Source organism: Molossus molossus, unplaced genomic scaffold (assembly GCF_014108415.1).
Source record: "Molossus molossus isolate mMolMol1 unplaced genomic scaffold, mMolMol1.p scaffold_m16_p_6, whole genome shotgun sequence".
In the NCBI taxonomy this organism is placed as follows: domain Eukaryota; kingdom Metazoa; phylum Chordata; class Mammalia; order Chiroptera; family Molossidae; genus Molossus; species Molossus molossus.
Genome location: NW_023425399.1, coordinates 8,514,470 through 8,657,429, shown reverse-complemented (window position 1 = coordinate 8,657,429; position 142,960 = coordinate 8,514,470).

Genomic DNA, 142,960 nt, shown 5'->3' with positions numbered 1-142,960 from the left:
GTCCTGCATCCTGCCTGAGCCTCAGTGCCCCCCTGCCAGGTGGAATGAATGACCCTCTTCCCCAGGACTGTCTGAGCTCCTACCACACGGGGGTTATCACTGACCCATGGCTTCCTTTGGCCTGTAAATGGATCGGTGATGGGAACTGTCACCCCAGTGGACGGTGGGGAGACTTGGCAGGGTCACAGCAGGAAGTCAAGAGGGCTGTGGGCTATGGAGGTGTGATTCTAAACCCTGTGTCCTGTCTGTGCCCCACAGGGCTGGGGGGGAGGCAGGGAGGCAGGGAGGCAGGGAGGCAGGGAGGCAGAGAGGCAGGGATTCTCGACTGGCCAGTAACGACAATTCTGGGAATAATAATAATAATGATGGCCGCCGTGTTCCGAGCGCTCCCCAAGCGCCAGGCAGCAGCCCAGGGGGAGGAGCTCCTTAATTTCACGTAGCTCATAATTCCCATTTCACAGATGGGAAGCCTCCTCTGAGAGCCACATGGACGCCCGAACAACAGAGTTGGGTTTGCAGTTAGGCCTGGGTCTGAGTCCCTGCTCCACGCCTGACAGGCTGGGTGACCTGGGCAGTCACTTCCTCTCTCTGAGCCTCAGTCTCCCCATTTGCACAATAGGAAAATAACAGCTTCAAGGTTGCCAGGATTAAATGAGATGATATACAGAAAGTGCTCAGCACAGGACCCGGTACACAGTAAGTGCTCAATAGACGTTACATGGTGTGTTTTGGGTAACAACTTTAAAGTAATTTAAAAATAATTCCTTTAATCGCTCCCCCTTCTTCCGAGGAAGAGCTGAGGTCCAGAGAGAGGAAGTGACTTGCCCAAGGTCACAGCTAAGTGCAGGAGCTGAGATTTTAACCCAGTGAGGTCTGGGGCCAGCGCGCGCTCCCGGCCTTCCACGCCACGCCAGCTCAGCCCTGGATGACCTGCTTGGGTCTCAGTCCTGTGGGTCAAGAAAATGACTGTGGCCTGCCCTGATATGCCTCTGGCTTGGCATCCACCACGCTCACCCGTTGGGGAGGTTGCAAAATCCCACTCCCTTCACCAGTCGATAAAGGGTGCCCATTGCAAAACTCAGCGGAGAAATTATTAAGTGTTGTGTCATTTTGTGGCCAGGCCCTGGGTGCCCCTTTCCTGCCTGGAGGCCAGGGTGGGGCCAACTCCTCACTCTCTCCCTCCATAGTCCTGACCTGACAGAAGCTGGGGTGGGGGTCCGCCAGGAGCTTTTGGAGAGTGGGCAGAGGACAGACCTGGAACTCAGTCCACCCGTAGCCCTCCACTCTCAGGAAACAACAGTTCCATTCTTCCAGGGGCTCAGGCCCCAACTCTGGGGTTATAGGAGTCTTCTCTTTCCCTATAGCCAATAATTGGTCAGGAAGTCCTATCAGATCTACCTTAAAATTCACCCCGAATCCAACCAGGTCCCCCTCTCCACTTCCACACCTGGATTGAAAGCACCACCCGCTGGTCTCCCTGTTCCCATCTTCACTGCTCACAGTCCATTCTCCACACATAGCCTAAGGGGTCCTTTTAGATCCAGGTGGATCTTACATCAGAACTTTTCCTTCTGCTCCGAAACCCTCCATGGCTCCTGCCTCAGAGCACAAGCCAAAGTCTTTATGAGGGCCACAGGTCCCTGCCTCATGTGGCCCCATTGCCTTTCTGACCTCCTCTCCCTTGCTCGCTTAGCTCCAGCCACATTGGCCTCCTGCTACTCCTCCAACACACCAGGCACGATCTGACCCCAGGGCCTTTGCACTTGCTGTTCCTGCTGCCTAGCACGCTCTTTCCCCAGCTCTTTCCCACAATTGGATCGTTTACTTTATTCAGGTCTCATCTCAAGGTCACTGCCTCAGAAAACCCTTCCCTGGTTACCCTGCTAAAGTGTCACCACCTGTCACCCCTGGCACTTTAATCTTTCTTCCCGAATTGCCATCATACTATATATTTATTTATTTGTTTGTTTAATGTCTGTCTTCTTTCTTAGGATGTCCCCTTCCTCAGGTCGAGCACTGTTGTCTGTTTTGTTCACGGCTGCCCTTGGTACTCAGCCCGGGCCTGGTACTCAGTAGGTGCGCCACAGAGACTTGCTGAATCAGTGAATGGGTGGGCAGGAGGGGTAGCATGGCTTGAACCGTGCCTCAGCCCATCTCACGAGCCCCTGTTTCTCCAGCTGACAGCTTGGATGGTGCCCACCTCACACTTGGCCCTCCTTCAGGCTGCAGTTGGAGGGACTTCCCTGGCCGCCCTGTTGAGTGGCCCCTGACTCCCCAGCTCCCGGACAGCGCTCACCGTAAGCCTGGCTGGTTTTGTTTGTTTCCATATGTATTATCAGCCGGCTTCTCCCCCTTCCCCTCCCTCTCCGACTCTCTGAGGACGGGACCTTGTCTGCCTCGGTGCTGAGGCTGTCCCCCAGTGCCCAACATGGGGCCTGGCACCCTGTGGGACATGTCAGTGACTGGCCGATCAGGTTTGTGTCACATGCCCCTTTGGCTGGGCCAATCATGGCCATGAGGGAGTTACGAGGAGATGCTATGCCTGGACCTGCAAAGTCAGGGAGAGAAGGGGGCCCACTTGGGTCTTAATTATAACATGTCCCATAATGACACAGTGTTATAATAGGCACACAAAGTGTATTAATCTGATATTATATCTGGGCTTTTTACAATTGATACAATCAACCCGGCTGCAGTTTGCTAACTCATTGTCAACCGATCTCCACACTCCACCTAGATTATTATCAGCTTCCTTAATTAAGTAGAAGGCAAAGCTCCGCAGGCCATGCCCACAGCCCCAGCACCGACGAGTCCGGCCTGGCCCTCCCAGAAGCTGGGATGATAGCTACTCCCACACGGGGTGAGGCTTGTGCCGCCTCTCCATCCCAACCCCCTGTCCCAGGCTCGGGCGTGACAGGCCTGTTGAAAGCCCAGTGAGCCACAAACGCTAACCACCAAGGACTTGCACTGGCGGCCTGAGTGCCGGGTCAGCCTTCAGGTGCTCTGTGTTTGGCACATGCGGTGCTTTTGCTTCAAGTCGAAATGAGTTGCCAACACGAAAAATGACAAGCATCCAGCTTGCTGGCTTCTCTTGAGAAATGGGAAGATCCAGGAACTCTGGGCTCGCAAGCGCTGTGTGCTGGAGCTGAGGAGCGGCTGTCCCCACAGACAGGGCATGGCCCCAGCTGCCCCCCATCTGTTTCCCTTTCATGTCCCTGCCTGGCTCCTGCAGGCCGCTGGATCTGCACCTCCTGCTCTAGGGTTAGAGGTCAGTTACCCGTTCACAAGACAGGACACTGAGGCTCAGAGAAGACATGGAGCTAAAAGGATGTTGCACAGTGAGCCTGGACTCGGGTCGCAATCATTCAACAGGTCGTTACTGAGCTTCCACTGGATGCCAAGCACTGGGGACACAGAGAGAACAGGGTAGATATAGTCCTGCTTTCTGGGGGTGACAGTCTTCTGTCCCACAGCCATATTGTCACCTTTATTGCGGGGCAGCGGGTCTATCGGAGACAGGTCCTGTCTTATCCCCTTGAGGGCTGGAGTGGATTCCCCATAGCTGCTGGGCCCATCCCAGGACAGGGTCTGAGAGTGGCGTCTTGGAAGGAAGCTCCTGGCAAGCATTCCCACAGAGCTGCCCCTACTGCCCACCGGGGCTCTCAGAGAGCAGGCGGGGCGAGCAGGGGTCTGACAGGGGTGGTGAGAGGGAGTTGGGAGGGCAGGAGTGGGGGTGGGGATGGGGAAGGAGCAGAGAAGGCACAGTAGCATCACAGAAGGCACAGAGCATGGGGACCTGTCCATCTCGAACCAAAGGTGAACAATTAGGCTTCTCTCACTCCGCTTCTAAAGGCAAGACTAGGAGGGACAAGTGACTGAAATACCCACATTCCCTGCTTTCTAGCCCAGGAGGAAGGCATTTGCTCAGCCAGTTTGGGAGAAATTACTACCCTCCTCCCCACCTGTCACAGCGCTTCCCCTGGTCAGGAGGAGAAACTGCAGCTTGGAACCTCTATCCCCAGTCGCTCAGTATGGGACCCAACTTGGGTCCCACTGACCCAAAAGCCACCAGAGCTGTTGCAGACCGGTCCCAGGAGCCATATCTGAAGAACACTAGGCAGCCCGCACGCCCCGTGTTAGCTCCTCACTGAGGCAGGGTCGGGGGAGAGGGGGTGAATAACAGTCTTAGCCATCATGTGCATTGGCTAAAAATAAACTTGACATACTTTTGCATTGGGAAACAATGTGGATTCCAAACATTCTCAAAGGGCAGAGAAGGGAAAAAAGGAAGAATGGAAATCAAGTTTTTGAGCTTAGTAATTAATTAGTCTGTAAACAAATGATTCACACTTTTTCCTGGCTATTTTTCATTCCCCTTTGCATGGATTTTCGAAGGGGCCAGGGAGGGAGGCCACATGAGCCAGTTGAGAGGCAAGACAGGGCCCAGCTGTGTCTCCCGGGGGCAGAGGATGGTGACTCCCTCGAGAAGGAGTTGGCCAGTTGCAGAGTGAGGGGAAGAGCTTCAGGTGGAGGGAACAGCATGTGCGGTGACTCCGAGAACGGAAGGGCTTGGCCTATTCAAGGACCAGTGAGGAGGCCTGTGTGGCTGGAGCAGAGGGAGCAAAGGGAGGGGGGGACAGAGTGGTGGGCAGGGGCTGGATGTCGCGGAGCCCTATGACTGTGTTACGGCATCTGGACTCGATCCTGAAGATAGTGGAAGCTGTGGAAGGGTTTTGAGCCAAGAAGGAACATTGACTGATTGATGTCCTTTAAGAAATGGATGATAAGAAAAATAAATTATAAATGTTCTCTGTTATTTGGATGCTTCTTATGTTTAGATTCCCCAAATAAGTGATTATCTAGCAGTTATATTTATGAAGGGTTTATATGCTTATATGTGTCTTCTCTCCACAGAACATCAGCCCCATGATATCAAAGAGTGTTGGTCTTGTTTACTTCTGTGCTCAGCACTGAGACCAATGTTTGGCACAGTGGGGGCCCAGCAAATGTATGTCAAGTGACTGCCCTCTCTGCGAGATCAGCGGCCTCACTCCGTTTTGTGGACGAGGAGTGGAAGGCAGGTGGGTCTCCATGACCCGCCTGGGATGGTGTTGGGAGAAGGTACATTTTATTTAGTTCAAAACAAGGAGAAGTTTTATGGCTGGAAAAATCTACTCTGTAAGGGACTGAGCTCCCCAGCAATGGGAGCATTCAAATAGGGTGCATACTACAGCCCCACAATACCCCTCCCTGATTTGAGACAAACTTTGTGCTGGCTCACAGATGCCACCTGATGAGGTTGCCATGTTGTTATGTCCATTGTGCAGATGGAGAAACTGAGGCCCAGAGAGGCGCTGTGACATGCCTAAGGCCACAAGGTTACGAGTGGGGGAGCTCAGATGGGAATCCAGGTCTGACGGTAAAGACTGTGCTTTTAACTTATTTTTTTTGAGCCAGAGATATTGGTTTGAATCCCAGCTCCACCACCTAGATGTGATGTGACTGGGGGCAAGTCACTTTGCTTTTCTGATCTTCGCTGTCCTGCTGCATTAAATGGGGATGTGACACCTCTTTTGGAGGACTGCTCGGTGGAGTCAGGGAGGTTTGCATGGATACTGGCTGGCCCACAGGTGCTCAATGCATGTGTACCCCTCCTCTCCTTGCGGAAGCCCTTTGGCCTTTGGCCCTCTTCCTGGGCTGCTGACTCCCGCCCAGGCCCGTGGCTCTGGAGTCCACTCTCTAGGTCCCCACCCACTCACTGGGTGTTGATTCACCCTTGCCATGAGCTTCTTGCCCTCCGTTTCCCTTTTCTTCCTCCTTTTCTCGGTAAACCCAATGCCTTCTCTGATTGCCAAAGCTCCTCTGAGGGGGGAGGCGGTCAGTGGGGAGGACCCCATCATCCCACGGAATGTCTCCACCCTTCTACCCTTGCCACGCCTGGCTGAGGTCACCAGGCTGAGGCCTGGGCCAGGACACAGGTCACAGTTGGGGGTTTCATGAATCACATGGGGCAGGTGGGGCTCTGTCTGGTCCAGTGTCCCCCGTGTGGGGAGCCAGGCTGGTGGGGAGCAGACGGAGGGGTGAATTTCAAAGTACAAATTCTAGAAAGGATGGTGCTCACAGCCCATTGCAAACACAGATTTGGAAAAGCCCCACTGAGTGCTAAGGGGGGTGCTCCAAAGGGATGGGGTGGCAGAGGTGGAAGGGGTCTTGGAGACTGGCTTTGTGAAGTAGGTGTGTTGGAGCCAGGTACGCAGAGGGGAGACGGAAGGCACGCCGCTGGGGCCGGCCCACCTGGCCTGGAATCTCAGCTTTGCCCCTTTGCCGTTGTGTGAATATAATCAAGTTCACATCTCCCTCTGAGCCTCAGTTTCCTCATTTGGAAAACGAGATAATGATAATAGCACCCCCCTCCCAGGTGTCGTGAGGACTAAGGGAGATGATGCAGATAAAGTGTCTAGAACGGCCAGGCACTTAGCTAACCCTCAATACATGGCAACTATTATTTTTTATTCTCACTGTCAGTATAGTGGAACGTACTAGAATTGCAGCTTCAGGCAGGCCTGGGTGCAAATCTCAGCTCTCTGCATCTCTGTGTCCCTGATGAGCCCTCCCTCCTCTCTGAGCCTCCGTGGAGGTGGAGATGGTTTGACTTCGAGGGGTTCACTGTGAGCACAAGGCTTGTGAATCCGTGTAAGTGCTGAGCATGGTGCCTGGAACACAGTAGGCACCCAGGGAGTGGTGGTTGGCATCCCCTGGTGCCTAGTGGTTAAGAGCATGGAGTGTCAGGTAGCCCTGAGTTCGAGCCCTGGCTCTGCTTCTGTGGCTTGCTGTGGGGATTAGACCATAGGTCTGAGGTGCCCAGTCCGGTGCTTGGCACATAGTAGGTGCACGGTCAGTGGGAAAAACATCGGGAGTTTTGTGTCTCTGATGCCGAGTGTGAAGCCACCCTGACATCCTTCCCTGTGAGGTGGGGATGTTTCTACCACATTCACCAAAGAAACCGAGGCTTAGAGAGGTACACTACTAGTCGGAGGTGCGGCCCTTGGTCTGCCTGGCTCTAGAGCTGTCTTTCTGTCAGGGCGGGGTGTGTCACGGGGTATGTGCATTGCTGAACGTGTGTCTTACTGTGCTCCTTAGGGCCACCACGGATGTTCATGGAACAGCCGTTCACGGTTAAAGAAGCAGTGAAAGTAATGACTCTTGATACAAGCTTCTGGGATCCAGCATCGTGTCCCCAGAGCCCCAGCCCAGGCGGAGGACCAGGGATGGCTTTGAGGTCCTGGGACAGGGGGAAGCTACTACCAGGCCCAACCTGGGCCTTTCCTTCTCTACCCCTCCAGCTCCGTAGCACTTTGCCTATTGCTTTTTGTTTGTTTTGTTTTGTTACATTATCAGGCACTTGATTGACTAATTTAATCCTCACAACAATCTCGTGAGGTAGGTATTACTGTTTACTCTACTCTACAGACGAGGAAACTGAGGCTCAGAGAGGCCAAGACATTTGCCCACGGCACACAGCTCCTAGGGGGCATTGACTCTCTAGAGCCCTCAGGAGCAGCTGGGTGTCTTACTCAAAATTCTCACGACAGGTGCTTCCTGCAGGTACCTGCCCCACACCGTAGGGACTCAGGAAATCCTTGCTCTGTGAGTTTATGGGATTTAAATCATCATTGCCATTTAAGTCGGGAGTGCCCTCCCCCTTGCAAAGGAAGAATGTGTAGCTGTCATTTCGCAAGAAAGGAAACTGAGACACAAGATCACACAGCCAGAATGTGTGTGTGTGTGTGTGTGTGTGTGTGTGTGTATTTGAACCTCAAGTAGGAGATTATTCTACACACAGGCAGGGTGATCATTAGGATCGTCAGCCATTTGGATTTGAATTTAACCTGCCTGTGTGCATTGAGCAGGCCCTGCACAGTGGGCTGGGGAGAGGTCCCTCCCTTGTCCCTCCCTGCTCAAAATTCCCAAGGAAGCGATCCAGGCTCATCCTGCACCAGGCCCTGCCCGATCTGTTCCCTCACTCCACCCGCCTCTGACCTCACTTCCCACAACTCTCCCTTCTTGCTCTCTGCTCCAGTCTCCTCCAACACAACAGTTTCTCACCCCAGGGCCTTTGTACATGCAGTCTCCTCTGCTTGGAGACTCTTTCCATGACGGCTCCATCTCACCCTTTGGCTCTCGGCTTGAATGTCACCTCCTCAGAGAAGCCCTCCATGGGCACCTGAGCTCCAGTCTCCCCCAATTGTTCCCTATCATGTCACCTTTAAACAATATATTCCTGCTCCCTCGATGGGATTTTCTGATTTGTTTGTCATCTCCCTCCTCTAGCGGACTCAGCTCTTGTGTGCAGGGACCAGGTCTGTTGCGTTGCCTGCTGTACTGCTGGCATATAGTAGGTGTTCAATAAACATTTATGGAAGGAAGGAAGGAAGGAATGGAAATAGTTTATGAATAGAGGTGCTGATGGGAGGAATAGAAAGCCGAGGGCCCAGGCTAGGGTCCAAGCCCTGCTTTCCCTAGTTCCCCCTGCCCTGGGGAGGCGCCCCTGCCAGGCAGGAGGGTGGGTGTGGGGGGCAGTGGCAGGGCTGGGCAAGGCCTCCTCCTTCCTTACTGTTTTCATCCTCTTGGTAATTATGGGCTCAGACACTCCTCGATGCCTTCCCAGAATAATAGCCGGGCCTATTATCAGCAGCATCTCTGGGACCTTTTCACAAACAGTCATTAATCAAGTCTCACCACCACCCTGCCCTCCCTCCTGGTGGAAACCAAGGCACAGAGAGGTCAGGCCACTTTCCCAGCACCACACAGACGATGGGCTCCTTAGCCCTCGACCCTCTGCTGTGGGATGGGGGTGCCTTCCTTGTTCCTCTCGGGGAGGAGCCTCTGAGCCTGCCATGGCTTGGGGGCCCTGCCCCCAGTTCCTGGCCCCTCAGCCTTCCTTGAAGCCCTGGGGGCCTTCCAAGGTGGCCTCTTAATCACTGCTGGTTAATTAAGGAGGTTAAACTACTCTGCGGGGCCCATGCGGGCCTGCCCGGGGAGAGGGTGGCAGGGCCGCCTCCCAGCGAGGGCCCTGCTCCCTGGCCGGGCAGACACCGAGCCGTCTTTGCCCTTGTCGGGGCCTGGGGGTCTCGGGGAGGGTGCCATAGCGCCCCATTGTTGGCGTGTGCCCCCTCCCCTTCTTTGGGTGGTGTGTGGGAGGCGCTGGCATCACTTAATGAGGCCTCCACAGCTGCCAAGGAGCACTGGAGGAGTTGAAACAGGTTCTGGGTGAGGTGAGTTTCGTGGGCTGGGCACAATCCATGGCGCTCTGCCATGTGGGTGCTCCCTGGGGCGGTGGGGGGCAGGTCTGGGACCCCTGCCTCCTTCCTCTGCCCCTGTGGGGCGGGAGCAGATGGAGCTTGGGAGAGGGCAGCCGTGATGAGAAGTGATGGTGGTCAGGATGGGAGGCTCCATCCCAGCCTCCATGCCTCCTTCACGAGCCTGCGGGAACCATTCCAAATAGAACCGCAGTAACAGGGTCTGGGGTTCCCAGGACGCTGGTGATCTGAGCTCTGACATAGACTTGGGCCTCGTCTTCTGACGTGAGAGCTGGGGGTGGTTGGGCGTGATGATCTCGGGCTCGGGGCTTTAGATGGGGAATGATCCACCTCAGCCAGAGCTCCTGGACTTGCTGTGTGACTTTGGCACGTTGCTTCCCTCCTCTGGGCCCCCGTGGCTCTGGCTGTATCTGGTGGTGGTGGTGGGGTGGATGATGCTGAGTGGTCATTCCTGCAGACCCCCCGTCTCTGCTGAGGCTGAGAACACCTCGTGAGGGGCGCCCAGACCTGCCTTCCCAGAGAACGCCAGGAAGTTATTTGCTGTCTCTCCTGGCCCTGGGGAGACTAAGGCCTTGAACTTAGGCCAAGGAGGGTCAGGAGGAAACTCCCGGTGGGTGCCTGGTGCCCTCTGAGGCACGGCTGTGGGCCCCAGGACCGAGGGGGCCACCACCTGTGCACGGCTGAGCCTGCTCAAGGCAGAGCCTCTGTGTCTCAGAGCCTGTGGGGTGCGCCTGCTGACGTCTCCCCAACCTCTTTTATAAAGTAACTGTTTTGAAAGTATAATTTACGTACAGTAGCCTTCACCTTTTTTTGGTGTACGGTTCTAGGAATTTTGACAAACTCATGTACAGTTGCATAACCACCGCTGCGATCAAGATAGAGAATATTTCCATCACTCTAGATAGTTCCCTGGTGCTCCGGTGCAGTCAGTTTCTTCCCCACCACCGGCTGCCCACAACCGCTGATCTTCCTGAACTCTTTTTCTTTTTTTAAAATTTCAAACTTATAGAAAACCTCCCACTGCACTGCTGTAGTTAGTGCCTTCACCCAGATTTCCCGGCTGTCAGCACTGTGCATTCTTGGTCTCTCTCTCTTCCTCTCTCTCCACGTGACTTTTACTGAACTGTTTGTGACTTGCAGACATCCTGACCCTCACCCTAAATACCCCAGCGAACATCTTCGAAGAACAATGTTCGGGTGTTCTCGGACACAACCGCAAGGCATTATCACACCGGAGGAATTAGCACTGATTCGATATGTCACCTAAGGACCAGTCCATATGCGGTTGAATGAGATTGCTCCAAAGTGTCCTGGAGAGCTGGTTTGTTTGTTTTTACTCCAGACTCGAATCAAGGACCAGGCCCTGCATTTGAGAAGTTTCTTTGATGTCCTGGCTTGATATATAATGCATTCTTTTTTTATTTATTAAAAAAATGTTTTTCTTTATTGATTTGAGAGAGAGAGGGAGAGGGAGAGATAAAAACATCGACGAGAGAAAACATTGATTGGCCGCCTCCTGCATGCCCTCCACTGGGGATCAGGCCCACAACCTGGGAATGTGCCCCGACTAGGAATCAAACCAGCGACCTCTTGGTGCATGGGTCGATGCTCAACCACTGAGCCACACTGGCCAGGCTAATGCATTCTTTTTAAAAACTGTCATTGTGGTTCTCCATACCTGGAGCTCAAGGGCAGGTCCCAGGTGTCGTGAGTGTCAGCGGAGAAGACAGCTGTCTTGAGGACATGGGTTGTCCTGCGGGTCTTTTCTTAAAAGTTTTGTTTAAAAAGAGAGAGAGGGAGGGAGAAAGAGAGAGAGAGAGAGAGAGAGACAGACAGACATGGGTTCATTGTTCAACTTCCAACAATGCTAAAAAATTCAAAGCAAAAAGTAAAAGTCATCCAATTCGACTTGAGTGGGCTCGGAAGCTCTAGGGCTGTGGCTCAAATCCCAGCTCCACCTTGCGCTGGCTGCGAGGCCCAGGGCAGGACCATCACCTGCTGGGCCTCGATTTCCCCGTCTTCAAAATGAGGATGATACCAGTCTGCCCGCCTCCCTGTGGCTGTGAAGATTAAATGAATTAGTGTATACAGATAGAGTATCAATAGCAGCACCTCCGGTTGTTAACAACTGGATGACAGTCTTTTCAGACATTTCTCTGTGTACCTGGGTACACGGGTATACAGGGGTTGGCAAAAGTAGGTATACAGTTGTTCGTATGGAAAGACACACTACACTAATTAATGAATGATATGAAAATAAACTGTGTTTCACAACTGTATATTTGCTTTTGCCTATCCCTCTCTGTGACTGTTATGTAAACTGGGTCACCTCCTCCCCGCCCCCCTCAGTAACTTATCATAAGCATCTTCCCACATCCCAAAATGTAGCACTCCCCTATCATTAAACATTTTTTGACCTTTATTAATTTTGCCAACAGTATACCCACGATGTAGTATACACATTGTATGTCCTAGTGTACAGACGATACGCACTGTCTCTGTGCCTTGCTATTTTCACTGAGCAGTAGATCTCGGGGATGCCCGCCTCTGCGCGCCAGGAGCGCCCCCTTGCTTTGGGAGGCTGCGTGGTATTCCTTGCGGAAGTGGACCCTGATTTAATGAACCAGTCCTTGCTGACGGGCACTGAGGTGCTTGCGGGCTTTCGCCACTACAAATGGCAACAGATGGCCTCGTGCGAACATCTTTGCGCCCACGCGCAAGTCCATGGGATGCATTTCTAGAAGTGGAATCGCCAGGTCAGGTATCATGTGTACTTGGTGCTTTTCTCTGCCATCATTGTTAATGGCTGTACAGACCCCGGTGTATTTAACAGTCCCCCGGTTGGGGGCATTTAGGTGCTTCCAGTTTGTCTTCTTATAAACAATGCCACAATGGACATCTTTGTGTAGCTGTTTCTGTGTGCAGGAGCAGCGAGCTTACGGGGAATTCCCAGGAATCTGAGGACAGATCAACAGGAAGTGTAGGGAAGGGAACATTGAACCGAAGGGGTCAGCGTGGCCTCAGGGTCTGTGGGTGTGGATGATGGTTGGAGTGGTTACTGATAGGACTCTCAGAGTAACAGAGTCCTCTAACCCTTGCTGCTAGAGAGTGGTCTGGGGCCCATAGCATGGGCCCTCCTGGGAGGCGGTTAGAAGCACAGAGTCTCGGCCCTGCTTCAGCCCTGTGGAATCAGGGCCTGCATGGGGCTGGCTCAGCTAATTTTGAGAGGAGCCGCCATAAAATAAACCCAGAGACCCCAAGATCTATTACTGGAGGAAATAGTTCAGCCTCGGGTCTGGTTTCACCATGCACTGGCTGTGTGACTGGGGGTGAGTTAGGTGACCCCTCTGTGCCTCAGTTTCCTCATCTTTATAATAGGAATGAGAGTAGCACTAACCTCATAGGGTTGTTGTGAGAATTGAGCATAACCACTCATATAAAAGTGTTTACCATGTGTTTGCACATAGTAAGTGCTCAATAAATATTGTTGTTATCGAGGTACATGCTATGTAAGGGGATGTGGAAGTCAGATCTCTTTGTCTTTTGGTCTCTGTCTCTGTCATCACAATTCACTCTGTTTCTCTCTGTCTGTCCCCATCTGTCTTGCTATGTCCAACTGTCCCCTCTCTGTTCTGTCTCAATATCTCTCCTTTTGTTTTGGTCTTTCTTCCTGTCTCCCCATGATGCATCTGTATAAGCATCTGTGAAAATGCTAGAAACCTGGAAAGATGCAAACTAAAAATGAACAATAATGTAAAGGGCAAAATCATACCATTACACAAACTCAGAAAAATCAACAGCAAAACATTTATGTTTTTTAGTGGAATGTGGGGCCCTTTCAACTGGCTTGGTGGACTGTGGTAGGGCCCATTTTCGCCCCTCTTCCTTTCTCTTTGGACCTAGTGCAGCCTGGGGCCTGGGTAGAGCTGAATGATGAAGGAGCAGAAATTCTGGTTCCAGATGATAGTCTCACTGCGTGATCCTGGGGAGGCACAATCAGTGAGTGGTGAGTGTTCTTCCAGCTCATTTATTGAGCACCTACTACGCCAGACCCTGGGACACAGCAGTGAACAAGATAGACAAAAGTCCTGCCTTGTGGTGCTTATATCCTAGAGGGTGTGCATGAGGCAGATAATGTAGGAGTCAATGAATGAACATGCAGCACAGTTTTAGATAGTGCTGTTATCTGATGAATAAAATATGGTTATGTGACGGACAGATCGGGGTGGGGCTACGTCCCATGGGAGTTAGGGGCCTGGGAAGGCTGCTTTGACCCGAATTCAGGGACCAGAATGATGAAAAGGAAGTTCTGGGAGAAGGGCTTTCCAGAAGAGGGAAGAGCAGGTCCAAAGGCCCTGAGGCAGGAACAAACTTGGGGGTATTTCATGCTTAGGAGCTTTCAGAGAGCAAGATGGTCTTTGCTGAGTGCTTTGAACAAGTCACTGGCCCTCTCTGAATTTAGTTTCCCCCGGTGTAAAGTGAGAACACTAAAAACCTAACCCTTAGCGATGAGTGAAGATTAAATCCATGGTGAGCCAGCATTTCTATACTGGAGGGGCTCAGGGAATGGTTGGGGTTTGGGAGGATTTGTCTCGAAACTGTGGACACAGCAACACCCCTCTGTACTTGGACGGTTTCAGGTGGCTTTTGGGGGTGACAATAGAGATTACTTGGGGCTGAAAGTGGTGCCCCGATCTCTCCAGGGCTCAGTGCCCGATTTCAGGAGTTAATAGCTTAAATCACTCAGCATAATGCCTGGCACCGAGCACGGAGGCAGGAATGAAGAGGACATTCCAGGTGGGAGGAGAGGCGTGTTAGGGGAAGAATGAGGAGACCAGCCTGGCTGGTGGGGAGAGGCGAGGAGGCTGGAAAGACAGGTTGAGGCCCAGGATGAGAGTTTGAATGGCATGCAGAAGGAGGGTGGGCCTTAGCTTGTAGGCCGTGGGGAGCCCTTGCGCGTTCCGGAGCAGGAGAAACTGTTGGGGTGGTTTTGGGTTCTGGTTTGGTTTTCAATGAACTATTTTTAGACATTCAAAAATGTTCCAAGGGTAGTGAAATAATCTTCCACACGGCCATCGCTCAGCTTAAGAAGAAAACACCCCAGTGCAGGCGACACACCTACATGCCCCTCCCTGGGTACATCGCTCTGAGAAGTTACTGCAACCTGGATTTGGTGTTCGCCTTTCCACGCACGTCTTTGTCCTTCTGTGGTGTGTCTGATGGAGGTAGAAAGCACACACAGGAAAATGCATGAATCTTAATTGTACAGTTTGAAAGCCCATGGGACCAACACCCAGATCAAGTCAGAGACCATTTCTAGCCTTGGGTTGTACTATTCTTGAACTCACAATAAGTGGAATCATTTCATGTGTGCACTGTTGTATCTGACACTTTCGCTCAGCATTGTGACCGTGAGATCTAGGTTTTGTGCCGGTGGTTCATTTCTTTTCACCGCTGTGTAGTACTCCACCGCTGAAATGGACCTGTGTGTCGAATTGCCCTACTGTCTATGGAGATGTTCGTTGTAGTCTAGTTTCCAGGATTTTCACTAGTGCTGCTGTAACATTCTCCTACATATCTTTCGGTGGACAGAAGAACACACTTCTTCAGGGTAAATTCAAGAGTGGAGTTGCTAGCTGATGGGATATGCACATGGTTAGTTTTTGTAGCTATGGCCAGTTTCCTGAAGTCGTTCTACCATCTTTATACTTTAACACACATGCACGCACGCACACACACACGCACACATGCATCCCTGAGGGATTTGGGTCACTGCTTTGGTTGTGGGTGTGATTGTGCAGATGGCATCTCTTGCACCTTTGCTTCTACTACTTGCCCTTGCCCCCCCCCCCCCCCCGCAAAGTTCTGTTCTGGAGCTGGTGCAGCAGCTTGGGTGTACCTCTTCATTCTGGATGTAGGCTTTGTGGTATGAGCAGACACCGTGCTCTCCTCCAGGCTCCTGTGTGCACAGGCTTAGCTTATTCCTTCTAGTTTCTCTTTCTGGATTTTCACGCTTGTCTGTTATGTGTTGGGTGAGGCTAGTGAGGATGAGGTCGGGGCAGTTGCATCCGTCCCGGTGGGAGATGAAGACGAGGCCCGCTGGTGCAGACAGATTTGAGGGACTTTGAGGGAGCTTGGTTGTGGCGGGGGAGGAAGGAAACGAGGCTGGGACTCTGGGGGCCGGAAGCCCAGGGTTGAGTCCCTCCTTCCACTTTCTGGCTGTGTGACCTTGGGCATGTGACTTTGCTGCTGTCTCCTCACCTATGATTTGGACCATTCACCCTGCCTTGCAAGGTGGTCGTGAGGGTTCAGTGGACTCGGCAGGGTTTAAATTCATAGATTAGCTGGTTGACTCTAGGGCAAGTTGCCTCCCCTGAGCCTCAGTTTCTTCATTTGTACAAATGGGGACAATAATACTACCTGCCTCCCAGTGACTTTGTGACAATGAAATGAGAGTCTGTACATAAAGCACCTATTCAATACTCAATAACTGATAGCTGTAATTCTTACTGTTGTTGTTGTTGTTGTTGACTTCTCTGTCTTTCCCACCAGAAGGTGGGTGCTGGGGTGGCAGGGCCTGCCCTTCCTCCTTGGGATCATTGAAAAATCTTTCGAGCCTAACTATTCACAACTGCTGTGTCCCGGGTGGGTGACCTTGGGCAAGCCCAGTCCTCGCTCAGAGCCTCAGTTTTTTCTTACAAAATGGGGTTCACGGCAGTGCCTACCTGACCAAGTGGTTTCCGGCTGCGCACGTGATCTTGAAAGAAGAAAGCTTTACAGAGGGTCAGGTGGGGCCCGGTGAGGGGTGACATTTTCCTGGCAATGTTAAGGCTAATGCACTCTGGGGGGCCTCCCAGAGGTGGTGGGGGTGGCACTTCTGGCTGAGCCCCTTTGCAAAGAGGACGTGGGGGCAATGAGAAGAGAGGGGGATGGATTTTAGCTCTGTTGACCGCCTGCGGGCAGGTTTCAGCAGCAGGGATGTCCCAGCCCCTTGCTGCAGGGTGGGGACCTGGGGCCCCCGTGAGAGGGAGGCTGGTGTCCCAGGTTCCTCACCTGCCTCTGGGTGCCTGGGGCACCTCCTCTGGGCCTTGGCTTCCTTTGCTCTGATAGTCCCAGGAAGGCCTTGGTCCTTGTCTGCTGGATTTCCTGGCCCCTGCAGACCCCCTGGCCTGGCCCCCTTGCCCTCGTGGAGGCTGAGGCCAGGGCTCGGGGCCAGGGCTGCGCACCTTGACAACCCGCCCACAACGGCACAAAGGCTCATTGTTTGGGCCCACGTTGGCGGGGAAGCGGGCGGGGAGCAGCCGCCTTTCACCTAACCCGCTTGTGGTCGATGGGGACTGAGGAGCGATTCACAGAGGCCCCCGCCCCCTGACCGGGCACCCAGCCAGGCCGCCTCCTGGGCAGGCACCTCACCAAGCTGGGCCAGCTCCTGCGAGAAGCTGGGCCTCAGTTTCCCTGTCCAGGGACAGGGAAGCAGAACAGCTCCCGTATGGAGGCAGAGCTTGACGATCGGCCCAGCTGCCCTGAGATCCAGGGAGTTGTGGCTCCCCTGGCACAGAGAAGCCACCCCCACTACATCTGAGGGGCATGGGCACCAGGGCTTGGGGCCTGACAGGCCTGGGTTCACATTTTGGGCGAGTCTGTTCACCTCCATGAGCCTTGGTTTCCCTGTCTGCTAAAGGAGACTTGGACTCCACTGTTCTCCTGGTAAAACAAGACAAGTGATGCCACAGAGTGGCCTTCATTCGTTCGTTCGTTCGTTCGTTCATTCATTCAAAAGCAATACTGGTGTCAACTATGAACAACACTGGTTATAGAATTTGGGGGGGCCCAGTGCAAAGTGAAATGCTGTCTGTCCCCTTGTTCAAAATGAAGAATTTTAAGATGGAGCCAGCATTGAACCAAGCATGGGAACTTCTTTTTTTTTTTATCCTCACCTGAGGACATTTTTCCTTTTTTTTTTGTTCAGATAGAGTAGGGGGGTGGGGGGAGAGAAACATTGACGTGAAAGGGACACATCGAGTGGCTGCCTCCAGCACAACCCCAACCGGGACCGGGGACAAACTGCAACCGAGGTGCGTGCCCTTAGCGGGAACTGAACCGGGTCTCTCCGGACCGCAGGCCGACGCTCTCACTGCTGAGCCAAACCGGCCAGGGCAGCATGGGAACTTCTGAGCGAGGCCTGTTGGTCGCCTGGGTCACACTCCTGTGAAGCCCACCCTGCCCAGGCCATGCACGGTGAGCTGAGGCGCCCGGGATTTCCGGTGAGGCTCTGGCGTCTGCGGTCCCCACAGTGGTGATGGGGACGCACAGTGGTGATGGCTGACGTGGCTGAGCACAGACTCTGCTTGGGCTGATCAGGCAGCCTTACGAGAAGCAGGGCAACGTGCTACCTGCTGCACCGCTGAAGAAACTGAGGCTCGAGTCAGTGAATGGCAGAGGCAGGATTTACACCCAGGCTGCTTGGCGCCATCCTGTCCTCTGCCAAGGGGCAGCGGCAAGCCAGGCGATATGTACCTGGGACAGAGGCCCTGCTGGGGTTCGAGGCTGGGAAGGGTATGGGTGTGCTGGTGGCCTGCCAGCTGCCACCTGGGTTGGCCCTGCTGTGTGGCCCTGAGTCACAGCCTTGTGTCCTGGGAAGCTGGCTGTGCCCCAGGCACCCATGGGACCTGTCACGGCAGAGCACACCCTGCCACCCTACCTACCTCCCACCTGGGCCTGGGAATAGGCAGGCCCTCCGAGCTGGTCCCTGCCTCCTTTTGGGGGTCAGAGGGAAGTACCTGTGTGCAGCCCCAGAGCACTTTTGTGCCTCCTCTCATTGAGCCCAAACCCACACTTCCAAGCTGCCCCAGAATGGATTAGCTGGCTGGTGAGTTACTGAGCTCCCTGTCACTGGGAGCATTCAAGGCAGAATAGCTTGTCAGGGGGGCTGAGGCCTGATGCTGAAGTCTGTGACTTCCAAAGCCCTACATTTTATTCATGTGCTCATTTTTAAACAGCTATTGTGAGCAAATAATACAAAATCTAAAAGAGGATATGGAATAAAGAGTAAGTCTCCACCTTCCCCAACCCCAGGCTCTGACTCCTCTTCCCCAGAAATAGCCACCAGTAGCAGATATCCCCCCAGAGCTCATTTATGTGCATACAAACTAATAGATGTATACATTGTCCTTTCCTCCCGGCCTCCTTCCCACACAAATGGGAGCCAATGCACTTCATACCCTATCCTGCCCCTCGCGCGTGTTTTGTTTTACTTGATCACTTATCTTGGAGACTGTTCCAGATCAGAACACACAGAGTGGCTTCATTCTTCTTACCTCGTCACGTGGCGTTCCTTTTATTTTCGAAAACAATCTAGAACACATTTGATTAAAGAGCTTTTCCATTCTGGATTTTCGTTTTGGGGATCTATAATGTCCTTTGCTCCGGTGGTAGCCTGAGAATGTTCAGAGTTTGACTGGAGTTATAAGCTCTTGCCATGTCCGTGGGGTTTGGGGAAGTCTGTTTTTGGTTGAAATTAGAAAAGAAATAGGAAGAGAGAGTGTGCATGGGAGAGAATGAGCACCTTCCACCCACCTCTCTCCGTGCCAGGCACGGTGATCTAATAGTGAATCCCACAGGCACCAGCCCATCTGTCTGTACTGTGGCCAGGCCCTGGGAGGAGGTGCCCATGTGCGATGCCAGGAAACCCGGAGGAGAGGACTTCCGTGTGTGTGTGTGAACATGTGTGTGTTTATGTGTGTGTATGCGTGCATGTGTGTGCATGTGTGTGCGCGTGCATGTGTGTTTGTGTGTGTGCAAAGGGTCATGGATGGCTCCTCAGAGGAACTATTGAAATGGTGCCTTACAGGGTGCATAGGAGCTCATATGAAAAGTATAGACATGAGCCTACCAGGCAGAAGGAACATCCTGACGAAGGTAACTGCTTGGTAGATGCAGAAACAGCTGGTAGCTTCCATTTATTGAGCACCTACTATGTGCCAGATACTGTGCTCAGTGTTTTACAAGTCATTGCTGCATTTAAACTCACCACAATTCTAGGTCTTGTCACAATGCTGGGTGCTGTAAGTGCTCCCTAACTGTCACGGAAGAGCCACAAACAGTAACGAGGGAGCAAGGGAGTCACTGGGGAGCACTCACCTGGCCTGTCCACACTGGTGGGTTCTGGATGAGGCTGGAGAAGGGACGGGACCTCGAGGTGTTGGTGCCTCCAGGCCTCAGTGCTCTGTCTCAGGGGCAGCTCTGGTGGGCACGTGGGCCCAGCCCCTCTGGAAGGAGTGTGAGCAGACCCTGAGCCCAGAGAACGATCCCTATGTGTCCTAGGGCACTGGGCCTTGGGCTTTTTTTAAATTTTTATCCTCACCTGAGGACATTTTTCCTTTTTTATTCAGATAGAGCGGGAGAGAGAGAGAGGAAGAGAGAGAGAGAGAGAAACATCGACGTGAAAGGTATACATTGAGTGGCTGCCACCCACACGACCCAACCACGGCCAGGGACAAACTGCACCCGAGGTACGTGCCCTTAGCAGGAACTGAACCTGGGTCTCTCTGGACCACAGGCTGACACTCTAACCCCTGAGCCAAACCAGCCAGGGCTGGGTCTTGGGCTTTTAAATCCCACTGACCGTGCAATGAAGGTTATCGTCATCTGATTTTGCAGACGAGAAAAAAAGAGGTTCAGAGAGGTGAAGTGACTTGTCTAAGGCCACACAGCAAGTAAAGGGCAGAGCTAGGACATAAATCCAGACCCTGAGTTTGACTCCTAGCCACCCCACACTCCTGGCCCTGTTCGAGAGGGTTTCCCCACCCTTGTTGGGGGCTGAATCTCTCTCTCACCTGCTCTTCAGAAAAGGGTAAATGAGCCATTACCCTGGGGAGCTTGAATGTGCATCCAGGGACTCGGGATCCAGGGGGGACCTGGAGATAGCCTGTGCTGTCCCCCACCCCTCAGCCCCAGCATTAAGGCACAGGGCCCATGTTCTTTCCTTGCTTCTCCCAGAAGTGAGAGAAACATAGTCGGTTCAAATGTCAGGCGTGCTCTGCTGCCTGTGGGGAGACTGGTTGAGCAGGTCTCGGGGAGAGACGGAGGCAGGAAATTATTAATAATTGAACAGCAGCCAGCCCTGTGCAGCCTTGAAATGTGTCTGTGTGTGTTTTCAGAGGTGTGGGGTTGGTGGTGCTAATCCTAGGGACCCTGCCCTGGAGTGGGGAGTAGCCTGGAGATCAGCTGGAGCTTCCCAGGGGCCTGTGTGGGTGGGGAGGTGACGGGGGACAGAGTCAGCGTCCCCGAGTTGAGACACATCTCGGCCTCCCTGCCTCTGATCGATCCAGGTAAGGAGGGATCGGCCAGTGGCGAGGAGGAAGGAAAAAGCTGACTCTATGCCTTTGGAAGGCATCTCGCTACTCGCCAGATTTAACTCTCACAACCACCAGGTGAGGGTGGCAGTGTCGTCTCCAGTTGACAGTTGGGGAAACTGAGGCACGGAGGGATTAAGTCAGGCTTGAACTCAGGGTGTCTGATTGTAGCTAGACTGCCTTTGTTGGCATCTGCACACCCTGCTGGGGTGGAGGGATCCCCATTCCCTAGAACAGGTCACAACCCACTCCCCCATCAGCACAATCCCCGAGGCCATACCCCAGAGGATGGGGGTGGGTTTGAAGCTTCTCTGAACCTCAGTCTCCTCCTCATCTGTAGAATGGGCACCACCAGAGTTTCTTCCTCCAGGGTCAGGGGCAGACAACAAGGGGTGAAGGTAAGGAGGAAAAGGTTTACCACCTGCCCCGAGGTCTCCTCCCTGTCAGAACCAGCCCCTTTCCTTCCTCCCATCTCCAGCACGCTCCTGCCTGACAGCCGACCACAGACAGCTGTCCCCTGGGTCTTCCCTGGCCCCTGGGGGACCTAATTCGGAAACTTTCCCTCTAACACGTTTGTGAGTGATCAGTGCACACTCTAGCAGGAAAATGGCTTGAATAGTAGAACTTAAGACAGAATTTGGTGAAGGGATAGTGGGAATTCGGGGAACTGAAAGCGAACCTCTCGGCTTGGGGTAGTTGCCACCTGTGGCAGAGGCATGCCCAGATGGCGTGCCACTAGGTCCCAGGGCCGGCCACAGTCTGTGGGGTACCTCAGGGCATCCCCCTCCTTGGCCTGCTCTGATGGACGGATAAGACCCAGCCTCCAAGGAGGCGGCGGCCATAATTACAGGCCTTGGTGGTGGCGGGCAGGCAAGTCATGGGGTGGGGGTGACTCAGAGGATTGCTCCATGAGCAGGGCGGGGGTGGGGGCCACCCATCTGCCCCTTACCCAGCTGGCTTGAGGAGGCCCTGTAGGGCCACTGGGTGCAGCAAGGCCAGGATCTCACCCCTGGGCCTGTGATCCAGGCCTCTGTGTCACTTGGCATCCTTGGAGATTGGCACTGCGTCAGGAGCTGGGACAGGCGGGGTTTTCCCCCTGGTCATTCCCAGGCATCAGTTTCTGGGAAGTAGGAATCAGGACTCAGGAGCACCAGCCTTGCAGATTTACTGAACCTTACAGGCAGGGCATCAAGAATCCCAAGAGAGAGAGAGAGAGAGAGAGAGAGAGAGAGAGAGAGAGAGAGAGAGAACCTCAGTCAAGTGCCCACTCCGAGAACCAGCAGATTATTTCTAGAGCCAAAATTTTCCAGGTGAAGGATGCAGGTCACTAGATCTGTAGAACTCCAGACTTACAAGACCAGGAACTCAGTTACAGTTGGTTCCAGAGATTCATACATTCATGGAACAAGAGAGTTTTCAAACAACCACAGCTGCTGAAGAGTTCGAAAAACTCTTGGTTTTTTTTTTTTGCAGTTAAAAAAAAAGACAAGAAAATAAAAGTATAAATATTAACCTTTTCCATTCTATCTGGCAAGAGGGAAAACACACACAGCAAAAAGTCAAGAACTGGTGAGTCGAGGTGTTCATTGTACTGTTTTGTTTTTTTTTACTTCCTATGGGTTTGAAATTTGTCACAATAAAAAGCTGGACAAGAGTAAAATAGAAAATGAAATAGGAGCATAAACCGTAGTATACTAGACTATATAACCTGGTGATTTGCAAAATTATGACTCTCTAATCTGTACATTCCAAATTCTCTTAGAGTGTCTAGCATAACTTTTATTTACAGAGCACATACTGTGGGCCAGGATCGGTGCTGAGGGCTCCACAGATATTAACTCTTTTAATTCTTCCAACAAAGCTACGAGGTAGGTGCCATTACAATACTAATTTCACAGATGAGGAAACTGAGGCACAGATAGGGGGCGTAAAAGGTTCAAATTGTGATCAGTGTGTATTGTGCTAGACTCTGGGACAGGGGTGAACAGGACAGACATTGTCCCTGCCTTGGGGGAACTTGGCAGGGGAGACAAATAATAAACAGACGAGTAAGATTGTCCCCAGTGCAAGGAGGAAAATAAGCGGCTTTGCTGGAGGGCAGGGGGTGGGGCTCCCTCAGAGGAGGTGCTGTTTGCCCCGAGACCTAAGGGGGAGAAGGAGGCTCACCGGGCAGAAGGCCTGCTGTTTGTCCAGGCTGTGCCTTCTGCCTGGAGCTGTTCCCTTTGCCTCTCTGTGCCGAACTCCCACTCGCTGTTCTCGGCCCTGCTGGGCAGGTAACTCCTCTGGGAGTGGGAGGCAGCTTGCGGGGCTTCTTGGACCCAAGGAGGAACTTGTCCTGCTCCCTAATGTCTCCTCTTTCTTCCCTATTCCCAGAGCAGACCTTGAATTTGGGGAGCCTTCATTAGAATCAGAGATGAGGTCCAGAGGGGTTAAGGGACTTGCCCGAGGACACACAGCTAGCAGGTGTTCGGGGAGGGATCTACACTAAGGACTTACAAACTGCCTTTTTGCTATTGTTTACCTGCCCACCTCCCTGCCCACCCTGGGGTTCTCTCAAGGGCACGTGCCAGGAGCCAAGCTTAGTGCTATGTCCGGCATCACCCAGCTCTGGGCCGGGGCTGCTTCGAGAAGACTGTGGGGTGATTTGACCTTTGCCTGGCTGAGAGCACGAAAGTGAGCAAGGGGCCAGGCCAGGGCCCCAGGGGTTAGCTGTACCCCCAGGGGAAGGCGAGGGGGACCTGTGCCCACTGCCACCCTTCATTGCCCCAGCAAACATCAGAAACCCACTTGGGACAGGTGGCTGACATCACTTACCCTTGGACTGGTCCAGACTCTTCACTCCCCAAGCCGGTTTCTGGCACCGATTGGCATGAGCCCAGGCTGCCCGCACACCTGGCTCCCATCTGGGCCCCAGGGGCTCCACCAGGCGGTTGGGACAGGGAGGTGCTGAGGAGGTTCTGACCTAGGCAAGGGGTGTGTGTGCCTGGGGGCAGGGTTCAGCTCCCCACCCCCACCCCCATGTCTGTCTTACAGGGGAACCTGCTGGGTTGGAAGGAGCCCAAACACTAGAGGCCCCCAGGGTTCAAGGCCAGCTCTATCCTCTGAGGCTCTGGAGTCTGGGAATCTCGGTCTTCCCATGTGCAAATGGAGGCCATAAAGCTACCTACGCAGGTGGGAAACAGTAGCACAGTGGCTGGCACAAAGCAGCTGCTCAACAAAGGCAAGATGTTCTAGCTGCAGACGAGGCCATTCCTGAGAGCTTCTGTGATTCCGCTTTCATTCACTCACTCAGTCCCTTCACCAGGATTTATGGAGACCCTACTCTGTGGCCAGCCCAGGGCAGAATGTTGGGGTCACATCACAGAACAAAACAGACACGGTTTCTGCCTTTGGACAGACAGACAGTGAACAAGTAGGCACACAGCCTCATTTCAGACCGTGGTAAAGGCTCAGAAGTAGGGAGTGTGATGGAGACCAGGGACTTCTTTACATAGGGTGTCTGGAGAGGGCCTTCCTGAGAAGCAGCTTTGACCCCAAGAGGGGCGTTGAAGGTGAAGGAACAGCAAAGGCAAAGGCCCTGAAGTAGGAGGGACTTAGGTGGGTTCAGGGAACACTAGGTCAGTCACTGTGGCTGGAACAGAATGGGCGAGAGGGAGAGGGTCAGACAGAGCGGGAGAGGGGAGGAATTTGAATTTCATTCCAATGGTGATTATTATAAACAAAGACCAAAGTTTATGAGTGACTACAGTATACGACGAAGTGCAAACTCATGGTGATCCACTTCCTGCCCGGAACGTGGGACTTGGGACCAGACATCTTGCAGGCTCCCCTGCAGCCTTTCTGTTATAGGAGACACCAAGGTAACAGGTTGTTGCATTCTGTTAGATGCACACGCAGCGTGTTAGCCGTAGATGCGAATTTGTTCATTGGGAACGTGGCCACACTCTCTGGACTTCAGTGCTTGCGGGGGGAGCGAGGTGGGCTGGGGAGGGGGCGCAGTACCACCAGCCCTGATTTCAACAGCACCATGCCAGTTGGGGAGGGTTGGGAGGTCAGCTGGTGCAACCCCCTGACTCTCAGATGAGGAACCTGAGGTCCAGACAAGGGGAAGTGAGTGGCCAAAGGTGACACTATGAGTCATAGACGGATTCAAGACTTGAACCCAAGCCCCCTGACTTCCAACCCAGACTTTCTGAGAAATGGGTGTCTTGTCATGTGCTTCCCCTTTGTTCTTTCCTTCCAGACAGAGTCAGCTGCCCTCGGGCCAGGGAGGAGCCGGGGCTGGGGTCAAGGTTAGGGACCCACCCCTACTGTACTGCAGAGTTGTCCATTGGAAGCGCTACTGCTGTTTGAACCGGATAATCCTCCACTGTGAGGGTCCTGGTGGAGCTTACAGACCACCTGCCTAGTCCAGACAGACGCCCTCTGGAGACAGGGATGCCTCTCCAGAATAGGGAAGGAAGAAAGACGTTGAACCCAGAGTCAGTAATGACTCCTGCGCTTTCAGCCCCACGATGCCGAGGCATCTAAAGGATGAATGAACCGAAGAGCTACCCCCGTGTCAGACGAAGAGGTCCTTCGGCTCAAGACAAAATTCTTTCACTGAAGGGGTTTCACAAGGGCCACTTCCCGTCAGCCTAGTGATGACCACGCTGTGATCTGGAAACCCGAGGTGTGAGACACAACGAGCAGCAGAGCAAGCAAGATTCCCATGTCTGAGGTTTGCAGCCAGGGTCGGAGAAAGTCATCCCGTGCGCTGTAAGAGTGTGGGGAAAAGCATATTGGAAAAAGAATCTTGTTTTTAAGAATAGACTTTATTTTTTGAACAGTTTTAGATTTACAGAAAAATGGAAAAGATAGTACCCTACCCCCAGTTTCTCCTGTGCTTACCGCCTCAACATTAGTATGGTGCTTCTGTTACCAGTAGGGGACTGCTGTTATTTGCTGTGAAGTCCATAGTTTATTCAGGTTGTTCTAATTTTTACCCAATGTCCTCTGGGGTTATGGGTTGGGGGCGGGAGCTCTCAGAAGTAAAATGTCATTTTTATCATATCATATCATATCATATCATATCATATCATATCATATCATATCATATCGGTATGTACCATCAACATGACTTAACACTTGATGTTGACCTTGATCACCTGGCTCAGGTAGTGTTTGTCAGGTTTCTCCACTGTCGAGTTACTCTCCTTTCCTCTGTCCACACTCTCCTGCCTGCAAGGAGGTCACTCTGTGTAGCCCCAACCTCAGGAGCAGGGTTCTGCTCCCCTACATACATGATCTGGAATTCCTCTGCACAGGAATTTTGTCTGTGCTCCCCTATTTATTTATTCAGTCTCTTATATATGTCAGTATGAACTCCTGGATATCTATTTTATTTATGCTTTGGGTTATAATTCAATAGTATTTAATTTTATTGCTCGAATTGTTCCAGCGTTGACCATTGAGAGTTCTTTTGGTTGGCTCCCTTGCCCCTTGGTGTACCACCATCAATGTAGATCTCCCCTTCCCCCTCCCTTCCCCCACCCTCCCCTCCCCCTCCCCTCCCCCACCCTCCCCTCCCCTCCCCCTCCCCTCCCCTCTCCCCACCTTCTACTCCTCCTCCTCCTCCTCCTTTTCCTAGCATTTTTTTACATCTGGCACCACAGGATGCTCCAGGCTCATCTTGTCTATATCCTGTCCCGGTCTCAGAATCAGTCATGTCTCCATGGAGCCCTGGTCCCTTTTATTGGAGAATGTTATTAGAGACCAAGATCCGGGTGTCAGGTATGCCCATTGCTAGTGGGGTGGCATTTCTTTTAGGCCTTCTCAGAAGAAATATATGTGTGTGTATACCAACCCACATATAGGCACATATCTATAAATATATCTACATCCGTATTTAACTACATGAGTTTATACTGATGTCTCCAGAATCCACTATATTTTACAATGTGACTTAAAGTAGTGTTGTGTCACTGTACTGATAACCATAATTATCACTACCATTTACTGTTTATTATGTGCTAAGTACTTTCTAAGCGCTTAACTATATTATCTCTTTAAGCTTCCTGACAGCCCTAGACCCTGGTTACTCCCCTCAAGCCTGTTTTACAGATGAGAAATGGAGACACAGAGAAGTTAAATATCTTGGCCAAAGTCTCCCCGCTAGTAAGTGATGATTGAGTTTCAAACCCAGGCTCAATTATGTCAAACAGTAAAATACATCTACATCTTGCATTAAAGAGAGTTTACATACACCTAAGAACAAAACAAACAAGGTGTGCCTTACAGTTGATTGGCTGACATAGTGTGTTTCAAAGACATTGAACTTCTAGGTCATGATTACCTTGAAAGCTGGTACATTTGTGCTTTGGATCTCAGACATTTTCTGCTGCAGCTCTGTCGTCTCTAATGGTGAATGGATAACAGAGCTCAGGCACATACCAGTACCAGTTCTTCCAGCCTCCTGCTGGGTCATTCTCATACCCAGCTCTAGTTGGCCCCTTGGGAAATTTACAGGGATACAGTCTTCTGGGAAACATGCCCCAGCCAGCCCAGATCTCAGAGGGCAAAGGGGATGGAAAGGGAGCACGTGTGGAGGGAGGAGACAGGCAGCTTTGGTGCTCTGACCCCCCACATGTTCCTGGTGTCAGTCTGGTCTGACCTGCTGGGCTTCTTCGGTGGGGAGTCTTGGACAGGAGCCTGCCTTGACCCCAGTATGGCCTGAGGCCAGTCTGAGGCCCCTCCTGCTTTTCCTTCTACAAGGCCTCCCACCCTCAGGCTGGCCCCACCTTCCTCAAGCCTGAGCCCAGCCTCATTTGACCTCCTCCAGGAAGTCTTCTCTGACTGCCCCACCCGCAGTGATGTACGCATTTCCCGAAATCCCAAACCTAGACCGAGGCTCTCAAACTAGAGGCCCTCAGACATACTTCAGCCTGCACAGTGTTTTTAACATTTTGATTTGGTAGCCAGCATCAGCGAGAGATTCCATGGACAGATGTGGGTAGTCTCTCTCCCGAACGTGGAAAGCCCACAGCGCTGGCTCGCGTTCCACCAGCTGGTTCAGCCTCTGCCAAGCACACAGTAGGTGTCTGGCCACAGCTGATAGCACGGACCGGCCAGGCTCGCTCAGCTTGGAGCCCCGGCCTTGGAGGTAGACAGGCCTGACCCACTTGCTGGCCTCAGAGATCTCTTCCTGGTACAGCTGAGAAGAGAGACATTTCATTCACTTATTTAGCCACAAATTCAACAAGGGTCTATTGAACACCTACTGTGTGCCAGGAGTTGTTTGGAGCACAGAGGATACAGCAATAAACAAAATAGACAAGTTTCTGCCATCATGAAGCTGATATTTTGATGGTGGCAGATAAATAAATATAGTGTCAGGTGACACTAAGTTCTGTGAAGAAGACTTACAGGCATAGTGGAGGGGCTGCTGCTTGGTTGGGAAGGCCTCTCTGTGAGCAGGAAGGGAGTAAGAACATTCAACACAGAGGGAACAGCAAGTGCAAAGGCCCTGAGGCACAGGCCTAGAGTGTTTCAGAGGCAGTGAAAAAGCCTAGAGGAGAATGAGTTAAGTTTTTCTGTAGTGGTAGGATTCCTCTCCTACTTCTCTCCTTCCTTCCCCTCCCCACCTTCTCTCGCATTATTATTTTTGTTACAATGAGTCTCTTAATTTTTAATCCAAATACACAATGACAATATATAAAAATAGAAATAATGTCAGGGAAGCTCTTGGAATGTTGTTGGTAGGCAGGAGAAGTAGCTGCTATTATTGTTTCTTTTTCTCACTTTTGGTAGGAATGAATCACTTATTTCTAATGTTTACTAAAGAGGCGATGGGCCCTGTGTCCTTGTCCCACTGTGGAGTGACTTTCTTCTTCTCTTTTCCAGCTATGTTGAGATACAATTGGCATATAACCCTGAACTTAAGGTGTACAACGTGTTCACTTGGTACACTTATATATAGTAAACTGATTACCACCATCGCATTAGCTAAGACCTCCAGCAGAGTACTTTCTTCTATCCCATCCTTCTGAGGGTTTCTGGAAGGTGACTATATGGGGGGGGGGGGTTGTATCTGTGACAAAGGAAAAGTGCCCTCCCTCCCCCCTCCTCTCCCCTCCCCTCCCCTCCCCTCCCCTCCCCTCCCCTCCCCTCCCCTCCCCTCCCCTCCCCTCCCCTCTTCTTTTCCATCTGTAAACTCTTTAGCAGAAGGAAGCACCCAAACTGGGGAAGTCCTGTTTCTGGGCCGTCGAGAATGTGTGGGTGATACAGAGAGGCCTGGGGGACACCTCACTGTGTCGGAAAGGGGGTGGTGGTTCATGGCGTGCATGGGCATGAGCCTTAAAATAGGGCCTGGTCTCACCTGCAGAGCTCGCTCTCAGTCCCCAGGGCAGACTTCCAGGCTGCTGTGTATCCCCCACTATCCCAGACACCGCCTGCGCCACCCTGTCCCCTGCCCTGACCATCCGGTCACCTCCTCCCTGGGCTCCCTGCTTCCGATCTGGGCCCCTGGGTCAGTTCTCCACACGCCACCAGAGGTGCCCCTTGGAATGAAGTCAGACCATGTCGCTCCTCTGCTCGGAGCCCTCCCGGGGTCCCAGCTGGCTCAGGGGTCCTATGAGGTCCTCCAGGGCTGGCATGATGGGACTCCACCACTGCCCCGAGCTCCTCCCTGCCCCCTTGACGCCTCCTTCAGCTCTCTGACCATGTACACAGCTGTTTCTCCCCCGCCTCTCACTGGGTCAGCCCGTTTTCCAACAGCCTTTTCTGTGTGCCCTTCGGGAATGGGGTCTCCTGTGACACTGGCCCGCGGCTCCATCTCCACCCTCCGAGCCCTTTTTCACTGTTTGGAGGGACGCATCCAAGGGTCTGCTCCCTGTGTCCTTTCAGGAGTCAGCCCCAGGAAGGCGGGCTGGGTCTAGGGGTCTGTGCCCTCGTGCAGGGAGCAGCATTGGCATGCAGTATGCAGTAGGTGCTCACGGAGTGCTTGGCACATGAGGGAGCCTGCGTGATTTACAATCAGACCTTAAATCTCTGCAAGGTTCTTACGACTCCAGCAAATGGAGAGCTCAAGACGCGGAGGCTCTGAGCTTCAGGGCTCTGGGGCCTCCCTGCCCACCCAGGCCAGGCCCCCCCCCCCCTGTCTCCTTGTCTCTGGCTCTCTTCCCTCTCACTCTCTCTCCCCTCCTCTTTGTCCTGTGTTTCTCTCTCTCTCTGTATCCGTCTCTCTCTCTCATCTGTCTCTTTTTCCTCTGCCCTCTCCTCCCTCCCCCCCCCCGCCTCTCCTCTTGTCTGTCCTCCTCTGTCCTGTCCCCTCTCTCTCTCTCTGTCTCTCTTCTGTTGTCTCCTCTCCTCATCCCCTCCCTCAGCCTCCACGGCTGCTGCGGGCTCCGGCTCTAGATCCCTCTCCTGTCTCTCCAGCTGCCATCTGCCCACCAAGGGGCTCCCTCCAAGGGTGGCAAGGTCAGCCCTGGAGGAGCGGGGAGGGAGCCAGGGAGGCTGGCGCTGGGCGTGGGAGCTCAGGACCCTTCTCAGGGTGCGATGACCTCCCTGCTCCCCAGGCCCCCTTTCCTTGCCTCTCCGAAGAGAAGAACCATTTCTGGGACTTCCTTTATTTCGAGTCCAAATATGCTTATTATTTTATTGGCTTGTGGGGAAGCTCAGAGAAGTCTTTGGGTGGGGGAACTTCACCAACGCAGCCTCCACGGCAGCAAAGCAGCGCTTGCCAGGAGCGAACCACGCGGGGCCAGGCCAGGCGTGTTCCCTGGCTCAGGCGCCGTCTGCCCTGGGCTCGGCACGCAGGGCCTTCCGGCCCGGCCAGGCCTCCTTTGAGAAACTTGAACTCACAGGCTGCTTGCAGTCTCAGGACCGCAGCATGTGCTGTTCCCTCTCTTTAGGGTGCGTCTCCGGCTGTACTTGGCCTACTTAAATGTCAACTCATTCTGATTCTGGCTCAAACACTTCCTCCAAGAAGCCCTCCCTGATGATACCCCCAGAAGTCGGGTCACACTGTTAAACACTGTCACCACAAATTACTTTATTTGCTCTCAGCCTCCTACACAGGACTCCCTACCCCATTATCTGAGCTTAGGTCTCCCCCAGAGGGAAGTTGGGAGGCCCAGGCCCATGAGTCACAAAAGTTTTTCTTCCCTTCTTGGGAACTTTTTCTGGGGAGATTGGGAGCGGGCTTCCTCCAAGGGGGACTAAATTCAAGGGTGCCTAGATGGAGGAGAGGTGTCCAGGGCCTCTTCCCATGCCCCAGGCCAGCCCTCCAGCACCAGACAGCTCTCTCCATCTCCATGACAACCCCTTCCTCCCTGAGCCACCACTGACATACTTGCATATCCGCCTCCCCAACCTGGAGAAGCCAGAGGAAGCTTCTGAAAACCAAATCTAACCTCCCATCTGCCTTGCTTCAAACCCTTCCATGGCTCCCTATTACTCAGAATAAAGCCCGCTCTCCTCCGTGGGGTTACAATCCCTCTGTAGCCTGACCTTGCGTCTTTCCCTTCATGCCCACAACCCCCGCAGCCTGCAGCGCGGCCTCCAGGCTTTATGCTTGCTGTTCGTTTTATCCCGAACACTGTTCCCCAGACAGAGGGCCGTAGAGCCCTCTTCCCCACCTCCTTCAGGCCTTCGCCCCAACGTTACCTCCGCAGGTACTTTCCTGCTGCCCTATTTAAACATTTAACCTCAGCCCTGGCCTGTTTGGCTCAGCAGTTAGCGGTCTGGAGAGACCTGGGTTCGGTTCCCGCTAAGGGCACGTACCTCGGTTGTGGTTTGTCCCCGGCCCTGGTTGGTCGTGTGGGTGGCAGCCACTCCATGTGTCCCTTTCACATCAATGTTTCTCTCTCTCTCTCTCTTCCTCGCTCTCCCTCCCACTTTATCTGAACAAAAAATGGAAAAAAATGTCCTCAGGTGAGGATAAAATAAAATAATAAATAAAAATAAACATTTAACCTCCTCACCATTCCTTCTCCCCTTCCCTCCTTTATTTCTGCCTATAACCTTGACTCCTGGCCACATAGCTTACTGATTCATCTTGTTTCTGGTCTGTCTCCCCTCACCCCCCGAATGCCAGCTCCCCCACGGCAGGCATTTTGGTCACTATTGTTCCCTGCTGTATCCCCAGCAAGGAGTGGGCCCAAGGCTGTGTGGCTTTGGTGTCAGATAGGCCTGGCTTGGAGTTCTGGTTCAGCCACTTTCTGGCCTTCTCCTCTCTGGACCTCAGTTTTCTCATCTGAAAAATGGAAGAAAACTAGGATTGAAGTAAGGGTGACATAACAGCCTGTGTGTAAAGTGCCTACATATGTCTAGAAACCAAAAGAAAAGAAAAGAAAAAAAAGAGAACCAAAATGAAAAATTCATCATTCATCATTTTGGGTAAATGGGTAACTCCATTCTGGTTTGTCTATACCGTGGACTATTATGCAGCTGTGAAAAAGAATGGTTCACAGTTTTCCCAGGTACCTTGCGTGGTTAACCTTTTTTGTTTTGTTTTGTGTTTTTGAAGAAAAGAACCTTTTAATAAAAACTGCTCATAAAAATCCTCATAAATTTCAAAGAGCAAGATATTTCTTAGTACAGTTATAAAAGAACATTTGGTCCTTTTACAAAAAGCTCCCTTTTAATTTAAATACATTTCTTATTTACAGATCTGACAGAAAATAGCATCTCTAGTTGCAAAGCGTATCATTACAGAGAAGCGTGTGTGATCTCCATAGGTGTTCCAGAGTTTTTTGTTTTATTTTTAAACTTTCATAATTACCCAGGTATTTTTTCCCATGGAATTTATTTTTCAATTGAAAAAATTCAAGGTAAAATACAGTGTATTAGTATTCTACCTTTGTTTCAAAAATGGAGTTTTAAAGATTGAAATGAAATTCCCAAACATAAAAGTAACCATTTTAACCCTGGCTGGTTTGGCTCAGCAGTTAGAGCATCGGCCTGCAGACCAAAGAGTTGTGGGTTCGATTCCAGCCAAGGGCATGTACCTTGGTGGTTGCGCTTCGTCCTCTGCCCTGGTTGGGGTCGTGCAGGAGGCAACCAATTGATGTGTCTCTCTCACATCAATGTTTCTCTCTCTCTCTCTCTCCCCTTCCCACTCTATCTGAAGATAAATGGAAAAATATCCTAGGGTGAGGATTAAAAAAAAAAAAGTAGCCATTTTAGCCCAGGCTGGGTGGCTCACTTGGTTGGAGTATTGTCCAGTGCGCCAAAAGGTTGCGGGTTCACAGGGCGCATACCTAGGTTGTAGGTTTGATTCTCAGTCGGGGTGAGTACGAGAGGCAACTGATTGACGTTTCTCTCTCTCTTTCCCTTCCTTTCTCTCTCTAAAAATCAATAAAAAAACATAACTTCGGGTGAAGTATGATTCAGTGACATTTATTAGTCACCATGTTGTGCAGCTATCACCTCTATGTAGTTCCACAGTGTTTCCATCACCCCCAGAAGAGACTGCACCCACTGAACACGTCACTCCTCAGCCGTGCCTCCCCTGGGCCTGGCCGCCACCGGTCTGCTGGTTTTCTCTACGGTTTTATCCGTTCTGGAGATTTCCTATAAACAGAAGCGTGTAACGCGTGACCTTTTGTGTGGCGTTTCTCTCAATTAGTGTAATATTTTTGAAGTGCTCCGGGGTGGTAGTTTGTGCCAGCACCTCCTTCCTTTTTATGGCCAAATAACACCCTATTGTGTGAACAGACCACATTATGTTTCTCCATTCATCTGTTGATGGAAACTGAGGTTGTTTTCACCTTCTGGTGACTGTGAAGAATGCCACCACGGACACTCGAGCGCGGTTCTTGTTTTGTGGGTTTATTCTTGAAGGAGAGAAGCGACGGGGTGTGCACTGGGGTCCTGATTTGGAAGAGAAACGACGGAGAATGAGACCCCTGTCCAGGCGTAGTTTGTATGGGACTTCCATGCTCACAGGAGAATTGGTGGGCGCCCGTTCTCAACCGTCTACACGGGGACCGAGAAGACCTTCACAGAAGAGGAAACGCGAGAAAAGAAGGCCAGACGCCAAGTCAAAACAGTGCACACAAAATGATTTCATTGAGGCCCGTGTGACCCGTTACACATTGAGTCATTGTGTATGTAGATGTAAGAAAAAAAAGCCAAACAAAACATCCCCCCCAAATTATTCTTTGCACAAAGGGTTGGCCAGGGGCCTGGTCAGATGGAGAAACTGAGGTTAGAAAAGACGATGGACTGCCCAGGAGTGAGCGTTCTGCAGAGCAGACCACCCCTGCCCCAGTGGCCAGGTCCCGCGGCAGTGACCCCCACGTGGTTCTCATTTCCTGCAGGGCGGGTGAGCCCAGGGGAAAGGTGAGAAGGGGCCCAGGAAGAAGGAGAAGTGGTCAAGTGGGCTGAAGGCGGCGGCGGGGGGCAGACCCTATGACTCGCACTGACCTCAGCACCCTCACCCAGGACTCCCCCGTGGGCTGGGCCTTCAGCTGCTGCGCTTGCTTGCTCTCTGCTGTCCCGTTCTTCCCTTTAGGAAACGTTTCAACGCCCCGCAACGTCGCAGGAGAGAGTCTAATGAGCCCCACGTCCCCATCACGCGGCTTTGTCCATTCTTAACAGTTTACCATGTTTATTTCAGGTCTCTAGCAGTCCGATGTGGCAGGAAGCAGACCTCTCTCAATGGGTTGCTGCGGGACCTCGAGGAGAGCCTAATAAAGGGCCAAGGGAACCAGTGACGACAGGGGCAGGGTGGGCTGGGATCAGTGGGGAGCTGATGTTTGCAGGGATGGGGTGCACGGAGAGACCCGAGCAGGAGCTGAGGCCTGCAGAGAGGACTGCTCCAGCCTGGGGGACACAGCCGGAGGGAGCTGTCCTGCCCTCCCGTCTCTGGCTGCTCTCCATTCTGGGAGCCTCGTAGGAAGCCGAGAGCAGGGTTGGTGGCCTCCACACAGGCCAGCTTCCCAGGCACAGAGGAGGAAGAGATGTTGAGAGAGGGCACGTCACCCACTTACACCAACCTGGAGTGGTGGGGGAGCATCTTCCGTAGCTCTCTGGGGTTTCTCTATTTTCATTTCTGGCCTCCGGGACATGGATGGCATGGCAGGGGTGTGTGTGTGTGTGTGTGTGTGTGTGTGTGTGTGTGCGCGCGCGCGCCTGCCTGTAAGCTTTGCCATTTTCAGGCTCTGGTTTTAAGCACCTGTTTATTGAGCACTTACTGCCTGCTCCATGTTTCACACAGCTGATGGCCTGTATCCTCTCTCCATCTAGTTTTATAGTGCAGGAAAGCAAGGCCCAGAGTGGAGCAGGGCTTCGTGCAAAACAGGAGCCAGAGCTGGACTTGAACCTGAAACAGTTGTGGGAGAGACCTGAGCGCTTAGCCTTCGATGCCCTCTGCCTCGTGGTTCAGGTGTCCTCCATCTCTACTCTGTGGAGTCCTCGGGAGGAGCCTCCTGCTGCTGAGACAGTTCCCTGCAGGTGTTCTTCTGATGCCTGGCTCCAGCTGGGAAAGGGTCCTGATTCAGCCTGACCTGGGCTCTGTCAACTCCACCTGTATCAACTTGGGTGATGATTTGACTCCCCAGGCCTCAGTCTCTCCATCTGGAAAATGGGCACAGCACAAGCCCCTCCATGCGGTGAAGTTGTAAGGGTTTGATGTGTTGACCTGCAAGAAGTGTAGAACCCAGTGCCCTGCTGGGTTTCTGATTTCCCCTGAGTCGCCTCCTGGGGGCCGGATCCCCAGTTGGAGGAAGGATGGGGCCAGCCCTGGGGGCCCTGGGGGGCCTGGTCCCAGGACAATGCAGAGCATTGAGTTCATGCCAGCCCTAGTTTGAGGTTGGAAAAATAGAAGAGTAATCTGGGCAGGACTCAGACAAAGACCTGGGGGCTGGGTTGGCAGAGGGGCGTCAGGTTACCCCCCACGGGCTGCAGCTACACTACTGGTGCTCCCGCAGTAGCTCAGCTCGAGGGGGTGTTTTTCTTTCCCCAAAGATTATAATTAAACAAGCCATCAGGGCCCCTTGCTGAGGCCTCAGCAGGCAGGTTTCATTACAGGAAGAACGACAGGTACAGGGGTTCACGGGTCTGAGGGCGTGTCGCTGTGACAGTGACAATGGCAGGGCTAGCCGTGACAGCCAGCTGCGGTGTTTCCGGCAGACCGGGCTTCAGGGAGCAGGTGTGTGTTTTCCTCACCCCCACAGCCCCGGGAGGCAGGGCCGTGTGGTTCCCGTTCACAGACGGGCAAACCGAGGCTCAGAGACACTTCGGGGGCCTGAGGCTGTTCCCTCCATTTGCTCAGCAGGGGTGAGGTGGTGCGGGGTCTGGAATCCTCCCTTCCTCTCCGAGGTTTTCTTCTCTGGGAAACGGGGATAACCCCGTGCTGACCTCACTGAGTTGTCATGGCATCAAGTAAGTGGGCGCACAGTGAAGACTCAGAAAACATCCGTGGCCTCCTTTCTTGTTGCCAGAATGAACGGGGGCCAGCCCTGCCTTTACGGGGCTTGCACCATCGATGTCCCATCCCCACCCCCTCCCATTCCTCCTTGTGTGGAGAAGCAGGTGGGGAGGCTTTAGAAGCCCTGGGGCCGTAAGGACACACCTGCTCCTACCTGGAGGGAAAGTGCTGCTATTGCACCCATTTTGCAGATGGGGAGACTGAAGCTCAGGGGAGAAACGGCTTACCCATGTCTGGACCGAGACCATGGCTGAGCAGGAGATGCTGAGGGAGGGTCCCGGCCTCTCAGGTGAGCACCCTGAGGGATGAGTAGGAGACCCCCCTCCCCCCCGCTGTCCCCTCCCTGTTAGTGTCCCTGGACAGTCCTCTGGCCTCTGTTTACCCAGCCCAGACACCCCAGACACTGCCTCTTCCTTGCCCGGGAGTCTCTGGCGCCTTCACAATAGGATTCTCTGTCTCTGCAGCTGGTTTTCATTCAAGCCCTTTGTGCTGAAAATAAAAAAATGAAAAGAAAACTTGGCTCCACCCCTCCCCTTTGCTTCCTGGGGAGGGAGGAGGATCCCAGCCTCTTCTTTCCCTCACTTGGGGCCCAGAGATGTTCACGGCCTGCCTGAGGTCACACAGGAGGGTGGGAGCCAGGGCCCTGGCCTCCTCCTCCAGGGCTCTGTGAACTCTCACTCCCGCCCCCTGACTTCAGGCCAGCGGCCCCCTCCGCACCTCTGCCTCTGTTCTTTCTGGCTCTGTCCTTTAGGCTTGGAGGGAGCAGAGGAAGTGGGACTAACGTTCCCTGCAGCTTACTGCATGCTGGGCACTCTGCCATCCCCACACACAGGATCCTCACGCAGCTCTGTGAGGGCCTGTCACCCATTTAACAAATGAGGAGACTGAGACTCAGAGAGAAGTGCCTCCGGTCCCACGGCTGGGCAGCGGCAGAGCTGGGCTTCGAACTCGCGCTCCCACCGTGGGCTGGTTGCCACATCTGGTGCCCCCTTTAGGGGCCTGTGGGGAGCCTGAGCCCTGGAGGGGGTGGGGATCTTGCAGGGAATTGGGAGCCTGGGCAGGGCCAGGACCCTGGAATGGAACCGGGCAGGAACAATGGGACCTCAGAGACCGTGGTGGCCCTGGGTGGAGCATGAGCTGGAGCCAGGGGCTGCAGTGCACCGAGGCAGGTGGACCTGGGAAATTCAGTGCTCCTTCCCCCTCCTCCAGTTCCTGGGTCAGGACCTGGGGACACTCCAGGCACCTCAGCTCCAAACCCGACAGACCCAGGCTCCAGCAGGAGGCAGGGCCGGCCCCGAGTAGCAACAATGGCTGATACCCACCTTTCATGTGGACCAGGCACGAACCAGTCAGGCTGTGCACCAGGGCATCCTGGGTGCTCCAACCAGCCGCGGTGGGGCTGTGACTAAGGCCCTTCTTAGAGATGTGCCAACTGAGGCCCAGAGAGGTCCTCAGCCCTTGCCTAGGGCAACACAGGGCCAGAGAACTTCGGAAAGTGTGGCCCTCAGAGAGTGAGCTGCCTGTTCCAGGAGGCATGCAAACAGAGGTGGAGGAAACTCAGTGGGGTCAGAGCAGGGACATGGTGGGGAGTTAGTGCTCACTGAGGATGATTCACTGAACACGGGGCCAGGAAAGGCAGGAGCTGGGGAGTGGACGGAGCCTCTTGGGCTGTGGCGGGGATTAAACAAGTTATGGATGCGCAGGATTGGAAATGTGCCTGGTCTAACATCTGTGGGCAATGAACAAGAGCACCTTTCATGGAGCACCTACTGTTTGCAGAAATAGTGACACACGGATGGAGACTGCCAGGCACCCACACCACAGGCCTGGATGGTTCTGCGTGTCCACAGCCTCTCGACCACTTTGCTGATGCCTGCTGTTCTTATTTCCACTGGCAGATGAGGTCGAGGCCAGGGGTACTGTGGGAGGCACTCAGCGAGGCCAGGGGTACTGTGGGAGGCACTCAGCGAGGCCAGGGGTACCGTGGGAGGCACTCAGCGAGCCCAGGGGTACCGTGGGAGGCACTCAGCGAGGCCAGGGGTACCGTGGGAGGCACCCAGTGGGCTGCGTGCACGGCCAGTCGCTCTCCGCGGTGTGGGCTCGGGCAGCTGCTCACGTTCCTGGGCTGCCCTCTCATCTGTAGCGTTAGGTGTGTTTATCCGTGGCCTCTTAGGCTTGTCGGTGAGGCTTTAAGTGTCTGCAAAGTGATACCTTTTTCTGCCAGCAGCTTGCTGCCCCCAGTGAAATTCTCTACGACCTCTTTCCGGCCTTCTGGTCCCTCCCCCTTCTCCTTTCTCCCCTGGCTCAGCGTTTATTCCTGTTTTCTTCTTGTCCCAGTGAGTCCATCCTCCACGGCTGAAACAGTAAAGACGTCTAATTACATCTCAGAACAAGAAGCCCAGATGTCGGGCTGTGCCAAGACTGGTTAGCTGGGTTCATGTTTCTTTTCCTCACGGGTCCCCGTGGCTGCCTTGGCACCAGACGTCGTGTCGCACATGACCGCAGCCTAACCAGGAAGGGAAGAGGGTGGGCAGAAAGGGGCCTTTCTGGCCCAGATCTCGCTCCCTTATCTCAGGAAAATATTTCCCGAACATCCCAGTAGACTTCCCCTGGGGTCCCGCGTGACAACGGAAGTTACATGTCCACCTTTAAACCAGAAAGGAAGTCTCATGGCTGCCTTAGACCAGTCAGGACTCAGCCCCCCAGCTGCCCCCAAGACACACAGCTCTGAAGATGCCGGGGACACAGCAGGGCCCCCCTGTTTCCAGTCTCGCTGACGTCCCACCTGCAGGTTGCGCGGATGGGCCTGAATTTGTGGGGCCCCCTGCGACTTGTCCTCTTGACCGTGTTCAGGGGCCCTGGCCATGGCCGTGAGCACACTTTCCCCAAACCTGCAGCTCTCTGGTTCTCCTTCCTCCCTGCCCAGGCCTCACAAGTGGCCCTTGGGGGGGTGGGGCCTCCTCCCGCCTTCCTGTGACCTCACCCTCAGTGAGCTGTGCGGCAGGGGGTCCCTAGCAAAGCCACGAGGGCTGGCCAGTCCCTGTCAGTGTCCCTTGGTGTCCCACAGGCCATGTGACTGCAAAAGCCCAGTGTCTTCTTCCTCCTAGGCCTCCTTCTTGCTCAGCTGCCCCAATCAGAGACATGGGTGTCACTTAACGCCACTACCCGCCCCCCGCCCATGGGGTGGCCCTGCTCAGAAACTGGCCCTGCTCCCCCCCGCCCACTCAGGGGATCGAGCCTCAGACCCCAGAGCTGTTCTGTCTCTGCTCCTTCTAACCCCACATCAATCCGTCAGCAAGCCCTGGGCTCGCGTGCCACCTTCCGACGGTCTTGGATCCAGCCTGTGGTGCCCCCATCACCTGGTCCCCACTCCTCATTCCCCTCCCGAGCCCACCCTCCCTGCCTGCTGGAGGGACCCTGTTGGAACCTCCGTCAGCTCCTGCCTCTGCCTTGCTCAGAGCCTTCCCCTCCCCCTCCTAGAAAAGCCCACCCCAGGCTCTGCAGGATGGACCCTGCACACCCGCCCTTCCCGCCTCCCTTCTCCCTTCTCTGGCCACTTTGACTTTCACTCCTCCTTAAGGAAAACACAAGCTCCCCCAGCCCCTTGCCCTGCTGTCCCTCTGCCTGGAGCACTGTCCTGCTGGGTCTTCCCATGGCGTGCTCCCTCTCCGCACGGAGGCCTGCGCTCCTCAGAGGGGCCTCCCAGACCGCCCGGGGCCCTCCGGTCTCCGTCCGGCCCTGATCTAGCCTGCTGAGCACTGCCCTCCTCTCTCTGCTTGCTTGTTCCGTGTCTCGTGCCCACCCTGCCCCACCTGGAGGGCGCTCCTGAAGCCGGCCGGCTCACTGGGCACGCAGGAGGCACACGAAACGCGGTGCTTGGCGACAGCCTCGAGCTCCCCGCTGTGACGCGGCCTGTGGGGACATAGCTCCCGATGGAGGGCTGATGGCCCTCCCCTTCCAGGGACACTGCCTGGACCACAGAGGAGAGGTCGGAGGAGGGTCCCCGAGCCTCCACCTGCCCGGAGCACAGGACACCCGTGCCTGGACCTTCGTCACTGGCGTCTGGGAGGTGACACTGGTCAGGAGTGGAAGCTAGGAACTTTCAGTTCACCCTCAGTGCTCCCTTTGGGAACATCGTGTCCCCTGGTTTTTATTTGTTTTCTCTTTCCCGAGCTGTGGCGTCCATTGTTCAGCAGACGGCCAGTGCGGTGGCCACAGCGCCCCAGGCGAGCGCGGAAGCTGGCCTGCAAGGTGGAAATCAACCAGCCCAGTTCCCCTTCGGGGTTTCCACAGGAAGGACACAGCCTTCCCCAGCCCGGTCGGATGTTCGGCGTCCATCCATGCAACCCCCGACCCCCCAGCGGCAGGTCCTGCCCAGGGGGCGGCCTGCTTGTGTTGGGAGGGGCACAATGTGGGGCCAGGGCTGCATCTGCGCGAACGCTGCCTTTGGGGGAACGGTGAGCCCACATCTCCCCCTCCTGGCACATCCACCGGGCAACAGGCTCCTCTCTCTCGGAGGCAGTTTTTATTTTGTGCTGAGCATGTGCAGTTAAATGCCTGTCAAAGCGACTCGGTTGTGACAGTCCTGAAAAAACACAGACAAGTGGGGAGGGCTGTACTGGTTGATGTGGGAATGGGGGCCTCCTGGCCTTGACCTCTTCTCCAGGGTGACCCCAAGGCCCGTCCTTGGAAAACTGGGCTCAGGGGAACCCGGTCTGAAAGCCCACGACGGAGGCCCATCCCTTGGTTCCCGATCAGGAAAGTAAGGCTCAGGTGAGGGTAGTGCTCTGGGGACCCGGACTGTGGTGGCTGCAGCGGCCGTCCTGGAGGAGGGGTCTGGCAGGGCAGGGGTGTGGCTGACCCAAGGCCGAGCAGGATGTGGGAGAGGGAGTTGGAGGGTGTGACTCGCCTGCTGTTCCATTCATTCTGCACTTATCATTCATTCACTCAGCAAATATTACTGAGGCACCTACTCTGTCCAGTCTCTGGGGAGACCATGACCCCTGCCCACAGGAGTTTTGTGTGGGAGACAGACATGAGCCTAATTACCCTCGGATGTCAGTCTGTGACGGAGACGTGCCGGTGGTTTCTGGAGTGGGCAGGAGGTTGGCACGGTGGGGAGGTTAGGAAGGCCCCCTGGGAGAAGCCGCGTTGAGAACGGAAGGAGCAAAAGCCACGTAGGTGAGAAAGGGAGGCATGAATATTCCAGCAGGTGCACAGCAGGTGCAAAGGCCGTGTGGTGGGACAGCAGAGCGAGCAGGTGACCCTAAAGGACCGTGTGGCTGTGAGGTGAGGGGTGAGTGGGGAGCAAGGACAGCTGAGGGCTGGGCTGGGCCGGTTTTCGGGAGGGGCGCGGTCGGGGTGCAGCCTGGTCTAATGCTGAGGCCAGTAAAGAGCTGAGAGGGTCTGAGTAGGGAGATGGGGCCACAAGACACCTCTGTCCACCTCTGCCCACCTCTGCCTTCCCACCTCACCACCTGTCACGCCCTGGCTCGGCCTGTTTCATGAAGGCGCCAGGGGTTGAGCCCAATTGTCAGATGAGGAAAGTGAGTCTCTGGATCTTCCCATGGCTCCGCCCACTTCCTCCTGCCTGGAGAAAAGGGGAACGAAGAACTGACACCCAGGGTCAGCTGGGAAGCGTCTGGGCTGGGAATGGGGAGGGTGGGGCCCTTGGGGGCCCGCACTCGGGATGGGCAGGGGCCCTGCTTCCGTTTAACCACAGCCCTGTGACATGCCCCAAAAGGGAAGCAGAGACCGCCTGTCCCCCTCCCCTGTACTCTAGGGAGGGGCCTGGGGATGTCTGGGGGAGGGCGGGAACCTGGGGAGGCCTCACAGGATGCCCGACTGGGTTCTTGGAGAACTTTGGGGCTAGCTGGGCCCAGCTGGGTGACCTTGACCAAGTCCTATCACCTTGGCTTTCTCCTCTGTAAACAGGATCAAACGCTCCCTCGGACTCTTCTCGGGATTAGCACACAGTGGGGCCTCCTGAATGGCTGGCTGATTACTGTCGGTTGAATGAGCTAAAGCTGTTTTTCTTCCTGATAGGAGTAGCCAGTTAGAGAAAGATCCCATGTGTCTGATATTAACAAATATTTCTTGAGCACCTACTGTATTCCAGGCATTTTTCTCTGTGTTGTGGAGACAGCAATGAGCAAACCAGACGCAAATGCGAGCAGATGTGCCCCCACTGTGCTTCTTGGTCTGTGGCAGACATCGCTGGTCAGTCACCTTGCCCGCCGTGCGCCAGCTGGGGGCTGGTGCATGAGGGAGACGAGCCTGTCATGCCCGGGGTAGGACAGTGAATGGGACCCAGGCGATCCCAGGGAGAACTTTCTAGATGATTTCAGCTGTTTCTTCTCAGACTCTTTCAACAAACATCTGTTGAGTACCTGGCTCTATGCCGAGTGCTAGGGACACAGCAGTGACCGGGGTGGACACAGTGCCTGTCCTCATGGAGCTGGGGTTCTGGTGTGGGAGACGGACAAACAAGTAAACAAACAAGTAGACACTTCTAGACATAGGTACGTGCTACAAAGACGTGACCAGAGGGGTGCGGTGGAGGGCCACAGGAGGCGTCTGGGGTGGCCTGGAAGACGGGGGGCTCAGGAGGAAGTGCATTATTAAGAGCTGACTAACCAGTTGCAGCCACCAAGGAAAAATACAGGGGAAGTGTTATATGTGGAGGGAACAACATGGGCAAAGGCCTGGAGGTGGGAACCAGGTTGATTTATTTAGAGAACAGAAAGAAGCTGGTGTTCTTGGGGAGCCCCGAGTGGTGGAGCAAGAGGAGGGAGGTGGTCCTGGAGGGGCCAGGACAAATGTCCAGGGCTGGAGGCAGGGTCGGGCATCTGAATTTCATCCTGGGCAGTCCCTGGGAGGTTGAAGCAGGGGAGAGACTGGGTTGGTTCCAGTTTTAATCTTTCCAGCTGCCACAAGGAAAGAGTGTGTCGAGGACAAGGGTGAGGCAGGGGACCAGGTTGGAGACACCTGTAGGTGTCCAGGACAGCAATGACGGTGGCTCAGGCCAGGGTGATGACCGAGAATACAGGAACAGATGGCGGGGGCTGGTGGGAGGCCCTGGGCTCTGCATTCGGTTTTGTTTTTCCTTTTACACAATCCACCAGGGACTCTGGGTCACTGGACTTTCCCTGGCACAGCTGGTGGAGCCCACAGCTTGCTGGTGATCTGGGCTTTCTTCCTTCTGGCTCCCTCCCTGCTCTGCCCTGGGCTCCAGCCCCTCCCCTCCAAGGGCAAGCCCAGCTCCAGTTACCCTGTTGCTGTCTCCCTGCTCGCTCAGGCTTTGCCTGTGGTCCCCCAGTATGCTGCTGTTCTGTGCCTCCATCCTCCAGCCCTTGGGGCTGTTTACTTGGCATCCCCACTGGGCAGATGCTAACTTACCTTCCTCGGCTCAGATTGGTCTCTAAGGGAGGCCCCGAGAGTCCAAGCTGGCAGGAGTAGAACTATTCCTGGGGCCCTGATTATGGAGAAGTACCCAACGGTAGCTTGTAAGAGGGCAGCCTCTGTCTTGGGGACGTTTTCCTCCGATCCAGCCTATTGCTGGGATGGAGCAGGCAGACATTCTGTCCTTGCGTACTCTGGCCTCAGGTGCTCGGATTGGCAGGGGCTGGAGAGCTTTGTTGAGCAGGGTTCTGAGGCTGCATCTGGGCTCCCAGATAGGAGAGTCACAATCGATTAGTAATGTCTGCTGTGAGCCCAGGATTGGGGATAAGGGTCATGTGGCCTCATCTTTGTGTCCCTCGCCTGCAGGAGATCCTCAGCCTTTCCCATGTGCCCCTAAATCTTCAAGTATCATAGAGGCTGGTTGAAAACACCCTATGGCCTTGGTTTCCTCGTCTGTGAAACGGGGGTGACGACGACAATGCCCCCAAAGGGCCGGGAAGCTTGGAGTAGCAACTGGAAACAGAGGCCCCGTGAGCTGCACTGTCCAGAGTCATGCAGCTGGGAGATAGCAGAGCTGGGATTTGAACTCAGGGCCGCTGAATCCGAAAGGGCAGGCAGAACGATTGGGCTGAGGAGGGGAAGGTGCCGCCCAGATCTTCCTGTGACCCCAGACCCCACTTCTCCTTTCTGCCCAGTCACTTCGCACACAGGAAGCCTGGCTGGGGCCTCCCTTGCCCATTCTGTCTGCAGCAGGGTGGACACGGGGCCCTGGCGTCACCCGCCGCCGCCCAGGGGCCTCCTCCTTCCTGTCTTGTGCAAGACAAGGCATCCCCTGCTCGGATGGGCAGGGTGCTCCAGCAGATGGGGTGCATGGGTACATGGGTGCATGGGGGCCTCTCTGGCGGGGTCACTGCCCGCGGTTACCGCCACAGGCCTGGCCTTGGCCCCCACCCCTTCCTCTCTTTCCCCAAAGTTCATGCAACCTTGAGCAAGAAGATGGCGGACCCAGGATGGGGAGGCACCTCACCAACATCTTGTCCCAAAAGAGCAGGCCTGGGCTCTGGCCACTGTGGAGAGGTTCCTAAACAGCCGAGACAACTATTCACAATAATGACTCCTTATTGGGCGGCTTCCATGAGCCAGGCACTTCTCATTCAAACACATTTATATAGGCATCTACTTCGGGCCACGTGCTATTCTAAACCCTGTATCGCTAGTGACCCATTGAACACCCACAAAAACCTTGTGGGGTACAGCAGTTCAAAATTTTTTTTTACATGTTTTTTTGCATGTATCAAGAGTGGGAGGAAGAGAGAGAGAGAGACATTGACGTGAAGGGAACACATCACCTGGTTGCCACCCACATGACCCCAGCCAGGGCTGGGGACAAACTGCAACCGAGGTACGTGCCTTTAGCAGGGACCGAACCCGGGACTCTCTGGTCCATGGGCCAACACTCTAACTGCTGAGCCAAACCAGCCAGGGCTAATTTTTTTAAAAAATCCACACCCAGGAATATGTTCATTGACCCTAGAGAGAGAGGGAGGGGTAGAGAGAGAAACATCAATTGGTTGCCTCCCATACGTGCCCTGACGAGGGATCGAACCCTCAACCTAGGTATATGCTGTGACTGGGAATCGATCCTGAAAACTTTTTGGCCTGTAGGATGACGCTCAACCAACTGATCCGCCCGGCTGGGACTAGTTTTTGATTTTTGTGTGGATCCCTCTTCTCCGGGAGAGGAACCGGAGGCTGAGCTGGCCCAGGGTCACACAGCTCTGCCGCCTCCCGCTGAAGGGCACTGCGTGCCCTGGGCCTGGCACTGCCTGGAAGTAGGCGCCCAGAAGGAAAGTGTGTTTTGCAGTGTCTGGCTGGGCAGCCCCTGGCATGTGGGTGGCCCCTCGGCCTCAGTGCTCCCAGCTGTACCAGCTCTGGTCTCTCAGGCTTACGGGTTTGGGTCGGCGGGTCCGGGGCAGGGGCAGGGTCGGCAGGCGGGGAAGAGGAACGGCAGGCACATCTGGGACGGCGGCGGCGCCAGGTACCGCCAGTGCTCACCTGGGCGTCACGTTCGAGGCCACTGCCCAAGGGCCTCCTTGGCGACAGGAGTGTGGGGCAGAAGTGAGAGACCCTTGCCAACAGAGGTGGGACCGGTGTGTAAGTGCCCTGGGGGGGACAATGCTGAGGCCTGTTCTGCTCCTTCTCCAAGAGGCCCTGGAGCCCACAGAGGCTCCCTGCTCGCCCCCCATTCCTTGTGTCATGTCCTGACTCCCAAGTGCTTCGAATCACCTCCCAAATAAACTGCTTGCTCCCCAATCCTTGGCTCAGGTTTGCTTCGCCCCTAAGCCAGCAGCTCGGCTACTCGGAGGCTAAGGGCTTTGGAATCAGAGACACCAGAGTCTGAACCCTGGTATTGCCACCGACTTTGCCTGTGACTTGGGAACCTGCCTCTTTTCTCAGAACCTCAGTTCCTCCATCTGTGAAATGGGAACTTAAAACCAGAGAACCAAGCTACAGACAGGGGAGTGTCAGGTGACAGGGACCAGGGCTGAGGTCTCAGCTGCGGGGCCCACGGGTGATGCTGGGTGCCATGTCTGAGTGCTTCTGGGGGGGATGAGTAGGAGCTGGGTGGTGGGGTAGGCAGGGAAGGAGGGCAGAAGGAGCAGCTTGGACAGAGTTGTGGAGAAGGAACTGACGGTGGTCCTCCTCAGCCCTGTCTGGCTGGTGGGGCAGGTAGACAGGTGGAAAAGACATACAACCTCGTCCCCACCCGGGCCGCAAGGACTCCGGGGCTCCCTGAAGGATGCTCAGGGCAGAGCAAGGGACAGTGACTCACCCACTCTGGAGCGAGTCGGGAAGGTCAAGCGTATCTGCAGGGCTCTCACCAGGCAAACAGCCCTCGTCCCGGGGGTTGAAGATTCCGGGGCCAGCTGGGATTCCTTCACTGATTCTGCGCTGGAGGCAGGGGTGTGGGGGCAAGGTGCCCCTCTACCCTGGGTGGGGCCTCAAGCCCGGAAGAGCCTTCGGCCCCCACCACACGTCTGGGGTCTTGCCCGCGGCAGTAACGGCAACCCCAGCTCCCCAGCTGCCCAGACGCCCGGTGCGCTTTTCCATGTCCTGCCCACGCGACCTGGTTGCCTATGCTGTTTCTTGTCTGTCTCCTTCCACGGGAATGTCACCGTCACCAGTGGGGAGTTTTGTTGGCTCACTGCTGGACCCTGGCACCCAGCACGGTGCCTGGCACACAGGGGGCGAATGGAGAATAAAGAAATGCTCTGTTGGCAGTCGCGGCGGCGACACCCAGAGAAGGTCCCAGGGGACTCACAGTCCAGTGCTCGTCCTCCTGGGTCACCCTGGTCTCTGGGGCAGTGTGGCCACAGAGAAGCTGTGCCACGTTTGGGGGCCTGGGTGTGAGTTTCAGCTCACGCGTGTCCGGGGTTGTGCTGCGGGACTGCAAGCAAGTCCGCTGCCTTGTCCACAAGCCGGGTCACGGGGAGGTCCCCGGGGCGCGGGGCGAGGTGCCAGTGGGACAGGGTGGTATGTGGTGAGGGCTGGGCACACAGTAGGTGCTGAGTACATGGGAGTGGGGGTGGCGGTGGGGGAGGCTCTGGCTTGTGGTCCCCTCCCCCTCTGTTTCAGGGCCTATAATTATCATTCACCCTGGTCAGTGGGCCCGAGAAATTCCATGTGTGGGCAGGGCTGCGGCCAGGGTGCTCACCCAGCCCCCAGAAGGTCCCACGGAGTGTCCGGTGGGCCTCATGGCTGACATTCCGGGCACGTCTCCCGGCCCTGCGGCCACAGGCCCGCATAGGTGGGGGTGGGGGTCACAGGCCTGAGGCTGGACAAACCAGTCAGCCTCCCAGGCTGGGCCGCCTGGCCACCGACTTCCTGCTGGGCTCCCAGAGGGCCTCCCGGTCCTCCCGCCTGCCTCCGCTGCCATCGTCACTGCCTGTCCACACGGGCACGGAAGCCTCCGTCCGGGCCCTGAGAATTCCCGCTGCGCACTCGGCCAGGGGTCCTTGAACACTGGATCAGCCCACGTCACTCCCTCGCTGCGCCGATCCCCAGAGTTCTCAGAACAGGCCTGCAGTTCTTCCCTTGGCTCACGGGCTCTGCATCATCTGACCTCCTTTCCCACCCCTCCTCCTCCCTCCCTCTTCCAGCCCTGCTGGCCGCCTCTGGGTCAGCCAGCCTGTGCTCAGGCCGCCCCGGGGTGTTCGCAATGGCTGTTCCTCCTGTCTGGTGCGCTGTTCCCTCAGGTGTCCACAGGGCCCCTCCCTCCCTTCCTGAGGTGTCACCTGCACATGAACCCTCCTCTGACCCCTCACCTCCACTCCCTGCTCAGTGGTCCATGCTCTGTGCCTGCTCTGTACTCATCCCCTTCTGACACTGGGGATTTTTCTTACCCACAAGGTAGGGATCTTTGTCTGTTTTGTCCTCTGTTGTACCCCTATGCCCAGCACAGTGCCCTGGACATAACAGGTGCTCAACAAACATTCGAATGAACAACTCTAGGAGTTGTTGGCAGATAAGGACACTGAGGTCCCTCGGGGTAGGTGACCAGCCCAAGGCCACACAGCTAGTCTGAGACCGATCCAGAAGGGTCTGGGTGCATCGGCTCCTGCTGCTGGCATTTCAGAAATTGCTTCTAGAGAATAACAGATGGGACCGAGGCCCTGTTGGTTCTGCTGCCCTGCCAGCCCCAGGGTAGGGCAGTACTTGGGCTGGTCCAGGAGTCCGGCCTGCCTGCCCAGGCATTCCAGGCTCCAACCCAGGTCTCGAGCTTTCTATTTTGAGCCTCCTAGTCCCGAGGACTGTGTGTTCCCCGCAGGCGGCGTGGGCCAGAGGCTGAGCCTGGGTGTGGTCGTCACCCTATCTGGGGCCCTGTGGTGGTGGGAGCCAGAGCTGGGGCTCCCGTGGCCCCAAGGACCCAGATTCCCCATCCTTTACCTGTTGGCTGCTGAGGCCTCTGGCCCAAGTCTTGTTCTCTGCCTGACTGTCCCCATTCAAACCCCTGCCTTGGTATCTTGCAGGGGTAGTCTTGACTCCCTTTGTCTTGGATTGTACCCTTCTGTTTGTTGCGAGGACTTCAGGCCCCATTTGAATCCTGACTCTGTCCCGTTACAGCTGGGTGGCCTTGGGCAAGTTACTTCACCTCTGAACCTGTTTCCTCACCTGGGAAGGGGGCCGAGGAGAGGACCTATCCCTGGGTTGCGGTGGAGATCAGGTGGGGTGACTCAGGCCAGCGCCCTGCCCTCAGTGCCCCTCACTCTCCCCTCACTCTCCCCTTCCTCTTCTCGCCTCTGCCACGTTTGTATACATTTGCCTGTGGTTGTTGTCTGTTTCCTCTCTAGGGACTTTCTTCTGCCTTGTCACAGCTGTGCCCCTTGTGCCCAGCACAGCGTCTGGCACACAGTAGGTCCTCAACAAATGTTTGTTGAGAGAATGAATCAGTGAATAAGGACCCCCTGGAGGAAGCAGTCCCCGAGCTCGGAAAGTGTGTGCTCACCCCTTCCTTGGCACAGAGGGGGCACTAAAAGTTCTCAGGTGCCTGTTGGTACCACAACCCTCTGCTCCCTCTCATCCAGCAGCCAAGGAGACTGTCTGAGTTGGCACCACCTCTTCCCACAGATGGAGAGAACGGGGCTCAGAGAGGGAGAGTCACTTGTTTCATACCACACAGCAGTCAGCACCTGAGCCAGGGTTCCAAGCCAGGACTGCATGGGAATAGCTCATGGTTTCCTTCGCGGGAGTCAGTGGTGAGGAAGAGCGTGGTGGTCCTGTGAGGAGGTCCCAGGGAGGGAGAAGGATGGGAGCTGAGTCACGCCTCTTGAGTTCCATCTCCCTCTGTGTCTCTGTTTCTCTCTCTTTGTCTTCCTGGATCCCTCTGTCCCCATCTTTTCCCTGTTTCTCTGTCTCAGTGTCTCTCCCTCTCCCCCGGGTAGGTGACCCGCGGTATGAGACAGGGTGCAGGCAGCAGACCCCCGGCTTGGGGGCTGGATCTGAGGCTAAGAGAAGGGAGGATTGACATCTGGGACTGAGTTCAGTCTGGAGCCAGGCCCTGCAGCCAGGCTCAGGGTGGTCCCCAGGGTCCTGGTCTCAGTCTCCACACTTCAGGGACAACCTTGGGACCGTGAGCAGTTCAGAGAGCTCCAGGCCTCGCTCCAGATGACTTCGGTTCTGATCTCCGCTTTGCCACACCCCAGCCAATGGCCTTGAGCGCGACCTAACCTCAGTTCCTGTAAAATGGGACCATCGACAGCCCTGTTTCATAGGGTTTTATAAGGAGGCATAATGTGAGGGCCAGGCCGGCTCCCTGAAGCCCCATGTAGCAAGGAGAGCATTAGATATAAGCTAATTATAATGGCTTGTTTTTAGCAGGTGGAAAAAGTGAGACTCAGAATCAGTTTATGAATTCATTATTATTGAGCACCTACTATGTTCCAGGTGCTTTATTTGATAGTCATTAACCCAGGAGTTAGCAAACTATGACCCTGTGGCCAAATCTGGCCCGTAGCCTATTTTTGTAAATAAAGTTTTATTGGCACGCACCATGTCCATTATTTACACATCATCTATAACGGCCTTCACCCTACAACTGCAGTGTGGAGTAGTTGTGAGCAAGACCATAAGCCCCCCCTCCCCAAAGGTGAAAATATTTACCATCTGGCTCTTCACAGAAAAAGTTTGCCAATTCCTGGATTAATCCATCACAACTGGGAGGAAGGACAAATCATCACCCTGATTTTACAAGTTAGAAACTGCAGTCTTCCCCCAATGTCTCTCACAAGGTTGGGTCTCGATACACACTATCTAGGCCTCATCCCTCCTCCCCTGCACCCCAGGGGTCGTCCCAACTCTTGCTCCCATTCTCCATGGATGCTGAGGGCGCAAGTCAAACTCCACAGTGGAAAGAGGGTCAGGTAGATCTGAGTTTGAATCTCAGCCCCTCCCTTGCTGGTGACCTTGGGTGAGAGATCGGCACATAGTAGGTGCTTCATCAACACCCCCCCCCCCACACACACACCATGCAGTCCCCTCCCTGTAAGTCTCAGCTTCCTTTTCAGTTACGACCGGGGAACATTTTACAAAATGCAGGCAGCTGTGGGCTGGGTGTGGTGCTGCGGTGAGTGGTGGAGCGTGCGGCATTGGTAGGAGAGTATTTGGGTGTCGGAGAGGCTCCATGTCAGAGGTGGGGGATCTCACTGACCCCCAAGTCTTTCTCTCCTGGCTTGAGGCCTCAGCCTGGTCCCTGACCGCAGCCCCAATCCCTGCCAAGCTCCTTCCCAGCCTTCCTCCTGCTGGCCAGGGGAGGCTCCCGATTTGCCCTCAGCCCTTTTCCAGTGGTCCCCGCATCACTAATGGGCACCCCTGCCCACTGCCTGGAGGAGGCAGCGTTGGTAACTCAGGGACCTCTGGCTTCTCCCAGCCCAGGGCCCCCTATTTTGATCTGGGGTGCTGAGAAGGGAGGTGACGCTTCTCCGGAGGACTCACCTGCTGCACCTCTATTAGAGCAGCCTTCCTGAGCGAATCAAGTCACTGATTACCTCCCCGGTGCTGGGTGACACCTTGGGCAAATTCCTCCACTCTGGCTCTGCAAAGGGAGCCCTGGTGGCACCTACCCCTCGGAAAGCAGACAGAAAGAAATGAGTCAATGAGAGGAAGTCTTGGCATGGCCCCGAGCGTGGTGGGCACTCGATACACATGCTCGTAGACTCGTCCGATGGCCCCCTGAACACTGTGGTGCCTCCCTGGGGCCAGCCTGGTGCTGGGGGAGGGGAAGAGGGGGACAAGGTGCCAGAGATGCAGTCCTCGTCTAAACACGGGTGACTTCTAAAGACATCTCTCCAACCTGGACACCTCCCTGACTCTAGACTCAAGTCTCCACCCACTCCTCCCCATTGCCACAAACCCAACCCCTGGTCTTCCCCCAAACCATCCCTGTCTTAGTTAATAACTCCTCCATCTGCTAGGTGCTCCCCCAAACTCTGGAGTTCTCAACCCCTCGTTCTCACTTGCCCCCTTATCTGAGTATTCACCACATCCTGTGGGCTCCACCTTTGAAATGTAACCAGAATTTGTCCGTGTCTCCCCTCTTCCACTGCCCCTGCCCTGGTCCATGCCACCAGCATCACCTACCTGGGGATCTCACCCCTTCTCCACACACAGCCAGAGGGATCCCCTTAGAACCCAAGTCAGATCCTGTTTCTCTCCTATTCACTGCCTTCCCAGGGCTCCCATCCTGATCAGAGTCAACGCCAAAGTCCTCCCAGTGACCCCAAGGCCCCGTGTGACCTCTCTTTCCCCTGGCAAACCCTCCACCTCTCTAATGACCTTGTCTCTGCTCACTTTCCCCCTTGCCTACTCCCTTCCATCCCCATGGCCTCATTGTTGTTCCTCTAATAAGCCATGGATCTTCCTACCTCAGGACCTTTGCACATGCTGGTTCCTCTGCCCAGAACCCTTATCCACCACATATTCACATGACTCTCCTACCTCGCCCCCTCAGGTCTCAGTTCAGATGTCACCCCTCAAAGCAGCCTTTTCTGAGCCCCCATCCCTGCTTCATTTTTCTTTATTGGTGGGGGAGATGGCACAGGGAAAGGGTACTCCCAAGAAAGGGACAGCATGTGCAAAGGCCTGGCAATATGAACAGTGGGAGGTGTGTAGGCTGGTGGATGGGTGGAACTGGTGAGGACAGCAGAGCAGAGTGAGAAGTCCGGGTGCTGAGCTCCAGAATAAAGCATCATTCAGGCAGAAGACAACCTCTAGCTCTGTCCTCCACCCTGGCTCTGTCACTCCCTGGCTGTGTGACCTCGGGGAGCCATGCCTCTCTCTGGACCCAAGAATCCTTGACTGCTGTTGGAGACTTCCTAAGTAGACTCCTTATTTAACAAATGGAGAAACTGAGGCTGCAAAACTTCTTCTATGATCAGATTAAAAGGTCGACCCAGGATTAGGGGTAAGCTGGGGACAGCTAGCAGTCACTCACACCTTGGCCCAAATGAGCTCCCTAGATTCTTGTTTACCCAGTGAGTCCTAGACCCTGGAGGGTCTGGGAGGCAGGGCGAGGGTGGGGCTGAGGGTCCCTGCAGGGCTCCAGGTTGCACAGTCACAACATCGATGGCTGTGACCAAGGGAGGTGACACATGCTCTCTGAGAGTCACCCCTGGGCCATACAGCCTGGTTGCACACACTCCCCACTTCCCGCAAGGACTGACTTGCACTCTGCTCCAGGCCGTGTGACTCTGGGCAAGTCACTCCCCCTCTCCAAGGCTCAATTTTCTCTTCTGTAAGGGGAGATCAAAGCAGTACCTACCCCGCTGACTTTTGGGAGGATTTACTCTGCCCTGCCACACTCCTCCTCTTGCTCTTCCTCAAACATGCCAGGCATGCTCCTACCTCAGGGCCTTTGCACTTGCTATTCCCTCTGCCTGGAATACCTTTCCCAAATACAGCTTGCTGTCACTCCTCCTTCAGGTCTCTGCTCAAGTGTCACAACTCAGTGAAGCTTTGATAATCCCTGACTCTCCCTTTCTTGCTTAATTTGTCTAACCAGTAGCTCTAACCAGTTCTCGATGCATCCTGGTTATTGCTTGTTTGTCTGTCCATCCCCCGTGGGACGGCTGCTCTATTTTTGTCTTTCTTGGTCATTATTATGTTCCCAAACCCCAACATGGTTCTGGCACAACAAAGTGCTCAATAAAGACTTGTAGGATGAATGAATGAATGAATGAATGAATGAATGAATGAATAGTGCTTAGCACCATGCCCTGCCCACAGTAAGTCCTCGCTACCCATGCAGTGAAGGGTGTTGCTTTGGCAGCTGCTTTCCAGCGCCCCTCACTCTGGCCCTCTTCAGTTCTTCCCTCGCGAGCCTGGCCTCCTGCTGTCTCTGCCAGGCCGAGATCCCAGGCCCAGCTCCCTGCTGCTCATGCAGTCTTGTCCCTGGGTCCTGGGTCAGGGTGACCTCTGGGGCGTCGCAGGCCTGTGGGGTGGGTGCCCTCAGACTCTGCCTCTGGTTCCTCTTACATCCCGGGCAGAGCTTCTGGGAAACGGGCAGAGCAACGCTTTGAACCTCCCTGGGTCAGACCCACTGAGCTCCCGGGCTTCCTTCAGCACTGCCTGGTGTGACCCCGTTACTGCACAGAAGGGGACGGAGCGGCTAGAAAGGGGCAGCTGTGTTGGGTGTCTGGCCTCAGGGCCTTCTGATGCGTCCAGGGCAGCTCCCAGGATGCTGGCTCTTTGTTGCTTCGGGAACAGGGCTGGGGCTCAGGCGCTTGTGTTCTGGGTGGTGAGACTGAACCTCACACAGGCTGAGGAACCCGCTTTGAATCTCATCCTCCCATTTCTGGGCCACGTGACGGGAGGCTTGTCACTCGGTCCCACCGAGCCTCGGTTTCCTGGCCCGTGGAAAGGCACGCCAATGCTCCCCTGCTCACGGGTGGGTAGGAGGACAGGACCAGCCGTTCCTCCGGCACCCAGGGTCTCCAGCCCCTCCCCTGTGCCCAGGGTCGCCCCAGACCTCCTGGGCCCTGGCCACTCTGGGCAGGCCATGGTTGCCTCGTTGTTGGGGTAACTGACAGTCCCAGGAGATTGTTGCTGCTGCTTTATTCCCCTTCGCTGACTTCTCCCCGCCTCACTCTGCCCTGCCTTCCCCAGAACCAGCTTGTTTTTGTTTTCTGTTTTTACGGCTCCATAAATGAGTCACGGGCCTGATTTGATTTAATTTCGTTGTAATTGTTATCTTTTCAAGCTTGTTTTTTTCCACTCGGTTACTCACGAGACCACAAAACCTAAACAGGACCGGGCCTTCCCCGGCCCGCTGCCTGACACTCACCGCCTGGCCTCCCGGTGATCTGGGGCTCGGGGCCAGGGTCAGCCACTCCTGGAGGGCTGAGGTGGGGTTTGTGGGGCTCCTGGGGGAGGGGCCTAGTGTCCTGGGCAGGCCTGGGTGCCCTGAGTCCCACAGCAGCCCTGTGGTGCGTGCTCTGTCACCCCGCGAGAGCTGTCAAGCTCGCTGGGCCCCGTCCCCCAGTCGGTGCCCTCCTTGGCAAGCTTTAGAACAAGGAGTCAAAAACTCAGACATCTTGGGGCCAGGAAGCGACATGATGAGTGAGGTGGGCTGGGTGGTGACCGTGGTGAACCGGAGAGCAGGCCCCTCTCAGGGGACAGCCGCCTCTTAGCCGGCACGCGGCCCAGATCTCTCCATTTATCAGAAGAAGCCAGAAATCCGAGGTCATATGTGAGAAGTCCTCATTTTTAAATGTCGTCCAATGAATCCGATGAAAAACAACCAACAAAACTCAACTCTGTGGACACCTCTGGTTTAGAAGGTCCTAGAAGAGCGGCCACAGTGCAGACAGACTGGTTTTGCAGAAATGACTTTCTCCATGATTTTGTTGGGTTGGCCACAGGCCCCTGAGAGGACGTCGCATGGTGCTGTCACGCAGTGTTGTTGACATCTGTTTGAATACATCAACGCGCGCCTCGTCCTAAGCATTTGTGTGATTATATGATCAATGGGTTAGGTCAAAGAGAAAATCAATTTGTTTACACACACACCCCCGCCTCTGCCTCAGTCAAGTTTCTCTGAGGTCAATCTTTATTCGGAAGTTTTGACCCTGGGTCTCAGAGAAGTCACTTTTTCCCTGTGGCTTTTTCCCTCGGTCAAGTTGTCCACCTTTCTTTTCCTTTTTTTTTTTTTTTGGTACGTGCCCCTAGCGGGAACCGAACCCGGGACTCTGGTCCGCAGGCTGACGCTCTAACCGCTGAGCCAAACCGGCCAGGGCTCCACCTTGATTTTCTGAGCTTCCTCCCTGAGGCCTTCAGAAGCTGCTTCCCGGCCAGCCCAGGTTCCGCTTGTTCTGTGAGGGATGCCGGGGTCCCCCTGCAGGGACCCATCACCCACCACCACCACCTGTGGCCTCCGCCCCCAACCTCTGGCCCAGCCCTAGCACCCCCTTCTCTGTTGTTCTCTGGTCTTTCTTTCTCCAAGCCAGGACCCAGGTGACCCTTTGGGGGCTCTCTGGCCCGGAAGGGAAGCTCGGTGGGTGCTGAAGACCACGGCGCCCTGGAACTGGACTCATTCTCTCCAGGACAAGGGAATCACGGGCTCTCTCTCGACCAGGCCTCTGCAGTTCTAAAATTCTAATGCAGGAGGCCCACTCAGTGCATCTTTATTGAGCATCCACTGTGTGCCAAGCACGGGGGAGACAGCAGTGAACAACAGGGCGAGCTCCCTGCCTTCACGCACGTATCAGAACTCCGATGAATAAAAGATGGAGTATGTCTGCTGGGAACCAACGGCGAAAGGGAGCGAGGAGTGTGGAGCTGCAGAGTAGCGTGGGCTGTCCCGGGGACAGGAGGCCAGGGAAAAGTGAGGGGCTGGCCCTGCAGATGTCTGAGGCAGGGTGCTCCAGATGGTGGGAACAGCAGATGCAAACGCCCTGAGGTGGGGAAAATCTTGCATTGTTGGGGAAAGATAAGGAGAGCAATCTGGCGGAGTCAGCAGGGGGAGGGTGGGGAGAGGCGGGTCAGAGAGGCCGGCGGGGCTCAGATCACCCAGGGCCCTGTGGGCCTCAGGAGGAGGAGCTTGGATTTTAGTGCAAGTGAAGTGGCAGCCCCTGCGTTCTGAACCCAGAGAGACCGGGTCTGATTTAAGTTCAGAGATAAGAGTTTCTCGACCTTGACCCCATGGACACGTGGGCCAGGTGATTCTCTGTCGTGGGGGGAGACTGAGCAGTGTCTCTGGTTTGTCCTCACTGAGGCCAATTGTAAGCACCGCGTGAGGAAGGGTATGGGAAGCGTCTACGTAGCGAGGGGCTGATGCCTCTTTTCAACAGCTGATGAGAACCTAGGCCGGCCCACGGCCACACGAGCAGGTTGGGAAGTGGGTCCTCTCCCGGCAGAGCTGCGGGGCCACTGCTGCCCCGTGGACACCTTCACTGTGAACTTGGGAGAAACCTTGAGCCAGAACCACCCAGCTGGACCGTTCCCAGACTCCTGACCCACAGCAACCATGAGACTATACATGTTTGCTGTTTTGAGCTGCTCAGTTTGGGGGTCGTTTGCAGCAATAGACACCACACACACACACACACACACCACACACTAGTTGTAACAAGTAAAGATATATCCAGGCAGTGCCAAATGTGCGCTGGGGTGCAAGTCCCCGCCAGCTGGGAGCTGCGTGTCTACCAGGATCCCACCGGCTGTGCGTGGGGAGACCTCAGGATTCCAGAGCCCGCGAGGGCGTGCAGGCGAGAGTAGTGGTGGGATTCTGGATCGCTTTGGAAGGTAAACTCAGCGAATTTGCTGGATTAAATCTGGAGAGAGGGCTAGGGAGAGGGAGAAAGAGAGAAAGACAACTTGAGGATGACTCCTGGGCTTTGGCCCGAGCTGGGGTGGGTGAAGGTGCTACGGTTGACTGAGATGGGGAGCTGGTTTGGGGCCACTCAGGGGGGTTCTCCTTCTGGATTATAATGTAGTCGGTCTGGGCGGAGCCCAGACCCTCGCGTGGTCACAGCCTGGCCCCAGGTGATGTTGAGTTTTTCAAATTGTGTTTCAAAGAATGTAAATGTCCACAGAGGACTCAGGGTGGTGGAGGGAGAGGGACAAGTGGGCAGGGAGCCCCTCACTTCAGCCAGGCAGGGGATTCCACCTCAGAGCTGTCCTGCGATGGAAGGACCTCGAGCCCTTTGCTGCGGGTAAGGACGGCACACTCAGGTGCATGGCTCAGGTGACTGCTGGTGAGAGGGGCAGGCCCTTCCAACGGGGGCATTGCTCCCGTGCCACCCAATTGCACCACGTGGCAGGCCAGGACTTCCAGGCTTTCATAAGAAGCTGTAAATCTGCATTAATTTTTAAATGTTGGGGCAAATGTATAAATGCACTGGCCAGTATTGGTTCCAGGGCCATGAGTCTGACCCCTCTGTTCTGCCCAGCCCGCCCATCCTGCTGCTGAGCAGGGTTCCGGAGAGTCAGAAGTATGGCTGCCCCAGAGAGGGCACATGCCCCTGGGCCCGGCGGGCGTGCGCCGTGAGGAAGGTGGAGCTGGGCTGACCTCTGAAGAAGGGTCAGATTCCATCAAAAGAGGAAAGGGCCATGCCAGGAGGTGGCGGAGCGTGAGCAAGTGTGAGGTGACGGAACGTGGAGGAGGTAAGGAGAAGTGGGACCAGGGAGTGGAGAAGGGTGCGTGATCACGGGGGGCTGGGGGTGCTGGGAAGTAAACAAGGAGGCCGGGTCGAAGGAAGGGCCGGGCAACATCCCCAAAGGACTTTAATGACATTAATCATTTCACTTCCTAAATTGTTTGGCCACATGCAGCTCATTCTATTTTGCCACTGACTTTGGGTTCTTGGCGATCCCCACGTACACCAGGGAGTGTTTCCCAACAGGGAAGATTCTCGTTTGCAGGTCGTTTTCGAGTGGCACGAAAGTTTTCGTAAACACTAAATTAGACATTTAACACCGAATCGTGACGTTCGAGCGGATTAATAAAAGACTCACTCATTTCAATTTAGCAGATTTCTTTAAGTCTTTCAGAGGCAGCGCGATGCACCCCTAAATCTCCCTTACAGATTCTCCACCTCACGGCGGCCAGAATTTGAGGTGACGCGTGCGAAGATAGCGGCTGCGTAGTGAGAGAGGAGGGTTCGTGAAGGTGACAGGGGCTCACTTTCAGGGCAGGGTCAGGGCAGGCACCCCGGAGGAGGTGGTTTGACTCCGAGGGGCAAAGGCTGGGTGACATGCAGACCAGGAAGATGGGTTAGGGTGAGGGCATGGCGGAGGGTCCACTGCGTGGAGGTGGGAATGACGAGGTCTCGGAGTTTGGACCACGGGGCTGGTAACAATGGGGGGCCCCGGAAGAACCAAAGAGCAAAGATGAGCCCTCTCAGAGGCATAGTCAGGACTGAGAGTGGGGAGTGTGAAGAAGAAGGGTCAGCTGACCTCTTTTCAAATTGCTAGTGGGTGTGGAAGGGCAGCAAGGGGCCTTCCCTCATCCCAGCGGACTCGCCGTCGGTGAAATCAAGGACAAGTCGCCGTGTTGAGTGCCTACAGAAAGCCCAGCCCTGCCCGGAGGGCTCTGGGGCATCGGCTCACTCACTCCTCTCATCAGTTGCCTCAGGGAAGTGTTGTTCTGATGCCCATTCTGCCGAGGACACGAAGGCCCAGAGAGGTGAAGCCACACGTCTGAGTTCACACAGCCAGGAAGCGGCAGAGTGGGCTTGGAACCCAGACCTGTCCGAGCCCAGTGTCCACGCTCCACCCACTGCTCTGCACTGACTCCTGTGCGCCCACCGGGTCTGGCTTCCTGCGGCCTGAGTACCTGAAGCACCCCCATTTGTCAGAGGGGTAAACGGAGGCTCTGAGGGGTAGAGTTACTTGAGTGAGGTCACACAGCTAGAAGTGACAAAGCCAAGGTCTGAGTCCCTGAGGCCACTTGGCTCTCCTTCCACCAGATAGCATAGCTGGTCACTTTCTCAGGCCTGTATTTCCTCACCTGGTAAATGGCACTGAGGACGATGCCCACCTGATGGTGTCCATGTGAGGATCAGAGGTGGTCCATATCAGTTGCCCTGCTCAGTGCCTGGCACTTAGTAGGTGCTTTAAAAATGATGGCTGTGATTATTTGTGTGAAGGTGGCGGCACAGTAAGTAAGTGAATTAACGCAAGGCACTTAGAACAGCATCTAAGTAGCACTTGTTTTGCCTAAGGGCACATAGTAGGTGCTCAAGAAATGCTAGAAGGTGCTATTATTATTATAGAACCAACCATGGGACCGCCCAACATCCTTCTAAACTTTCATCCTTATCAAACTGCCTTCCAGTTGTTTCTCCCTTAATCCACTAACCTGACCTCAGAGTGTAGGCTAGGATTCGGGGTGAGGAGATGGAGCCTCCTGCCCATCAGTCAGAGATGCTGGGAGTACCCGACGAGGAGTCCAGAATTCTGGGTTTGCACCCTGACCCATTGTATGACCCCTGACAAGTGGCTTGCCCTCTCTGCACCTCAGTTTCCCCTTTTATCTACAGAGCCTGAGTCAGGGTGCCAGCCCTTCCCAGGGATAGGGACAGCTCCCGTGTCCTCTTGGCCACTGGTTTCCACCTCCTGCCTCCGGAGCTGCAGGCCCGCCCGGCTCAGCTGTGACGACCAACCAGCCAATCTGTTTACTGAACTGGCTCACCCCTTCCGGGAACTCGGCCCAAGCTTCCCAGAACTCGGGTATTAATGACCCGAAGCCACATGACAGAGCATGACACAGCACTTTTGGGCACAAGGCTGGGCCCAGAGGGGCGCGTGGGGGGCCCTGACCCAGCCCCCCAGCCTGGCTGGCCGGTGAGTCACCCCTGCCTCCTGCAGCTTCCTGATCCTGGCCACTCTGCCACCCTCCCCCAGCCCCAGGACCTTCTCACTCTGCCAGGGCCACTCTAGGACCCCTGGACCTTTGCCCCAGTGACCTAGAAGAGGCCTTCTGGGGTTATAGATGGAAAAAGTAAGGCCCAGAGGGCTGGAGCAAATAACAGTGGGCACTTATTAGGCACTTACTGCATGTGAGGCCCTGGGCAAATATCCTAGCCTCACAACAACCCTAGGAGTAGCATACGCCAGATGGAGAAACTGAGGCTCAGAGGGGGGACGAGGGCATGCTGCAGGGCGGGGCAGCATGGACCATGGACTCCAAGCATCTCTATTTGACCTCAGGTGATCTTTCATTCTCTCAACAACCAGACAACGGAGGAGCCATGTGGTCTGTTTTATAGCTGGGTAAACTGAGGCACAGAGGGGCTGAGTACCCTGCCTAAGGTCTCAGTATTCGTTTGCTCCCAGGATCCGTGCTCTGGCACAGAGCTTGAGCTCATATAATATCTGTGAACTGACCAACACATGCAGCCTTTGAGGTCAGGCAGAGCTGGGTTCGAATCCTGACCGTGTCTTTTCCTGACTGCTTGGCCTGGCGTACGTGGCTGCACCCCACTGTGCCTCAGTTGTCTCCCTGGTAAAGGATGATCCTGACCTTCCAGAGCAGCTGTGGGCTTCGTGTGTGCTTTCTAGAAAAACAGCGCACAGTGAGCACTGACTTTCATAGTCTGCATCTTCTCCCAGCCCAGGTCTCCAAAGCCTGGTCAGCCTCTGGGCCCCATGCCTGACTCCTTCACCCTTTGCTGCCCAAGGGCAAAGTGAGGGTGGTAGTTTTTATGGGGCTGGGAACCAGACAGGCTCTGGAGCTCAGAGGGGGCCCCTGCCGGTGGCGGGAGTGGGGCCTCCTGGTTCTCAGCCCCTGAACTTCAGGCTGGGGGCTAGGTGTGGGCAGGGGTGGGGCATGACTTTGATGATCTTCCCTTCATTCAACCATGGCTTGAGCACCTACTGTATACCAGACTCCAGGGGACACAGCAGCAAACAAGGTCTCTGCCTGCTTTCTTGTGGAGGAGACAGGAGGTCCGTGAGGAAACACGAATAGATAAAACAGTCTCAGCCAGGGAGAAACACCACGACGGAAACAGACAGGATATTTGGGAGCTTCATGAGCCAGAGAGGGCTTCTCAGAGGAGGTGACATGGAGAGACATCTGAAGGAGGAGAAGGAACGGACCCTGGGGAAAGGGATGTCCAACACCAGGGGAACAGCAAGAGCAAAGGCCCTGGGGCGGATTTATGCTTGGAATGTTCCAGAAAATACAAAGAGGCCAGGTGGCTGGAGGGGAGTGAGGGAAGGGAAAGTGACAGGAGATGATGTTGGAGAGGTCAACAGGGGTCAGATCATGTAGGGATTGGCGGGTTGAGTGCCCCTGATTTGATTAGGAAGGAAACTGACGTGACCTAATTTGATGAACTGCAAGCCTTTATTTACTATAACATTCAATGGTCCGGGCCAAGTTCACCCAGAAGGTCAGTGGCAGGGTGGGGATAAACCATGGTGGTTGGACAGCCAGTTCAGGACAACTGTTCCTACTACGCAGAGGGAAGTAAGAACAAGGAGTCATGGCTCACGGATCAGCATCGTTTCCTGACAGAGGAAGCGCCCTCTCAGCTGAGGTTGGAATAGAGCTCTTGGTAGAGGGAACGGCATGTAGGGAGGCCCGGAGGTAAGTGAGAACAGGGCACATTTGGGAAATGTATCATCGCTCAGGAGTTAGGAGAGGGGAGGGGCGACTGGTGATGTTGTCAGGATCCTGATCCCAGGAAGCCTTGGGGCCAAAGGGAGGAGCGAGAACTTCATCCTGAAGACCTACTGTGTGCCAAGTCTGGGCTGGACCCTGGGGACACCAGGACAAGTGCACGTTCGCCTGGCTCAGAGGAAGTCTCTTTACCTTTCTGAGTCTTTGTTTTTCTCATCTGTAAATGCCATCTGGAAAGATATTGTGACAACTCAGTGAGATCATCCTTTCATTCAATCATTTATTCATTCATTATATTTTGAACACCTACTATGTGCTAGGCACTAGACTGGGAACTGAGGACCCAGCAGTGACAAAGAGTTCTGCTCTGATAGAGGAGATGATGTGGAGTAGTAGGCAGTTACTGGAGCCAGATAGTCTGGGTTAGCTCTTGGCCCACCACTTGGCTGTGTGACTTTTGGCAAGTCGCTTTACCTCTCTGAACCTTGCCTGTAAAATGCAATAATGATAGTACCCACCTCATAGGGTTGTTATACGGACATATAAGCTAATACATGTAATGTGTCTAGCACAGAGTCTGGTACACAGTAGGTGCTCAATAAATGTTCTCCATGCTGTGCTCAAATAGGGGAGATAGACAAAAGATTATTAGATGACAGGTGAGTATATGCAATGGCGTCTGAAGTGGGAAGTGACAGTACCAGCTCTTAGTACCAAGTGGGTATGCAGCAGGCACTCAAGTGTTTCTCCTTTGTCTCTTGAGCCCAGCTTGGACTGTGCTAGGGGTCTGAGGTTTGGGAGTCTGTGTGGATGGGAGGTCTTTGCTGATCCAGAAACCCAGGGCTGAGCTTTGAGGTGGGGAGGGCAGAGAGGTCTCCACCAGCCCCAGCCCCCATGCTCCCTGCACCCCATCCCCAGCATGGTTCACAGCCTGGGTGGCTGGCACAAGCCAGAGCCTGCCCTGTGGGTCCCCAGTAATGACACTCATTACACAGGTGTCTGGCAGTGCAGGGGGAGGTGAGGGCCCCAGAGGCCGCGTTCAGATGGCACCCTGCCAGCTCACCCCAGGCCCTTCCTCATCCTTTATGAGTCTGGTGCCCAGGGCAGGCAGGCAGGGGGAGAGGAGCTGGCAGCGGGCCAGCTGGCACCTGGTGAAAGGAGGGAAAGTTGAGAGTCTGGGTGCCAACGGCTGATGTGGAGGACTGGGTGCTGGGGTGGTGGTGATGGTGATGGTGGTGACGGTGGTGGTGGTGGTGGTGATGGTGGTGGTGGTAGTGATGGTGGTGATGGTGGTGGTGGTGGTGATGGTGGTGGTGGTGGTGATGGTGGTGGTGGTGGTGATGGTGGTGGTGATGGTGGTGGTGGTAGTGATGGTGGTGGTGGTGGTGGTGATGGTGGTGGTGGTGGTGGTGGTGGTGGTGATGGTGATGGTGGTGGTGATGGTGGTGGTGATGGTGGTGGTGGTGGTGTGTGTGCACACACATGTGTAGGTACATGCAGGGGTACAGTGAATATGTGTACTAGTCTAGGTATCCCTCCAGCCTGTCCGTGTGGAGGTGAGAGGGTTTATGTAGGTGAAGTATTGACAGTCACCGGAGTGGGCTCATAATCTTCAATATCCATTTCAATTTGTTCATTTAACCCACTAATATGTGGGTACCAGGCTGTGCCCAGCCTAGGCCTGGTGACATCAGACCCAGAGCCGAGCCAGTCCTAGGTTCTACCATCTAAATCTGCAAATGCAAGGAGAGACAGATGTCCAATAAGAGGGACATCTCAATGAAGCCTTCGGGGGAGGGAAATACAGTTGGATGAAAGAAAGAGCAATAGGATAGGGTCAGGGAGAACCTTTCTGAGAAGGTGACCTTGGAGCTGAGGACTGAAGGATGAGCCACTATGGCAAGGTCTGGAGGAGGGCATTCTGGTCAGGAGGAACAGCAAGTGCAAAGGCCCTGAGGCAGCAGGGCCTTTGTGGAACATCAGAGAGGCCCTGGGTAGAGAAGAGTGAATGAAGAGGGGGTAGGAGGCAGGTCACACATGGGCAGGGCCAGACCACATGGGCTCGGGTAAGGACTTATTCTGAGTACAATGAGAAACTTGGCACATGGTAGGCACACAGATGCACCCCCGCCCCCGCCAAGGGTGAATGGGTTTGAAGGGGGGGGCAGGCCCACTGGGTGTGGGAACGATTGGCTTTCAGAGCTACAGACAGGAACGTGGGCTGCTCAATTTGTGTTTGAACCTATTCTCTCGGGTTCAAACCCCCTGAAACCTGGAGCCTGTTATTAAGCTGGCTGCACCCCGGGGCGCCTGCCTTTATCCCCAGACAGGGCCTGGCCCGCCTGCCCTGAGGTCGACCCTGGCCCCCAGGTGAGAGTGGATGGGTGGGACGGGTAAACCCCGTGCCCGCCCCAGCCCCCACCAGGTGCCTTGGCAAGGCTGAAGCTGCTTCTACCTGCTGGAAGGAGACTGGAGCGGAGCCTCTCATTCATAGACCGTGGGACTGAAGCCCAGAGGAGAGGGGATGTACCAGGGCTGTGTGGCAGGGGCTGGTGGCAGCACCCGGGAAGCTGCCATAACTCATACCTCTTTCCACTTCCTGCCCTGCCCTGCCCCTGAGCCCTGCTCACGGCCACTCTAGCAGGCGAGCAGTGGTGTCTGGGCAGGGCCAGAGGGAAGAGAGAGGGCCGACTTTGGAGGCCTCTTTTAATTGGGCCCTACAGGAAGAACGGCCCGGCTGTTGAGATAGTAAGTTACCCTTTATTACAGCCACACAAACAGTCCCAGATAACAGCCCTTCACCTGCGTACAGATTGCAGAGGGTTTGGATGAATGAGAGACTATTTCCCTTAAGTTCTGTGATTCCACAGGACTTGGACTTAATCTTTCCCTGTTCAAGCCTCAGCTTCCCAATTGTAAATTAAAAAAAAAAAATCAAAGTGACCTCAATAAAAGACAGTCTTTTTTTTTCATCCTCACCCGAAGACATTTTTGCATTTATCTTCAGATAGAGCGGGAGGGAGAGAGGGAGGAAGAGAGAGAAAGAGAGAGAAACATTGACGTGAGAGAGCCACATCGAGTGGCCGCCACCCACACGACCCCAACCAGGGCCGGGGACAAACCGCAACGGAGGTACGTGCCCTTAGCGGGAACCGAACCTGGGACTCTCCGGACTGACATTCTAATTGCTGAGCCAAATTGGCCAAGGCTAAAAGGACATTCTTAATGACGAAACTTCCCTGCTTCTAGCCCTTTCTTGGCTCCCTAGTCCTTAGGAGACAGCTCTGATCCTTACTGTGGCCCAGACAGCGCTGTTGTAGATGCTGCGACCACTGGATGCCCAGTGCTCTCCATAATTTAAATCTCCGCCAGCCCTATGCGATAAATACTATTATGGGATCCACTTTATAGAGGAGGAAGCGGAATTCTCAGAGAGGTCAAGTCTCTTACCCCAAGCCACACAGCCCGTGAGCAGAGGAGACAGGATTTGAACTCAGCCATCTGCAACTTAATACCACACACTTTTCTTCTTTCCTTATGTGGCATATTTTCGTCTTTAAAACTTTGTCCGTCTCCTTCTCCAGGAAGCCTTCCGTGACTACCCGCCCAGTCCTTTGCTTGTGCCCTTCCTGAGTTTTCCCATTGCTGCAGCAATCACACTGTCTCGCAATGGTCTTTATTTCTTAAACAGCTTTATTGAGGTGTGACAGACATACGATCTTCGGCCCACATTTTAGTGTGCGCTTGGATGAGTTTGACATATGTCTGCACTCATGAAGCCACCAGCACAACCAAGATGGTACACACATCCATCACCTCCAAAGGTTCCCTTCCGTCCTTTGGTCCGTCACCCTTCCTGCCCGGCCTCCGTGCTCCCCTCGGCAGGTTACCGCCACCAGCGTCCTGTTGCTGTGGTGGAGTTGCGTTCTCTAGAATTTTCTGTAAGTGGAATCATATAGCATATTCTTCTTTGCCAGGCTTCTTTCTCTCCGCATAATAATTCTGAGATTCATCCAAGTTACCGTGACCGTTATTATTTTAGATACCTGCCCCCCTCCCCATCAGACAGGGAGCTCCATGGGGCCAGGACTCTGTCTTGTTGTTGTTGTGTTTTTTTTTATCCTCTCCCGAGGATACCCTTCCATATTTTGTTCAGATAGAGTGGGAGGGAGAGAGAGAGAGAGAGAGAAACATTGATGTGAAAGGGACACATCAAGTGGTTGCCACCCACACAACCCAACCAGGGCCAGGGACAAACTGCGACCGAGGTACGTGCCCTTAGCGGGAACTGAGCCCGGGACTCTCTGGATCACAGGCCGATGCTCTAACCGCTGAGCCAAACCGGCCAGGACGACTCTGTCTTGTTTATCTCTCTGTCCCCAGCACCCAGCACAGGGCTGGGCACCCAGGAAGTGCCTAATAAATGTTGACTGACTGACTGGGTGGAGGATGAGGCCGTGTCCACGTGGGGGAAGAGCAGGCACAGTTGCATGGCCGAGAGGAGCCCGAAGACTGATAAAAAAACAGCCCTTGGAATGATCTGGAGGCCTCGTGGCCCCATCAGATAAGCACATCCGTTCATCCCTGTGGCTGTCTCCGTGGAACAAAGATCTGCATTGCACAAGGGCTGGGCTTGGGCCGAGGAGGCACTTAGTGGCCCCTTTATCTGGCGTGGGCATCTGGCTTCGTGTTCTCAAACTGCGCAGCCCACACCTCCCAGCAGGCTGCACGGCCTGAGCACCGGCTGTGGCCGAGGGCGGCCAGGTGGGCGGTGGGAAAGGGAAGTGGCTGCCCGGCCCTCCCCAAACCAGTTGGACTCCTTTGCAGAAGTTTCTGGAGGCGCGGAGCTGAGTAAGGGAGAGCAGGAGGCCCTGAAAAGGAGGATGAGGAGGGAGGAATCATTTAATTATCAAACATTATAGGGAATTTCCAGTTCATGCCCCATCGGGCTGGGCAGGGATGCCGCGGGTATTACTCAGGCGGTTTCCAGGTACCAGCCTCAGCAGAGAAGGCTCAGCGAGGCCTGGAGGCCTCCAGGTCTCCGTCGATGGCTGAAAACTCAACTAGCCGGGGTGAGAAAGTGACAGAGCTACATCCTGACATAGAACCTGCACCAGAAGCCGAGCGTAGACATGTACTTCCTGCGTCGGTCCTGCTGAGATGATCTTACTGCCCATTTCCCAGACTGAACAACTGAGGCTGGGAGCTGGGGTCACAGCTGGGGTCACTGGGGAATGGGGAAAGCTTAAGAATCAGGAGTTGTTTTGGAGTGTCTCCTTCAACAATAACCACATTCTTTTAGTAAAATCTTATTGAACACCTACTGTGTGCCAGGCATTGTGCTCAGCTCTGTGGATTAAAAAACAAAAACAAAAACAAAACCATGGGCATATATTGTGTGTTGTATCTTACCTTCTGATGGAAATGTTTTTGAATACAGAGACTGTTTTGTGAAACTTTTATTTTCTTATTTGTGGAAGCAAAGAGTTTGGACCAGACTAGCATTATCCAAGTGGGGTTCCGAAGGATGCAATTTCTCTGGCATGTTAATAAGAGGAACGTGAGGAAAAGGGTTCTATGGTCCAATGAGTTTTGGTTCAATTACTGTGTTTAACAGTGTTCATGTTTGTTGCAGGACTTCTCGGTATCTTTAATGTCTTAACAAGCACAGTGAACATCTAGGTGGATGCATAGTCTGTGAGTCAGCCTCTGAGATACATAAGCAAACTTGTTCACTGTTTTCTTGTCTTTCCTGTCCACTGTTTTCCTGTCTTTTTGAATCCTGGTTTGGATACTACTATCTCTCAGGAGCCTTCTCTGAATCCCCAGATGGACACAAGTCCCCTCCTGTGAAGGCACCTACCTGAACCTACTTTGACATCTTTCTTAATATTTTCTACCTCGAGTTGTAACTATCTGTTTCTGTCGCTAGAATGTGAGCTTCTCAAGGGAGGGACCAGCCGTGATTCATCTCTTGGTTTTGGTACAGGGAATAGAATGAGTGGATGGAGACTTTAATGGGTGGAAGGGTGAGTGATGATTTGATGGATGGGTGGATTGTCACATGGATGATTTAATGGCTGGGTACAAGGGTGGATGGATGAAGGAACTGTTTATGGATAGATGAGATGAGTGAAGGATAGATAAATAAAAGAATAGGTGAATCAATTAATGAAATGATGAAAAATATGATGAATGGATGGATGAATGGATAAAAGAGTAAAACATTAGTGGATACATGAATAGATGAATTGGTGATTCCATGAACGAGTAGATGAACAGATTTATGGATGGTTGGATGGACGAATAAATGGAAAAGTAGATGGCTAATGGATAGATGAATGGAGAATGAATGGATAGATGGATAGAGGATGAATAGATGGGTGGGCGATGGGAGAATGGATGCAAGTATGGATGAATTAATGGATCGGTGGGTGGATGAGTGAGTGATGAATGGATTGATGGAAGAATGAATGGGTGGTTGGGAGAATGAATGGGTACACAAGTGAATGCACACAATGTCAGAAGATCTGAACTAAGGTCAGGATGGCAGAAATATCCCTGCATCCCTTCTTGATGCAGCAGTTTAGCAAGTTTTTGGAGTTTGAAAGCAAGGTACCATATCTCCAGAAAATTGCACAAAGACACCGATTTTAGGAGGGTGATGGTCATTGAGCCCTGGAGCCACCTACAGAGCCTAGGGGAGGAGGCCCAGTGCAGCTCAGTTAGTCTTTCTCTATTCCTCACGCCCTGACCTTGAAGAGGAACCCAGCCCAGAGGGATGAAGGCAGCTGAGAGGGGACATAAGGTGTCCTAATGGAGGGGACACTTGTGCATTCACTTTTCATTGCACAACATTCCTTTGGTTTTTCTGGGAGGTTGTGAGGATTCCCGTCAGAAGGCAAAACTGTCTCTCATAGTGGCGAGTATTTGGTGCTGTAGTCAGACAGATTTCTTTTAAAATCTTGTCTCTAATACTCACTGGCTTGTCTCTAATACTCACTTAGGTGACCTTGGGAAAATTAGTTTACCTTTTTGAGCCTCCTCTTCATGTGTAAAATAGGGACAGCAACAATGTGTACCCTTTTGGGTTGTAAATAGGAAAACAAGTGTGTAAAGCACATAGCCCAGTGCTCAGCACACAGTACGTGCTCAATAAATGCTGGTGAGCCAGTGGGTGTCTAAGGCACTGTCTTGTTCCTTAAAGGAATAGGTAGACAAGACAGACAAGTAAACAGAGAATACGGCCAACACAGGCTGGTTGGAGCTGTGCTGGGGAGTCCTGAGACATCACGTCAAGGGTCCCTTGGCACTCAGCATCCGTTTGCATGAATGTCTCCTAGCTGAAGTCTGCAGAGGCTGGAAAGCTACCAGTCACATTTCCCAGCCTCCTTGGCTGCCAGGGTTTTGTGTGCCCCTTAGGTCCTGCCCATCAGATGCCCTCCCAGGAGACTCGGAAAGTGGAGGCCATCTTGGTTTCGCCTTGGTTCTCTTTCTGCCGACGCACACGGTCATGGCCTGGTTAGCAGTTCGGGGGCGGGGTGCCTAGCGTGGTGGTGGTGGCCTCCTAATCTTCGGATTCCTGCTGCGGTGCTGTGTTCTCAAAGCCGACAGTTCTCCACCATCGTGGCTGGCTGAGGTGGCAGCATCCCCGGCCAGTCCTGCCATATTTTTCTGGAGTCCATTCGGTCCTTACAGTGACTTTGTGGGTGCCCAGCTCCCTGCATTCCAACCTTTCCGTGTAAATACCTCGAGGGGTTCCTGGTTCCTGCAGCTGTAGCCTGACTCTCGCACAGGGGGCTCTAAGACCCCCGACGCGCACCAACCAGACTTTGGCGCTCGGGGAAGGCTTAGGAAGCCCATGACACTGACGTCGAGTCCTGCAGGGCACCGCGCAGTTGTCAGACCAGAGCTGGGGGTGCGGGAGAGGAACACAGCAGGCTGAAGCAGCGCCGGTGCAGAGGCTGGGGGGCGAGAGAGGGCTGGTGTGCTGGGGAGGGAGTGTCCAGGCTGGTAGAATGTGCAGGGCACAGAGGAGTGTCATGGGACCACGTGGGTCCTGAGGGTTGGCCACGACGTGTGGACCTCCTCTGAAGGTGGTGGGAGCTCCATCTCAGAGCTGCAGGGGACAGTAAATGTCACCCAGTTGCTGTGGGAAGCTGTATTTGGGGACGAGGGATGGCGAATGCAGGGCGACCCGTGAGGAGGCAGGTGCAGTCACTGGGGAAGAGGTGAGAGCGACGGATCTGAAGGAGATTGCAGATGAAACTCCCCGGCCTTGAGGACCAGTCGGGTTGAGGGTGTGGAGAGGGGATGCCTCTCGGGTGATGCTCCGGCTCCTGGCCGTGGCCTTTGGGCAGATGGCGGGCCTCTACGAGAAGGGGAATGGAGGCAGAGGAGCACTTTGGGGGGAAGCTGCTGAGTTCGCTTCAGGTGCTTTGACTTGGAGGATGCTTGGGGCCATTCAGGAGGAGGCATCTGGGAAGCAGCAGAGGTGTGGTCAGAAAAATGAGAAGCCAGGACTGAGACAAACTGATCGGATGGGGATGGGGACCCATGACTTTTGGGAGCGAGATTCCCAGGGCGTGGGTGCAACACAAGGCGAATCCTATCTGTTTGTTTCTGAGCACCCAGCACCTGGCCTAGGGCCTGGCTGCTCGTTAAATGAACCGGGAGGAAGCCCCGAGGCCAAGCCTTGGAGGATGGGCTGGCTCCGAGCAGGAACAGGTGAGGCGAGGCCCCTGTGGTCTAGTGTGTGGGTCCAGCTCCTCTGTGTGCTCTGGGCCAGGCGTTTTGCCTCCCTGAGCATCAGTTTCCTCATCTGAAAACTGGTCATAAAGGGACATGGTAAGATTCAAAGTGATGCTTGTAGAAGCATGTAGTTGGAACACATGGCTGGGCAGGGATGTGAATAGGGCTTTGGGGGTGACCCGGGGCACAGAAAGAGTCACCTCCTTCCTGAGGTTACAGGGACGCGGCAGACAGGAGAGAGAAATTCGGATCCGCCTGGCAAGCACATCCACAGCTGTGTCCCATGTGGGAAAGGAGACCTCGGTCCCCGCCCCAGGCCCCCTCCACCCCACAGCCAGCTGGAGCAGTAGGAGGGGCGGGGGAGGCCCATGACGTGGGGTGGAGGAGGGGGACCAGATGACAGGAACCTCTCTACAGTCCCTTGGAGCTGCTGGTGCTGGGTTCTGGCCGCCGTCCTGAGCTTCAGATCCTGGCTCAGGATCAGACTGTGATCTTGTCCGGCCGTTCCCTTCGGCCGGGCAGCGGCTGCAAACCGGAGGCACAGTGGACAGAGCCCGGCCCTCTGGTGGGCTTTATTTGGCCCACGTGGAACTTTTTTAATGAATGGAGTCACCGTTTAAACATCTGTAGCTATCACATAAAACCTGTGTTTCTGGCTCGCCGTAGAAAATCAGGGGATCTGCAGATCTGACTGCATTGGGTACCCATTCCCAAGAGGCCGACTCGGCTTTGCATGCGGCACATGCGCAGTCCCCACCGCTCCCTCTCGTCTCTCTGAAACAGGCTGAAGAGTGGTAACTATTTATCATGTTACCCTGGTCCCTTCTCTCCTTTCAAGTTCCTGCCTGGTCCCTGGTGGCACTGAGTTTCCACCAAGGCTTCGGCCCTGGTTCCAGCCCCAAGCCCCCTACTCTCTGCCTCATGTGAACTCCTAGCCCCACAAGGCCCAACACCACGTCCTGGGGGTGGGGATGGGCTGCGACTTGGCCAGGGCCATTTGGACCCGTGGGAGGCAGACCCACATCTGCTCTGCGATGTGTCAGCTGGGCCTGGTCGCGCTCTTCATAACTCATCCCTGAGGCATGTGGGACCAGGCTGTGTGCTCTGGGCCAGCCAGGGTAGTGGGTGGGGCCAGGCCCAGAGACGTGCTGTATGTCAAGGCTGCACGCAGGCTGGGTATTCCAGCTGCAACCACATCGGCTGAAAGAGGAAGGAGGAGGGGAGAGACATTCTGCTCTAGCAGAAAATGCCCAAAACACAGAGGTGGAAAGACCTGAATTCATACCCTTAGTTGCTGTGTGACCTTGGACAAGTTACTTTACCTCTCTGATCCTCCAGTTTAAGGTGGAGCCAAGGAGAGGTCCCAGTACTGGTAATGTGACTGATGTGGGTCCCAAATCCCGACTTTGGGGGTAGATCATCCTGCCACTTGGGAACTGGGTGACCCTGGGCAGGTCACTTCTCTATCTGGACCCTGGAGTGAACGTCATAAACCCAGTTCCAGCTAAGTCCTCACCAAATTATTCTGAGGGAAAAAAGAATTATTCATTCAATAAATATTTATTGAGCACTTCCTGCATGTCAGGTGCTGGGGACACAATGGAACATGAGATAGTCAACAGTCTCTGCCCCCATGGGGTTCACACTTTTATGGGGTAAGAGATAATAAGACAAATAAGTTGTATATTTTGTTGGAAAGGACCAGTGCTACGGAGAGAAATAAAGCAGGAAAAGGAGATGGGGATTTAAGTAGGTGGGGCAGGGACAGCCTCATTAAGGAGGTGACATCTGAGTAACAATCTGTAGGAGATGAGGGAGGAAACTAGCTGTAGCAAGGATCTTCCAGGCAGTGGGAACAGTCAATGCAAAGGCCCTGAGGTGAGGTGCCGCAAGAAGGAGGCCCATGTGGCTGGAGCAAAGCGAGCAAGGAAGGGAGTGGGAAAAGGTGAGGGCAGGGAGGAGATGGAGGCAGAACATGAAGGGCCTTAAGAACTTTGGCTTTTTCTCTGTATGAGGTGGGAGCCATGGAGGGTTCTACACAGAGGAGGGTCATGGTCTGACATGGGTTTTCACAGGATCCCTCTGGCTGCAAGTGGAGAATGGGCTACAGAGGTCAGGATGGAAGCAAAGAAAACAGAGTGGAGGTGGTTACAATAGTAGGCAGTCCCAGCATCTCCAACGTGGTTGTCCTAAGTTACCTAAGTACCTACTGTGTGTCCAGCCCTGCCTCTATGCCTGGGAAGAGACAGAGGCCAATTGGCCTGGGTTCAAATCCTAACTCTGTCACTCAGTAGGTGTGCTATCCAGGCAAGTTACCTAACCCTCTGGGCCTCAGTTTCCTCATCTGTGAAATGGGGAGAATAAAAGTATTTATCTCCTAGGGTGATTAGTGAAGCCAGTGAGATAATGTGAATAGATTTTCAGCATATGGAATAAGCACTCTATTAATGCCAGCTATTATTATTACTGCTAATTACCAGTGGTGTGACTCAGGTGTCACTTACCGCCCTGTGCCTCAGTTTCCTCTTGTGTGAGATGGGGTAATAACCTTGCCGCCCTCATGTCATTTCCGTGAGGACTGAGACTAATATCTGTAAATGGAGCCTGGAGCAGGGTACGCACTCAGTGACTTTTCAAAAGATTTCGAATGTCGAACTTACTTAATTCAATAAGTTATCACCGATCTATAAACAGTCCCTGCAAAGTTCTTTTGTTGTCCCTGTAGTCAAACAAACGTGCATTTGATTTCACCAAACTTAGATGAGGAAGAAAATTCCCAGCCTTGGGATATGCGCTGGAACCCCACAGGGCAGCAGGAGGGACACACGCTTCCAAGGGACCGCTCCGGAAGATCACTGCGATCGTATCAACCTCCCAGGTGATCACGACTGCGCAGCTGTGTGACCTAGGGCAAGTCCCTTCCCTTCTCGGACCCTCAGTCTCTTCTTCTCTACAGGGGTTATGATCATTTCCTACTTTCCCGTCTAGCTAGCTCGTAGGATGATGGTTTGGCTCATACCCATCTCAGCTCTCTTTACTAGGCGCCTCCTCTATGCAAAACAATGTCTGTTATCTCCCTCTTCCCGCCTGCCCCTCCCTCCCGGGAGAGAAGGTTGGGTGCTGCCCGTTTCTCAGGAGAGGACAGTGAGGCTGAGGAGGTGGTTAGGGATGCAGGCCCAAGGGAGGGAAGGAAGTGGGGGGCTGGGGCAGGCCGGACTGACGCAGCTGTGATGTCAGAGACAGGCCACAGACGGTGGCCAGCCCAGTGCTAATGGTGTGCTCTCTGCTGGCCTGGCCCCAAGCCTCTGCCTGGGGGGGTGGAGGGGGTAGGAGGTTAGGGGGGTGGGCGCTGCCCCCCTTAACCCCTTCCCAGCCCTCCTTTCCCAGACAGCCATCCCCTGGGCCTGGCTTTGCCCACAAGATTCCCAGATTTCACAACTGGGGCTGGCGCTGAATCATGTACAGTAAGTCCGGGGAGAAACTCCTGGCTGCCCGGCGTCCCCGGGACAGGAGAGCTGCCAAGCCTGCCCTCCCTCCGACGGGCTGAGTGGCTGCCAGGGAGCCAGGGATCATCCCTCCAGGCTGCTGACCAGCTGGGGTTGTCCGGCAGGACGCACAACCTCTCTGGGCTGCACCAGGAATCAAGGGGTTGTGCTCATCTCCAGGGGACCTTGACGCTCTGGGGGCGGGGGCGGGGTGTGGCTGCAGCCCAGTTCTTTACCTCTAAGCTACAGTTTCCTTATCTGGAAAATGAAGATAATCACAGGACTGACCTCATGGGGTCACTGTGAGGATTAAGTGAGATGATCCATGCAGAGTGCCCGAGAAATACGGCTGCTGTTGTGATGCCCACAGTCCTGACGACACTCTCTAGGACCCTGGAGAAATTTTTCAGTCCTTTGGTGACATTTCCCCTGGAATATCTCCCCTCCCCTCATGATATAAATTATTCTTATCTTTTAAAAACTTCTTCATTACATCAACAAACACTTACCGAGCACCACGGTGTCCTGGGCATGCTCTCAGGTCCTGAAGATACAACTGTGAACAGAGAAAAAATGAAACCAAACCTGTGTTCTCACGGAGCTGATATTCTAGCAAAGGGAATCAGAAATTTGAGATCAGCTCAGTGAGTGATCAGGGCTCCGAAGGAGACAAAGTGGAGGGTGTGAGGGGGAGAGGCTGGGAGGGCCCCTCTAAGGAGGAACATGTCACCAGAGACCCAGGAACAAAGGGGAGTCAGGGTGCAAAGGCGTGGGGGTCAGTGCTCCAGGCAGGGGAACTGCAGGTGCAAAGCCTCGGTGGTGGGCATCGGGCGTGTCTGAGCATCTGCTGGGTCAGTGAGGCTGGAGCAGAGGGAGTGAGGGGCGAGGAAGGGGTACAGGCGAGCTTGGCAGGGTGGGCACAGGACTCCAGCCCTGGACCAGTTACACCCCAGGCTTTTCCAGACAGTGGTGCTGCCTGGTGACCAACCTGGCCTGTCCTCTTCCCACTGGGGGCCCCAACCCTGGGGACTGCCCCCCGCAGTGGAAGGCCTCACTGCCCGGATCTCTGGGGAGGGCCAGGCCCTGTGCTGGGGCAGCTGGGACTCCAGCTCCCTCCCCGAGGTGGGGATGAGGATCAGAGGGCTTTGGGCCACGGGTCAGACCTGAGTGTGGACCTTCCTGCCTCTTCCTAGCTCAGGGCTGTAGCATCTGCAGCTCAGAGCCTCGGTGTCTCCTCCTGAGAGATGAGCCCCGTGCTCCTCCGGGAGTATTCAAAGGAGGAAGAGGGGCTCTGGCTTCAGGTTCTGTCTCAGCTCTCCCCGCCCCAACCCAGGGCTGACCCCTGGGGGAAGCGAAACATCCAGGGGTCACCTGGACCAGGCTGTGTTTCACAGCTGGACCAAGAGCTAGGATGTGTGTGCGCATGTGCATGTGTGTAAGACAGACCCAGGAGCCACCAGAGAGGGCAGAGGGAAGCGGTCGGCTCCCGGGGTCGGAGACAGCTGGGGCCTGGTTTAGGGGCACGAGAGGAGGGGGCAACATGAGGTTCAATCAATATCCCCAGGGGTGTTTTAAAAATAATGTATTTATTTCCAGAAAAGTCCTTCACCATTTCCCATTAGGTCGTGGAGGCCGGGATGGCTGAATCATGGGCAGCTTTGCCTGACATGTCACTTTTGCACCGAAACAGGCGGCTGGGGAAATGAAATGCTGGGATTGCACAGGGTCTGTGCACATGACAGACACGACCACGGTCCTTGTGGGGTAGGCCAGCTTCTTAGCCCTACTGTACAGACGAAGAAACTGAGGCCGGAGAGGGAGGACTGTTGCTCAGGTCTCCCTGCTAGGGCAGAGATGGCATTTGAACCCCAGCCTGTTCGGCGTGCACCCAGCACAACCCCAGTCCCGTCTGGGGGTCTTGGGGACAGGCGGTTAAAGCCAGATGTTTATGGCATGGAGGGCACCTACACATCTGGAAACGAGCTGGCCTGGGGTTGAAGAGAACCAGGTGTGACCCCTCTCCATCTTCCCCCAGGCTGGGAGTAAATTACCTGCCCGGGTTAATAGTGCCCACTTCCTACCACCTTTCATCAGCACTCCTGGAATTGCCAAGCAGTAATTAACCCTCACAGCACCCTCTGAAGTTGGCATTGGAGACAGACATGTTATTAAAGCCATTCTTTTACAGGTGGGTAAACTGAGGCAGAGCCCGTTGTGGTCTGGGAGCCTGTTGTACTCTCATGACTCAGGAGCTAAATCAGTCTCACTTTCTTCCCACAGGAAGCAGTAGGCTTGTCCCCAGATACCCTTAACCCTGCGGGCCAAGCGGCAGGTGACAGGCCTGGCAGGTCCTGGCCATTCCTTGTTGCTGTCCTCTTCCTCAGAGCACGGACGTGAGGCCGATGGGAGGGGCTGGGGTCTGCCCCTGCTCTGAGACCCTGGACAGGTTACTGCTCTTCTGTGAGCCTCCGTTTCCTCCTTGGTGAAACAGGGATGCGCAGACCCACCTCGCGGCGTTGTCCAGAGCGAAAAGCAGAGCCGCCCTCGGATCCATCTCTTCTCCCTCTGTTTGCTCTAGCCACCAGAGCACGGATTTTTGTTTTGTCCCCCATGCATGTGTTCCCAGAGCTCAGCTCGGTGTCAGGTACACATGGGTGCTTGAGAATGGTTTCTTTCTCCATCTTTTTCCTTGCTGGCTCCAAGGTCAGCAATCAACGGGCTGCATGACCCTAGGAACTGCTTCCCCCCGCTGGGCACCATTCTCTGGAAGGACTCATGTAGCTTTGAAATTCCCGGGGCCTCATCTCCCAGGTAATGGGGGTTGAGCCCAAGAAAGGGGGGAAAGGCGACCAGACACTCTCTTTTCTGCTGTTCCGTCCCCTCCCCCGTCGCCTCTGGTGTATGGGCTCACTCTGGGCAGATTCCCCCAACCAGCCACCCCCTCTCTTGGCACGTCTGTCAGTGCCCTTGGGGGAAAGAATTTGCAAAGGGGAGGAAGAGAAAGAAAAGAAATCAGGGTGCAAGGGGACGGTTCCCACACCTGTGTAAATAATTTGTCATCTTGAAACTTGTCAAATATGCTCACCTTTAACGCCTGGTTCTTGGGCTTGTTTTCCTTGGCAAGGCCCCCACGGGAGTGGAATTTCGACCAAAGGGAGCCCAACTGTCATCTTCTAAGCAGGTTCCCAGGCCAGGGGCTGAGGAGGCTCTGGCCGATGCTCCGCGTCCATCTCCAGGAGTTCGAGCCCTCCTTGGAGTTTAGGGAGCAGCCTCCGGCTCTGGAAGCTGTCCCGGAATCCTGCAGTGTTGGGATTCGAAAGGCCCCCACTTTCCAGAGGAGGACCACGAGGCCCACAGAAGGGAAGGGGTTGGCCTGAGGTCGCACACATGCTGGGTTGAGCTAGGGTTTGCCCATGTGGAAGTTGAGCAGGTCAATGCCCATCTTCCATTTCCAGCTAATAGCACCCCAATTCCCTACTGGAGAACCTCCTCTTCCCCCATCTCAGTCCATGAGGTCTGGGTGAGGTGCCCAGGACCCTATCTCCAGGCGTGGGCACATGACCAAGTCTGGCTCTAGTGATTGGTCCAGGGATGGGCTCGTGCCTAAGCCTGCCCAATGAAACTCGGCCCTGGGACCTTGGTGGCTGGGAATTATTCGGGAAGGAGATGTGATGTTACCATCAGATGGAGAGTGAGCAAGCAAAAGCCTGGCATTTCAGGGGACATCACAGGGAAAAGCTGTCTGAGAGAAAGCAACACAGAGCAGGACAGGGGTTGAACCCCTGGATCCATCCATACCTGAAATTAGGCACCCTTGGGCTGCTATATTTCCCATTTGGGGCTGAAACAGTTTGGGCTGGTTTTCTATCACTTGCACGCAAAAGGTTCTGACTCACCCTGGGCCTGGAGGGGCAGGGAAGAGAGTCCAGGCAGAGGAAATAGTGACCCCAAAGCAGCAATGCCAAGAGACATTCGAGTAACAGGGAAAAGAAGGACTCCCCCACCAGGTGAACTTCGGAGTTGGTCAGGTGGTCGGTGGGAGAAGGGAAAGGGTCCCTCCAGCAGAAGGAACAGCCAATGCAAAAGCTGGGGTGGGGTGACTAGTTAGTAAAGGCTACCATGTGCCAGTCTTGTGTTGGGTGCCAAGGGACAGAAAGAAAAAGGCACAAGTGAATCCAGTTCCTTCTCACCTGCACCAGCTAAATGCTGCCCCTCTGCTTTGGAGCTGAGCCTTCACACCTCATGCCTGCTGTGCCCTGTTAGCATGCTGTCCAAGACACTTGAGTGTTCTCCTAAGTGGTGATGGGCATGACTGGGGCCACTCCACATCATTTTATAGGGTGTACAGAGCATCAAATCCCAGTGAGTCATATAGTGAGAGTTCTTCCCTTGCAAATCCTTTCTAGTCCTTCCTTTACCTAAAGAGAGTCTGCATCTGGTGCTAACCTGTCTCGAACACTGAATACTCACTAATCTCCCTGTGTGAGAAAGGGCAGGTCTCAAGCTCCATACCTTGGTCACGCAATTGTATCTAGCTAGACTTCCAAAAACTGTGTATTGAAATATGGCACACACACACACACACACACACACACACACACACAAGAAGTACTCAGCTTGATGACTTTTCACAGCCATTTAATCAACACCCAAACGAACAGACAGAATGGTCCAACAAAGAGCCCCTCTCTGTCCCCTCCAGCCACTTTACCTTCTAGGGGCTCTGCTCTCCTGACTTCTGTCACCATAGGTCAGTTTTACTGGTTTTTGAACTTTCTATCTGGTCTGTTTTCTGTTCCTATAAATTTGCCTTTTCCAGACTGTCATCTAAGTGGAATCCTACAGTATGCTGCCTTTTGAGTCTGTGTTATCAGTACACTGTTCTTTGTTATTGCTGAATAGTATTCCTCTGTATGGATGTACCACAGCTTATTTACCCATTTACTACTTGAGGGCTATTTGGGCTGTCTCCAGTTTTTAGTGATTATAAGCAAAGCCACAAAAAATGTTTGCAAATAGTTTTTTAAGTGTGTGAACATACATTTTTATTTCTCTTGGGGAAATTTCAAGGAATAGAATTGTTGAGTTATGTGGTAAATGCATATTTGACTTAACCAGAAAATGCTGAACTGTTTCCAAAGTGCCTGGACCATTTTGCATTCTCCCCAGCAATGTATGAGTTTCAGCTGTTTCCCGTCCTTGCCAACACTTGGGATGGTCAGGTGTTTTTGGTTGTTTGTTTTTAAATTTTAGCTATTCCAGTAGATGTATACTAGTATGTCATGGTGTTGTTAATTTGTATTTCCCTAATGAATAATGATGTTGAGCATCTTTTTATGCGTTTATTTGCCATCTATATATTTTCTTTGGTGTAGTGTTTGTTCAAACTTTTTGTCTGTTTAAAACATTAAATTGTTTTTTATTAATGGGTTTAGAGAGTTCTTTATACATTCTGGATACAAGTCAGTTCTTTGTCAGATAATGTGATTTGCAAATATTTCCCTGCATCTGTGGTTTGTCTTTTGTGTTGTCTTAACAGATAGACTTTAATAACATGGTTATGTTTTTATTGTGAACTTTGATTTGTGGCAAGTGTTCTTTGCTTTCTGTTTTCAAATCTAGGGATAATAGCAAATGTTTCCTTTTAAAATAAATGTATTTAAATAAAAAGGTAAGTCGACTTGAATAAAAATGTGAAGTAATAGTAGAACTAGAAAGCAGACTGCACAAAAATCTTGAAGATAGTTCCTTGAATAACCAGGGTGTGCAGCTTCGATCGAATACATATTTAATGCACACATGTTGATTGAACACCCACTATACGCCAGGCTCTGCCTCAGGTGCTGGGACACAGTGACAAACAAGAGGGACAGTTTCTGCCCTTTGGGTTGGTGCTGGTTTCTCCCTAGGAGCTCCTCTTCATTCTTCAAAAGCCACCTGAAAGGACCCTCCGTCCAGCCTTCCCGGGAACACTCCCCGTGCTGTATGTTTCGTTTCCACGCAGGTCCTCCTGGGATATGTCTGGCAGCCTCTGATCAGGTGGCATGGAGTCAGGTGCATAGCTTCTCAATAAATAGTACCTCCCAAAGGAGATGCTATGAGATGCCAAAGCAGAGTTTGCTGATTTCATTGGCTGAAATAGCCGGGTCCATCCTGATGAAGTGGCCCGAAGTCCCTCCCCACTCCAGTCTGCGCTGGCCCCATGCCTACCAAGGTCACCCTCCTTCCCACTAACAAAGACACCAGGAGAAAAAAACCTCCCAAACCCAGTGCCTTCAGCTTCCCCCTTTGCTCCCCATCCAGCGCCCCAGGATGCCTTCCTTGAGTGACTCATTGATCCCATAAATCCTTACCAGGCATCTCTTTGCTCTGACTTGGCCCTGTGTCTGCTGCGCCTGACCTCCTCGCATCCCGCCTCTTGCTCCGCTTCTGCACCCCAGCCTGGGTTTGCCTCCCACACACCAAGCCCACCCCACCCCTGGTCTTCGCAGTTGCTGTTCCCTCTGCTTGGAACCCTCTCTCTCCAGCTCTCTGTGTGACCACTTTCAGAGCTGAGCGGGAATGACCCCTCCTCAGAGCCCTCCCCGGCCACACTGCCCAAAGCCCCTTCTACTGTGCGTCCCATCGTCCTGTTCATTTTCTTTAGTACCAGTGACTTTCATTTCAGAGTTTATTTGCACACTCACTTGTTTCTTGTCTGCACAAAAATCAGTAGCATGAGGGATGCCAGGTCCACGAGGGGTTTTGGTCTGGTCTCTGTCCCCTCAGTGCCTGGCGCAGTGCCCAGCATAGAGTGGGTACCCAGTAAGCACGTGCGGAACGAGTGAGTGCGTGAACTCTCCCTTGTCAAGATGGGCTCACAGCAGCGTTGAGTCCAGCAGCCCATGGGGCAGACTGATGGCCTGTGAGCTCCTTCAGGGAGGGACCCCATGTCTTCCTTCTGGTGCCCATCCCGCTCCTGTGTCCAGCACCCGCGGAGTGCTGCCCCGGGTCCGCCAGGCTCGTGTCCCGCCAGCGCCCAGCCTGGGGGTGCTTCACCACCCTTGGAGCTGGCCTGTCAGAAGTGTTTCTCAGGACCATGGGCCAAGCCATGGGCCATGGTCAGGGCTGGAGGTAGCTGGGTGGGGTCCAGAGACCCTGCATCCATCCTGTCCCAGCTCCTGTCCACCCTGCTGGTTACGCCACAGGGAGGAGAGGCTGCACTTGGGGCTGGTGTGTCCCTACCCCCGTCCTACCGCCGTTCTCTCTAACACGGCGCAGACCCCAGCCACGCCGTCGGCAGCTTGCTTTCTGGCTTTGCTTCACCTCTCTGTATACTTGCCGAATAGCTTCCATTTCAGAAGAGCCTTAGGTTGGGTTCCCCTAGAAGTGGACCCCTAAGAGATCTGCCGATTGGAAAGCAAGTCAGGAGACGCCGGGAGGAGAGCAGGGGAATGAGGCTGGGAAGGAAGGGCAGCCAGTACCGAGAGTTATCAAGTGAGTAGCCAGGGCTCGCGGGGCTCGGCCTGCTTGGACCTCTGGCACAGGCCGAGCACCTCTGGGTGATGCATGCGGGGCCGGGGGAAGCCGAGGGTGGTGTGCACCCGCTCCTGTTGTCTTGGTGGATGGTGATCCCCGCAGTGTTAATTCCCAGCTCTCTGGCTCCGGCAGGTGGGCAGTCCCACAGGTGGACAGGTGCTGGCAGCTGGAATTTGGTCTGTGGGAGGGGAGATGGGCAGGGCACCACCAGCACATGCCTCGCCCTTAATACTGGTTTCTCATTTACAGCAGGGATTAAATGTTTCCTTTAAAACTAAGTCTAAATAAAAATTTAAAGAGCAAGTTGATTTAAAGGAAAAGTGCGCATATAGCGTACAAGGGGAATGTGGCAAACGCTGCTATTCTTTTTTTTTATCCTCACCTGAGGACATTTTTCCATTTTTTGTTCAGGTAGAGTGGGAGGGAGAGAGAGGAACAGAGAAAGAGAGAGAGAAACATCGACGTGAAAGGAACACATCGAGTGGCTGCCACCCGCACAACCAACCAGGGCCGGGGACAAACTGCAACCGAGGTACATGCCCTTAGCGGGAACCGAACCCGGGTCTCTCAGGACCGCAGGCCGACGCTCTAACCGCTGAGCCAAACCGGCCAGGGCAACACTGCTATTCTTAAGGGCATTCAAAGCTTTCGAAGGGCCGACACGTCTCCTTGGGGACCCCCCAGGCTGCTGGGTGTGTTGGGGGCCGTGGAAAGACCCCTGTCCTCCCAGCATGCCTGCCTCACACCCACGCCAGCACTGCCCTGGGTTCCTCAGAGTCTTGGAAATGGGCCACGGAGCTCAGAGCCCTTTGTGACCTCCCATCTGTCACTTGACATCTCTAGGCGTGTCTGTTGAAAGGGTGTGTTCTAAAGTCACAGGAAAGAGTCAATGTGCAAAAAACAGCCAAGACAATTCTGGAAAAGGGGAACTAAAATCCACAGGACAGAAAGCAGACCGGAGACTTGTTTGTCCAGACATTAGGATGTGAGAGAGGTACAGAAAATAGAGCAGTATGGACACAGAAAGGGGCAGATACATCGAGAGGACCCAGTCGAGGGTACAGACATCAAACTGGGTGTCACTGGTGCTGCTGAAGGGCTGCAAAAGGGCTTGGAAACGGGGAGACATCAGTTAGCATGTGATTCTCTGGGTTATGTCAGGGCTGGAGCAGTCGCTCCCCCCACCTCTGGCCTTTCCTTCTGACCCACCTACAAAGGCGCTGGAGAGACTCACCCTCACGGACCCCCCCCCCCCAAGTCTGTCTGGAAATCTCAGAAGCCTCAAACCAGGATGAGTTAGATAACAGATGGCACCGAGGAGGACGTTCCTCCCTCTGTGTTCTCTCCGGTTCTTCTGATTAGCCCACGGAGAAGCCTCGTTTGGGTGCTGGCAGGTCTTACCGCCTCCCCAATGCTCCTCTCCCTTTGGGGCGGGCAGGCGCAGGCCGCAGCCCTCAGCGGCCGCAGACCCCAGCCAGCATTTAATCCTATTGCGTTGTGATCGTTGTTTTTCACGTTACTTTCTATCTGTAGAGACGAACACTTATTTTCTCTTTCTGGCAATAATACAGATTTTCTTTTAACAATCATTTTGACATATGCTACAAACCAAAATGAACCTCCAAAACATGATGCTAAGTGAACAAATTTAGACACAGACGGGCACCTATTGTATGATTCCATTTCTATGAAATATCCAGAATAGAAAAATCTATAGAAACAGAAATCAGATTGGTGGTTGCCCGGAGCTGGGATGGGGGGGCGGGTAGGAGGAGAAATGGAGGAACAGGAAGCAACTGCTTAATGGGCACAGGGTCTCCTCTTGGGGTGATGAAACCGTTTTCCAACTAGTTTAGAGGTGCTGATTGCATAACGCTGTGAATATACCAAATGCCACTGAACCGTTCACTTTAAAATGCTTAATTTGATGTTATGCGAATTTCACCTCAGTACATTATTTTTTAAAAACCAACCAAGCATGCAACCACTATGGAAAACAGTATGGAGGTTCCTCAAAAAATTGAAAATAGAACTACCATATGATGCAGCAGTTGCACTCCTGGTATTTGTTCTAAACACTAGCTTGAAAAGACAGGCAGCCCTAAGTTCATCGCAGCGTGATTCACAATAGCCAAGATCGGGAGGCAGCCTGTGTGTCCACTGGGGGACACATGGATAAAGAAGGTGTTGGACGCATGTACAGTGCAATATCATTCAGCCACCAAAAGTGAAATCTTACTATTTGTGACAACATGGATGGACCTACAGGGTATGACGCTACGTGAGATAAGCCAGACAATGAAGGACAAATGCAGAATGATTTCACTTAGCTGCGGAATCAAAACAAATGCACAAACAAAACAAAACAGAAATAGATTCACAGATACAACGAATAAACTGATGGTTGCCAGAGAGGAGGAAGGTTGGGGATGGCGAGAAAGGTGGAGGGAAATAAGAGGCACAAACTACCAGTTATAAAATAAACCCATCACAGGGATATAATGTACAACATGGGGAATACTGTCCACAATAGCATGATAACTTTGGATGCTGAAAGATGGTTGTTAGACTTCTCGTAGTGATCGCTTCATGAGGTGTATGAATGTGAAGTCACTGTGTTGTACACCTGAAACTAATATGATATTAGTTTGATAATATGATAGTTTATTCATATGATAATAGATATCAGCTATGCTTTCATAACAACAAAACAAAAACCAAAAACTAACCAAGCAAACAAAAACATCAATGTACGTAATAAAAAGTGTGACTGGGTTTAAGGATGACTTTTAAGTGAGGTCTGGGAGACACTGGCTAAGAGGGTCAGTCTTGCTTCCAGGCCCTGGCTCATGCCTTGTCCAGGCCTAGAATGCCCTCTGTGCCCTTGGCCCGGGCCAGGCCAAGCCTCATTTCTGCAGGCCACCCTCTTGGCTTACACAGGCCCATCAGGTGGCCAGAGTGGGCAGGTGGGCCCAGTCCTGCAGCCCTGACTCGGGTGTGAACCCGCCTGCTGCTTGCTGGGCTCTCTAATGTGGAGCATGCTGCCTAACCTCCGCAGGAGGGCCTCGGTCTCCTCATGTGTAAAATGGGGGTTATGGTAGTTCTTTTTTTTTTATCCTCACCCGAGGACATTTTTGCATTTATCTTCAGATAGAGCAGGAGGGAGAGAGGGAGGAAGAGAGAGAGAAACATCGATGTGAGAGAGACACATCGAGTGGTTGCCACCCACATGACCCCAACAGGGGCCGGGGACAGACGGCAACCGAGGTACGTGCCCTTAGTGGGAACCGAACCCGGGACTCTGGTCCGCCGGCCGATGCTCTAACCACTGAGAAACCGGCCAGGGCCCGTGATAGTTCTTATCTCACAAGTTGAGGTACACGTAGGAAGTCTGAGGATAGGGCCTGTGTGGAGTAGGTACCCTTGATTCACGCTTTGCATTGAGAATCACACCAAAAATTGCACTCATTCGCCTCCTGTTTCCTGGCCTGTAAGCAAAGGCTCAGCCTTCATGATCTCTGTACCCGCATTCCCCGTGCAGGGCTCACACAGAGTGTGTCCCAAGAAGGGTTTGTTGACTGACACCCTTTTCTTTCCACCTCCGCTGCCCCCACGCTGGACCAGCCCCCTCATCACCCACCTGGGCTGTTGAACAGCTCCAGGTCTCCTGGCGTCTGTGGTGTACCCCGCCCAAATCCATTCTCCACAAGCAGCCAGAGGGATCGCGTTAGAATCTAAGTCACATCCTGTCCCTCTGCTGCTCAGAACCTCCCCGGGCTCCCGCCTCATTCAGAATAAGAGCTGGAGTCCTCCCACGGCCCAGAAGGCCAGCAGTGTGAACCCCCCGACCCGGCCCTCTATCAGCACTGCCCCCCCAGCTCTAGGCATGACAGTGCCCTGCGGTTGCTCCAAACTCCAGGTCTCCACCTCCGGGCCTTTGTACCTGCTGTTCCCTCTGCCAAGGACACTTCCCCAGATACCACCCACTGCTCACTTCCTCACCCCCTTCGCCCCCGTTCAAGGAGGCTTCCCTGGCTCCCCAGATCTCACGGGACCCCAAAGCTCCCTTCCGCTCCCAGGAAAGGCCGTCGGCTGGGGTCCTGGGCCCTGCCCCACATCCCAGGGCAGAGGAAGGGCAACCAGGCCTCACTCTGGACGGGGGCCTGGGTCAGCTGTGGAGGCGGCAGCGCCGTGGGAGGCCGCCCTGCCTGCCCGCGGCTTCCCCGGTGCAGGCGGGAAAACCCCACATCCTCCTCGCTTACCTGACGGGGCTGACTCAGACCCTCACCCCTGGCCAGAGGGAGCCGCAGCTGCCCCACCCGGCCGCCTGATGGGAAACAGCTTTTCAAGGGCCCGGCTGAGCCAAACACTGACTCACTTCACCCCGCCCAGCCGCTGCCGCTGGAAGTCACACTTCCCTCTGGTCAAGGACGCTGCAGCCCTTGCTCCCAGGGAGCTGTCCCACTCTGCCTTGGCCCCGCCGTGCCAGGCCAGGCCTCTGCCGGAGCCCTTCTGTTCCTTCAAGCCCAGCCTGAGGGCCATGGTCCTCCGGGAAACGTCAGAGTCCTCAGCACAGAAGGCCAAAGGGGTGGTGGGACATGTTATAATAACAACAACAATACTAATTACTATTATTATGATGATGCAATGATAATAGTAACTAGCCATGCGTACCATGTGCCAGGCACTGTACTAAACCTTTTATCCGATTAACTCATTCAACCCTCACAGTGCTCTTGAGAGGCAGGGACGTTTATTTGTCCAAGGCACAGCGTGGTTAGCGACCAGAGCGAGGCTACCAGCTGGTAAGTGGGAGAGCGGGGTTTGAATCAGGCAGTCTGGATGTCCAGCCTCCGTTCTCACCCCCAGATCTGGAGAACTGAGTGGAGGCCCTGAGGCTGGGATGCGGGGGGCTGGACAGGGAGGCGGACCAAGTCCTGGGTCCCGTGTCAGTGTGGCCTCCCCACAGTGGCAACCGGCCCTTCTCTTCAGGGGACAGCCTCCCGGTGGGAGGGCTTTGCCACCAGCACAGGCAGGGCCTCGGCCCTCTGTGAGGTGAGCCCTCAGAACGCGGGGTCTGGGCGGTCCATCCACAGCCTCTGCAAGGACTTCACACTGCGGAGCAGGGGACAAGGCCCGGCCACTTGACCTGTTCACCTCCCAGCAAGCCTGTGCAGTGCGGATCATGCTCACAGTTGTTTACAGAGGTGACTAAAGCCCAGAGAGGAGCAGGATTTGCTCGGGGTGGCAGAGCTAGGATGTGGCAGGGGCTGAATTCAAACCCAGGATTATTCTGCCCCACAGGCTGGAGTCACTTGTCCTGGGTGGTAACATCACATCTCAGTGAACAGGGCAGAGCTCAGATGCCAGAGAGAGCCTAGAACTTCGGTTCACATTGCCCCTCCCTGCCTTCCACGAACTCCACTCACCCATCCCTTCGTCTCTCCATCCACCCACCCAGCCGTCCTTCCATGTTTGTCCATCCACCCATCCATCCATCCGCCATCCAAATGTGTATCCACCCTTCCTTATGTTATCCTATCTCGCCCTTCTATTTACTCATCCATCCATCCATCCATCCATCCATCCATCCATCCATCCATCTACCATTCTATTCATCTGCCTATTCCATTTTCTATTCCTCCCACATTCTATTCTTCTATCTTTCCATCCTTTCATTTGTTCACCTATCCATCAATTTAAACATCAATCCATCCATCTACACATAAATTTTTCCATCAATGAATCCATCCATTTCTCCATCCATCCATCCATCCATCCATCCACACACCCACCCATTCATCCATACATCCATGTATCCCTCTACATGTCCATTCATCCATACATCCCACAAATATTTTGTTAACTGACAGCTGCTGTGCCCAAGCCTTTAGGTCGCTGCGCCTTGAGCCAGGAGAAACACGCCTAATTAGGTTTATGTTTATTTGTTGTTCCAGGAAGGCTAATTGTGGGGTTTGTAAACAGCCCTTTGATGGCAGGGAGTTACTTAAGGGGACAGTTAAATAAACAACCGCTGGATGGAAAGCGTCAGTGCTGGTACACAGCGGGTCCAGAGTCATGACCTGCCTTTCACAGCGGGAGGAGGGCTGAATTCCAGACAGCGAGGAGGCTTTGGGGTCAGAAAGGAAGTCAGAATAATGGAAACAGTGGCAGTAACAGCTAACATGTGTTAAGTGCCGACACTGTGCCAGATGCTATGCTAAGCACAGCCCTTACAGCAACTCCAGGTGATAGAAACCATTATGATGTCACGTATGGATGGGAAGACTGAGGCTCGGGGGAGGGGAAGTCATGTGCTCATGGTCACAAGGCTGGGAAGCAGTATAGTCACAACACTGATCTAGACCTGTCTACGTGCAGCAATGATGGTAATAATAAAAAATAATTATATAGCACTCACTGTGTGCCAGGCAGGCACTGTTTTTGTTTTTAATCCTCACTCAAAGATATGTTTTTTTATTGATTTTAGAAAGAGAGGAAGCGGGGGTAGGAAGAGAGAGAGAGAGACATGCCCCAACCACCCGAGCCACCTGGCCAGGGCGCAGGCACTGTTCCAAGGCCCTCTGTACTCGCCGAATATTCATACAAGCCTAGGAGGTCAGTACTGCCATTTTACAGATGAGAAAATGAAGGGTGAGAAGCATAAAGTAACTTGCTAAGGAGGCCTGAGCTAGGCAGTAGCAGAATTTTTTTTTTTAATTAAATGTCTGGACCCAAAGTCCTACTCTTAACCATGTTATGCACCTTGTATACATTTAGCTTAGAAAGAGTCAGCCGTACATGGTTGGCCAACTTTTGTTTTAAATCATTTTTTCCCCGTCTCTATTTTATGTATCTAGAAATACTGTAAAATTTTAACTTTATTATATCTTTGTTACTTAGTTCAGGGGTCAGTAAACTTTTCTTTAAAAGACCAGATAATACATATTTTAGGCTTTGTGGGCTGAATGGTCTCTGTTGCAAGAACTCAGCTCCTTCCTTCCAGCCATAGACAACGTGAACCCAATAGGTGTGGCTGTGTACGAATAAAACTTTATTTACAAAAATAGGTGGAGGGACAGATTTGGCCCAAAGGCTATAGTTTGGTGACCCCTGACTTTGTGCATTGCACATGTATTTATGTTCACCAAGCCATGTGCTCTTGCCCTCTTATGAGCGACATAAAGGATTTTCAAGGATACGTTCAACCAGCGCCAAATTTCGCCTCCAGGCTGTTTGCTCACTGCGTCCCCTTTATACCATTCACTCCATTTGCCCCCCCTTGGCAGCTTCTGAAAGAATCTGCAAATTCCTGGGATTAGCCTGATTTCTTTATTCACAAGGTCAATACATAAATGACACCCTGCTCAGCCTGGCTGACTCCCCATCAGGGACCCCGAGAGTCCTAAGTGCCCTGGAAATGACTCTTCTCCACACCAATTTCTGTAAACTTCTTACTGAAATACACACACACACACACACACACACACACACACACACACACATATGTATATATATGAAGTGAAAGTTAAAAAGTCCTATGGCTGGGGCTCTAATGCTATTTTCTATTGGTGACAAGAACAAGGAAATGAAAGGATGACCGGTAGTTATTACAAAATGTACTCAGGGGTAGTGGGAACAAAATGGGGTAAGGTCAGAAAGATCCCCTTTCCTCTTTATCCCCACCCCCTTCCCTTCAACCTCTATTTCCCAGTCTCAGAAGCGGCGTGAGCCTGGGGAACAGCTCGTGGTCACTCTAAAGTGAAAAGAACAATGACACAACATAAATGTAGGCAAATGGTTTATTTCCATAATATATAAAAATCCATGTAGAACAACAAGAAAAAAACACCCAACCTATTAGAATAACGGGGCAGTAGAGGGGAACGGGCAGTTTACGGAAAATGAAATACATGTGGCAAATAAACTTGCAGGTTGTCCAACCTTGCCAGTAACCAGGCAAAGGCAAATTTAAAAAATGATTAGATAACATTTGCCACTGCTCAGGTTGACAGAAATAAAAGACTGATAATGTAAAGTGTTCAGGAGACTGGGGGGAGGAGGAGAAATGGCCACACTCATATACTGCTGGTGGGAGTGTACATTGGAACAGCCTCTTAGGAAGATAATTTTACAGTATCCAGTAACACTGTAGATTTTTATTTTCTAGAACTCAACAATCCCATTGCTGGGTGTCTCCCTTAGAGAAACCACAGGCACAAGGAATATGTGTGAAGGTGGTGACTAGAAACAACCTAAATATACATCGACTGGGGAAGGGTTAAACTTTTCTTATGGTGGTCTGAGGTCTCCCCATCTTTTGAGGCAGGGCTGCCCACTTCCACCAGACATTGAACCTGCTAGATGCTCTCCCTTTCCAGCCTTTCTTGCAGCTTAGTGGTTGGTCACATGATCCAGGCTCTACTAATCAGACACACTACCCAGACTCGGAAGCAGTGCCCGTCCAGTATCAGCAGAGAGGTCTTACCTGACCCAGCCTGGGGTATGATTCAGGGCACTGTCCCTGCTGATCTTAAAACCTGGTTCTCCAACCTTCCCAAGCTTCTCAAGTCCCCTATTTTAATTTGAACCTTTCACTTAAGTGTAGCATACATACAGAAAAATGCACAGGTCGTAAGTGATAACTTGACGAATCTTCATAAGTGAGCACCGTATAACCAGCCCTACATCAAGAAACAGAACATTCCAGTCCCCTAGAAGCTCCCCTTGTGTCCTCTTCTATTCCTGACTTCCCCAAGGGTGACCAAGGGCAGTGTGCCTATTTCTAGTGCTTTACAGAAATGGAACCAGACAGTATGTGTTTGAGCCTGGCCCCTTTCTCTGAATGTCAATGTCTTCAAGAACTATCCATGAAGTTGCATGAAGTTACAAGTCATTCATCCTCATTGTTGTGTCATATTCCATTGTCTCAATCTGAGTTCATTCATTCTCTCTTCTACTGATAGGCATGTGGGTACTTTCTAGTTAGGGGCTATTTATAAAACAGAGCTGCTATGAACGTTCTTGCACATGTCTTTTGGTGATCATCTGCCTGCATTACGTTGAGTACAGACCTATTGCTGGATCATATAGTAGGTGCCTGTCTCACTTCATTAGCATTTGTCAGCTTTCCAAAGTGCCCGCATCATTTTTCATTCTTACCAGCCGTGTATGAGACTTTCTTCTGGATCACTTCCTAGTGGGTGCATAGTGGTATCCCGCTGTGGTTTTAATTTGCACTGATGATCAATCATAAGCACCTTTGCGTGTTTACTGGTCATTTGGTATGTCTTTTTGAGAAATGCCTCTCAAATGTTTGCCCTTTTTGTCTATTGGATCTATTGTCCTCCCCCCCCCAAAAAAAGTACTCTTAATAGATTGATTGTCTGTTTATTTTAATTTTTTTTCCTTTAAAAAAAATTTTTGTTACAGATGTTTCTACTTTTTTCCCCCATTGACACCCTCCTCCCAATCCCCGCCCCCTAGCATTGTTGTTTATGTCCATGGTTAAGCATACATGCACGTAAGTTCTGTGGTTTATCTCCCCCCGCCCATTCCTCCCTTTTGAGGTTTGTCAGTCTGTACCCTACTTCTATGTCTCTGGGTCTATTTGGTTCATCAGCTTGTTTTGTTCATTATATTCCACAAATAAATAAGATCATGTGATATTTGTCTTTCTCTGATTGGCTTGTTTCGCTTAGGATAATACTCTCCAGGTCCCTCGATGTCGTCTCAAAGGATACGAGATCTTTCTTACAGCTGCATAGTACTCCATTGTGTATATGCATCACTGCTTTTTTATCCATTCATCGACTGATGGACACTTGGGCTGTTTCCAGATGTTAGCTATTGTAAATAGTGCTGCTATGAACATGGGGGTACATATATTCTTTCTGATTGGTGTTTCAGGCTTCTTAGGGTATATTCCTAGAAGTGGGATCACTGGGTCAAAAGGCAGTTCAATTTTTAATCATAAGGTAACACCATATTGTTTTCCACAGTGGCTGCACCAGTCTGCATTCCCACCAGCAGTGTACTAGAGTCCCCTTTTCTCCACACCCTCGCCAACACTTGTTTGATGACTTGTTGATGGCAGCCATTCTGACAGGTGTGAGGTGATACCTCATAGTTGTTGCTTATGTGTTTAAATTGCTGTATCAGCCAAGGTTCTCCAGGGAAACAAACTCAATAAGATACATTTATTTATATTTATATGTTTTTAGGAATTGGTTTATGTAATTGCAGAGGCTGACAAGTCTGAAATCTGTAGGGCAGGCCAGCAGGCTGCAAACGTAGGCAGGATTTCTATGTCCAATCTTGAGGCAGAATTTCTTCTCCAAGAAACCTGTTTTTGCTCTCAAGACCTTCAACTGATTGGCTGAGGCCCACCCACATTATCAAGGATAATTTCCTGTATTTAAAGTCAACTGAGAGTAGATGTTAATCACAGCTCCAGAATACCTTCAAGGCAACATTTAGACTAGTGTTTGACCAAGCATCTGGGCACCAGTCCTGGCTAAGTTGACATGTACAATTTAACCATCCCAATTACTCGGAGTTGTTTAGGTCACTTGCAACTCTGAGCCCTATCTGATCCACGATTTATATAAACACAAACATGCACACACACACAATATCAACAACAGTGTTATGCATTCCTGTGTGTATAAGTGCATAGAACTGAGTCTGGAAGGATACAAGCCAAACCTGTCACGTGGCCACCTTGGGGAGTGTCCAGGATGGAGGGCAAAGAGAATTTTAACCGTAAGCTTTACAGTAAGGACAATTTTCAAGAGTATAATAGTGTATTAATTATGTGATTACAATTAATTTTTAAGAGGGGAAAACTATTAAAAGACAAATAAAAGAATCATTAAGTCCTCATTATTCATTTATCAAATATTTACTGAACATCTGCTATGTGCTGGTTGCTGGAGATATAAGATAAGATAGGCAGTCTCTATTCTTGTGGAGTTGACATCATTGTGGAGGGGTCAGGCAATAAAGAAGTAAACAAAGAAATGAGCAGATAATTTCAGAGAATGTTAAGAAGTGTTCTGAAGATAAGTAAACCAGGTGTAGAGACAAAGAATGAATGGGGACATGGAGTTTCATGGGACTGGGTCGTCAGGGATGGCCTTTCTGAGATGACATTTGAGTTGAGTCCTGAAGGAGGAGAAGGAGCTGGCCTTGGAAAGCGCATACCAGGTGGCCAACTCAGCAAGTGCAAAGGCCCTGAGGTAGGAATGGATCAGATGAGGTGGGATGAGAACCTGAGCAATGCTTCTGCCTTGGAAACTGAGGACCAGCGAGGGAAAAGGACGCCTGAGGCCGGAGCACTGGATGTGGTGTAACCAGACGGGAACCTCTGCTGCCTGTCCCCAGAGGAGTTTGTGCTGCTGAGCTGCCTGACCACGTGGAGGCCTCAGCTGCTCAAAGGGCTTTATCCATGCTCCTCTCCAGCAACCCCCCTCACGACTGGAACTGAACACTGGAGACCCAGCCCCAAGGCTTTTGCCAGCCTTGCCCCGCCAGCCAAGGCCAGCAGTATCTCAGAGGGCCATCTGAGGGCATCACACTCTTCACCTCAGAGCTGGAGGGTCAGCAGAACCCACAGTCACGTCTTAATTATAACATAACAGCGGCCAGGGAAGGTGCCAGGAATAGATGCTTTCCCTGCACCATCCCATCGACTCCTGGTAAGAGGGGGGTATTATTATTCCCATTTTATGGCTGAGAACACTGAGACTCAAAGAGATTAAATGGCTTGACTCCAGAGCCTGTATTCTTCATCCTTGCAGTCTAGACTCTGCCCTTCAAGACTCCAGGGCAAGAGCAAGGTCACCTTTTAAAAACGACAGAGCCCCAGATGGGGATGGACAGGCCCATCTAGGCCTTCATTACGCAGACGGGAGCTCTGAGGTCTGAAGAAGAAAAGGAGCCATCTCCTGACTGTACAGAACCAGAGCTGGACCTGGGACTCCTTGCTCCCAGGGCCCTTCAGCTTTGCCCTGATCCTCCCTCACCTCCTTTCTCTCCCCCATGACAGCTTGGCTGGTCTCTAGGCTGTTGCTCCAACCTGCCAATCTCAGTTCTGCCTCAGGGCCTTTGCATTTGCTCTTCCTCCACCAGATCTGGCCCATGCTTCTTTCTTGCCTCCCTTGACCACTCCAGTGACAGTAGCCCTGTGTTTACTCTTCCTATCTTGATTTGTTTTTCTGCCGAGCGCTTCTCAGCCTCTGTCATCGCATTAATATTTATCTAGTTGTTTATTGTCCGTCTCCCTGCCTAGAATCCCAGCTCCTTGAGGACAGGGACTTTATTCACGGCCATTCCCCATGTCCAGCCTTGGGCCTGGCCCTCCATAATGCTCAACATGTGCTTGTGGAATGAGTGGATTGAGGCTCGATGGATGGATGAATGGATGGATAGGTGATGGATGAATGGATGGGTACAGGGATGAACATTTCTCCCAGCATCACTTCCCACCTCTGGGCTCTGGGTCTCCCACGTGCTGTTCTGACTTGCCTCCTTTGGCTCCAGTCCTGAGCAGACAGCTCTGGGGGCTTCCACAGGATGAGGCAGGAGTCGCTGCTTCTCTCCCTCCTCCGAGGCTGGGCAAACAAAAGCCTTTGTTCTCCCTCCTTTGCTTGGCCCCACTGCCGCCCAGGGTGGGAGGCTGCTGGCAAGTCGGCGATTTCACTTAACTTGGAGGCTTCGCCTGTCGAGCGGAGCCTGTGGTCCACAGGGGGACGATGTGGGGCACGGTGGCCAAGGCACAGAAATGCCGACCTGGGTGGACGCCAGAGCCTTCTGGAGACACTGTCATTTATTTATTTTTGAGGCGATAGTTTCCAACTGCCCTAGGTGGCAGGTACTCTTCTAATCCCCATTTCATAGATGGGGAAACTGAGGCACAGAGCGGCAAAGTCAATGGCGAAGGACTCGCAGCTGTTCCGGGGCACTGCAGACTTGCACTGGGGTCCGTGAGTCTGAACTGGGGCTCTGGCTGCCCGCCCCTCCCTCCTCCAGAGTTGTTATTTCTGATGCCTTTTGACCCACTCAGTTCAGCAACCACAAGGAATTGACCCACTCAGTTCCACAAGGGATTATTGTTGTTGATGTTATTTTTTGCCATAAATCCCTCCTGGTCTTTTTTTTTTCTTCTTTTTTTTTTTTTCCCCCTTTAACCTCAGCACACAGACAAACTCCACATCATAAAGGCTGAGCGGCTTCTGGAGGTGAGCACTTCTTTCCATGGGCTACGGTTGCATGAACCATGTTTATTAGGCTTATTTTAAATTGCTCTCCTACCCCCCATGAAAGGCGGGAAGTCTTAAAATTACTTCTCTCCAAAAACAGTGCTCAGAGGCGCCACCCTGCCCGGAAGCTCTCTGACCTGCCTCATAAGGGATTATTAATTATGATTTGTCTTTATAATTGTCCATTTGGAGCCTTGGGTGACACACGCTCAGACTTGCCCATTCTTTAAGAGCAGAAATCAAAGGTTCATGGAATAAGTTATACTTAACTAGTGGAATTACTTGGGCTCAGCCCTGGGTTTAATGTGTGACCTTGGGCAAATCCCTTCCCTCTCTGGGCCTCTGTTTCTCTAGCTGTAGAAGGACGAGTGTGGATGAACATCTAACACGAGGTTCAGACTATAAATTTCCTAAAAGGTGACTATGCCGGGGGGTTTCAGTTGTACGTGGATGGGTAGTTCATACACCGTACTTTTTATTTTTGCTTTAAAAATGTAATAGTGTTATAACATTTTATTGATAAATGCAGACCTTTTTGGTCGTTGGGATGGCCACAGGGAGGAGGAGCTCTGCTTTATATAGTCACTCAGGTCTCCTGACTGGGAGGGGCTCTGCCATCTTCAGCTGGTGGCTTCCCAGGTCACCCCGGGTGTCAATATCTAGCCAAAGAGAGGAGAGATGGTGGAGAGGCACCCAGCTGCCCTGAGTGACACATATGCATACAGATCCCCCCACATTCCAGACCTTGTCACATGTGTCCACCCAGATGCAGAGGCAGTTGGGTAATTGCCTGACCAGACAGCTGCTTATTTTCAAGTTAGAGGAGGAGAGTGACTCTTCGGTGGACCCTTGGCCATCTCTGCCTCAGTTACTCTCTTCGTAAATGAATAAGTAGAGGAACAGAGCTTTGCCACACCACTTACCAATGAATTAAATATGATGTACAATTTTTCTACAAGGCAGAAGGACTCATTCTATTCAGTATTAAGATTTACTACACGGTAATCAAGACTGTGCAGTATTGGCTGAAGGACAGACATGAATCAATGCAATAGAATCGAAGATCCAGAAATAGACCCGCACAAATGTTCCCAGCCGGTTTTTGACAAGGTGAAAAACAATCCAATGGAAGAAGGATTTATTTCCAATAAATCGCGTTGCAGCAATTGGACATCCATAGGAAAAAAAGAGAACCGCCTCATATCTTATGTAAAAATTAACTCAAAATGAATCATAGACTTAAATGTAAAACCTAAAACTCATTTCAATCTCATGATCTAAGGCGAGGCCAAGAATGATTAGACTTGAACACCAAAGGTACAGTTCATAAAAGGAAAAGTTGATCAATTGTGCTCCATCAAAATGCAAACCTTCCGTGCTGTCAAAGGCCCTTTAACAGGATGAGAAGAGGAGCCACAGACTGGGAGAAAATATTTACCAACAATGTATCTGACAAAGGGCTAGTATCTAGAATGTATCAAGAACTCTCAAAACCCAGCTACTAAAAACATCCACTTAGAAAATGAGAGCAGACATTTCACTGAAGAGGACCCACAGATACAAATAAGCATGTGAAAAAGAGACTTAGTGTCATTAGCCATTACAAAAAGGCAAATTAAAACCACAGTGAGATATTACTGCACACCTATCAGCATGACTAAAACCGAAAAAATGATGGGAACCCAAAATGCTGATGAGGATGGAAGAAACTGGATTGCTCACACATTCCTGGTGGGAATGTGAAATGGTACGATGTCCTGGAAAATAGTTTCTTAAAAACTACCATATGACCTAGAAATTACACTCCTGGACATAGAATGGAAACTGATGTTCACACAAAAACCGGTACACAAGTGTCAGAGCAGTTTGATTCATAACAAGCAAAACCTGGAAATACCTCAGATACCCTTTCACAGTGAGGAAAGAAACTGAGACGGCCATACAATGGAATGCTACTCTGCAGGGAAAAGGAACCAAATACTGATGCACGCAGCAATCTGGGTGAATCTTTAGGGAATTATGCCGAGTGAAAAAAGTCAATTCCACATAATTCCATTTATATAACATTCTTAAACTCACACGATTATTAAATGGAGAACAGATTGGTGGCTGCCAGGGGTCAGGGACGGGGTTAGGGGTGGGAAAGAGGTTTGACACTGAAAAGGCGACGTGAGAAACCCTGGTGGTGATGGCAATGTTCTGTGTCTTGACCGTATCAATGTCAACATCCTGGTTGTGACACTGTACTACAGTTTTGCAAGATGTTATCATTGGGGGAAATGGGGGGGTGGAGCGGGGGCATAAGTAGGATCTCTCCGTTTATTTCTTCCAGCGTTCGTGAGTCTATAATAATCTCAAATGAAAAATTTATAAAGAACACAAATCCAGTTTTTTTTTGCACCCAGACACGGCTGAATATATTGTATCTTTGGTCACATGGAGGCACCATCAGAATCTCAATCATCGACACAGTGCAGTGGTTAAGTCTATGGCTTGACAATGGGGTGGCCTGGGTTAAAATCTCAGCCCAGCAGACCTCTCACCCCCCTGAGCCTCAGTTTCCACAAGTAGCTGAGCAATGACAGGACCTACCTGGAGAGGTTACTGTGGAGACTCAGTAAGATGATCCAGGAAACACGTAGAGCCCAGTGCTCACTCACGTACTTGTTACTCTTCAGGGCCGTGCCGGGTGGACAGAGGGACCTGGCAAGGTGTCCTCTGACAGCTGTAGCTTGGGATTGTGACCGGCCATCCTGTGGCTTGTTTGAGTCCTTTCTCACAGAGGAGCGGGTACTGAATGGCCTGATTGGTTCCCATCTGCCCTCTGGACGCTGGTACATACTTTCATGGACGTTTCTCAGAGAAAGAACACAGCCAAGTGCCTGTGAGCCGGCTGCTCAGGCGGACCAGTAGCCCAGAGGCCGGCCTCTCTAAGGCAAGAAAGAGAAGGACGCGAACTCATGCTTACTGCGCACCTACTATGTGCCTAATGACCGAGTGCTCCAACTCCCTGGATTCTCCCAACAACCTTGCACAATAGTATCATTATTATCTTGCTTTCTACAGGAGAAAACTGAGGCTCAGGGAGGTGGACAGACTTATCCAAGGCTATGCAACCAGGAGATGGTGGAGCTGAGATCTGAGCCCTGGCCTGTCTGAAATCCAGAGTCATGTTCACTATTAATAATAACTTTACCATTTATTAAGCATCTACTGTGGCCAATGACTATGCTTGCTCTTTACATTGGGGGATCACTTTGCCCCCTCTCGTTTTTGAGAAGAGGAAACAGGGATTAAGAGAGATGAGTCGCCAAGATATCTAATAGTTCTGGAAAAAAAACAGTCAACTGATAACTCTCCTTTGTGCCCTCAACCCCACCCTCAGCTCCAGCTCAGTCCCACCAAGACCACTCAGCTTGGAGACGTAAATGCTGAGTCGGCACACAGCTGGTCCCTGGAGATGGGATGCTTAGGCAGGCTACAGGTGTCTGAGCTTCAGCTTCAGAGGGTCAGGGTCAGCCGGGGCAGCCAGAGCTGGCCCCCGGGGGCTTGGTGGGATCACTGGGAGTCACAGAAAACCCCCCCTCCTGCCTCGGGCCTGAGAGACAGTGTGGCAGTTAGAAGAGGCTGGAGATGGCGCGGTGGTGACGGTTTCCTTTTGGGTAATCACATTTACTGAAAAGCAGTTCTGCTTTTAGCATCACAAGTTCACCACCCTCGCAAGCAGGCGCCTAAGAATACCTTATTTAACCACAGTTCAGAGATTGACACCGATTCCCTTCTTCATTACCTCCAGGAGAGTTTCACATTTGGTATCAAGGGAAACCAAAGACCGCAATTATTGGAGGAGGCGGGAGGGGCGCAGCGCGGAGGGTGATGCAAGGAGGGCCAGGTGGCATAACCACAGCCCCCAAAGCCTCCACAGGCAGCCTCCGAGCAGCGGCCCAGCCCCTCACCCTTCAGTTACTGGAAAGCCATTGACAAGCTCAGAGTGAAACTGAAGGGCTGACAATTTCTCTTCCTTTTACAAGAAAAAGAAAGTGATTATCCTTGAAGCAAGTATAGGACTGGCCCTGGCCACTCTGTAAGTTAGAGACAGAGCCACAACTGCCCCGGAGGCTCCAGGCCCTTCCTGTCACTCTCCGTTAGTGCTAGGGTCCTTTGAAGAGCCCCCTTTCATATGTCCCTGGAGATCCAGTCTGCACAGGGGAGGGGAGGGTCTTCAATGTTCGGAGCTCACTCGGGCCCCAGGCAGCTGCAGGATGGCTAAGGGCAGGTGGGGAAAAGGTGTGGGGTGTCAGACAGAGGCAGGAGGCTGCAATGAGCAGCTCCCCACCTGATCCGGCCTCCTGACTCATGCTAGAACCAGAGGCAGGCGAGGAATTGAAAAGAGTGTGGCGTTGGAGTCACATGGATATGGGTTCCAATTCCACCTCTGTCATTCAATGGTTGTGTGACCTTAGGCAAGTGACTTTACCTCTCTGATCCTCAGTTTCTTCATCTCTAAAATGGGGAGGGCTGCTCTGACCTCCTCTTTTAAATTGCTCATATTAATTACTCTTTGTCCCTTTACCCTGCATTCATTTTTCCCCTACTACTTGACATTATCATTTTGGGAGTTTATTACTCAGCGCCCCCTAGACTCTAAGCTCCAAAATGGCAGAGTTCAGTTCTATGTTATTCTCCGTGACATCTACAGAGCTGGCGCGTAGTAGGTGCTCACCAAATGTTTGTTGAGCAAACTAGTGCAGGGTTGTGTGGTGAGCATGGAGAGTGTCGATTGTGCCAGCACAGAGCACTCGCTCACTAAATGCAACTCTTGCTTCCCTTCCAGAACCAACCATGCGCTGCATGCTTCCTGACCTTCTGCGACGGAAGGATGCCTTTTGCAGATGCAGAATCAAGGTGGAGAGCCCAGGTGACCTGCCTCATCGCCCATAGCGACGGGAGGCTTTGGAGTCTGCTCTGCAGAACTGTGAGCCTCCTGGATGATGGTGGCAGCATCTGATGTGACCTGGGCCTGGCTGGCTTAGGGTCTGGCTGAGGGAAATGGCTGGGGGGGCCCTTCGGACCCTTGACAAGGCTATGGGCAGTGTGGGGAGCTGGCTCTGGTTTTGAGGGTCTCCAGCCAACATCTGGCCTTGAGACCAGGGTTCACGCCCTGTTCTGCACCCCGCAGTTCCCATCAAGAGGGCCCAGGGGGCCCAGAGAGGGGCTTTTTAAACTCTGTTTCTGGAAAGTTCTGTCCCAGGAAGGGCAGAGGCCTGAGGAGCTGCTGGATGTGGCCGGAGCCTCAAAGACTAGGAGACTGCGGGTGTCCTCTGGCCCTGGCACCCCACCAGTTCTGAGGAAGAGGGGCTTTCCAGAGAGGTCTGCCCCCCGCTCCTCTGAGCCTGCCCTTGAGACAGGGGCCCAGCCTTGCCTTGGTTTCCCTGTTTTCACTTCTCAGAGAGGCCAAGGAGTCTGGGGTGAATAGCCTCGGCATGTGGGCTGGTCTCCCCCGGGCCTGGCGTGGGAATTCTGGAGCCACAAACTGGCTTTTCACAGTCTGGGGCTGAGACACCGCATCGGCACCGCTGCCTCGACCCTGGGTTGAGCTGGGCCTCTGGTGGCCTAGGGTAGGCTGAGCAGTGGCATGTGGGTCTTGCTTAGAGCTGGGGGGTGTTGCCTCTGCCCATCAGGGCTGCCTCAGCTACACGCGGACCCCTCCCACCCTGCCACAGTGAAGGGGATGCAGTGAGACACCAGGGAGAACTGTCTCCTAACACTACCATACTCAGAGGCGACAGACCTTGTCAGCCAGCCACCCAAGGCCAAATCCAGGCCAGGGGTATGTTTAATTTGGCGCTTGAAGTATTTTTTAAAAATGTGAATCGGTTGCCAACATTCAAAATATCAGGAGATTTCACATACAATTTATTTCTCTGGCTCCTCTTGAAAAATGGGAAGATGTGGGTGCACCGGCCCACATTCCTGCAGGGCACAGGAGGCTGGAGTGGTCACGGTGCCCCTTTCAGAGTGACACAGAAGGTAGTTTTGTCTTTATCCCAGTCCCTGCTCAGCCCACTTTCCCCATACACGTTGCCTACCAAGGTCTTGAAGCATGAGTAGGAGTTTGCCAGACAAAAAGGCGGAAGAGTATTCCAGGAAAGGGCAAGAGCACGTGTCCATGGGGTTCATCTGTTCAAGATTCATTGGACAAATATGCATTGAATGTATATACTGGGGCACACGGCAGGGAAGCAGCAGATAGAAATCTCTGCCCTCCTTGAGTTCATTATCTCAGCCATCTCAGCTGAATACTATTTTGTCCCCCAGGGACACTTGGCAATGTTTGGTGTCACAACTGGGTGGGGGAGGGGATGCAAGTGACATCTGGTAGGTGGAGGCTGCTGCTGAATGAATCCTGCAGGGCACAGGCTGCCCTGCGCAACAGAGGGTGACCTGGCCCCAAGGGTCAGGAGTGGGAAACCCTGGTTTGGGAGCAGGTAATAAACCAGACGAGCTTCTCCGTGCAGCAGCTGCAGTCAGGTGGGGCTGAGAGTGTCCTGGTGAAATCGATCCGAGTGTGGCAGTGGGGGTGGGGCTAGGAGAGGGGTGCAGGTGCCTGGGGGAGGTTCTATTTCAGCAGAGACCTGAGGATGAGGAGGAGTGGGTGCTGAGAAGATGGGGATGCCTCTGGCAGGGTGGCCCTGCAGCGTCCTTGCTCGCCGAGCGGCACTCTCCGCCTTCCGCCCCTCTCTGTCCTCACCGCAGCCCTGCTGATGGAGCCGGGATCCACAGCCTGTTCAACTTTATAGACAGAAGGCCTGGCCTGAGGTCACAAACCCCTGAGGGGCCAACCCAGGCCACCTGACCCCTCTGAGCTGGTGTTCTTGGGGTGCCTGGAAGTGATGGTAATCACCAAATAGCCTTCTCTCACACAGCCCATCAACAAACGTCAATCAGGGGCCCATGGTGTCCTAGTGGGACGGAGCAACTTCAGGGTGAGACGCTGCACACAGTAGGTATGCAGAAAACACTGGTCAGATGAATGCGAAGAAGGGCTAAGTGAGTAACAAGCCCCAGTCCGTGCAAGATAATGAGCATGGCCAGCATTATCTGAGTGCCTACTGTGTGCCAGACCCCCGAGCTGTGTGTACGCGTTTCACAGAATAGAGACCCCTTGGAGGAAGGGACAATGCACGGTGAGAAGACTGAAGTGCAGAGAGGGGACATCAGTTGCCCAAGGCCTCACCGTAAGGATGCAGCGGGATTGGCAGCGGGGCCCAGGCCTTCAGGATCTCGGGGCTGCACCCACTGCCTTGGCATCTTGTGTGCTCTGACTCAGTTTGTCATCCCACCAACCCTGTGAGAAGCTGGTAACATGATCTCATTTTACAGACGAGGTAACTGAGGCTCAGAGAGGCAAAGTGACTTGCCCAAGGTCACACAGCATGTGTGTTGGGGTCTACATTCCACACTTTTGACCACTAAGTCCTGCCCCTTGTCATCTCTGGCTGCACCTTGAGAAGAGTTCACCCGCCCCAAGGGGTCGGGGAGGGAAGATGGGCCGGGTGTTAAGCCCCTCAGGGTCTGCAGGACCAGGCAAGAGGATCTGGAGGAGGTAGGGTCCCGGGGTGGGGGTGGGGGGGCAGGTGGGCCTGGGGAGCTGCCAGCCTTCCGCCCCCACACAGGCGCAGCCGCCAGGAGAGCCTGTTGAGAGGCTGCCCTGTGGCATGCGCCAGGCTGACAATGGCTCCTTGTGTCTGCACAGGTGGTGGGGAGGGGAGGCATTGTTCTCAGGACACCTTCCCGCCATGGCTGGCTGCAGGCGGTCTCTGTCCCAGGACACTTGGCACAGGACTGTTCCGGGCGCCTGAGGGAGGTGTGTGTGAGAGATGCTGAGGAGTCATGTGTGTGTCTGTGTGTGTGATGCTGGGGAATGTGTGTGTGTGTGATGCCGGAGTGTGTGGGCATGTGTGTATGAAGGGGATGCGTGTCTAACACTGTCTCTGAGTGTGCCCACGCATGTCTTGCGCACCGTAGTGGTGTGTCTGGGCAGACTTGCGGCTTTTGGCATCGGTTGTGCCTGAGCGTAGCTCCCTGGTGCATCTGCGTGTCTCCGACTCCGTGTACGTGGGGTTGCGTGCCCTGGTGTGTTGAGTGAGTCTGCCCTGGTCTGCATTGTCTCCACTCCATCGGGGTCTGTCGTGGAGCATCCTGACACCAAGGGGACAGCAAAGCAGCCTGGGTTCCACTTGTTGCCCACGTGTGGAACGGGTTCGGGCAGAGGGGTCGGCGAGTGCGAAGGCCGGAGCAGGACGGAGCCGGGCTGTGCAGGAGCAGCCAGGAGGCCAGGCGGCTGCAGCGGAGTGAGCGAGGGGAGAGGACATGGAGGGCCACCTGAGGGCCAGTGTGCAGAGGTGGAACTTCATTCCGAGCGAGATGGTCGCTGGAGGGTTTGTACTGGGGTGTGGCAAGGTCCGGCTGCGTTCGATGGAGCGGCCTCGGGCTGTGAGCGGAGTGGATTGCAGGGCGATTGTGACGGCTGTGGGGGTCGCCGTGGCCGTTTCAAGAGACAGTCCCACAGCCATGGCCTCAGGGCGCCCCCACTCCCGGCAGGAATTGCAGCTCCTCATTTTGCAGAGGTGGAAACTGGGGCCTGGGGAGGAGACATTTGGGAGCTGGTTCAATGCCAAAGCCAGGTCTCATCTCCTCACCTGGCTGCCAGCCCCCCCCCCCAGGCCCTTCCTGTCCTGAGGCTGTGGGGGTCGGGGGCTGTACTAAAGACAGAGGACCTGCTGTCCTCCTCCTCTCACGAATCAGCTCTCTGGAGCTGGGTTCAAATCCTGTCTCTGCTGCTCAACAGCTGGGTGACCTTGGGCAAGTCACATAACCTCTTGTGCCCCAGCCTCCTCACCTGCAAAATGGGGATAATGATAAAACCTCCTAATTATATTATGCCACTGATAATCCTTCCCGTAATGGATTCCCTCTCTGCTTCACCTTTCTCCCAAACACTTCGCACCTTCTAACACACCGTGTTCCATCTGCGTGCTGCAGTGCTGGGGTGTCCGGGACGGCGGACGGTTGGGCCGTTTTGCTCACTAATGTCTAGAATAGTGTGCTGCACTCTGATAGTGCTCAGCGAATTGTTGTCGAATGAATGACATCCGGTGATGCAGGGGAGACGCTGGAACACGGCCTGCCACGCAGTAAGTGGGACGCGAGTGTCAGCTACACTGTAACTGGGCCGGGCGTGGAGCAGGGCGATTGGAAGCAGCAAAGGCCGCCAGCCACGGGGGGCTCGGAGGCCCCAGCCCCTCCTGCACGTTGTTCTCCACTCCGGGTGGGCTTCGCCCTCACTGGGCCGACGTCTTCTGTCCTCAGTCTTCATGGCTGGAAGACAGGTTGGCTCTGTCGGGTGCTATGCACTGGTGGTTCCGTGCCCCTACGAGGGACCAGGGACTTGGTGTCCCCTGGCCAGGGCTTACCCAGAGGTTCTAATGGTCTCCACTGTCAGGACATCCCCAGTATTGCGGCCTGACTACCCCCACTGGCAACAGCAAACAGAACCCGCCGGTGGGGGTGCAGATCTAACCGACGGTTCTGATAGAAACGTCCCGTCAAGGGCCCGAGGAGCCCCTGAGCACATGCTGGTCAAGGCCCGCATGTGTGTCCAGAGGCAGCTTTGTGGTCTTTCGGTCTCGCTAAGAAAGAACAAAAGGAGAGGCTTGGGTCTCAGAGGCTAAGTGGGTCCTGATATCCAGTCCCCGGCCACCTGGTCATCAGCTCTGGCTCCCCTTTGCACCCGGTGTCCCTGATTCCCGAGGGGGCCGGGAACTGGAGAGGGCAGTGGGCCCGCGCGAAGGAAAAGCCTCCTCTGTCCTCTCGCTTCTTCCTCCTTCTCCTGACTCCCAGGCCTGGCTGGGGACACACAGCAGGTGCCAGGGCTGCTGAGCAGACGTGGGGGATGGGGCTGGGGTGTCCATGGGCCCCTGCTCAGGAACCAGCCAGGGGATGGGTAACCTTGGTATCTGCCCACGAGACCCCTATTCTCTCCCCACCCTGCTGCCAGGGTTCGGGCCTCTGTCTCCCAGGCTCTCATTCAGCCCACATTTATTGAGCCCCTACTGTGTGCCTTGGCCCCCGGGGCTGTGAAAAGGCCTTTTGTAGGGGACGGCTTGGCCCGTGAGCAGACAGCGAGGCGGCCAGTGTGGCCGGAGCTGAGTGAGCTGAGTGGGGGAGGCGAGGACACGGGTCCGAGGGTCCAGAGCCACAGGGCTCCCAGGCCAGGGGATTTGGACTTCCTTCTAAATGTGATGCGGACCCACCGAAGGGCCCTGAGGAGGACAGTGCAGGAACTGCTTTTAGTTATTTATGTATTTTAATCCTCACCCAAGGATATTTTTTCCTCATTTATTTTCAGATAGAATGGGAAGGAGAGGGGGGAGGGAAAGAGAGAAAAACATTGATGTGAGAGAGACACATCGACTGGTTGCTTTCCACATGACCCCAACCAGGGCCCGGGACCGAACCTCAATAGAGGTACGTGCCCTTGGCTGGAATCGAACTGGTGACTCCTTGGTCCATAGGCCAATGCTCTAACAGCTGAGCCAAACTGGCCAGGGCAGGAACTGCTTTTATTTTTTATTTTTATTTTATTTTTGTTACAGATGTTTCTCCTTTTTTACCCCATTAACACCCTCCTCCCCATTCCCTCCACCCCATCCCCGGCTTTGTTGTCCATGTCCATTGGTCATGCGTACATGCATATAAGTTCTGTGGTTTATCTCTTCCCTCCCCCCACTACCCCCTCTTTTGAGGGTTGTCAGTCTGTACCCTAATTCCATGTTTCTGGGTCTACCCTATTCCTCAGACTGTTATGTTCATTATATTCCACAAATAAGTGAGATCATGTGGTATTTGTCTTCTTCTGCTTGACTTGTTTCGCTTAGGATAATACTCTCCAGGTCCCTCCATGCCGTCTCAAAGGATAAGAGATCTTTCTTACAGCTGCATAGTACTCCATTGTGTATATGTACCACTGCTTTTTTATCCATTCGTCAACTGATGGACATTTGGGCTGTTTCCAGATCTTAGCTATTGTAAATAGTGCTGCTATAAACATGGGGGTACATATATTCTTTCTGATTGGTGCTTCAGGCTTCTTAGGGTATATTCCTAGAAGTGGGATCACTGCGTCAAATGGCAATTCAATTTTTACTTTTTTGAGGTAACACCATATTGTTTTCCATAGTGGCTGCACCAGTCTGCATTCCCACCAGCAGTGTACTAGAGTCCCCTTTTCTCCACACCCTCGCCAAGACTTGTTGTTTGATGATTTGTTGATGGCGGCCATTCTGACAGGTGTGAGGTGATACCTCATTGTTGTCTTAATTTGCATCTCTCTGATGATTAGTGATGTTGAGCATTTCTTCATATGTGTCTTGGCCATTTGTATGCCCTGTTTGGGGAGGTGTCTATTCAGCTCCTCTGCCCATTTTTTAATTAGGTTCTTTGTCTTCCTTTTGTTGAGTTGTATGACTACTCTATATATTTTGGAAATTAACCCCTTATCTGATGTATCTTTGGCAGTGATGTTCTCCCATAGAGTGGGTTGCCTTTCCATTTTGATGGTTGTTTCTTTTGCTGTGCCAAAGCTTTTTAGTTTGATATAGTCCCACATGTTCATTTTTTCCTTTGTTTCTGTTGCCTTAGGTGATGTATCAGTGAAAATTCTGCTGCGTATGATGTCTGAAATTTTGTTACCTACATTTTCTTCTAGAATTTTTATGGATTCACGGGTCACATTTAAGTCTTTTATCCATTTTGAGTTTATTTCTGTGTATGGTGTAAGTTGGTCTAGTTTCATTTTTTTGCATGTAGCTGTCCAATTTTCCCAACACCATTTATTAAAGAGGCTGTCTTTACTCCATTGTATGCTCTTGCCTCCTTTGTCAAATATTAATTGAGCATAATGTCTTGGGTCCATTTCTGGGTTCTCTGTTCTGTTCCACTGATCTATATGCCTGTTCTTGTGCCAGTACCAGGCTGTTTTGATTACAGTAGCTTTGTAGTATAACCTGATATCCAGTATTGTGATCCCACCTACTTTGTCCTTTTTTATCAAGATTGCTGTGGCTATTCGGGGTCTTTTTTGGTTTCATATGAACTTTTGAAGTATTTGTTCTAGTTCTGTGAAATATGTCATTGATATTTTGATGGGGATTGCATTGAATCTATAGATTGCTTTGGGTAATAAGGACATTTTAATGATGTTAATTCTTCCAATCCGTGAACAAGGTGTGTGCTTCCACTTTTTTATGTCTTCCTCTATTTCTTTTTTCAATGTCCTGTAGTTTTCTGCAAATAGATCCTTTACTTCTTTGGTTAAGTTTATTCCTAGGTATCTTAATTTTTATGCCATGATGGTAAATGGGATTGTTTTTTCAGTTTCTTTTTCTGTTAGTTCATCATTGGTGTATAAGAATGCCATCGATTTCTTGATGTTAATTTTGTATCCTGCTACTTTGCCAAATTCATTTATTAAGTCTAGTAGATTTTTGATGGAGTCTTAGGATTTTCTATGTATAATATCATGTCATCTGCAAATAATGACAGTTTCACTTCTTCCTTTCCAATTTGGATCCCTTTTATTTTTGATTCCTGTCTGATTGCTGTGGCTAAGACTTCCAGTACTATGTTAAATAAGAGTGGTGAAAGTGGGCATCTCTGTCTTGTTCCTGTTCTTAAGGGAAATGCTTTAATTTCTGCCCATTGAGTATGATGTTGGCTGTGGGTCTTTCATATATGGCCTTTATTATGTCGAGATATGATCCCTCTATTCCCACATTGCTGAGCATTTTTATCAGAAATGGATGCTGGATTTTGTTGAATGCTTTGTCAGCATCTATTGATATTATCATGTGGTTTTTATTCTCCATTTTATTTATGTGGTGTATCACATTTATTAATTTGTGAATATTGTACCATCCTTGCATCCCTGGGATAAATCCCACTTGGTCATGGTGAATAATTTTTTTGATGTATTGCTGGATCTGATTTGCTAGTATTTTGTTCAGGATTTTGGCATCTATGTTAATCAGGGATATTGGCCTGTAGTTTTCTTTCTTTGTAGTGTCTTTTTCTGGTTTTGGAATTAGAATTACGCTGGCCTCATAAAACAAGTTGGGAAGTCTTCCTTCTTCTTGAATTTTTTGAAATAGTTTGAGGAGAATGGGTGTTAGTTCTTTTTTGAATGTTCGGTAAAACTCCCCCACGAAGCCGTCCGGGCCTGGGCTTTTGTTTGCTGAGAGAGTCTTGATTACCTCTTCAATTTCCTTAGTTGTTATTGGTCTGTTCAAGTTTTCGATCTTTTCCCAGTCCAGTTTTGGGAGACTATGTGTTTCTAGAAATTTGTCCATTTTGCTTAGATTGTCGAATTTTTTGCCATATAATTGTTCATAGTAGCTGTTAACGATCTTTTGTATTTCTGTGGTATCAGTTGTTCCTTCTCCTCTTTCATTTCTGATTTTGTGTATTTGGGTTCTCTCTCTTTGTTTCTTGGTGCTCTGATCTTTACTATTTCCTTCCTTCTACTTGTTCTGGGGTTTTCTTTTTTTTTTATCCTCACCTGAGGACATTTTTCCATTTTTTGTATAGATAGAGTAGGAGGGAGAGAGAGGAAGAGAGAGAGAGAGAAACATCGGCGTGAAAGGGACACATCGAGTGGCTGCCACCCGCACGACCAACCAGGGCTGGGGACAAACTGCAACCGAAGTACATGCCCTTAGCAGGAACTGAACCTGGGTCTCTCTGGACTGCAGGCCGACGCTCCAAACGCTGAGCCATACCGGCCAGGGCAACTCTGGGGTTTTCTTTTTGTTTGCTTTCTGATTCTTTAGGTTGTGAGGTTAGATAGTCTATTAGAAATTTTTCTTGTTTCTTGAGGTAGGCCTGTAATGCTATGAAATTCCCTCTCAGAACTGCTTTCGCTGCATCCCATAGATTTTGTGTTGTTGTGTGTTCATTTTCATTGGTTTCCAGGAAGTTTTTAATTTCTTCCTTGATCTCCTCAATAACCCATTCATTGTTTAATAACATGCTATTTAGCCTCCATGTGTTCAAATGTCTTTGCATGTTTTTGTTGCAATTGACTTCTAGTTTCATGCCATTGTGATCTGAGAAGATGCTTGATATGATTTCAATCTTCTTGTACTTGTAGAGATTTAGTTTGTGTCCTAACATGTGGTCTATCTTTGAGAATGTCCCTTGTGCACTTGAGAAGAATGTGAATTCTGTAGTTTTGGGGTGTAATTCTCTGTAGATATCTATTAAATCCATTTGGTCTAGTGCTTCATTTAAAGTCTCTGTTTCCTTGCTAATTTTTTGTCTAGAGGATTTATCCAGTGATGTCAGTGGGGTGTTGAAGTCCCCTGCTATGATTGTATTGCTGTCGATTTCTCTTTTGAAGTCCTCCAGAAGATTTTAAATATATCTTGGTGCTCCTATATTGGGTGCATATATGTTTATCAAGGTTATATCTTCCTGTTGGATAGATCCTTTCAATATCATGTAGTGGCCTTCTTTGTCTCTAGTTATGGCCTTCATTTTGAAATCTATTTGATCAGATATGAGTATTGCTACCCCAGCTTTTTTTTCCTTTCCGTTTGCTTGGAAGATTTTTTTCCATCCCTTTACTTTCAACCTATGTGAGTCTTTTGTTGTGAGGTGGGTCTCTTGTGAACAACATATAGACGAGTCATGCTTTCTTATCCAATCAGCTACTCTGTGTCTTTTTATGGGAGCATTCAGTCCATTTACATTTAAGGTGGTTATTGATATGTACTTATTTATTGCCATTTTTGTTTAGTTTGGTTATATTTTTCTTCCTATTTCTTCTACTAATTACAGCAGTCCTTTTAACATTTCTTGCAGTGCTGGTTTGGTGCTAATATATTCCCTTAGCCTTTTTTTGTCTGGAAAGCTCTCTATTTGACCTTCTATTTTGAATGACAGCCTTGCTGGGTAGAGTAGTCTTGGATTCAGATCCTTGTTTTTCATGACCTTGAGTACTTCATGCCATTCTGGATTACTTCTGGCCTGTAGTGTTTCTGTTGAGAAGTCAGCTGATAGCTTTATAGGTAACCTGTTGCTTATCTCTTGCTGCTTTTGGGATTCTCTCTTTGTCTTAATTTTTGGCAATTTAATTACTATGTGGCTCAGTGTGGGCCTGTTTGGGTTCTTCTTACTTGGGGCTCTCTGTGCTTCTTGAACTTGAATGCCTTCTTCCTTCACCAAATTAGGGAAGTTTTCTGTCACCATTTCCTTGAATATATTCTCTATCCCTTGCTCATTTTCTTCTTCTTTGGGGACTCCTATGATGCGAATATTATTACGTTTCCAGTTGCCCCACAGTTCTCTTAAGCTGTCTTCCTGTTTTTCAATTTTTTTTCCTTTTGGTTTTCTGATTGGTTGATTTTTTCTACCCTGTCTTCTAATTCACTGGTCCGGTCCTCAGCTTCCTCTACTCTGCTGTTTATACCTTCCAATGTGTTCTTTGTTTCTGATATGTCATTCTTCATTTCTTCTTGGTGGTTTTTAATTTCCAGTTGGTTGATTTTCAACATTTCTATGTTCTTACTCATGCTGTTGAGCTTCCTCAAGATCATGGCTCTGAATTCTAGCTCTGTTAACTTGCGTAACTGCTCCACATTTATCTCATCTTCGGTAGAGGTCTCTTGTTCTTTCATTTGGCTTTTGTTTCTTTGTTTCACCATTTTGGCTATCACAGTGGGCTTTGGAGCCTGCCAAATATTCCCTGTGGGTGTTGGTGTTCTGCTGTTTGTGGCTCCCTCTCCTAGGTTTGGATGAGCGAGGGAGGACCCACGTTAAACACCACTGTCAAGTCTTAATTTCCTGGTTAGAGTTGCTAGCCCAGGAATGGTACAGTTATCCTCTAGCTTTTTGCCTGGAGGCTATCAGTAGTTGAAGACCCTTGGGTTCTCAGTTGAATGAAAAACTCCCTCAGGTACTCAGTATAAGGGGATTTCCCAAGGGTGGGGCAGATGCTGGTTGTTAATGAGCCTCAATTTGCATTTCATTGGCCCACCTGGGTGGGGATGAAATCTGAGGGAGGGGCTGCTGCCTCTCCCCAGAGCCCTGGGAAGGAGCAAGATGGCCACTGTCCTGCATGGCTACACTCAGCAAAAGCTCTGAGCGCCCCCCAAATCCTGAGAGTCCCCACACAGTTCCAGTGCAGTCTGCCCTCCCTCTGCCGGAGCCCAAGGTGAGTGGCTGTGGCTGTTTCAGCCTCTGTCCTGGCTCTGCGCTGTGGAGCCGCCTGGGAGTGTGACCCGAGGGGCTGCTCCCAGCTGAGGCCGCTGCTGTCTGTGGGCTCCCAGCCCCCCTCTTGTGCCTCCACAATCCTACCAGGATGGAGTCAGTGTCCCTGGCTATATGGTCCTCGCAAGCTGCTTTTCTGTTGCTTTTTCCCGTCGATTTGTCTGTGTTGTAGTTGTAATTCCAGTGTGGTCCTGGGAGATGGTCTGTGCAGCTGCCCTCACTCCGCCGCCGTTTTGGGATCTCAGGAACTGCTTTTAAATTCACAGTGTCGGAAAAGAGACATTGTCCTTTTAAAGGATCCCTCTGGCTGCTTTGGAGCTTGAGGGTGGGGATGGGGACCAGGTAGGAGTGACCTGGCCCAGAGTGGTGGGCACAGGGGTCGGGGGAAGTGGCGGTCAGGGTGTATTTTGAAAGTTGGAGCCACCAAGTCATCTGCTGAGTGCACTCTGGGGGTCACGACGAAGGAGAGGAGTCCAGGACGGTCCTGGGGTTTCTGACTGAGTAACTGAGAGGCTGGTGGGACCATCTTCTATACCAGGATGTGGGGTAAGAAGCAGATCTGGGGGAGCAGACGCTGTGCTTGGCTCAGAGTGCACTGAGTTAAGGTGTTTTAGAGGCAGGTGTACAAGGAAAGCTGCCACCTGCCACCTCCCACTGCCCTGTCCTGGTTCACACTCCCAAGACCTGCCCCGGGGCAGTGGCTACAGCTACCCCGTAGTCCTCCCAGCCTCTCCCTGTTCTAGCCTTTCCTCTTCCACACTTGTTGATTTCATCTTCAGAAAGCACAACTCTAGATCCTGCCTTTGCTTTGTTCTAGAGCCATAGATGGCTCCCCACTGCCACCTGGATGAAGTCCGAACACCTTGGCTGGGTCAGCCCAGTCCTGCACCATCTACCCGACCTCTGTCTGCAGCTTTTTCCCCATGTGGGCGACCAAGCAGATGGTCCCTTGGTTCCTCAAACACACCTTGTCTCTTCCCACCTCCTTGGCCTCCGAACCCTTCCTACAGCAGAGTGCCCTTTCTCACCCTACCTCGGGGCTGAGTTGAAAACCTTGCTGCTAACGTGTGTAGCCTTTTGTTTGTTTCTTTCTCCCAGGACATGTCATACAGCGCTTTGAATTACACTTATTTATATCTTCCCCTCCTCCCCACAGGCAGAAAGGTGCCAGATTCATTTCTGGGCTTGACGCCAGGCTCATAGCAGGTCCTCATTAGATTCAGTGGGTGAACCGTGGGAGGTGCTGCATTTGCAGTGCCTGGGCCCACCCAGTGCCCCTTTCCCCCTTCTTCTGGAGAAGTGCTCTGAGTTTCCCTGGGTGTCACCCCCTGCTTGGTCCATGGTGACCAGGTGAGCTGACCTCATCCCCAGGGGTAGACTTCTGGAACAGACCTGTCTGATTAGGACTTTCCAGGCCCCTGGCTACATTGATTGGGGATGAGTACATGATTCAACCACAGCCAACAGAAGTCAGTTCCGTGGAACAGAAGAACTGTTGCCTTGAGGTGGCTGAGCTAGTGGGATGGCAGCCAGGGGCAGCTGTGACTACTCTGCCCCCGTAAGAGCGAAGCCTGCCAACACAGGGCAAAGCAGAGCTGAGAGGGAGGTAGCCCAAGTCCTAACAATGTCATTGGTGCTCCTGGATCCAGCCGTGCCTGAAGCAGACAGCCCTGAAATTACATAAGCCAATACATTTTTCTCTCATCCTCCCTTTCAAAAACCACTTTGGGTTGGGTTTTCATTGCTTACAGCTACTAGGGATTCCTGACAGTTAATGAATTTGCTCCTGAATATACCCCCTGCCAGCCCTCCATGGCCCTCTGTGAAACCCCCCAAGAGAAACTACTTTGAATGTCTACCCATAGAGCTGATGTGCTTGTTTCTTTTCTTACTTGTGGACAATTCGAGTAGTGATCACTGGTTCTAGCCGCCTCAAACAACTTTTGGAACAAGACAGGAGGCAAATAGAATAACCCAAAGCAGTAAAATGGGCTCAGACCCCTGAGGGCTAAGGCTGGGCCTTCTGCCCGTGGCGGCTGAGCATGGGCCTTGGCACACAGAGGATGCTTCTTGGCCATTCTCTTCTCCATAAGTCTAAGGCAAGGCTTTTCGACCCGGGCACGAAGGGCATTCTGGACTGGAGCTTCCCTGTGAAGTACCCTAATCAGGAGTCCTCCCTCCTGTCTTGGGGGGTTGGGAGACAGTTTCTCAACCTCCATACTGCTGGCATTGGGGCCAGATGATTCTCTGTTGCTGTACTTTGCAGGATGGTTTAGCAGCATTTCTCTCTTCTTTATCCGCCAGACGCAAGCAGACTCTCTGCCCTGGGTTGTGACAACCACAGATATCATCAGACATTGCCAAATGGCCCCTGCAGGACAAATCACCCGGGCTGAGAGCCCCTGGTGTAAGTAAGTGCTTTGCACGGGGCCTAGCACAGAGCAAGTGCTCAGTAAATACCAGCAGTGATCGTGTGGCGATAACAGGGCTGGGGCGATCATTTAGGAAATGCGAGTGTCTCGGTGAGAGGTCTGGCTAACTCAAGCAGTAAGGGAATTTATTAGAGGGACATGGTGAGCTTACAGAATTTATAAGGAAGGGGGAGAATCAGGTAAAAAGCACGGAAACGAAGGCAGTCCAGAGGGTCCAGAGGTAGCCGTGCTAACAGCAGCAATGTGGTCACGAGCTGGTCCTCGTTTTGGCCATTCCTCCCACTTCCTATTTCTAACAGACCCCACGGTGCTCAGGCAGCACCCCCCCCCCCCCGCCGCCCCCGGCCCCGCCACACACCCACCATCCCTTAGACACCAGGAAGGGGCCAACCAAGCTCCAAGGGGGCAGGTCCCAGTTGTTTTAAGCCAATCCCAGTGGCCCCTTCTCCTCTGTCCATGAAATGCAGTTCTGGCCAATGGTATCTGCTGAGAACTCTGGGAACGGTTCCCTTGCTCCTCAACAGAGACAGGGGCTTCTTTCTTTCTGAGGTTGGATAATATTGCATTGTATGTAAATACCATCTTCTTTCTCCGCTCATCTGTCACGGACATTTAGGTTGCTTACTCATCCTGTCTATTGCGAACAATGCTGCTATGAATTTAGGAATGCAGATACCTCTTTGAGATTCTGATTTCAGTTCTTTTTAGATAAATACCCAGAAGTGCCATTGCTTGATCATTATGCTCCATGAAATAAGCCAGTCACTGAAGGACAAATACTGAATGGTTCCACTTATGTGAAGTGTCCAAGATAGTGAAACTCAGAGGAATAGAGAGTGGAAGGGGAAACAGTGAGAAACAGGGGTTCTATTGAACAAGTGTTCGGTTTTAGTTATGCAAGATGAATGAAGTTCTAGAGATCTGCTGTGCAACATGTCTATAGCTGACTATTGTCTTGTACACTTAATTTGTTAAAAGGATAAATCTCAAGTTCAGTGCTCTCACTAGAATAAAAAAGAACACTTATAAAACATTATGTGGAGTTCTCAATGATACCAATGCTTAAAAAGATTTATGTATGCAAGTTCTTAGATAAAGGGGAAAAAAGAAACAGGCTCTTCTCTCTCTAATGTTGTTGAGGAGAGGTCGTGATGGTTGGAGCGGTGGCAGCCATCCTGAACCAAGGAGGAAAGCAAAGCCCAAGTCCCAGCACCTGGGTCCTTGTTGATGTCACTAAGCTGTTCAATTAACCAGTCCTGATTCCGCATCACGTCCAATGGTGTATGGGATAATGTGTCCTTAATTCTTAAAGCCTCCGTAGGTTGGGTTTTTATTCCTTGCAGCTGAGAGCACTGGACCAATGTGCCAAAGCCCATGGATGAGTTGTTGTTCCAAATCGTCTTTGGTGTTTTCTACCTGGCTTCTGAGTAGTACAGAGGGACTTACTCTCACTGCTGGGGAAACCGGACACCAGGGTCCACCTCTGGCTGCCAGGCATGTTCTGTGGCCTGTGGATGTCCTCAGGGCTCAGGCAGAAGGATTCTCAGGAGACCACCTGCCGGCTGCTTTGTAATGTTCTGACTTTGCCTCTCTGGGCCTTGGTTTCTCCATCTGTGACCTAGGAGTGCTAAATGGGGTCACCTATTTCATAGGGTGTTTTGAGGATTCAGTTATTTCCTATAAAGTAACAGGCAGAACGCCAGGCACATGGTAAGTGCTCAGAAAACACGAGCTATTACTCTTCTTGCCATTTTTATTATTACCTGGGGAGGGGGATGATGGAACTCAGGCCAACCCAGTATGGTGCGTGGCAGGTGGAGACACGAGACCGGCTGCCCTAAAAGCTGAGACTGGGGGTGGAAATAAGGGATTCAGCCGAAGCAGACAAGGAGGCTGCAGAGGCGCGAGACCCTGAGAGGATGGCAGGGTCTTCATCTTTTGAGAAAGGTGCCTTTCTCCTTGAAAGTGAAAGAAAGCTCCCAGGAAGGCAGGAGGCCGAGGGACACCCTGCATTAAGCTGGAAACCGCCCAGGAAATGTTCACTCCTCCTTCCAAATACATGTCAGGGTCATTGGCTGCAGGCCGCCAGCTGGGGGTGGAGGGTACATGGGGACCCCTTCCAGTGCCTCCAGCATTCAGACCTGGGCCTGGGGCCTCCTACCTCAGCCACCCGGACTCCCAGCACCTCCACAGCGGGCTCTGAGCACCTTCCCAGCCCCCAGCATCTGTACCTGTCTCTCCCGGGAAATCAGAAGGCCTCGTTGTCACCGGATGGATTGAGCAACTCAGGCGAACGAGCATTTTCCAGCTCATGCTAACCACCATTCATTCACTTCCCTTCATGCTCACCAACTGCTTTTCTTCTTGTCACTGCTCAGGGTACACCGTGACCCTTTCTGTGAACCCTCTACAGTGCAGCCCAGAACCTGAGTCACCCTGAGATAGTATCTCCGTTAACCTTGGTCCTGGAAGCCCCTGGCCTGGGTCACAGATAGAAACAGAAATAATGGTGACAATGGCAATAGCTACCAGTTCTAACAGTGCCCCTCACACTTTCTTTTTATTTTTTATTTGTTTTTTTCTTTATTGATTTTAGAGAAAGAGGAAGTGAGAGAAAGAAACATCGATGAGAGAAAATGTTGACTGGCTGCTTCCTGCATGGCCCTCACTGGGGATCGGGCCCACAATCTGGGCATGTGCCCTGACCGGGAATCAAACCTGGTGCATGAATCGACGCTCAACCACCGAGCCACACCAGCCGGACTCGCACACTTTTATGTACTAACTTTGAGGCGGGTACCGTGCTTATCCCCATTTTCAGATGAGGGAAATGAGGCTCAAAGAGGTTGAGTAACTTGCTAGGAAGGGGAAGAGTCACGATTTGAACCCAAGCAGTCTGGTTTGGAAATTCAGTCCTATTTTAGGTAAACATTTAACAAACACTTTTTCAGGGAAAAATACCCAAAACAATGAGGAAGAAATAAATTGGAAATTCTATTTAAAACGTATCATCAGTTCATTCATTCATCATATTTCCGTAGTAGCTACTGCGTGTCAGCAGGTGCTTTGCACGGGGGACATGGAGGTGAACCAATAGGCGGGGTCCTGGCCCCTGGAGCCCGAGGTCCAGTGAAGAGTCCATCGGTTGAGGACCTGAACAGTGGTGTCAAGACCACCGCCTCTGTGCAGAGCAGAACGGTGTAAAATTCTCTCCAGGGCCTTTCCAAGCTTTTAAAAATTCAAACACAGTTTTTTTCAAGGAAAAGACCTTAACCCAGGCTTTCCTCCTGCAAAGTGAGGGTGTTAGGATATGAGGAGAAAGGCCCAAGGACCTTGAGGGGCTCGCGATATCACAGGAGACATGGAGCTCTGGGGCAGACCTCTGGCGGCAGACCTCAGCCCTGGCCAGCATGTGAGCCAGGGCAGGTCACGTTCCCTCTTCTCTCGAAGCCCCAGTGTCCTCATTCAGAAAAGGGGACAACATGTTGTTCTGAGGCCACTGTGAGGATAGTGTGTCAGTGTGGACACTGTGAGTTAAAATGCGTTTGCGTTCATCTCGTGGTCGGCTTGACGATCCCAGAAAGGCTAAATGATGACGGTTCACCGTCTTGGTAAACATCAGCTGGGCTCAAAAAAGCATCACAGGCCTAAGTGGCGGAGGAGCCCGGTCCTTCCAACAAGGGAGGCAGCTGGATGGGGCTGTGCTGACCTGCGGGGGTGGCCATGACTCAGTTTCCAGGGTAAATGCACCGCGGTCAAGCCAGCAGGCCACTGTCTTCAAGAGAAGCCAGAAATCCAAATCTTTATATCAATATTCCCAACTTGTAAATGTTTCTGAGTAATTAAGAAGCAGCACTGGCTTACCACCCCACACCTTCTAGGATGGCTATGATCAAAAAGATGGACAGGCCCTGGCTGGTTTGGCACAGCAGTTAGAGCACTGACCCTTCGACCACAGGGTCACAGGTTTGATTCCCGGACAAGGGCGTGTACCTGGGTTGCCGGTTCCATCCCCCATCCTGGTCGGGGTCGAGTGGAGGCAACCAATTGATATATTGATGTGTCTCTCTCACATTGATGTTTCTCTCTCTCTTCCTCCTTCCCTTCCACCCTATCTAAACACCAATGGAGAAACATCCTTGGGTGAGGCTTAACAAACACAAAAGATAGACGGTGGCAAGTGTCGGCGAGGATGTAGAGCAGCCGGACCCTACACTGCTGGTGGGATTGTAAAAGGTGCAGCCACTTGGAAAACAGTCTGGCGGTTCCCCCAAAAGGTTAAACATAGTTACCAAGGGACCCAGCAATTCCACTCCCACAGACACCAAAGAAAATGAAAAACGTCTTCACACAAAACCTGTACGTGAATGTTCCCAGCAGCCAAAATGTGGAAACCCCCCAAGTGTCCACCAAGCGATGACCGGGTAAACGACGCGGTCACCCCAGACAACGGACTGCTCTTTAACCATGAAAAGGAGCGAAGTACTGATACTCGCTGCGTGTGGATGAGCCCTGAGACATCGTTAGGTGCAAGAAGCCCGCCGAGAAAAGCCACAGAATGTGGGGTTCCATTCCTACTAACGTCCAGAACAGACAAGTCTGTAGTCGCCAGGGGTGAGGGGCAATGGGACGTGACTTCTAATGGGCGTGGGGGGTTTTGGGGTAAATGCACAGTGGTGATATCGGCACACTCTGAATGTGCACTTTATTTATTTATTTATTTTTTATTCTCACCCGAGGACATATTTCCACCTTTTGTTCAGATAGAGTAGGAAGGAGAGAAAGGAAGAGAGAGAGAAACATCGATGTGAAAGGGACACATCGAGGGGCTGCCACCCGCACAACCCAACTGGGGCCGGGGACAAACTGCAACCGAGGTACCTGCCCTTAGCAGGAACCGAACCCAGGTCTCTCTGGACCGCAGGCCGATGCTCTAACCGCTGAACCAAACCGGCCAGGGCTGAATGTGCACTTTAAATGGGTGAATTAGGGATCGGGAGGAGGGAATCAGTGGGGGAAAGAGGAGAATCATCTGTAACAAAAATAGATTAATTAATAAAAAAATTTAAAAATAAATGGGTGAACTGTATGGTATGTAAATCATATCTCAATAAAGCGGTTAAAACAGAAAAGTGTTGACCTAACAGGGCCTCGTTGGTCAGCGCCCACTGCAGGCCACGCTTTTCCATTCTCCGGTTCGGAGGTCACCCTCCGGTACCAGACACTCAGCTACCTGGAGCACCCTGTCCCCACAGAGCAGGAGGGACTGCCCCAGCGGGCAGAACTTTCTCCCGGGGCTCAGCTGCGGCAGAGAACCACCCTGGAGTGGGGGGTTGCTCCGGACACCTCCCTTTTTGCTGCTTTTAAAACGAAGCAATGAAACGCAAGCGGAGAAAGGTTCTGTTCGTTCGCTTCTCGCCCCACCGAGGAGGAAACAGAGCAGGGGAGTCTGGCTCAGGTCAGCCTCGGCGTCCCCAGCACACGCCCTGCAACGTCGGCTGTGTCCAGCTGCGAAGCTCCTGGGAGCTGGTGCCCGTGCGTAGCAGGCTGGGGCCGCTGTCCTGCGCCTTCCTTCTCGCCGCCTCACCACTGTGATGAAGAGGAGACAGAAACCTGTGAGCGGCAGGACAGCAGTGATCCCCGGGGAGCGGCGGGCTATGGGGGCTGTTGATGGCGTGCTCTGTCCCCGAGGACCTGCGGGGACGCAGCGCCTAGGCCGGCACGGAGGAGCTGGGACAGGGACGCAGCGCCTAGGCCGGCACGGAGGAGCTGGGACAGGGACGCAGCGCCTAGGCCGGCGCGGAGGACCTGCGGGGACGCAGCGCCTAGGCCGGCGCGGAGGAGCTGGGACAGGGACGCAGCGCCTAGGCCAGCGCGGAGGAGCTGGGACAGGGACGCAGCGCCTAGGCCGGCGCGGAGGAGCTGCGGGGACGCAGCGCCTAGGCCAGCGCGGAGGAGCTGGGACAGGGACGCAGCGCCTAGGCCAGCACGGAGGAGCTGGGACAGGGACGCAGCGCCTAGGCCAGCACGGAGGACCTGCAGGGACGCAGCGCCTAGGCCAGCGCGGAGGAGCTTGGACAGAGCGCGAGCCCCAGGGGAAGTGTGAGCCTCTCCTGGGGGCGGTCAGGGAGAGGGCTGTGGCGAGAAGACAGAGGTGGGAGAGACCCGGCGAGCAGTGTGGCCGGAGGAGGTGCCACCAGGCAGAGCTGACCTGAGCCCTGGCTGGGTGTGTGACAGCCCTTCACCCCACCAGGCTGAGCACCTGCCGTGCACCAGGCGCCGTGCTGGGCGAGGGGCCACGGCCTCTGCGCGCGGTGGGACTTCCCGTGGGAGGGACAGGTCACTGCACGGGGCCCCAGCACAGACCGCCACACGGGAGGGTGATGGGGGCAAGGCAGCGAGAGAAGCTGGGACCAAAAGGGGCAGTGTTTTCAGCAGGGTGGTCAGGGAAGGCCTTTCTGGGGAAGGGACATTTCAGCTGAAACTTGAGTGAAGCCATACCTGAGGCGGAGGAACTTCAGTGTAAAAACCCGGAGGCTGGGACATCCTGGCACGATAGAGGCCACTGTGGCCGGCGGAAGGAGATGGGCGAGGTCAGGGGATTGTGAGGGGCCAGATCGCAGGGACACGTGGCGGTTAAGAGGACCTGGGCTCTACTCTGAGCGGGGAGCCAGGGAGGGTCCTGAGCAGAGGAGAACCTGATCCGATCCAAGTTCCCACCGGATTGCCTGGCCCACGGCAGAGAGTGGGCTGTGGGTGGAAGCAGGGATCCAGGGAGCAATGGTCCATGGGGAGGTGACAGTGGCCGGCCCAGGGCAACAATAATCGGGGTGGAAAGAAGCGGTCACTGTTTTCTCTCATTGCACAACCTACTTTCTTCCCAGAGACACCGGACAGGTGAAATCAAGGAGATTCTGTACACGCAGGACACACACACACACACACACACACTCTACATACGTGGAGATTCTACACATTTTACACAGTATGTATATACTCTATGTACATACAAGCCCTACACGTATATACGCTACACGTGACCCTACACATATATTCTATACACATATACATATATTCTCCATACATATAGATTGTACATATACACACATATATTCTACCTTTACATAGTTCCACATATATACTATACACACACAGAGTCTGCACATATATTACACATACATTCTATACATGTGTAGATTCCACACCTGTAGAATGCCTACAGGTATGTGTTTTCCATCCATACAGATTCAACACATGTACTACAAACCGAGTTGACCTTGAGCGCTACCGCCTGGGGTCGGGGCCTTGTGTCGGGGCCTTGTGTCCCGAGGCGGGCACAGCTCTGGAGTCAGGGCGTGCAGACTGCTGCTCGCGAGCTCTGCGACTCGGGACTTGCTCCTCCAGTCCTCATTTCCTTCATCTTTAAAATGGGGGTGACAGCGCCTGCATCACGGGGTTGTCGGGAGGCCTGGGTGAGATCACCGGGTATGCAAAGCAGCTGGGCCCGGCATGGGAACTGGGACTATTTATTAACAGTCTTCACACTAATAATGAGGTCAGTTTTGGGGCCCAGCAAACCCCACGGAGCACCTTCCTGGAACAAGAGTGTGCACACACACCCGCACACCCACTCTCCTGCTGGGGCGCGTGGGAAAAGGGGCTGACCCGCGGCGGCCTCTGCATGGGCAGGACACTGCAGTGGAAACCTGTGAGTCAGTGACAGGCATAGAACAGTTAATGGGTGTGCCACCACGGCTATAGTCATGATGGAGAGATAGAAGCTTAGATAATGTCCAGAAGGCAGGTGGATTAGTCAGGGCTCTCTCAGTTCCAAGGGACAGAAACCCAACTCAAACCGGTTTAAGCAAGAGAATTTATTGGGTCATGTAAAAAAAAAAAAAAAAGAAAAGAAAAGAAAATTTCAGCTGTGTCTTGCTTCAGGCATAGCTGGATCCAGGTGCTTGAATGACATCATCAGTTTTCCATCTCTCTGGAAAACTCAATATATGTGAACCACTAAATAGTACCAAACACACTGAATCCTCCATAATATTAGCTATTATTTTACTACTACTATTACTGATACTACTGTCAGCCTAGCAACCCAGAAAAAAATGAGTGCTTTTTCTTAACTATGCCTATAAAAAGTCCCAGGACTGGTTCTTATTGGTATAGGTTAGGTTGTGTGGCCATCTCTGAACCAAATGCTGTGAGCCATGGCCAGGTTCTGTGACCATCAGGTTCTGTGACAAGGTTCATGTGACCGTCCTTGAGGCTGGGGGTGGAGCCAGCTCTACCCAAACCCCCTGGACTGAGAATGGTGGAGGGGTCTTCTCAGCAGGAACTGGGGGCTGGCCAGGCACAGCCATCCCCCTACAGGGGCCGTGATGGGATCATTTCCACGCCTGCCGCCCCCTGAGGAGGGCCTTGGGTTCTAGTAGCAGCTGTTCTTCCATCACCCAGAGTCCTGAGGCCTACGTCTCCCAATATTACCTTCTTGGCATGAAGGCGGCCTTTAGAGTTGGACAGACGCGGGCTCCATACCCGGTGTCATTGCTTAACTGCTCCGCCTCTCTGTGTCTGTTTCCCATCTGTGAAATGGGACAATTATTGCACCTCCTTAGTTCAACAAACGTCCCGTGAAACACTGTATCCGACACTTATTGGGTCCCACTAGCCTCAGCACGTCGTTTTTCTTCTCTTTTGATATTTTTCTCAACACTTTTTGTGAATGAACTCATTTGACCCTCACAACAATGACTACAGGAGTGGAGTATAACCACCCCGTTTTTACAAATGAGGCAACCGAGGCGTGGAGAGAGACAGTCACTTGTCTAAGGTCACTCCGCCTGGGCATGGCCCAGCTGGGATTTGAACCTAGGTAGCCTAGCCTTAGAGCCCCAGAACTGGGGATTAGGACATACGGCTCAGGGGTGTCATGTAGGAGGTGCTCAATGGGTGGAGGCTGTCCCTGGCAAATATGTCCCCTTTCTCCTGTCTCAGTCTTTTTCATCTGTAAAACGGCCTCACAGCGGTGGAACAAAGAGATAAACGGGGACAAAGTGACCCAGGGGCCTTTGTTCATTTACCAAATACTTATCGAGCACCTGCTGGGTACTGGACACTGAGCTAGGCACGGTGACCATAGCAGCGAATGTGGCAAACTCCCTGTCTTCTGGGAGCTGATGGTCCACTGCTGGGAAGGGCGACAGGTGAGTCAACACAGAGACGACGAGATGATTTCAGACGGTGAGTGCAGCCGGGAAAACAGAACGGGACTGTGAGGCCGTGGCAGGGTGGCTGAGAGGCTTCTAGAAGAGGAGGCATCTCAGCTGTGTCCTGGGATGATCTAGGCTCGGGAAGCACCTTCTAGGCAGGGACACCCACACGTGCAAAGGCCCTGGGGTGAGAACTGGCAAGACAGAACCAGGTCAAACCCTGCTCTTGCCACTGGTTGGGAAACCAAGGTGGGGGGGGGGGGCAGGGACAGACCCAAGGCCACGCAGCTGGCAGAGACAGAGCTGGGGATGCGTGGAGAAGGCACCACAAGGGGGGGACCTCTGCAGACCCCGTGCCCCCCCCCTCCAGCCAGAACCTTTCAGGCTGCTAGAGGGGCAGCCTCCCTTCCCAAGCCGTCCCAGTTGCGGGGACTGCTGCTGTCCTGGTTCCCTTGTTTAATGACAAACAGCGTTTTTCTGCCCTCACTTAATTATGCAAAAGACATCCACGGATCTGCCACCATCTGGCCCCACTTCCTGGCTTGGGATGATGGGGCCCAGGGACTGTCCTTGAGGGCAGAGAGGGGCACCTCGATTGGGAGGGGCCAAGCTTGGCATGGCCTCGGCACTGTGACTGCACCTGGCCACCCCCGCGCCCTCCTCTGCGAGGACCAGGAAGGGTCCGTGTGAGGGTCTATGAGACGACAGCAGCCTGCGCCCAGCACCGAGTAGCCCCCTTCTCCCAAAAGGGCTGGGATGCTGTCCCCAGAAGGCGGGCTTGTCATCGCTTGTCTCAAGAGTAGAGCAGAGAGGGTGCAAATCCATCTCCCGGCAGCCTGTGTGGCATCTCAGAGATTTCCCATCTGGCGGATGGGGACACTGAGGCTGCAAGGGGCTCAGGCACTTGCCCGGGGCCCCATGGCATCTGAATGAGGGAGCCGGTTCAGCACTCAGCTCCAGAAGCTCCAACCCCCGCCCCCCACGCCAGCACCTCGCAAACCACAGCTTTTCACAAGCTGTCGCTTGTGACGGAAGCATCCCCATGGCTGATCCCCTGGGAACTTTGCACTGGGCTCTATTTGTGGGCTGCGGCTGCTCTAATGTCAAAGGGGATTTGAAGCCCAAACCAGCCCTTCCAGCTGGGGAGGGGAGCTAGTGAATTGTTTCCTGTGTCTGAATAATAATAGTAATGTAGTCATAATAATGGTAAATGGCGGTTATTGAACACTATAGCTATGTCGCAGGGACTGTCCACGCATGGTCTTCATTTTAGTTTTTAATTCTCACTAGAGGATATTTTTCCGTTGATTTTCAGATAGAGTGGGAGTGAGGGAGGGAGGGAGGGAAGGAGAGAAACATCACTGTGAGAGAGATACATCAGTTGGTTGCCTCCCACACAACCCCAACCAGAAATGGGGATCAAACTGCAACCAAGGTATGTGCCCTTGACTGGAATCAAACCCGAGACTCTTTGGTCTGCAGGCCAGCACTCTAACCACTGAACCAAACTGGCCAAGACGCATGATCTTCTTTTGAAATTCACATAACCTTGTGAGGGAGCCTCTGTTATGCCCAGTGCACAGATGAGAAGCCTAAGGCCCTGAGGATGAAGGACCTGCCCACAGCCACACAGCTGGGCTGTGGCAGAGGCAGGATTCAAACCCAGGCCCGCCAGACAGCAGAAACACAAGCTTCTGAGAGCCGTCTTTGGAACATGGGACTTTTCCGGCGGCACCCTCTTCTGACCTTTATTTAAAAAGCCAGTCCGAGTGGCTGGATTCCTCTTTTAGAAGCGACGTACTCTGGGAGCACTGGGAAAATCCCAGCAGCAAGTGTCCCGGGACAGCTCCTGGCAGGCGTTTGGGTCACACACACCCATGGAGAGGGTAGGAGACACGGACGGCAGAGCCTTCAACGCACAGGAGCTGTGACGTGAAAAGAAACACCTGAGGACCTGTGTCCAGCCCCGCAGCAAGCTAGAGGCTCTGGGCAACTCTGCAGTACTCTGCCCCTCACCCTCAGCAACCTGGCCCTGCACCTCCTCAACGACCCTACCTTCCCAGATCTCCTTGCGTCTGCCTTCGCCCCTGTCATCCATCCAGAGGGGCCCTGTTAGAACCTAAGGCAGGTCATGTCCCTGGCCTGGTGAAAAACCCTCCAAGTGGTCTCCTTTGCTCTTAGAATGACCTCCAAGTCCCTGTCACAGTCTCCAAGGCCCCACGTGGCACCTCTTGCTAATCCCCACACTTCAGACACTCTGGCCTCCCTCCAGAACCCATTCTGCGAGTTCCCACCTCAGTACCTTTGCACTTGCTGTGCCCTTTGCCTAGATTTCTCAGCCCCCAGATCACACAACTGCCTCATCCTTGGCTCAAATGTCTCCACCTCGGGGAGGCCTTCCTGATTCCCTGGAGCTAAAGTACAACCTGTCTTTCCCACATTCCACCCTGGATTCCATCCTGAGAATCCAGTCCACACTGTGGCCAAAGTGGCTTTCTGAACCCTGATCTGAGCAAGGTCCTCCCCTGCCTAAATCCTCTCTTTGGCTGGACCCCCTGCCCCAGTCCCCAGTGCAAAGCCCCAGACGAGGCCACGTGCATGAACCTCTCCCCGGCCTCTCGCATACGGAGCTCTCCTGCTGGTCCAGGGGCTCTCAGCCTCAGACAGGAACATGCTCTGTCGGGGGGCTGTCCTGTGCGCTGAAGGCCATTTAGCAGCTCCGCTGGCTTCCCCTACTACATCTTTCCCCAGCTGTGACACCGAAAACATCTCCGGACTCTGCTGAATTCCCCCGGAAGAGCAAAGTCGCCCTGGTGGGAACCACTGGGCTCAGCTTTTGTCCACGCTGTTGTTTTGGGGGAACACCACCCACCAGCCCTCCACCCTCATCCTGCTCACTCCTGCCTGTACTTCAGGTCCCTTTTCCACACCACCTACGAGGAGCCTTCCCAGCCTCAGGTGGGGTCAGGAGTTTTCCAGGTGCTCTCCAGGGCCGGGGACAAACTGCAACTGAAGTACGTGCCCTTAGCGGGAACCAAACCCGGCTCCCTCCGGACCGCAGGCCGACGCTCTAACCACTGAGCCAAACCGGCCAGGGCCCAGGTGCTCTCATAATCTGCCACTGGAGACCTGATGAGGCCACCTTGTCCTTGTTAGGCTTGTCCTTCCCCCACCCCCCCGGCCCAGGGACAGCCAGCTCCACCTGGACAGGCACAGTTCCGCTCCGTTCATGGGGCAGAGGCTCAGTCCCATTTCACACTGCCTCACTCCTCCCTGCCTCTCCGACCTCTTCGTCCCGACAGCTGGTTAGTCACTCCATCGCCCCAAGTCCACGGGATGTGCAAGGTGCCAGAGAAACTGAAAAGAATCAGACATGATTCTGGGCCGAGCGCAGGGCATTAAGAAATGGCAAGACTGTTTCAGCTGGCTGGAACCACAGGTCAGAGGGGCAGGTGCTGGTGGACAGCGCTGAGCAGACAGGAGGGCTGGCTAGGGCGTGTGGCCACGGTGAGGAGTCTGTTTCTCTTGAGCGAGTTGAACGCCATGGAAGGGTGCAGGCAGAGGAAGGACAGGAGGGGACCTGGGGTCTATCAGCATCTCTCTGGCTGCCTGTGGAGAATAGACTGTTGGTGGGCAAGGGTGGGAACAGGTAGAGTTTAGGCTGGGGAGGATGGCGGTCCGGCTTGGGGCACGGCCGTGGAGGTGGGCAGATGTGGTCTGGTCTGAGGAAGATTTGGGGCATAAACCGATCATTATGCTGGTTTGGACATGGGGGTGTGTGTGAGGGGAAACATCAAGGATAATGACCAAGTAGCCTAGGTCAGGATCCCTCTGGACGTGGCCCCCTACACCTCCCGGAGCACCCTATGGGGGTGGGGGCAGGTGCAGGGACGCAGCTTTGGCCCCCAAGACCTTTGCTTACCCTCCAGGCGCTCTCAGGTGTGGCCCTGGCTCTCCCACACCCCCCGTGTGACCCTGGGCCAATTTCTTGGCCTCTTCAGGGCCCGTTTCTGGAGCATCTGTGGGTGCTTCTCTCCAGGAAGAACATGAGGGTGCGGGAAGCCACCAGCTCAGGCAGAGAACCTGGAAGAACCTGTCCCGCCAGCCCCACCCGCTCTTCCTGGGTACTCAACAGGCGGAGGGGCACCTGGGGCCGGGCCTGGGCAAGAGGACCTGGCTCAGATCCTGTTCGCCCTACCCTAGCAACCAGCCGTCTCCTCATCTGAGGACGCTTGGGCCCAGACCTCCAGTGCCAGGGGCTGTCACCCCAGGCCCGCCTCAGACTCCGAGCCTGACAGTCTGGCAGAGGCCTTGGCAACCACGACCTCACTAGCAGCCTAGCTTGGTGGTCAAGGTCATGGGGACTGGAGTCAGGACCTGAGTGCGAATCCCAGCTCTGCCCTTTCCTCTGTGCAACCTCAGGCAAGTGACTCAACCTCTCTTATGGCCGGGAGGTCACCTCCCACACAAATGAGACTTTCACATGCAACGGGTGTGAGTCCCAGGTCGCAGATGGAGCTGTATGGTTTTTATTTTCTTTGTTTCCAAATTGAATTGAATTTCCATCTCGTGCCGTCATGCTGCCAGGCTGGCGGAAACGTCGCCTGGTGGTTGGTTCTCATTTCTCCACCGGCCCTTCCGCACGTCTCCAGGGCTCCCGGCCTTGTGTGAGGCCAGGGGCTTAGGGACGAGAGTTAGAGCAGGGACGTGGGTCTGGGGCGAGCTGGTTCCTGCCTATGAGGCCACATATGGTGCCGTGGCTTTGGGTCCCCTTCCCATCACCTATGTCCGGGGTTCGTTGGCTGTTTCCAGGCCACTCCCTGGGGCTGGCTGGGGGCTGCCTTTCCAGGATTCCAGATACTTCTTTTCCTTCCTGCAGTTCGAGCCTCTTTGGGCTCAGGTCCTGGGGACACCCCTGTCACTCGTCTCTCTGCTCCCATTCTGGACCCCTGCCTCTGCTTCTGGATGGGGGGATCTTGTTCTCTGCAAGACGATTTTTCACAAATGGGAGTTTTTCCAGCTTCCTAGGCTCTTGAAGCTCCAAAGCCAGGAAGCCTTCGGGGATGCTGGACTTGGTACCCCACCCTGTCCCAGAGGCTCTGAGCACAGACTGGCCCAGGGCCGCCTTCCACGGGGGAGGGGCCTCGAGGGAGGGGAGGAAAACCAGGGGCCAGGGCAAGGGGAGGGAGGAAATGCCAGCTAAGGCAGCATCCCCAAACGTTTTGGTCTCAGGATTCCTTTACATTTAAAAAAATGATTGAAGATCCCAATGAGCTTTTGTTTAAGTGGATTATGTCCATCGATATTCACATCGGGAATTGATACTAGGAGAGTTATAAAATATTTATTTTATTTACTTAAAAATCAGAATTGCCCTGGCCGGTTTGGCTCAGCGGTTAGAGCATCTGCCTGCGGTCCGGAGAGACCCGGGTTCGGTTCCCGCTGAGGGCACGTACTTCAGTTGCAGTTTGTCCCCGGCCCTGGTTGGTCGTGCAGGTGGCAGCCACTCGATCCCTTTCACATCGATGTTTCTCTCTCTCTCTCTCTCTTCCTCTCTCTCCCTCCCACTCTGTCTGTACAAAAAATGGAAAAATGTCCTCGGATGAGGATTTAAAAAAAAAAAAAAATCAGAATAAATTCAGTGTATGTCAACAGCATTCACATATTTTTGAAATAAGTTGCTATATGTTTCAAAACTGGAAAATGGAGCGAGAAAAGTGGCAGAGGCACGGTTTTGCCGTTTTGGCCACACTCTCAATGGCTGGCCTTGCAGATGGCTGCTCACGTCGGCTTCTGCATTCGGTCCGATGTGGGATCTGGTTTTGGTCGAAGCAGCTGCAGAAAACTTGGCTTCCCAAAGGCACACAGTTGTGGGCACTCTTCAACACCGCACCAAAACTTGCCAGCCCGGGGTTTCTTCAAGTGTAGTTGTAGTGCGGAATCTCAATACCTATCAATGAACTTTTCGAACTTTTTACACTCACGTGAGAATGAGAGTAAAAAAAGCAGATTATCTTGTGGATGCTCCAAAAGGGTCTAGGGGACCCCCAGGGATTGTTGGCCACACTTTGGGTACTGCTGAGTTCTTAGAAAAGAAAAATACCCTCTCAGACAGAAAGTTGCTAGCTGACTCCCAGGAGAGACAATGCCAAGTAGGATGAAGAACATGGGTTCAGTTCCCATTTCACTGCTTCCTGGCTGCGTGTCCTTGGCCAGATCACTTTGTTTCTCTGTGCCTCAGTTTACTCATCTGTAAAATGGTGATAACAAGACCTACCTGACAGCATGATAACAATACATGCTTATTTCCAGGACCCATAAAAAGCATAGTGTAAATTGCGAAGGACTTTTTCATATCTGTCCTTCATCCTCATACATGCCTTCCTGCCACAGGGCCTTTGCACAAGCTGTTCCCTCTGCCTAAAACCCCTTTCTCCCTGCCTTTGCCAAGGGCACGCCTTCTTACCCGTCAGCTCTCAGCTCAAGTGCTGCCTCCTCCAGGAATCCTCCCCTGACCTCCCTGGAATGTCAAGCACCTCTATCTCAGGACCCCAGAGCATGGTTGGAGTTTATATTTTTTAGAATCATTAGGTGATTGCCTGTTTCCCGCACCAGGCCAGGAACCCAGGTTGATCTTTGCCCTCTACCAGAGTCGTGCTTGTGTGGAATGAATGTCGTTGAGAGAATATTAGTCATAAAGTGTCATCTTTACTTATGCCTTAGTCTTTCTGTCCTTGGAATGGAAAAGCTGGGCTCTGACAAGTATCCTCTCCCCAACCCTCCACCTTCTCCGCTAACAGCTGGATTGCATCAAGGCACAGGGGAGACAAGGGTTTGTGCTCCAAGCTGCAGCGCTCTGTCTGGGGGCCCAGCTCCTGCCTGGATCCCCCTTATGAAGGGTCCCCTGAAGCCCTCTGGGGTTATACCACCTCCCTCAACCGGCCCTTCTCTTTCTTCGGATGGTTTCCTGCTCTGAGCCAATAACCATCTCTTAGGTATCCAGCTGCTCCATCCGTCCACACATCCTGCTCCCTCTTCTCACTGTCCCTTCAAGACTAGCTCAGTCAGGGTTTCCTCTTCCCATCCCCATGCCCGGACCGAGTCTCTGTGTCCCTGCCGCCACAGCAAGGTCCATTGCCTGTGTGTTGTTCTCTCTCCATCCCCCACCCCCAAACAGGCAGCATGTTTGTCAGGGAAGGGATTATATTATCTCTGCTCCTCCAGGATCAGGCAATTGGCCTGGCACCCAATAAGAAGTGTCCAATCCATATTTGCTGAAATGACATGAAAGCAGAAATTTGGGAGGGATTTCTGTCATCAAAGGGAGTTGTATCAGTTAGTTTGGGCCTGCAAATCATAGAAACTCAGCCCTAAAGGACTTAACTATAAAGGAGATTTATTGGCTTACATAAACAAAAAACATAGCAGAATGTCAGCTTCAGGCTTGGTTTGATCAGGGTCCCAACTTTTTCCCTCTGTGTTTCACCCAGCTCTGCAATTCTGTGTTGTTGTTTTTTCCCTTTGGCTGGCTTTCTTCGTGGTATTAAAATGGATAGAGCAATTCCAGGCCTCACTGTTCAGACGCAGGTCTCTTGGAGTGGCCTCTAAGGATTACTTGAAATGCCTCTTTTCCAGAAGCTCCCAACATTTTGAACCAAACTGGTTACATGATCATCCTCAGCCACTAGCCACAGCTGGAGGCTGAGATTTAGAAAATTAGCTTAGGTTTAGGGTCAGGACAGTCAGTCAACTCCCCTCAAAAGGAGGGCTGCCCGAGGGAAATGGGACTATCCCCCAAACTGGAGCAGTCACCAAGAGACGAGAGAGAGGAAGCCTACTTAGATTAAATTCTGGAGAAAAAAAATAAGTTGTTCTTTGAGCAAAGACAAAGCTGGGAAAAACTTTGCCAGATGTGGAGATATTTCACTAGAACCTTGTATCAAAGGCAAGAGGATCACAGATTTTTCTGCTCTCTGATTGAATTCCATTAGTCCAATCCACAGCCAAATCACAAAGCCGCTAATGGCCTTATTGACTATATTTTAATGTGTTTGTTTTTCTGATTATGACAACGATACATGCTTGTTGTTAAAATATGTAAATAATGCAGAAAAGTGTTTAAAACAGTGGTTCTCAACTGAGGGTCGTTTTGTCCTCCGGGAGACCTGGCGATGTCTGGAGACATTTCAAGTTGTTATGACTGGGATAGGGGCAGGAGTGCTAGAGGCCAGGCCCCCTGCTAAACATCCTGCAATGAATATGACCGTCCCCTGAAACCCAAAACTCTCTGGCCCAAAATGTCAATAGTGTCCAGTTTGAGAAACTCTTACAGGGAAGTAAAAATTACTGAAAATTCCACCACCCAGAAATAAACACTGCTGACCTTTTGGTATCCTCTAGAAGTCTCTCTAATATAGGCGCGTGTGCACACACAACAGTGCAAACTAGGTCATGCTCATGAAAATATTTTTCTCTGCAGGATTTCATGACATCTCTCTATATTGCCATTTGCAACGGGTATTTTAAATGCAATTTAATAAAAGTTTTATATTTACTGGATGTGATCTATTTTGAATCCAACCCTTTACCATTGTTTATTTAATGACTCCTCTGGAGTTTTGCCTTTGGATCTCCCCCCCCACCCCAGCCGCCAGTTTTTTACTACTGTGAACAGTGCTTCCATGAACACCTTGTCCACGGAGACTGCTTGGCCTATTATGTCTTTAGGGGAAATGCCCCAAGGTTCCATTTCTGAGTTGCTTAAAAATTTCTGCCCATTGAGCATCATGGCGCACAGCGCCATTCTATGCCAATCTGATAGTTGGGAAACGATATATCATTGTAGCTTTTATTTGCATTTCCTTGATTACTGGATCTTGTAATCATGTTTACAAGGTGGATCTTGTCTCCATGTGTTTGCCTGCCTTTTGCACTTCTTCATCTGTGAATGGTTGATTTATAATCAGGTGTTTACCTTTTCCTATTGTTTTGCAGGAACTCTTTGTATATTAAGGGTATTAACCCTTTCTAAGAGTTCCATAATAGACTTTAGAAGCCTCTTTTTCTTTCTTTCGTCTTTGTTGTGTTTTTTTTTTTTTTTTTTTTTTAGTTCCCTTGTGCTTTCGAAGGATGTGCCTAATGTTCTGGCAAGCGTTTTGTGAATTACATTAGGAAATAACTTTTGTAACAAACCCATTTAACAACCATTCTTTGTTCCCGCCTCCTGATAATGCTCAGAGCCGCGGAGGCAGCCTTTGCCCAACTCCATGTCATTAACCCTTGATCTTTTCCTGCTGAAGAGCAGATTGCTTTCCGGAGCTGGGAGCACAGCTCCATTTCCACCTTCCTGCTGATCGAGCTGCCACTGACTCTGGGCCAGACGGCTGTTTACATAAGAAATGATTTGATTATATTGTATAACCAATGGCAGCCTTTCTCAGAAAGAAGAAGCCAGAAACATATAATCAAATCCATTAACTGTGTGCAAAGAAATGCAGCCCCCTCTAAATCTCCTACCAACCATAATAACAGTTTTCTAGGGAAAAACGAGAACAGGGCTATGGTTTCCTACTAAAAACGTGTTAAGGGAAAGACTTTGAAAAGGAGATTGTGGCTTCAGCTCAGATGCCCTGTTCGATCATACCAGCCATGCTCAAATCCCAACTCTGTAACTTACTGTCTTTGTGACCTTAGGAAAGTCACTTGCCTCTGTTTCTTCATTTGCAAAAATGGCTATAATAATAATATCGATCTCAGAGGGTTACTGAAAGTATTAAATGAGACAATGTATATGAGGCATTTTCTTTGAATGTGTTGTTCACCTACAAGCAATAGAACCATTGACTAAAGGTGGCAAAAGAAAAGAAAAAAAGAGATAGGGGAAGAGAGGGCACATTTCATTGTCTTTTTTCTTTATATTAAGAGAAAAGATATTTCTGATGTGCTAAGCAAATCTTGGGCGATAAATTAGCAGCATGACTAATTCAGCCATTGCTATCACCTTCAGATAAGCAAAAAGAAAAAGAAAGGGAAAGAAAATTCCTGATTTCATCTAATAAGGCCGTTCAATTCAAAGGCAGGAGGATGTAAACAAAAACTGGCATTCTTTCCATTTTCCTGCTCTGCCATTCTCAGCAATTTATGGATGCCTGTCCTCATGATCTCAAGGTGGCTGCTGCAGCTCCAGTCATCACACACAGATATGATATCAAGTAAAGAGAGGAGGGGTATCTCCTCCCATGTGTCTCCTTTTGTGAGGGACAGATGCTCCCTTCCCATTGGCCAAGATTATATCACATGCTCAATTCCAAACCAACCACTGAGGAGGGAAATGAGAATTACCACAATTGGCTTAGACCCATTACAACTCACTCTGAGGACAGAGAAGGAAATGGCCACTGTCCCTGAACACCTGGGGTAGACACACATCCCAGAAAACAACTAACAAAGAAGATATGAGTGGGCAACCACTGTGTCTGCCATAAGCATAGTTCCTGGCACACATTAGTTCTCCCAAAGGTCAGGATTTGGTCCGGGAGTCCATGCGTGGTAGGACAATTCCAGCTGGCCAGGGGGTCCCTCTGCGCACCACACCTCTATATCCAGTCACCTGCTCACCATCCCCATTTGGATGGCTCATAGGAACTCACCAACGCACCCTATTTGTACGCAGGGTCTTCTCTTCGAATTCCCTCCCCATCCCCGGCCCCCACTGCCGTCCACCTTGTCAAGTCAGAAGCTGGCTGGACCTGAGGTTCCCTGCTTTCCCTCCCCATCTATGCCTGTGCTTCTCCGGATCTAACATTGTCTGCCACCCGAACCTCCTTGTCCTCCCTGACGCTGTCTGGACTCCTACGCCTGTGCTGTTCCCAGTGCCTGGAACGCTCCCCACTGCGGTTCCCCCACCCCCTTTCTCAGGGAAGCCCCTCCCACTCCCCTCAAGCCAACGCCCACTTTGCAGCCCCTCGCCTCCCTTATCACACTTCATATTTATTTGTGATTATTTGACTCGGCTCACCCCACCGGCTCCGCACTCTGAAAGGGTAGGAGCTAAGTCTGTTCACTGGTAACCCTCAGTGCCTGGCACAGAGCAGAGCCTCAACTTTTCCAAACAAATAAAAGAAATCCGTTCCCCACCCTGTAGTCAGATCTTTCTAAGAAGCAGATCTAATCACCTCACCCTCCTCCCTCAAGCCTCCGATGACTCCCTTGACCCCTCAGGGCAAACCCGGAGGGTTTAACATGGCTTTTCCGGGCCTTTGGAGGTGGGTCCTGCCACCCTCCAGCCGCATCTTCCCCTGTACCCATTACTCTCTGCCCCAGCCACCCTCAACTTCTTAGGTGCCTCCAAAGCCCCCTGTTCTCTCCTGCCCCCAGATCTCCATAGGATCCAATACACTCTGCTTCTGTCTGGAAAGTTTGTCTAGAAAAATCTCCCTTCTCACCCTGGTCGGTTGTTCAGTGGTTAGAGCATTGGCCTGCGGACCAAAGAGTCATGGGTTCGATTCCGTCCAAGGGCACGTACCTCGGTTGCAGTCGGTCCCTGGTCCTGGTTGGGGTTATGTGGGAGGCAACCAGTTGATGTGTCTCTCTCACATCAATGTTTCTCTCTCTCTTTTTCTCCCTCCCCTCCACTCTGTCTAAAGATAAATAGAAAAAATATCCTCTGGTGAGGGTTAAAAAAAAATCCCCCTTCTCATTGTCAAGCCTCCATTTAAAAGTTGCCGCCTCTGCACAGCGACTGGTTGCCTCCCGCACGACTTGACCAGGGCCAGGGATGAACTGTAACCAGGGTACACATTCTTGGCCGGAATCGTGACTCTTTGGTTCATGGGCCGACACTCTAACTTCAGAGCCAAATTGGCCAGGGCTTAATTGATGTTATTTGCTTAACTAATGCTGACAAAGGTGCTGGGGGGTTGGGGAGAAACTGGTACATTTCCAGGGGAAAATTTAATAATTGAAATCTCATAGTAAATGTGTACATCTTTTACTCAGCAACCCCACTTCTAGGAATATATACTAAGAAAATAATTGGTCAACTGCATAAGGATGAATGTGTGACATGTTCATTAAAGTGCGGCAGACATAAAAAATAAATAAATAAATAAAAGTTGCCTCCTCTGGGAAGCCCTCCATACTTACCCCCACCAAGCCAGGTTAAATACCTCTGAGGTATTTACTCATGTGTTTACTCCTCTATATTAGTCAGGCTACCATCTCAGCTGCTGGAACAGAGACCTCAGTGGTTCAAGGGGACAGAATTTTACTTCCAGCTTAGGGATGGAAGGTTCAAGGCTGGCTGGCTGGTTTAGTTTTATAGGCTTATTCTAGAAATCCCAGTTCCTTCTATTTAGTTGCTTGGTAATTATTATGTCACAGCTTCCAGTGAAGTCCAAAATGGCTGCTGGAGCTCCTCCATCACGGTGACATTCCAGTGTGCAGGAAGAGAGCAAGGGCCGTTCCTTTTAAGGGCATGACCCAGGAGTGGTTTCACATGGCTTCCACTTATCCTATTGGCTAGAATCTAGTCATATGATCACACTAACTGCAAAGGAAGCTGGGAAATGTAATCACTATCTGGGCAGCACATGTGTCCCACAAATATCCCAACATTCTCACATTATGAGGAAAAAGATTGTGGGAGCCCAGCCAGTGTGGCTCAGTTGGTTGAATGTTGTCCCATGTACCGAGAGGTCACTGGTCCAATTCCTGCTCAGGGCATATGCCTGGGTTTCCAGCTCGATCTCCAGTAGGGGGCTTGCAGGAGGCAGCTGATCAATGTTTCTCTCTCAATGATGTTTCTATCTTTCTATCTCCCTCTCCCTTCCTCTCTCTCCAAAAATCAATAAAAATACATTTGAAAAAAGAGATTGAGGAGGTTGGTGAACACTGGTAGTCCCTGCCACACTCACTGGTGGCATTGGATGCAGAATTATCTGGTTACTACCCATCAGCCCAGAGAGACTGTGAGCTCCCTAAGGACAGTTGGTGGTCACTGTCGCATTCCCAGCAACTAGCAGCCTGGCTGGCACGTGGCAAGTGGGAATGAATGGCAGAGGCGGAAGTGTCAGCTGGAGAAACTGAGACAGGCCCCAGTTCAGTTCCTCACATGTTTTGGGGGTGCCTATCACATGTGAAATCCTGGGGTTCACAGCCTGGTCAGTGTGAGGAGGCGGTGAGGCTGGCTTGGCCCAGCAGAATCCTGATAGACACTGCGTGTAGGGTTGCAACATCTTGCCTGATGGGGGAGAGCTGAGGCGTCCCAGGGCTGGTTCAGAAACAGGGCAGAGTTCACAGCCAGGAGGAGGGGGCCCCATGAGTGCCCACAGGTGGTACAGGTCCCTAATCCGGATCCCACCTGGCTCTGGGCCCACCGCACTTCCGGCCCAACCCCAACTTCATCTGGCTTTGGGCCCAGTGCTAGGCCTCCTGGGCCCTTAGCTACTCTCCTTGTTCATTCATTTGCTCACCTGCTCTCTGTGTCCTCCAGCTGAGCACTGGACCCTGTCTGTTTTGGCCTGGCACGTGGGAGGTGCTCAGTAAGTGTGATGGACTGAGTGAGTACTCCATGTGAGGAAGGATGCAGGAGGTAGCATTATTGAGCACCTACTACATGCCAGCTACGTTCATGATTCCCTTCCAGCCTCACAGCCTCACGTCCTGGTCAGAATTATTCTCACATCACGAGGTAATGAAGTGACTCTACCGAGATCACTCCACTGGGAAGGGCAGGTCTTGGATTTGAAGCCCAGCCTCAGACTGGGGGAAATCTTTGCAACATAAATACAAAGGTCTTGAAGGTAGAAGTAGGTGTGGGGTGCACACATCTCAAAGCTCAACAGCCGTCCACTTTATTTTATTTTATTTTATTTTATTTTATTTTTTTTAATCCTCACCCGAGGACACTTTTCCATTTTTTGTACAGATAGAGTGGGAGGGAGAGAGAGGAAGGGAGAGAGAGAGAGAGAAACATCGACGTGAAGGGACACATCGAGTGGCTGCCACCCGCACGACCAACCAGGGCCGGGGACAAACTGCAACCGAGGTACGTGCCCTTAGCGGGAATCGAACCCGGGTCTCTCCGGACCGCAGGCCGACTCTCTAACCGCTGAGCCAAACTGGCCAGGGCAACAGCCGTCCACTTTAAATGAGAGGTTCCAAACCGGGTGACTTTGCCCCCAGGAGACATTCACCAGTGTCCTGGGACATTCGTGGTTGTCATGACTGGGTGAGGAGGTGCTACTGTCATCTGGGGTGGGGGCCGGGTGCTGCTCAGTATCCCGTGATGCACAGGATGTCACCCAAACAAAGAATGATCTAACTCAAAATGTCAGTAGTACTGAGACAGAGAAACCCTGCTTTAAGTACATGCAGGTTATTGTACATAAATTAAACCTCAATACAATTGATTTTTTTTTTATCCTCATCTGAGCACATTTTTGCATTTATCTTCTGATAGAGCAGGCGGGCGAGAGGGGGGAAGAGAGAGAGAGAAACATCCATGTGAGAGAGACACATCGACTGGTTGCCACCCACATGACTCCAAGCAGGGTGGGGACAAACTGCAACGAGGCACGTGCCCTTAGCGGGAACTGAACCCAGGACTCTGGTCTGCAGGCCGATGCTCCAACCCCTGAGCAAAACTGGTCAGGGCCAATTGATTTTTTTTTTAAAGGATTTATACCCTGAATAGAAAAAGACTCCTGTCAATGAGAAAGGAAAAAGCAACTCAGTAGAAAATGATGGCCCGATCATTTAAAAAGGCAAATTAACACACCAGAAAATACTCGTAGCCAATACAGAAGTGATAAAGGGGTTCTCTCTCATTCTAATCAGGGAAATGCAAATGATAACAAATTAATGATTTCTCCCCCCATCACAAGGGAACCAATTTTTGAGTGACAACACCCTGGCTGGGGAGTGTGGGGGAGCAGGTCCCCTCGGACGCGGTGGGAGGGCGTGTGCACTGGCAGAGCCCCAGGGTTGATTTGGAAACACTTGCCAACAGTTTAAGTAGACTGCACGTCTACCCGCAGTTCCAGTTTTGTCAAGGTGCCCGTGAGCACGCAGAGCTGCAGGAGACGGTCGCTGAGGCATCGCTTAGCGTGGTGGACATGAGGGGTGGGGGAAGCTGAGTGTCCGCGAGCAGGGGACTATGTAAATAAACTGTGGTACAGCCATCCCGTGGAATACTATGCAGCAGGTCAGAGTTATAAGGAAACCTCTAAATGCATATCACTAGGTGGATTAAAAGAGCAAGGCTGCTCTGGCCAGTTTGGCTCAACGGTTAGAGCGTCGGCCTGTGGTCCAGAGAGACCCGGGTTCGGTTCCCGCTAAGGGCATGTACCTCGGTTGCAGTTTGTCGCCGGCCCTGGTTGGGTTGTGTGGGTGGCAGCCACTCCATGTGTCCCTTTCATGTCATTGTTTCTCTCTCTCTTTCTCTCTCCACCCCCCATTCCCCCCAACTCTATCTGAACAAAAAATGGAAAAATGTCCTCGGGTGAGGATTTAAAAAAAGAGCAAGGCCAAAACCACGTTTATAGTCCATTTCCATTCAGGTAACAAAACACAAATCCGAGGCAGACCCCCTGGTGTTTGCCTGTCCTCCGTCACCTGTACCCTCACTAACAGGACTCTGGTTTTGAAAGGGATGGCAATGGGCCCAAATCGCATAGTTGCCTCCCCAGCCCCCTTGAGGGCACGTAGGTGCAATGCAGTGGCCACGTGCCCCAGTTCTGGTCAATGAGATGTCAACAGAAAAATAGCTTGCGGAGCTCCGGGAAAGCCACATGTCCTGGGTCTGAGGGGGTCACGAGCCCCCCCCCTGGCCTGGCCCTCGCCCTCCCGCCTTGGCTGAGCTTACGGCGCCAGGCCCTCGACAGCCATGAGTTGGAAAGTCACACGCCACCGTGGGAGACAAGGAAGCCCGGCTTCTTTTTACACAAGAGAGAGGGAGTCTCCAGCCGGCAGAGCCACTGAAGCCAGGGACTTGGGACTTGGGACTTGCAGCCGAACACAGTCCTCGAGATGCAGCGAGCTCACAGGAGAGCATTGCTTGAGCCTTCTGCCACAGAACGGTATTCAAGCGTTACTTGTATAGTTGGGATTTAAAAAATTAAAACAGAAAGCAAATCTAGCTCATCTGGCTAGAATGTGGCCCCTCGATGTTCCTTTCCCAAGTGTGTGCAGATGGGCTCAAGCTCTCCTGACCCATGTGGAAATGCCAGGAAAAATGCCAGGGAAATGCCAGGAGGGGCGGACCGCTCCTTCTCTTGATAAGAAGACGCAGGCTGAGTCTCTGACCCCGGGAGGGAGGCTCGGGGTCAACCTGGCCAGCCCAAACCGGGCTGTCCCCACTTCGTGACCGGACCCTGTGGCTCTCCGCCCGGACATGCAACCCCCCAGGCGCTGGCCTGGCCACCTTTCCTGCTGGTTTGTCCTCTTCTTCCCAGAAGCAGGGCGCTCCCTTTATCTCGGGCCAAAGTCCCCAGGGGAAGGGGATGGAATGTCACCTGGCTGATGAGTCACCTCCTACTGGCTGGAGGCCACAGCAGGTCTGACTTTTCTCCCTTTTGCCCCCCTCCCAAACTTCCCTTTCAGGTGGGGAATGATGGGTATATCACCCTACAAGTGGCGACAGTGACAGCCACCATCTCTGGGGCGCTGACCTGGAACCAGGCCCTGGGTGGTTCAGAACTCAGCTTGGGACTCCGACCCCTGGGTTCAAATGCTGACTCCAGCATGTCCTAACCTGGCAGCCTGGGGAGGTCAGTCAGCCAACCCCTTCCAGATCCCCCCTCATCCATTCAACAAACATTCATTGAGCCAGCACTCTGAACAGGACATGAAGATGCTGAAGATGCTGCTATGGACACCCCAGAAACAGTCCTGCCCTGTGGGCACAGTGGGTGAAAACATTCCAAACCATGATGATAATGTTACTAACATTTTAAATGTAAGTTTCCACGTCACCATTGGTAATGATGCCGTGGAGAGAAGAGGGCCAAGAGAGCTAATGAAGGGGGGCTTATCCTTTAAACAGGGTGCTCAAGGAAGCCCCTGGATACATTTACATCTGAGCAGAGACCTAAAGCTGGTGGCAGAGAGGCCATGACGTTATCTCTGGGAAGAGAGTCCCAGGCAAAGGGAACAGCAAGGCAAAGCTCTGGGGCTGTACTGTGCCCGGTGTCTCCCAGGATTGGGGTGCATGCCGGCGTGGTGGAGGGAAGGGGTCAGAGAGTGAAGATGGGGGCGACCACACAGGACCTATGGACCACCGCCAGGACCTTGTCTTTTACTCTGGGTAACATGGGAGCCACAGGGCGGTGTTCAACGGAGACACATGATCTGACTTCCTTCAGACGGGGAGAAGTGGCAGAATGGAAGAGAAGGTTGGAGAACACTGCAATAGTCCCAGCAAGCATTTGGTGACTCATACCAGGGTGGGGCTCTGGAGGCTGGGTGGGGGATGGGGGCCGAGGGAGTGAAGTGATAGGATCTGGAGCCTTCTGAAGTCTATGGATGAGAAAGAGAGGGGTCAGTGAGGATGTGAAGGCTTTTGGCCCGAAGCCCTGGGAAGACAGAGGTGGCCTTTTCCGAAACGAAGACTACAGGAGGGTCAGGTTATGCAGGGAAGACAAGAGGTCCCGTTGCACCTGGAGGTCTGAGCTGCCCATTAGGCATGTTGAGCCACAGCTGGGTATTCAACCCTGAGTTCAGGTAAGACTCCTGGCAGACGTATGTTAGAAATGTTGGCATGAGGATGGTTTTTAGAGACTCAGTTGTTCCATCTATAAAATGGAATTAAGCAGTATCTGCTTTGCAAGGTTGTTGTGAGGCTGGGTTAAGCATTGAGAGGCTCTAGTCAGGTAGCAAAATGCAGGTAAATGTCAGCTCTAGTAATTACACACCCAACTCATCATCATCTTTGGCTTTACAGACAATGAAATGGGAGCACAGAGAGGTCAAGTGACTGATCCATGGTCACACAGCCCGCAAATGGCACAGCCGAGATTCAAAGGCTGAATTTAAAGTCTTGCTCTTGACCTTTCACCCTGCTGCTTGTACTCCCAGCACCAGGACCTTGGATCCTGAACTCACCAGAGGGCGGGGGGGGGGGGGGGGGGGGGCTCCCAGTCAGGTGGGGAGATGACTGGAAATGCCACCAGGACTAAACAGGACCTGAGCCTGCCCACTAGAGGCATCACCTAAATAGAAGGAGGGCTAATGAGGCAGGGTAGCCTTTGGACCACCTGAGTCCAAATTCAGCTCTGCCCCTCACTGGCTCTGGGACTCTGGATATAAGACTCAGCCTCCCTGTGCCTTAGTTTCCCCAATTGCGAAATGGGATAACAGAGGTTTGGGGGAGGACTGCATGGGTTGATCCATGCAAAGTGCTTAGAACAGGGCCTAATGGAACTTGGAACGTAGTAGACAACTAATAAATGCAGGCTGCTGCTACACTGTTGCTCCAGCTCAGTTTTCACTCAACATGTGGTCCCAGGGCCAGAGGCCACCTGTCATCACTGTGTCTCCATGCCCCTTGCTCCGTGTTCCTGTCGTGCCTTGACCTCTTCACACCCTGGGTCTCCCTGAGCCTGAATTTCCATCTGCCCCGCAGTGGGGACAGTGACGAACAGACACAGTGCCTGCAAAGGGCACATGGTTGTAACTGCACTGGGCAAAGTAGGTGCTCTGTGTGCACGGTTGTTCACAACAGTCAGAAACTCAGACCTGGATTAACAAACTGTGGAGCAGCCTTACAGTGGACCGCGGCTCAGCAATAAAAGGAACCAATGACTGATACTTGCTACCGCACAATGAGTCTTGCAGGTGTTATGTTGAGGGAAAGAAGTTGATGTGTGGTTCCCTCTGGTTGAAACTCTGGATGAGCCCATGACAGCACACAGACCCGTGGCTGCCTGTGGCTGCCTGGGGCTGCGGTCACCGACGGTCATTTGGAAAGGAGCATCTTGTTTAAGTGGTCAATTCTTGAGCACATCTGTCAGAACTCATCAAACTGAACCCATAAATATCTGTGTATTTTATTGTATGTTCACTGTTTTTAAAAGTAAAAAAAATGTGTTGTTTTTGTTGGTGTAGTGTATTATTATTTCTCTGACTGTTCCCTGGCCACCAAAGCCCCACCTCTGGTCCTGCCAAAGCTCCTGACACATGAAGAAGGTGACTGGGCATCACACAGAGAGCCCCGGAACCCCAGTACAAACCTGGCTCTGCCTCTTGTGTGCTGTCGGCCCCAGGAGGGTCATTTAAACCTCAGGTTCCTCATCTGTTAAACGGGGCTGATACTGGTGCCTGCTCATGAGATTGTTGCCAGGATTCAGGAAAGTGAGAGGTGCGGAGGCCGGGACTGTCAGAGACTTCACAAAAGCAAACCAACAAGCTGGAGAGGGTGGGGTGATTGAGAGTAGGGGCCAGAGCACCAGGGGCAAATCCCGTCCCTTGGGCCAGTCCCCTAACCTCTGTGTGTGTCAGTTTCTTTATTTGTGCAACTAGGATGTGATGCCCTCCCACCCCACCCCCACCCCTGCCCCACCCCCGCCCATAGGGGTGGTTTGAAGATGAACGGGACAATCGGGGGCCATTAGAGCAGTGTTCAGCACACAGTAGGTGCTCAGTGAACATCAGTCACTGCTTCTGTCATTTCCAGGTATAGAAAGAAGGGAAGGTGCTTGCAACCCGAGGAGCTAATTCAGGGAGCTCAGTCCCCTGAACTGCAGCCAGCCTGTGTCATAGTGCCCCTGTGGGTTTGGGGGCAGGCAGCCCAGCCGCCGTGGACCTGGGTCACAAAGCCACCAGGCAAGTCCTGGGCTCCTCGGTTGCCCCCCACGGCTGGGACAGATCGTTTCCTTCCTCTGTTCTGGGTGCCAGACGGGCCCAGAGACCGCCTGATGTCAGCAGGGCTGGCCCGCCCTCTGATGGGGAGGAAGTGGGCGGGTGCTGTGGGCACAGATGGGCCAGGCAGACGTGCCCGGAGGTGGCACAGTCAGGGCTGATGTGAACATCACGCACCGGCTGCTTACTGGGCAAGCCCCCCCCAGGTTGGCCCACGCCAAGTGGTTCTGAGACTGCCCTAGATCATAGCAGAGATCCAGGGTGGACTGGGGTCAGGACACGTGACCAGTCCTCACTCCTCAAAACACAGCCCAGGGCTGGCTCCCGGGGCCTGGCCTACAGGAGGGGCAGGTGGTACATGTCCCGGGAGGTGTGGCTCGGATGTATGTGGGGGCTCACTGTGTGTGAATGGGGGTGACTGCATACCTAAGGATGTGTGAGTGAAAGTGGGGCTTTAAGAAGGCAAATGAGTGTGCACACATGTGCACGTTTGTGTGTGG